Raw genomic sequence first — 144179 nt, 5'->3', positions numbered from 1 at the left:
ATCAATTACAGAATTAATATCAGCATAATTTTATTTTGTGTATGTGTATACATTGTAAACAGTGATCATCCGACATGTATATGTAATGTTGACATGATAAACATAAAATGTGTTTACCGTAAAATTGCATTTTTTTTTTATTTCTTTTTACTTTTTCTCGAACAGCTTAGAATTGTAATGTGCATTGCATGTCACAATTACGAGGCAAATTTATCCCGAATCACTCATTCTACTTCCCATAATGGATACAGGATGCATGGGAACTTTAAACATAACGTGCTTCCGTGTTTGAGACAAATCACACCGTCGCATCATCTGGTGCACCTTTTCTACCCCGGCGTCGAAATCTTTCTGCTTCCCACTCGCTGCTCGTCTGTCGTTTTCCGCCCTGCTTCCTCTTCCGGTGTGTGTGGATCCCGCTTTTGTCGCCGCACGATCGCGAAAATGAGCTTCCGCCAGTGCGCGTGTCCGACCCATCTCCGCGTCACACATCGCTCAACATGTGGGGAGCTACACGTTAGTATATGGTATGTGGCTCGTTAGGGGGATCAAGATTGCTGAAATTGCTAGAAGAGCTCTTTTGTGTTAAAGATCCCAAAGCGTGTGGTCTGAGGATTGAGCACTTGCTTACGAAAATGAAATGGAGTCAGCTGATATATATCTTTTTTTCACTCTGCACCAACTATCCATGGATGTTCATGTGTTCCCCACGACAAAATAACGTGAATTATAATAATCTGCTTGACATATTTGGATTTAAGAGTCGTAGTAACAGGAGGAAAATATTAGAACAGTTGTACTTGTATAAAATAATTAATGGTGTCTTAGACAACAGTTCCTTTCTCGGTCAAATACAATTCAATATAAGAAAAAATAATCTGCGTAATAGAAATATTCTAACTTCTAAAATTTCAAAAACTCAGAAATATAGAAACTCACCAATATATAGAATGTGTCACAGTTACGTACAATATCCTTGTTATAAACAACCAATGTGTAGATTTTTCACTTCCATTTGACAGATATAAAAGAATAATAGATTCAGTGCTATAGAAACTCTGATAGAATATAGATTGTTTAATATAAATGTTACCATTTACAGTATGCAATATTTGTGAATTACGTATAAACCTCTTGCCTAAATGTATGTAGATAAGTGTATATATATATCTCATGCGTTACGTATGTTGTATGTTGTATGTATTGTACGTGAATGAATGAATATGTGTTTGTATATTTCCATGTAATTTCTATTGTATTAATCAAACACAGTGTACGCCTTCTGTAATTGGAGGTTCAATCCTCTGTAGAAGTGCAAAGCATAAATAAATAAATAAATAAATCTTGAGTTTGTTCTTCCATCAAAACATCCTTCGTCCTCATTATCGGCCACTTAAGACTCCCTTCCAAAGGTATCCCATTTGGGTAACCCCGACACGTATATTCAAGATTATATACTTTTCTGAAGGTGGGTGAAAACTGCCAAATAGTGCATGAATAAATTACACTGGGGAACAGTGAAATTGCGGCACAGTGTTTGAGAGCTAATTTAGGGTAATTTCATGCTGCTGAATAATGATGTAATAATATATTTCCTGAATTGGCTCTAATTTATGAAATAAATGCAATTAAACCAAAATGGCGGAAACATAAGACATACATATAAATGAACTTCCAACAACAACAATTTAATATTTCTTTTTGTGATTACAATCATTATTATAAAAATAAATTTATATAGGCCTATGATCATAATAATTAAGAAAATATGTACACAATGAAGTAACAAACTATGTGAAATGTTTTCTATACGATTTCCTGCTGTATTGCTTTTTAGGACAATCCCTCTGTAAGCTCCAACAGTAGTCGGCCATCATGTGGCGATCCCACCGTCCCTGGTACCTTTTTTCCATTATCCTTATATCCTGATGGAACCTTTCTCCCTGTTCTTCACTAAAATCACCAAGGTTCTCAGGGAATCTGTCAATGTGGCTATGAAGAAAATGTATCTTCACACTCATATTAGCTCCCAATTTCTCAAAATTTTTCAACGTATTTCCAACTATATCGGGGTACTTTTCTGCTCTGTGATTCCCCAAAATGTTTTTAACGATGGACACAAATCTCAGCCAGGCCTCAGATTCGATGTAAGACATGTAAGTTGTAAAATTGGCATAATTTATAAGTGTACGAATTTGTGGTGGTCCGTCCAAGATTGCGGCCTTCAATTTTTCAATACTTAGTCCTGGAAAAGTGTGGCATATATATTTGAAACAATCACCACTTGTATCTAAGGCCTTGACAAACTGTTTTATCAACCCAAGTTTAATATGCAGTGGCAGAAGGATGATTTTGTCCCTATCTATCAGCGGTTCATGAATGATATTAGCTTTTCCCACTAATATTTTCCCTGGGGGTGGGGGCAAACTTTTATCGTCCAATGCTTTTCTCTAGTACGACTATCCCACAAACATAGGATACAGGGATACTTTGTGTACCCACTTTGCTGTCCTAGTAAAAAATTCACCATCTTCAAATCCACACACACGAGCCACTTATGTTCAGGATATTAATTTTTTTTTTCTAAAACCATTTTTATGTTTTGGTATTCTTCCTTAAGCTTTGTTGAGTGTCCGATATATTGCCTAGCAATGCTTCATAAGTTGCCTAGCAACAATGTACAAATAAATAAATAAGTTTCTTAATGGGAATTTCAGACCATTATCAAATTTTGATATTACCGAGAAAAGCGTAGAGTAATTTTACCTCCTACATTTTCCATGGTGTGTTTATTTTTATAACTGGAGTCAATTCAATTGAACCAATCATACAATTGGCAATCACAGCTGTTTTGTGTGCTGAAACTGTTATTAAACTTTATGCCGCAAAATAAAATCTTTTTTTTGTTCCCCAGTGTTATCATTTCTAAATTGTTAACGAATTTCTATCGCTGTCTCTGAAACTGTTCGTAGTTTCATAACTTCCATTTTCTTTCTTTCCAGGTAGAATCCTGTATGACATCCCTTGTAAGGTTTGTCAGGACCACTCCTCGGGAAAACACTACGGGATATTCGCTTGCGACGGGTAAGCATTGTTCGCTAATGTTACTATTTTACCTGCCGATCTCCGTTGTGTAGTGGTTAACGTTTGGCTCTACTCTGCCAGTATTTTAGGTCAGGTATTTTTCCATAATACATGTTATGGGTTCACCATTCATCATCAATGTCACGATTAACTTACAGAGGTATAAAACAAACGTAAAATATACGACGATGAGGATGTTACTTAGCGTCCCTTTTCTGTCCCTTTTTGATAATTGCGACGAAAGATGAGGATTAGTGATGAAATTGATGAAAAGGCACTTATAAAAATGCCAACGTTCAGGCCGGGATTCGAACTTCGGAACCCCTGGCGTCGTAATGCGCTGTGCTAACCACTGCACCACGGAGGATGGCTAGAGAGAGATGAAATAGCAACTTCAGACATTATCTGTCACTACTGTGAATAGTTTATCTTGGTATTTTATGTAATTATTCTATATTCACAACGTAAACATATAGGGCTATATTTTGAAAGGAATAATAATTGTATAATAGTTAAATGTGAACATCTTGTTATAAGATTGTAGTGAATCCTATTCTCAAAACATTGTATTCGATCTTCTTATATAAAGCCCCAGTCCCACCACTCACTCACTCGAAGGAACCTCCGGCGGCAAAAAGTGCTCAATTACAACCCCCTCCCCATGAAATTGTCTCAAAACAACAAATAAATTAAAAATCTATAACTTACCCCTTTTTAAGGGTGAAAATACGCCTTTTTCACGTCCCTCTCATCGTCCATTTCCAAGGGCAAAAACATTCTACGTTGTTTCTCACAGATCAATAGCACACAGATGAATCGATTCCTAGTTAGAAAAGGTGCCTCAAACAAGACTGACATCTACATGAGTTTCAGTCCAGATACAATTAGATATTGGTATTGCAACTTAACTGTAAAAGAGGCCCATTTACTCATATTCGACACGCTCAACCTCAACTCCATACAGAGGGACAGTGAAAGCAGGCTGTTACCAGAGTCCATTATTCTATGAAATTAGTTACGAATTCAAAACCAGAAAATTATATATTTCCCCTTTTTATTTTAACAGTGCAAGAGTACTTTGATAGAATTGTAACAATCAACAGGTAAATATATTCTCTTCATTAATCAGACAACTATAAGCCCTACAAATTAAATTGATAGGGGACAATGCGTGTATATCTCTATCGTGGCTGTCTTAATAAAATGTTTAGAGGTATAACAATTATTTAGTGTGTTCCACGTTTGTTGCGGACCATGGAACGTTGCTAGGGAACTTAAAGAAAAGTTATTTTCACCCCAAAAACTACGTGCTTCAAAATATGTGCGTCAGAATTTATTACAGGGGCAAGGTAGGAATTTGCGGGGAATGAAGGAAAACCATTATAAATGTGAAAATGACAAAAGAAGTAAATATTGCTTTTCGAATTTAGTGTCGCTATTCAATTCGTTTATACAAAACATCTGACTGACTATTTTGAAACGGATATTACTTACCAGTGGCGTAGCGTTATAGTACGCCCGTACGCCCGGCGTTCCCAGATGTAAAATTTCAAAAATGCTTAAATGCTGTGATTATAAAGTAAAACGTGACTAATTTCATATATGTTTGACCTTCATGGCATTATAATAGCTATTTTTCGCGATCCACTTGCAACGCTCCACTCTCAACACTCGTTCTAGCATCTCTTTTCAATGCCTTTCCCGGCCGGAGGCCGAGCAGGTTCGGCGTACAGGACTCCTATATTCCTTGCTGCCTTTATGGAGGGAAAGCTTCCATTTCTACAGCACGCGCGTAAATGGGCTCTCTTACGCCAGCGTACGAGAGGTCTACCGTGATTGGTTCATGTGACCCTTCCTGCCTTCTGAAGCAGACGACAGCTGTAGAATTCCTACCCGGTTCTTCGCTCTTCGTGCTCATGCAACTCGTGCTATGTGATGCTACAATACGCAATATTGACTGACGTAACTTTACCAATCTCAAATATACCGCTAGTTAATGGCCACTGCATTGTATAATGTATCGCACGAACAGCGATGTGCATTAAAAACTAAAAGATCAACACAGGTTTTGTCAAGTAAGTTGGTGAAGTCCTCGTGGTAGAAATTCAGCCTGTGGCTGCTCTACCACTTAACCCGCAAAACTATTATTTTTTATTGTATTTTTTCGTTATTATCTAAATACTTAATATTGTGTGAATGGAAATTTTAGCATTCATTTGAAAACTCTTAACATCTGGACGAAATTATTTTAAAATGTTTATCAGCATTCTCAAGATGTAGTAAACACTGGTCTGAATTACGAATCAGCACTGTTACGTCAGTAGAGTGTACGATATTTGGATCATCCACTCTGCTTTGCACTGTGCGCCGAGACGACAGAGGTCCCTGGTTCGAATCCCGGCGTGAGCACGGGTGTTCTTTGTCAGTGTCCCTTCATCAATATCATCACTCATATTCATATTCGCAATTAACCAAAAGTGGTAGAAAAGCGAAATAAAATAAACCAAATCAATCAGTAGTTGGATCGCCCACAACAATGACGTCTACTGTTGTGCAGAGGCGCTTGTGATTCAGGTAGGTTTTTAATTACTTGCGTCATGCAGAAAGATATAAAAAAAGGTATAGAACACCAGAGTTCAAAACATCTGTGGCATAGTGAGGCATCTAATTTTCTAGCTAAAACATGCAATGATGATGTTTTATTGAAAACCCAGCTTACTTCAGGCAAATAATACCTGTGGCGACTAATACCATAAGTAAATTATTAAGCAAGAAAGGGCCGACTCTTCCTTCGGACTTGGCGTTCCCACCCGAAATGTCCATGCTACGCCACTGTTACTTACCCAGTTTATTATTAAGAAAAGGGACAATAATATTTTGAATAGTTGTGGAATATTAGAGCCCGTACACACATAACGTTACATTATTAACTCTTCAAATAAGCGAACGTTCTAACTCTTTTCCTCCAATAATACATGCGGGTATTTTCAAAGCCATTAGGAGTATTAAGGTACCCAAAACGTGGTCGAAGGTCACGCCCACGAGTACACAAGATGTGGCCCAAGCCCACGTTGAAAGTGCACGAGTGTATTATACTCAAGGTGAATTGGTTTAAATCAGGTGATTTTTTAAAAAAAAGTCACTGATTTGAATGACTTTAAAAAATTAATTTATAGCATAATGTGCATAAGGATTTTGCCGATATCAGAATCATTTTTGGTGAAAGTACATTACTCTCGTAATCATTTAATGGTGTTTATTAGGCCTAAGATAGGAAAATAAAGGAAATAAAATATATGTACTGATGGTGCAGGAAATGTAAACACAGGATTTCTCTTGATTTAAAATTCAATAATTTTTATAGGCAAAATGAACGAACATTTTGTGTAGAAAATATATACAAAATACTAATCATATTAAACCATAAATAGTGTCAATATCATTAAACTGTAAATAAACATGGCAGCTGATAATTTTTCAAACTATCATCAAAAAAATCTCCAAAATTTAGCTACGAAGACTATAACAATATTTAAGTTACTATTTTAAGTTAGAGTACTCCAGAATATTTTATTTTCACTGGAAGAAAAGTTAATAAAATTATTATTAGTTTCATTAACACATTCAACAATACTTCCACAGTAGGCACAGTATCAGAAACAGAAAAATGTATATTTAGGTATATTTTTTATTTGCTTTAATCAAACTGTTCAAATATATTAAAGGGTCGTTTATTAGAGAAAGCTTTTCTATAAAAAAAACATATATCTATATGTATGGTGCCAAAAACCATACAAGGAATTTTAAGCGTGTTCTTTTTAAATAAAAAATCAACAAAATGATCTTTAAATAAATTAATTTTTATCCACCCTGATTATACTGTATACAGATATAGTTTATGCTATAAATAAATTATACAATCTTCTTAGAAATCTCCAGCTGTACATATTGTTGTCATCACTTTCCGTTGTATGCAAAGAACTCCGCCCCCGCCCCCCCCCCCCACCATAGTTACAGCCCTCGACTTTGGTACGAACGGTCCAGGGTTCGATTCACTAGGGAAGCTCTAAAATTTATTTCACCAAGCATCATGAATACAACGCTTCTTGAAAGCGACAAAAGAGGACTCTGGTTTTAAGAGAAACAAAAATACAGCGGTGATGGAATTTGATGCTGTGACTGAGCGTCTTTCAATGAAAAACTGCTTGGCAGGTTCTGGCCCTCAACAGACCGCTTGTGCCAAAGTGTTTGGTGTTAGTAGCAAATCATAATCAAAACAAATACACCATTTGCTAGTGAAGTATTTTATTTCGTATGCTATAATACGTATTATAAATGTAACTCGTGGGAATGAAAATAATATAATGTGAACCATACTCTCGATTTTATATTTTGTTTGTATTTTGATTATATAACTATATATTTATTTTCCTTCTTTCCAGGTGTGCTGGCTTTTTTAAGGTAAGCGGTACATTTAATAAATTTAGTTATCCTTTTGAGGTGTAATTATTATTATTAATTTATAAACAATTAATCGAAATCAGAACATAAAAATATTCTTAAAACCTTATTATATTTAAACTGATGCTTCCGTGTGCTTGTTCTTCTATGTAGTACATTTTTTTGGTAACTTAGAAAACATATTTATAATTGCTTCTACGACACGTGACTTAAACAGATAATATCGATTTTATTTGATATTAAAATACAGTCCCTACCAAAAAGTTTAAGACCACCTTGTCATGTGTTTTTCAGACAAACAGAAAAAGTATATATACGAGTGCTTTTCATGAAATAAACACTTTAATACAAAATTGGAATTATTATGTAATGTTGTTGAAAGGTACATCAAGATCAAGAAAGTGTAAGGGCATGTTAATGCACTTATAACTAATAGATGCAACTAAAGGTACAATTTGTAAAACCATTAAATGTGAACTTTGAAAATATACTTGGAAACAAACATTTTTCCTGAAATTAGATGAATGAAGTGTGTTGTACACGTTTTCTCATGCTGTGGACCAATACCTGGCATTCTTGGGGCGTAATCTCATTCCATACTTCGGAGATAATCCGGTCCTCGCCAACAGACGTTATCCTGGGGCGGCCGCAGCGTGGTTTATCAACCACTACCTTGCTGCTTGAATTTGTTTATTGTGTTCGCCACGCAGGTTTTACTCACATTCAATGCGACTGCAATTTCTCTATGAGACCTATTGCATCTGTACATACCAATTATTTGCCATTTCACGGCCACGGGCACGGTTTTTTCCCCCAATTATCACGTAGCTTGCGATTCAAACAGCCTGTTTATTATCAAGCGTAACGAAAACAGGTTTGGACTTGCACAATGCTGCTACTCGAGATATGTCTTTCTGCGCCATCTATTGACACACATTTCAACTAATGACTGATAAAATTTGTTCACTCCAGCGCAGTCGCTGAGGAAGATATTGTTATTGATTGATTTGATTGATTTAGTTTATTTTACTTCGCGTTTTGTGACTCTTGGCTAATTTGCGAAGATGGGGATGAGTGATGAAATGATGAAATTGATGAATGGACATTCACAAACAACCAAGCCCGACCGGGATTCGAACCCGGGACCCTTGGCGTTGCAGCGCGATGTGCTAACCACTCGGCCACAGGGTCGGGCTAAGATATTGTTATCGGAAGACCTCTCAGTTTTCCCTTTTTTTTTTAATTTTGCGAATTCTAGAAAAAAATATATAAAACGAGATTTTTTTTTGGATTTTTATTTTTTGCGCCAAAACCTTCGTTCACGTTCCACAATACCTAAAAAAATCAGTACTGTCATAACGACGTCGGTTACATGTATGCCCATTCATCTGTACTTCAAAATGCTGGATTTTTCAGTTAAGAAATTTGATTTTCCCCTTTCGTATCTCAAGAACTACTAGACGTATACCAATATTTTTTTCGGCAATATATGCCTCACACACTATATCAATTCCATACAATTTCACTCCATATTTGTACCAAAAACGTTCGGTCAGGATTCATTTATATGAAAAACAGTTGGTGGTCTTAAACTTTTGGTAGGGACTGTACATCAAGTATTTAGGTTTTAAATTTTTGTTCTTTAGCGTAGCTTTTCTGCCACTTTTGGTTAATCGGAACGATGAGTGATGATATGATGAAATTCATGTAGGGACACTCCCAAAGAATGCCCCAGTCGGGTTTCGAACCCGGATCGCCGGCGTCGTAGCAAATTATTCAACTAGAAACTGTATATTTATTTCATATTTATTACAAATACATAATTCAACTTGTAATTCATTGTGTTTTAAGTACAAAAGATTTTTTTTAGGGATGAGCCAATACCGATAGGTACCGATATTCTTATGGATTCCTACCTATATCGGTACTCAGAAATTGTGACAATTAAAATTTGTTCAAAATATCGATTACTATTAGGGGGTTAGTATTCTACTATCAATTTACTAGGATTTTGCCTGAAAAAATATTTAAAAATTACTCCAGAGTACAAAAATACGTGTTAAAATACAGATTTTACACATAATATTGGAACAAAATCAATGAGCGATTTTGCACAACTTTCATTACAATTAGACTTCGCGAAAATGTCATGCACGATTTTCTTTGCGCCGGTATCGGTAAATAAAATCCAACCGATACTTTCCCATACCGATACATCGGCTCAGCCCTAAAATTTATAAACATAATTTAATGAAAAGAATGACAATAAATTATGTGATAGTAACTAGCCATTTGTAATTGTTAGAGAATTAATAATGCAAATTTTCTTTATTTCAGAGGTCAATTCGTAGAAATAGGCAATATGTGTGCAAGGCGAAGTCCGAAGGCAGTTGCGTGGTGGACAAGACCCACAGGAACCAATGCCGTGCCTGTAGGCTGAGGAAGTGCGTGGACGCAGGCATGAATAAAGACGGTAGGTTACTTTCATTCACGCTTCCTTAATAATAGTTTAAGTTCCTTCAACGAGTTGCTAAGTCAACATTTCAAAAAAAATTCTGGTCTTTCTAGCTACATTTCTTCGGTCATGTAGCGTCTGATAGGAAAACATAACTGACAAGCTGATTTAGCACAGCATATATACATATAAATAAACCGTGTAACAAAAATATGAAAATGTAGAAGTAATGGTCTCCCAAGTCCTTTCAATTAATGAATGACCCTTTGCTTTCATTCCAACCGTCCAAACGTTTCAATGGACTAACGAACTGTTTGCTTTCCTTCCAATTGCCCAAAACGTTTCAATTCACGAATGACTCTTTGCTTTCCTTCCAACCGCCCAAAACGTTTCAATTCACGAATGGCTCTTTGCTTTCCTTCCAACCGCCCAAAACGTTTCAATTCACGAATGGTTCTTTGCTTTCCTTCCAACCGCCCAAAACGTTTCAATTCACGAATGGCTCTTTGCTTTCCTTCCAACCGCCCAAAACGTTTCAATTCACGAATGGCTCTTTGCTTTCCTTCCAACCGCCTAAAACGTTTCAATTCCCGAATGACTCTTTGCTTTCCTTCCAACCGCCCAAAACGTTTCAATTCACGAATGACTCTTTGCTTTCCTTCCAACCGCCCATAACGTTTCAATTCCCGAATGACTCTTTGCTTTCCTTCCAACCGCCCAAAACGTTTCAATTCACGAATGACTCTTTGCTTTCCTTCCAACCATCCAAAACGTTTCAATTCCCGAATGACTCTTTGCTTTCCTTCCAACCGCCCAAAACGTTTCAATTCACGAATGACTCTTTGCTTTCCTTCCAACCGCCCAAAACGTTTCAATTCCCGAATGACTCTTTGCTTTCCTTCCAACCACCCAAAACGTTTCAATTCCCGAATGACTCTTTGCTTTCCTTCCAACCGCCCAAAACGTTTCAATTCCCGAATGACTCTTTGCTTTCCTTCCAACCGCCCAAAACGTTTCAATTCACGAATGACTCTTTGCTTTCCTTCCAACCATCCAAAACGTTTCAATTCACGAATGACTCTTTGCTTTCCTTCCAACCGCCCAAAACGTTTCAATTCACGAATGACTCTTTGCTTTCCTTCCAACCACCCAAAACGTTTCAATTCACGAATGACTCTTTGCTTTTGTTCCGACAGCCCAAAACGTTTCAATTCCCGAATGACTCTTTGCTTTCCTTCCAACCGCCCAAAACGTTTCAATTCCCGAATGACTCCTTGCTCTCCTTCCAACCGCCCAAAACGTTTCAATTCACGAATGACTCTTTGCTTTTGTTCCGACAGCCCAAAACGTTTCAATTCCCGAATGACTCTTTGCTTTCCTTCCAACCGCCCAAAACGTTTCAATTCCCGAATGACTCCTTGCTCTCCTTCCAACCATCCAAAACGTTTCAATTCACGAATGACTCTTTGCTTTCCCTCCAACCGCCCAAAACGTTTCAATTCCCGAATGACTCTTTGCTTTCCTTCCAACCGCACAAAACGTTTCAATTCACGAATGACTCTTTGCTTTCCTTCCAACCGCCCAAAACGTTTCAATTCACCAGTGATTCTGCTCTATTTCCAGCCGTCCAACATGAAAGGGGTCCTCGCAACTCGACGCTCAGGAGACAGATGTCGCTGTACTTCAAGGAGCCAGAGACAGAGGTCGGTCCCTCTGGACTGTCCAGCCAGCCACCGGTGCTCGACCTCGCGATGCCAAAGACACAGGAGCAGGCCGAAGCCCTGCCTCGACTGGGCCTTCTCTCGTCGCCCTTCCTCTGCCCCACGGTGCCCAAGGTAAGTTCACTATGCCTTCTCCTCCACATAACTAATGGTTTTGTCTACACAGGGTGATTCATAAGTTTGTGAAACATTTTAGAAATTTTCCACACGTAAACTATACAACTATATACTCCTTACAAATGCTTATGTGCCCACCTTTTCTGACGTAGCAGATCTCTTAACTAATACTGCGGTTCGTGTTAGGGTATCACAATCAATCAGTGCCACCGCCACGGTGATATGGTTGTAAAGTTCTTGGACATTAACGGGGAATGGAGGCTCCTTCAGAAATTCTGCTCGACATCGTCCTTGCACAGTCTCAGCGGACGAGGTTTTAGTTCATTGCAACACACACAACGCCTTCTTGCGCTTACTCAGCGCCATATTTGCTTCTACTGCCTCCTAGCGGCAAACCGTGATAACTTTGTGCTCATGAGCTTACCTACAAAAACGTGGAGAGTTTGTCATTCTATCCAAAGCATAGTTTATCTGTGGTGAATTTCTAAAATGTTTCACGTACTTGTGAATCACGATATGCATTGCGAGCCTACTCCATTGTAAAATAGGCATGAAATTATGAAATAAAAACTTGGCCTCACTATATAATACAATTAACATTGCTATCATGCAGGTGGAAAAATACTAACTTACTACTTTTTGGAATAAGTCACTGAGTATTGAAGAAATAGTGTCAATATAATGGGTAGTAATTTGACAATTTTTTTTAAAAAAATATTCCATTTGTTTAATAAACTGCTAGAAAATTAAACTTAGGCAATGCATCGCTACTACAGCACCATCTACCTGATGAATTGTATACTTTGCTATTTACTTTGAGCTTTGCTATTCTTATGACCAGGGAACGAATTTACATGTAGTAAAAATATACTAAATAAATATGTAAATACATATCTACTTATTTTCACCTAAATATGGAGTTAAATATGGACTTAAAATTTACCTTTTAAATAATATAAGACACTACACGAGCTATATAAATAACAATCTGAGCATTTTAACTATTACCGTGACTGTCTTGAAGGGAAACCAGAAGCAAATTCCGTACGTTGCTTCTGGCGCTGCTGTGGGCAGCTCGACTTGAGACTCTCTTCCGTTGCCAAGATAATGTTTGTAACAATCAGGAGCCAATGCTTCTCTATTGTTGACAACAATTGTAAATAAATAGGAATTTGAAGTTGTTTTTTTTACAATAAGAAAAGCAAACAGCTTGGAGCAACAAAAAAAACGAAGAGAAAAACAGAAAACTTCTAATTAACGAACTTTGATATAAAAAAGGTCGTAAATTTTTGTTTGTTGAAGGTCGCTTCAGACTTTGTCAGTTATTCGCAAGAAATTCACCCAACTCTCTCGGTCACACGGGGACATGTACAATTGCGCGAATATGTTCTGAAATATGAAAATAATATGTAATAATAACTAAAATATGTACTTCAAATATGAGCAAAAACCTAATATATGTACAAATATAGAAAATAAAAATTGAATTTTTCGAGTCTACGTGCTATAATGCGCAAAGATAGTGCAAAATTTAACTGATTGTAGCTTCATACATAAATATGTATTTACATATAAATCCGTTTCCTGCTGATAACTATAATAAACGATAGTGAACATCACATCAATTCAGTGTTCAAACTGACACAATTTTACAGAAGTTAGCGTGTAATAAGATGGTGACGATGGTTCCTTAGATACCCCGATTAAAATTTGAGCATTTTCCTCATCAAGCCTGTTATAGCTTACGGGATGGATTTGGTCACGATTATCACGTGAACCGGTAGACAAGTAAATCTGAAACATTTAACTGACCACCGAGAAGGAATATTTCTAGAGAACTATTGTTTTATATTTCCATTTACTGCATCACCTTCCTGAAAATTTATTAATTTTGCTCTTGAAATTTCCAATAGTTTTCACATTTATTCACTGCATGATGCCATTGTGTCTGTGCCCCTCTAAAAGTGAAGTATTTTCGTTGCAGTTTCCCCACGAGGTGTCTATCCCTGTGCCTTTCCCCTTCAACACGGAGACCATATGTGAATCGGCTGCCAGGCTCCTGTTCATGAACGTCATATGGGCAAAGAACGTTCCAGCTTTCACTAGTCTACCATTCAGAGACCAGGTAAGTCATTTGTGATTGCGTCATCTATTTCGTTCCGTCATTTTTCTATATTTGGCTGATATTTTTATATACCCTGAAAACTCTGAACAAATCTCAAATGTATTTAAATCCTAAACTCTTATATTCATAAACATCTGGAGGAAATGAATTGGGAGTAACGTTTACGACTTTTAGCATTGACTTTTCTCATCGGTCCAAATTCCATACCAAATTTTATGTACCTAGCATTTATGATAAACATTTTGAATGTTGAATCACTTGAATCTACCAATCAAACCTACCATTTGAATGTGATTGATTGATTGAATGATTTGCTTTATTTTACTTCGCCTTTTCTGCCACTTTTGGCTAATTTGCGAAGATGGGGATTGATGATATGATGAAATGAAATTCATGAATGGACGCTCACAAACATCCATGCCAAGGCCGTGATTCGAACCCGGTGTCCTATCATATAAATTATTTCTTAAGATAATGTACAGTATGTGATAATTTCTTTCTTTGGATAAGAATTCACTAACTTTAGGTACAATTAAATAATTTAATCTTACAAACTAATAAATAAAGCTAATTTTTATTTTCTATACAATTCCATTTCCTAAGATCTATCAATTTAGTTATTTTTTCAGTATATTTTTCACTCTTCATTGAGCGTATGATATTTTTCAAATCATATCTCTGCACTTGCCATCTCGTTCACTTCTCAAGAGATATTTGTTTCATAAATTACCAACAGATGACAATTCTGAAGCAGTATTAATCAGCGATGAATTAACGATATTTCCCCACTAACATCACTGTTTCTAGGCTATACCTTACATAAATATATACCCTACTTTCGAAACATATATCCTTATTTTTATTTGCATATATGTAACGTGTTAACAAATACATACACAGCATAAACTGTTTAACGATGAAGTGTGTTACCATATTTTCCACTACCGGTATAAACCAAACCAGAGCCACTCATACATCCTGTTTCATGATAAATTTTACACAGTATCTCTCATTCTGGACTTTTCCAGTTGTTGCTCCTGGAGGAAGGCTGGAGAGAGCTGTTCGTCCTTGGAGCAGCCCAGTTCATGCTTCCAATCGAAATCAGTCAGGTGGTGGCGTCGTGTGGCATCATGGGACACAATTCCGAGAGGTCCATCGACCTGCTGTCGGAGGTGAAAGTGTTCCAGGACACTCTGGCCAAGTTCAAACAGATCCACGTGGACCCGACGGAGTATACATGCCTCAGGACGATTGTTCTCTTCAAGACATGTAAGTTCGATTTGCTAGTATACACGTTTTCTTGCTTTAAGTTGATAGTTTTGGCAATTTCATTGTCCATACATTAATAATATATTTGTAGTGAGGCTAGAATCGGACACTGCGCAGAAGTATCGGCCCACGAACAGCTCTCCGATCTTGTGCGCAGGCGTAGCAGGCTCTTGCGCATGTCTGTGCGCATCAGGAACAGTGTTGCCATATTAACATAAATTTCTCTACATGCAGGAAAAGTGATTTCCATTTGATATTACGTTTGTTTGGTGTATTGTAGCGTTTTTGAGTACGCTTTCAATTCATTTGTTACTTCGAATTTGTGCAGACATAGTCATGATTTCGTAACAGTTTTAGAACATAACATAAACACTTCGTGGATTTTTAAAGACATAAAACAGCAAATATAGTAAGCAAAACCGAAATTTTATTAAATCCATGTTCGGTTCCAGAATAATAGGGAGAGTGGCTCGAAAGAAATGTCTACAAAAAAAAAAAAATTGAAAACTTTCCTCCTAATATCTCGCAATTTTTCACCAGTCTCTAAAGCGAAGTAAATTGACCACTAAAAAAAGTGATGACGTAGAAGAGTTTGAATATATTAGTGACACTCTCATCCCGCGTATTTCAATGATACTCTTCTTTATTTTGGTACAGTAATTCTTAGGTAAGTTTGAAATTGAAATTATTTGGTGCTGTATAAGTATTGCAATAACTTTATAAAAATATATTAAATGAAATATTGAAATGAAAGAAATTTGTAAAACAAGTAAAGAGACCTACAGAGATACATCCCGGCCCAGATTGAGATCATGGACAGTGTCGTGCACAAGGGGGGGGGGCTTGTTGGGTGTTATAACCCCCTTTTGGGCTCAATTTTCAAAAAGAAAAAAACCGCCAAAGCCAGGAAAAGGTGGCAAAATGACTATCAAAACTTAACTAAGCTATTAGTATTATTTTTTTTAAGATAGAGGTAACCACAATCTTTCATTTTTTCTCCTTTAGCTTTCGAGGGAAGTCCTGCCGAAGTCAAGGGCCTCAGGGACGTGCAGGCGGTGACGTCACTTCAGGACCAGACGCAACTAACCCTTAACAAGTACATCTCGACTGCCTACCCAACGCAGCCTTTCCGTTTCGGCAAACTCCTCCTATTGTTGCCAGCGCTGAGGTCCGTCTCCAGCAGAACAATTGAAGAGCTGTTCTTCAGGCAGACAATCGGATCCATCCCCATCTCGAGAATCATCTGCGACATGTACAAAACGAACGACCTTTGACCTACGAAAGGCTTGGAGCCATTCTTGCAGGCTACAAGAGCAGGATTTTCCTCTTAACACTAACCTGGAGCACAAGCCACGCCCTTTAGATCATCACGTCACGAATCCAAGCAAGCCCTAGTGGTATCTAACCAAAGCCCGCTTTAGACTGAACCATTTCCATCACTAGCATAAATTCTCCAAAAATCTTATGGCATTTTTTACAACTATAGCAAACTATACTTTACAGGAAGCATTTCTTGTAACATTCGGATTAGCATTTACGATTGTGATGCGCGTAGAACGTTAGATAATATATACAGCACGAAAGGCACACAACATGTGCCTGATGTTTACAATTGAAACAACTAATTTATTCTTCCATACGTGTACTGTATACGTTATAAAGTATATATTTAAGCAGTGCCATTGATTTCTACCTAATACCTTTTAATAAGAATCGTTATTCCTTTTGGTTGAATAGTTATCGGCTTTCAAAAGTGTGAAGTGATACGTTGTTTACATCTCACTCGGCCGCCATTGCAACTGCACTCGTGATCTAGAGGTCGCTTCTGATTGGTTATGTTACGGATAGGACCGATTCTATCCTTGAGAAATGGTATCAAATATGTACATTACACAGTAGCATTTTGGTCATGGCATAAATGCTAAGAAAAAATGCTTTCGTCTAACGCGGGCCTAACTTACTCATATAAGTCAATGTTGCCACTTGAAGGAAATTTTCCACTTTTGGATGAAAAATACCATTTTCGGGAAATTTTGATGACATCAGACTCGATATTAGTAGCTACAGAGTACATTAAGATATAATATACGTTTCCAGAATCGTATCCATAATTTGTTAAAACAAATTTCTTATTTTCACTCCTTTGAGTATAAGCCTAATATGTTTGTTTATACTCTCTCCCAGGAGTTTGTGCAGCAAGCAAAGTTCTCTGCGTGGCCTTGCTCCACAGACTCTTGGTACAGAGTATATATTTCTATTATTTTTATGTCTCGTTTTCTACATCTTCTGTGATAGAAACGATAAGTATGGAACTTCAACTTATGAAACTGGTGATGTTACAGTGTTCGAACCTGGGATATCTGGTCCGCTAGCCAGCATGTACTACTACTAATCATTGTCATTATATTCAAGTATTGTATGATTACTTTACATGAAAGGAAAAAAAAATGTGCGAAACAGGGAAATTGTGGCCTTAGATTGTGGCAACACTGACGTAAGGTTCTGACAAGAAGTAGGTAAATCGAGTTTGGTGTTCATTGTTAGGGGTGGTGCTCCAAGCAAGACCAAAGGCGAATCTATAACGGTTTTTTGTGATATCCAAGTCGTCTTAAATTGCTTTAATAGTCTGTGGTGAAGTTGTGCCTTGGAGAAAAGTACAAAACTAAGACGACACTGATTTTCCACTGCCTTGACAACTATAGGAATGCCTTGTTTCTTTGTTGAGTGTCTGTCTTGTACAATTTTTACCCTTGCTGACGATCAAGGTGAAATGTATACAGGTGAATCCGTGCAGGTTTTTCAACCAATATTAATACATGATGGTGACGTCACGCTTACATTGACATTCTGCAGTATTATAGTATGATGATCTTGACATTTACAAACAAATAATTTCCCCCACAATCGTTAATTTGTATTGAATTATCCTTGCAAAGTTTCAATTGGATAATAGTCATTATAGATTTGCGACAACAAGTAGTGTCACAGAAAAAATCCTGAAAACAAATAGTGACCGACGGACTCACCTATAGAAATTTTACCTTGGATTTTTACCAATGCCTATTACGAATATAAAAAAAAAAGGAAGCTAGTGTGATTTTATATTCAGTAATGAAATACGAAAAAGTTACATTTGACAGCAAATACCTGAACTAAAGTACATCTCACTCTTACATAGATTATAATGCCATGGTAAATATTTAAGTTATCAAGTACTCTACGTGAATCGAAGGACTAAATAGCTTAATAAATATTTAAATCATTTGTAATAAATAATTTTAAAAATCGCTTTATTACACCAAATCTGAAAGAAAATTAACATTTGTGAGTTTTTCATGAATAGTAAAGAACTCGTCGAGATCAAAAAGTTATGTTGTTTTCATGATGTAACCTATTCTTGACATAAAATGTTGCGATTACTTAATAACAAACCAGAACCATAGCTTAACGGAAAAAATATCAGTTTTTCCCATCATACCTTGCGGCTTTGACCGTTAATACATCAGAAATAAACATCAATATTTCTCCGCGTACAGGAACAAAATTGTGTCAATCGAGCCAAATATGTTGGTCCAGTAATATATGAAGGTGCATTAGATGCTACTGATGAACTATTGGTGCATCAAAATACGCAGCACAGAAATGCATCAAAGGGTACTTTTATCAGATGTGTTCCATGTGATGCACGAAAAATACATCAATTTAGAACTGGAATTTATTATTTACAGTAAAGAAAATCCAAGTTATATAAATTCACATGAAATCACATAATCTTGCATTTCCATTTGTATAAAAAAAATCAAATGTCCTTGTGTATGTGATCATGACTGCCTTATGCTTGTGAGGAAAAAAGAGCTTTAAAGTGTATAACAAGCGCATTTCTTCGCTAAAAAAATGTTTTTAGCATTACAAGATTAGAAACACTTTTTTTAGATGTTTGTAGAGATTTATCACTAAGTGTGCACAATTCTAATTAATTCTTCACTTATCTAGCTTCACAGATAGTGACTTGCACAATTCTTGTTGATGATATAAAATGATTCATCACTTATTATTCAAATGTGTTAAATATAACATTTTACAAAAGCATATTATTGCACACAATGATGTATATAAATGTGACTATATTTTATACACGTTACACTGATCAAAGTATATATATTTTTTGTACCTATGCAATTGTAAATAAAAAGATTTAATAATTTATAATTTTCACTCATTTACTAACCTTAATTATAATAAACTAGAATTGCAATTCTGTTGTGTAAGACAAAATGTGGCTACATTCTTGTCTAGAAATCAAGGAGCCCTTTCCAAATGAGTCAAACTATACTAGTTTGTTTGCATGTTATTTTGAATAAAAGATTTAAAATCAATCTTTTTCGTAAGAATACTTTTTTTCTTGCCAGGATAAATGTTCGAAGATTTTTTAAATGTACAATACTTTAATTGTCACACTATGCAGAGCTCATCTTATTGAATCACCTTAAGATATTTAAAAATTAAAACATTCCTGAATATTTCTTTACTATCCTACCTACTTTTTCAGACATGCCAAGCTGGTTTAGGTAGTCAAAATTTCTTATCATAATTGCAAAACTAATCTGTTAGCGTCAACACTCAAACTGAGCAGAATGGTTGCACACATTCAATATGAAAGTTCGTTTATCGAAGGTTGGTAGTGTTGAAATTTAGCACCAAGGAGATTTTTTTTTTACAAGAAAGGTTGTTACTTTAACGGCTTAACAGTATGTATGCAGCCTAAATTTGTGCTAAGGTTAATATAAATATAGAGGTTGGGTAGATGGATTGTTTTCTTTGATGATCTAATGATGGTAGAAGGTGAATTTATCCGTGAAAGGAATACGAAATGTATGCACTAGTGTTGCACCATGCAGATAGAAAAATGTTGGACGATGTGCTCCGATCTGAAAACTTTTATTCGTAAATATATTTATACATTCTGTAAAGCATTATACATTAATTAATATGCACTCCTAAAATTAAATATTAATAAATAAATTATGGCATAATATTACAGAGTAATGGTTTGGTTATGTCCAGGCATGCAAGCAAATATATAATGAGGTTTAAATTGATTGTCAACTACTGGATTTAATTCTATGAACCTCTGCTGCCATGGCCGTTGAGAAACAGTAGCCCTAAATCTGAGACAGAAACTGAAATCAATTAGCCACAAATTGCACAAAGCCCATTTTTTGAAAATGCTTTCTTTTCTCAGAAAATAAAATTGTTGAAGTCTCCTTTTTCCTCAGATGAGCTAATTCCGACTGGACCTACAATTTAAAACTGTGCCTTCACTGGGAATTGGTACAACCTGATTACAAGGTCACAGCATTACTTTATGCCATATAACATTCAATAACTTAAAAAATAAGACTAGCCTGTCCCAACAGTACTTGCAATTGTAAGTAACTTTGGGGTCTCCAGGCAAAATTAAATCTCAATCTCTCTTATAGTAACAAACTAATCTTATTAAATGTTAACTAACTAACTCTCTAGTCTTCTTAAACCCGAAGGTTTATGGCTGCAGCAACACGAGCCTTCCATTTGTTCCTCTCCTGGGCAAGATCAATCCAATTTATTCCATTCTTACCGATTTCCTTTAGGTCCATCTCAACGTTACCCTTCCATCATCGTCTTGGCCTTCCTGCTGGTCTCTTACCATCATGTTTCCCATCCTGTAAATTTAATACCAGTTGAGTTAATTAAATATGGTGGAAATTCATTAATATGTCAAATTCATAAATTAATTTGTTTAATATAGAATAAAGAAGAAATCCCTCAACAGTGGTAATAATCCATAATTGTCCCTGTGGTTAAAAAAGGTGATAAAATGAACTGCAATAATTACCGTGGAATTTCTCTACTCTCAACAACATATAAAATAAACGTAACAGATCAACTACAGATCAATTTTTCACATCAGACAGACACTTGAGAAAAAGTGGGAATATAATCAAAATGTCCATCAGCTATTCATTGATTTAAAAAAAGCATATGATTCGGTCAAAAGAGATAAATTATATAATATATTAGTCGAGTTTGCAATACCTAAGAAGCTTGTTAATATGATAAAAGTATGCACCAGTGGAACAGAAACTAAAATTCGTGTGGGTATTAATGTGTCTGACAAATTTACAATTCATGATGGGTTAAAACAAGGAGATGCATTATCTCCATTGCTCTTTAATTTTGCCTTAGAATATGCTGTTAGGAAGGTAAAAGAAACTAACGAAGAACTAAAATTAAACGGTGCGACTCAGTTGTTAGCATAGGTATGCAGATGATGTAGACAATTAAGAGTAATGCTAAATATTTTTTTTTTTTTTTTTTTTTTTACTTCGCGTTTTGTGCCTCTTGGCTAATTTGCGAAGATGGGGATGAGTGATGAAATGATGAAATTGATGAAAGGACATTCACAAACAACCAAGCCCGACCGGGATTCGAACCCGGGACCCTTGGCGTCGCAGCGCGATGTGCTAACCGCTCGGCCACAGGGTCGGGCTAAAATGTTTTTCAAACCATATAAAAAGATAGGTTTGGAATTTAGCAAAGAGAAAACTAAATACGATGCTTACAGACAGAAACCAAGTGTTAGATAATAATCAAAATCTAATTATTGATAACAACTCGTTTGAACCAGTTTCCAAATTCAAATACTTAGGAGTAATATTAACAAATGAAAATTATATTAAAGAGGGAATAAAAAGTAGGCTTAATTCAGGAAATGCATGTTACTTCTCTCTTCATAAACTTTTGTCTTCTCGTTTAATATCTAAGATACTAAAAGTTAAAATATACAAAACGATAATTTTGCCTCTAGTATTATATGGATGTGAAACTTGGTTCCTTACATTGAAAGAGGAACATAAATTGAGAGTATTTGAAAATAAGATCCTTAGGAAAATATTTGGACCTAAAAGAGATGAGAAGACAGGTGAGTGGAGAAGGTTACATAATTTAGAACTACATAATTTCTATTAATGTCCAGATATTATTAGAATAATTAAATCAAGAAGCCTTAGGTGGGCAGGCCATGTGGCACGAATGGGAGAGGAAACAGGAGTTTACAGGAGTCTTGTTGGGAAACCTAATGGTAAGAGACCCGTAGGTAGGCCAAGACGAAGATGGAGGGACAACGTTTAGATGGACCTAAAGGAAATTGGTAGGGATGGAAAAGAGTATATAGATCTTGCTCAAGAAAGGGACAGATTGCAGGCCTGTGTTGCTGCAGCCATGAACCTTCGGGTTTAAGAAGGCTAGAGAGTTAGTTAGTATATATGCATTCACATAATAGTTGTGACAATGACTTTTCGGCAAAGAATTACTGCAACAATACATATTCTCTATTATTACTATGAACTATAACATAGTAACATTCAGTCATTCACAACCATTGAATTGTATGTATATGCAGTTCAATGTTCACAACTGAACGAGTGTTTTCGTACGTGAATGAATTGTAGACAAATGACGAACGCTCTTTCAGTACAAACTTTGAAAGCTACGTTATAAGGTGAACTTTAATCACACGTGTATAGACATTTACAAAATGTTATTTGGAAAGAAGGATGAACTGAAGATCAATTCATCGTCAAAATTTCAATGAATGATTTCTAATTCTAAAGGACTGCTTGTTTGGGGTGTAGTACATATCATCATATTATGTAAGTTATTTACACAATATTTATTTAATTAGTTCTGAAACATTGGCATTTATGACAGTTTTTATAGTAAAATGTGTATATACATTTTGCACTCCCGTTTTTGTTTCAGGAAAATATGATAAATGTCACGTTTTGTTGTTTTAAAAGTGTGGTAACATGTTCGCTATACTTTCCGCTACCGTTTTCGCTTCATTTTTCAACTTAAAAAGGAGCGTATGCGTAACGTATCATTTTATCAACTTGTAACCACTTTTTATTGGCAACCATCAATGTATTTTGACTTTACTCATAGATATTGCGGTACAACTAAAGAATACCGACTCTCTCCTCGTCGTAAGCAAAAAGTTTCAACCCCTGCGACTGAAGAAGGATTCGTGTTCAGTGATTGATGCTTATACCGTTACGGTGTGGCCACGGGCTAAAGAATCCCCACAAAGAAAGGATCGAGAGGATCGGCCCCCCAGCTGGGGGCCAAGGCAAATTGTCTCCGAGGCAGTTCATTGTGGTCGCCAAATGCGCCGGAACTTCCTCCCGAAGAGTGACCCAAAGGAAGGGACTTTGGATGTTATTTGTTGTGTCCGTCCAAACATTTTGCCGCCTTCCTCGGGTTCAAAGGAAGCCGTCGGGAGGCACGGGACCGGAAAATGATCGGATCTGACTGGCGACTGAACTCGTCAAATGCCAGGCTTCGGGTGACCCTCTGGCAAAATGCTAAAATGACGTTTCTTCCTGCCGACAGTGTCCCTGTACAGTTTGGTAGGTCGTGAAAAGGACTAGGAAGTTGGCGAAAACCATCTTTTTTTTTCTCTGAGCCTTGAACATAATGCTAAACCTGATAATGTTCGCTTCTTTTCAATTATAACCAGAAAACACGGTGTTTATCTTGTATTATGGACCTTTTTTTTAATTTTTGGTAATTTTTCAGTTTTTTTTTCAGGTTTTGTTGCATTTTCAATCATTTTTGAGTTTACCGTTTCCTCCCTCCTCAGTTGTTTTAAGTCCATTTTATGTACAGAAAGGCTATTCGGGACTGGACCTACAGTTTAAAGTCGGATCCAAACCACCGTGCTATGTGCCTCGACCGGGTATCGAACCCGGGACTGCCTTCTTCCTGTTACGCAAAATATAAAATTCATTTTATAGCATAACTTACATATTTAAATTTCCTAACATGGCTCCTTTAGCAACTACGCCATTTAATATAATATATGGTCAATGCAAAAATACAATGTTATTTTTAACTGAAATCCTTGGCAATGGATTAAATAATTAATTGTGGTAAATATATTTTTCTATTTTTATCTATTTCCTTTTATAAATCGATTGTTTTATAATAGAGAGAGAAAGAACACTGTAGGAAAAAGAAATAAGAAGAGAAAAAAATTTGGACCCAATAAAAGGGATGAGGAGACAGGGTTGCATAATGTAGAACTACACAATTTGTATTCATGTCCAGATATTATTAGAATAATTAAATCTAGAAGACAGGTGGGCAGGCCATGTGGCACGAATGGGAGAGGATGGAAGAGTTTGCAGTATTCTTGTTGGGAAACCTGATGGTAAGAGACCTGTAGGAAGGCCAATACTTACGAAGATGGAGGGATAACGTTGAGATGAACCTAAAGGAAATGGACAAAGGATGGAAAGGATTGGATTGATCTTGCCCAAGATAGGGACAGATGGAAGGCCTGTGTTGCTTCAGCCATAAACCTTCGGGTTTAAGAAGGCTAGAGAGTTACAGTTGGAAGAGAAGAAAGGAAAGAAGGAGGAGAGAAATAGAGAAAGGGAAAAATAAATATAACGGAGAATGAGGGAGAAATAGCACAGGGACAAAGGAAAGACAAATAGAAGGAAAATGGGAAATAGAGAGAAGGAAACAGGTGAAAAGGGAAACAGATAAACAAAAAAGAGAATGCAAGGAATTAAAATATAAGGGTAAAGAAAAAGCTGTACTATTTGTTTATTCCTGTTGTAGTGTAGACAGGCTATAGCGAGGCGTATCTCGACTAGAATTTTGCCTATGCAAACAAAATTTCTAGTTGCGGATAGAAGTTTCCGATGGATTGTGATCAAATATCCGCTTGGAAGCAATATTCATATTAGAATTACACATTTCAAGCATGTAACAAAAAAGAGAAAAACTTTCCCGTTTCAGAAGCGTTTTCATTTTCTCAGAACAGAGAACAGGGTCATGCACAACCATATCTGTTCCCAGCCAAAAATTGTATATGATTCAAGTGCTGTACTTATATAACCAAGACACTATAATCATTCGGGAATAAGTTTCTTCTTTTAAATAATTTCTCTGAGAAGTAAGGAACAAACCAATGTGTCTAAGACAAAAGCAAACAAGCATATGTAACTATAAATTGTGGTTACCCAGTGTTATTTCACCATTACGTCAAGAGAAAGAGAACATTACTTTGAGTCTGCTACTGTATCTAATGGATATATTTTAAAATGTAATCACTAGTGACATCTATCGTAATCTTTAGAAGCAACAGCATTAAAAACAACAACGGTTCCCCCGGGAGACTCGGACCTAAGTGCGTAGCCCAAAGCATGGCCACGGTACAGTACACTTGGAAGCTAGCCTTCGGAAGTAATCAAATCTTTTGTACTGTAATGAACCGAGTCCGAAGCGTCACGGCAAGTTGCACGTTTTGCTTGGCGCTCGGACAGCGCAGTTCTTTCAAGTGTGCATCGTATCTCCTCGGTTTATTGCTCGCGCATGCGCAGTGAATGCTTTCTTATATGCTGGAGGGACCCGTGTGGCTTGTCGCTTCTGTCAGGGGTTCGAATCCCGCCCTGCGTATGGGCATTCTTTGGTAGTGTTCCTCCAATTTCATCATATCATCAGTCATCCTGTTCTTCGCGATAAGTCAAAAGTGGTAGATTAGCGACGTAAAAATATACTCAATCAATTGATATTGAACAATATGTTTCCGATCCTGTGCAAGACCCAACGATAGCAGCTTCATCATCTCAAATTCACTTACCAAATTAAATTTTATCGTGCTCTTTTTAATGTCGCTTTATCACTATTTGAGAAATGATACGTCCATGTTTACTCACATTGTATGTGCATAAACTACACATAGATTACAATGAATTATAGACTGTACTAAAAATTATTGGTAACACTTTACTATACCGGAGACGGATTTCTTCAAATTTACAGGAGAAAGTACTTACGCAAATCATTTTCTGTAGCATTGTTGATGTTCGGTAATGTAGTTTTGATCCATTTTAATGCGAATGCATGTGGTTTTCTACGAAAATCTCTTTCCGACGCGCTATTGCTGCTGCCGCCATTTGATTTCTGCATGAGAGCACAATGATCCATGTGTTTGATGACGTAAACGCCGTAGTCAGTGTTTCAACCCACGCCGTCTTTTCGCTATAAGATGACGTGCCGTTGTCCGTATATGCTAAATTGAACGAAAGGAGTGCTAATGAAACCTAACTTAACAGGCCTAATCTAACCTAGTAGGCATACCTCCTCCCCGTGATGGTTCGTGGGGCTATCGTGAATTTTTGGGCTAACGTCAATGGTTTTTGGGGCTACCCGTGGATGGTTTTTGGGGCTAACGTCAATGGTTTAATAATTACTCTTTATGTCGAAAATTGAACTTTTTTTCGTGAAAAAATTTCGTGAAGTGTTTTTAATTTTTTTTAAATTTAGGTATTTTTCGGTGAACAAGATTGCAACACTGCAAATCGACAAAACACTGGCACAACGCGCGATGAACGGGAAAGCTATCGCCATATTGTGTGGAAATAAGGAAGATCAGTAAGTACTCGTATAGAAATTCATTATTTCACCTAAATAAATGTTCCGGAATGCAGAATAGTACTTTAGCAATGTAAAGAAGTGCGAAATAAATCATTGACAGATGTCTCCGGTATAGTAAAGTAGTACTAAATTATTTTATGACTTTATAAAGTACTCTTTCTTTATTTGTCTAGGTTTATATCCAGATCAAAATAACTGCATATTTCTAACTGAAGTCTTACTTTCACTTCTGAGCACCATCTGTTGGGAAACTGTAAAATGTAGATAACAAAACGGAAATCGTGAGACTAGTACATTCTTCAATTAATCGCGAGAATATTTCATAAATTCTGTTTGACACGTACGTAGTAAAAAATTACATTAAGATTTGATACATACAGAAAATGTACTATGTAGTAAATTGTTTGTAAACGTACAATGTACTTCCCACACTTGTGCAACAATTGAAACGTGGAGCCAATGGCGGCGATTATGGGGGGCGTGGGGGGGGGGGAGGGCAGGTGGCATACCACGCGAAGTTTCACGTGAATATTATAGAACATATTTCTTAGCAGATGTAATTTTTCAGAATTTGAAATATCATAACGGTTTTTCGAAATGAAAGGAAATTTGGAAAACAGTTTCAGCCAATATCCACCCTCTTCGCCTATGTTGGTTACACATTGTCTACACTTCCGATAGAAACAACTATTGTTTACACGAAGACATCACTTCTCTTGGTATAATGGCGCCGATGAGGATGATTGACGAAACACAGGAATCGTGAATCTATACATCTCTTCTTTGCCCAATTTCCGAACCTGGGAACTCTTGCTTCGCAGCAGCTTGTAAGAGATGGCGTTTTGTTAAGGCACCCAGCCACTTTCCTCCGGCGGATATCAAACTTCCCGGGGGCAACAAATTATGACAGGCTACTAAAAAACAATAATTATATTTCTAAATTGCCCCTATCTCCAATACGTAGTTAAATTAAGGTAAATATCGATAAGACTGCAAACTGCTCGCTGACTAACCGTTAAAATAGCTGCAAGTAGTTGAAATATTTCTAAAGAAGCTCACATTACACCAGCCCTGCCTTTCCGTCGAGTTTGAATCAAATGAAATGTTGTTACGTATTACTAGTTGCAGTAATCAAAACGGACAGTATTTAAATTCGTTCATTATTTTGACTTGCTACGTTCCCCGGTTTAGTCTCAATGGATCTACTTAATTTTATTCCTCGACGGCGAGCCTGAGACTTATCAGCCTACTTTGAAGCCCTCAGGTTGTGGGAAATCAGATAAGGATATGCTTACGTAAACCTTACCAACTCTCGCTCACATTAATATATTTAGAAGTCAGTTAATGTTAATATATTACACTTGAACTCACAATTAAACTTCTTATTACAAACAAAAGTGTATTTAGATCATAATACTTCTTCACTACAAAAAATAAAATATTCACATTTCCAAAATCACTTCCATTATTCCAGCAACATCCATAATATCTCTCTCCTAACAACTCAGAATCGAATGTTTTAAGGTTAGTCCATAACCATAAATGACTACCCAATTGAACAAAACAAATTACGTCATAATAGACAATTAACATTTTAAACATATCAAACACTTAAAATGATACAATAAGTGGGTGCGTATCAGACTTCAATTATAAAAGGGACTTATTATTATGAAAATACAAGAAAAAGTACGTTCTAGGCTGTGTGACAGTGAACATGGTTGCCAAATTTCGTAGCTATTGTCCGAATACTCTGGCAGGTTGTTTTGTAGGGGGAGCTTTTTAATCTCAGAGGGGATCCCCACGAGACGCCCCATGAATTCATCACTGCACGCAAAAATCTATCTCGCTTCAACGTAGCCCGTAGTAGAGCAGTTATGAAGGCTACCGAGGCTCTGGCGTCTTTGCCTACGGTCAGTAGAGCTATGTGTTGTTCTTACATGTGCCAATTACCCCTTTGCAGCCTCAGCTTTTAACACGGGCAAGGAGATTTCTGTCCTCAAAGACAGATAACTGATTTTAGCTACACTAAGGGATTGGGACGGGTGCAAATAGCCTACAGTGAGGACGCCGTTTATGGCAGTGCCACGTTTACCTACGGAGGAACTTGCGATGGAACAAGGCCTACCACTTGGGTAAGAAGTGGCAACATTAAAATCCCTTCTTCCCGAAGAAGCCAGCAGGGAGACAGGATTTTGTGCAAATTAACCGTTCTGCTCTGTGAATGGACACCGGTTGATGAGGCGACTCCAGTGTATGTGGATGTCGCACCCCCAATTTTAAATTCAATCGTTCAAACTGCTTCGCAAACGCAGCACGTTGCGCTGGCCGCTCCGTCACGAAGGATGACGTCATCCACGCGAGAAGCCGCGAGTCGTTTCGCAACAGAATTTGCGTTGCCAAGTTGGCGCCACTGGAGAGTTGCTACAATTTTTGGTGCCAAGAAAAAGAAAGGTCCACCCCCTCCCCCCCCGAAAGACTTATCAAACACTAAAATTAGGAAAATATATTCGTTTATACCTTGTTGTATAATTTCCCTGAACTTTTTAGAGGATTTGAGGTGGTGTTTTAAGTCCACTTTATACACAGTAAGGCTAATCGGGACTGGACCTACAGTTTAAAGTGGGATCCGAACCACTTGTGCCTCCACTGGGTATCGAACCCGGGACCCCTAGATTACAAGGCAATGACGCTACCACTGCGCCATGGGGGAGGCCCTTAACTTTTTTAGAAGGCAAGGGTTAGATATATTGGGTTGATACAGCTTTGAATAACATTACGAAGAAGATTTATGTACACTACTATACTCAAAATATTAATCAGAAACTTAGTTTTCTCCAACTACATATAACATATTTTTTGTTATTCGATAAATATTAAACTATTCATCTATTTGACATTAATTTCATTGCCAGGAACTTGTTATGATGTAAATTATTCCGATCTTAACTACAGGTGAGCTACGTAATGAACATGCGCTGTTATATCTCTATTCTTATACAGTCTTTTTACCTATTCGTGTAATAAGAATATAATATTAATTTATGTATTGCAATTAGTATTAATTTGAATTTAATTTAAACATTATTATTACTATTATTATTATTATTATTATTATTATTATTCCAGTCACATTTGGTTCGCCCCCCCCCCCCCCCCGAAACATATGTCTAGATACGTGCGTGCGAACAAGTTATGAACGTATGGCCCAAACCCTGGTTCAACCGGGCCCCTCCCCTTTCCCCGGGTGCCTCCAGACATGATTTTTAACGTCGGACATTTTTGCCAGTGACACACAATGACAGTTGAGGTCACAAAAAGCAACGACAAAGTCTCTCTCTCGAAAGCTCTTCTTTGGGTGACATCTTTGTACCCCTTGATCTGTAAGAGAAGCATGAAAGGGGCGCCCCGGATTAAGCGACGAGGATGAACCGGTCCCCGTGAACCATCTGAAAGGTGCTCCAAGGCGCAAAGGGAGGGAGGGGGGAGGGTGAAACTCGTGCACTGGGTTGGCCGAGGGGAGGACAACAACAGCGACTCAGCGACAGTGATGCCGACCCTAGCACAATGACGCTAGACCTAGCACAATTTGAGCTTCGTTGGGAAAATCTAGCGTAATTTGCAAACTTGCTTCTCGGGAAGGGAGACATTCACTTCAATTTCTTTATTCTCCCCAGTTTACCTCGTGGCAAGAGATCGGTAGAAAGTTGTGGGGCGCAAATAAAACAAATGTTCCACTTTGTAATCGACGAATCATCTCAAACATTCTCTAGTTCAATTAAATGAGTTGAACTCATCTCGGAAAGTAGATGCATAACTTAAAATTACAATCATCCGAAAAATAGCGATAATAATAAATTACTATTACTAATTACTAGTGCTCGTAAGTTGAGGAGAAATCCTTTTTTTTTCCTAGTGTCCGAAGACGAGGCCCAACATAATATATGTTCATTTTAGGCCAGAAAAAGGTGGGTTTTTTTGTCCTTTTTTGCCTTTTTCGGGGCTTTTTGGTCCTTTTTTAGCCTTTTGTTTTAGGTCTTAACGGCTTTTTTTTGCAACTTCACCTTCTTTCGACTGCGTTTTTACTGCCCATTCTCAATTCGAATCATCATCAGTTCATCACCTCTTAAACATCCTTTCTGTAGTAAAAAAAGAAAAGAAATAAATAAATATACTGAACCATCCCTGAAACGAGAGAAAATCATTTTTGGACGACTGAAGCAGATACGGTACAATGTCCTTTACCCATAACTTGTCTGGAAGGTCGTGCTGTAAGTGGCAACTTTCTCTTGTTTTGAAGCTTTCAGTTTTTCGCACTGTGTGTTCCATACCACCAGAATTTTGTCTTTTTTTAATTCATTAAATATGTATTTAAAACTGAAGTTATTAATTAATTTGGATCACATTTATACGTCCTTTTTTCCACTTTTAGGTCCTTTTTTTGACATTTTTAGGTCTTCAAGTTCCGAACCCTACTAATTACCAATTATAGTAATAATTCATTATTATTATTATTATTATTATTATTACAGACCCTAGCACAATTTATCAGCATTTAGCATAATTTAGTAAGAGCTTAATCAGCGCTCTTCCCGATCGTAGGGTTGGCAACGTTGCTCAGAGATCAACCCATATGTCGTCTGTTGAGGCCGGACCATTGAAAGAGACCCAGTCCCTTTGAAACCCGGTGACAAATTGGCATTTTGGCGTCAAAGCGGGGCTTACCGTGGCCAGCTCTTCCATCCAACCTGGCATTTATGCAGTGAAAGGGGGCCTTTTGCCGCTTACACGGGTTTGATACGGTGGACGACAAAAGGACCCAGTGGCTAGGGAGGGTCACACGTCAATCTCACACCTCCCGGCAGGCGGGGGGCAGTCAGAAAATACAGTGATAATTGCAGGGGAGGGACCCGCTTGACTGTTCATAAGGCGAAACGTCCCGGGGTGACGATAATTTATATATCTGGGCGCAAAGCGTGGAGCATTATCACGAAATTGGCGGCAAAATCGGAACAGAATGATCACATGCACTGGGCGGACAAGTACATTGACTTGGCAACCGAACTCTGTCATCAAATTTTCAATAAGTAAAAGGTTACTTAAGGCAACAGCGTCGACGTCATATAGTTCGGAGGGAAGGGAGGAAAGGAACTAAAACGAACGAACTTATTGTGGTATATCGATTGATGCTGTGCGCCAGATCTGCATAATATATATTACCTATCGTTAGTCTTTTGTCAAATTTTTCTCTTGTTCACCGTATCGTCGTCCAGTATAAATGGCACGGTTGTTAAAGTTTCAGGAACCCAGAAATTCTACTGGATTCTATTGGGTTCCGCAAACGGAAAGGAACCTTTTTTCTGGCACAATTTAAATTCGGTCCAACTTCCGTAGAGGACATGGTCTAAACATGGGCCCCCATTTTGATTTTGTCATTTTCGGAGGAAAAAATTAATATATCAAGCACCTGCCTTTAAAATGCATATGTATGAAATATATACTTAAATGTAATAGCATGCTAAAGTATAGAAGGTCTCCATTTTTTTTTTAAAAAAAAAAGCAATTTAAAAAAATGGTAAAATGATGTATTTCACAATTGGGGTCTAAATATGGGCTACTAGTGGCAATATTACAAAAAGCAATTAAAATAAGAAACAGTAATTTATCGCTAAAACATTAAAAAAAAATCATATTTATGAATAATCTGTAGTTTTGAATGGGAAAATCGAAATTAAGAAAAACTTCCAAATATTTGTTGAAAATGTGATCTCAACATTAGACCTCATGTCATAGCCCATATTTAGACCATCATGCCATTTTTCTTCTTCAATTTATTTTCGCTCTCCGTGGTACATATTTCACAAACAAATCATGGCATTATAAAAGCCCACATTTGTTTTATGTACCGCTAATATCATAATCTACACAAAGCAGATGAGAATTCAGAAAACGACGAGTTAAAACATACCTGCAAAAAGTTTTCGGAGGTCGCAATTCTATAACAGCGTCCAAGGCCGAAACTAACTACTACTTTCTCTTGCGAATTTGCACCGCAACCTTTGTCCTTGCCAGATAACCAGTTCCAATACCCTCTGCCAGGCTGCAGCACCCGGGAGCGCTGATAACTCCAAAACCCATATTTAAACCTTCGCCCATATTTAGACATTCTCCTCTATTGTTTCATTGAAAAAAGGTTCCTGGACCGAATTGAAATACCTTACAGATATTGCATCCACTTTGCCGGCAGACGCGGTCCCACTTGCCGCCGCGCTAGCCGCCACTCCGCGGACGTGAAAGGGGGGAGGGTTACTAAATAAATGTGAGAAAATTTAGGAATCACTCAGGTAACAGTGCAAGTATAGGGAAAGAGTTGAAATGAAATAGTGTTTGTGAACTCCCAAGCAGTGTGAATGTGGAAGTAGACCAAGATGAGGAAGGGTGTAGGGAAAGTGTACTAAAATTTTTCACTTGTATGGTATGTATAGCTGTAAAGGCTCATACTTGAAATAAATTCTATTCTATTCTATAAAAGGCACTTAGTATAAGAGAAACCGACTGCAAACATTCTGTACATTAAATTTGAAAACAAAACCTGCAAAATCCTTAATTTGGTATTAGAATCCACCATACCCACTCAATACTTCCTTATGAAAGGATAGCCCGTCTGTCTGTCTGGCCGTAAGACAGCTGTATGTAGATCTCAGAAGAAAATATAAACAAATCATAGAACAGGCGAAGCAGGATTGGAAAGTAAAAAATACGGAGATGCTCGAAGCAGCAATGGAGACAAAAGACAGTAGAGCGATATGGGGGGTGATAAAGAAGCTAAGGGGAAGTAAAGGGACCAACAGTACCATAAAGCCAAAAACATGGGATATATATTTTGCAGAACTATACAAAATACCAGAGGAGGAAGGGGGAAACAATGGCGTAAAGGGAATTTTCCAACCAATCCTGGGGACACATATTCCTGTCCTAGACAATGAAATAACAGAGACGGATGTCAGACGAGCAATACAAAACTTGAAAAGCGGGAAGGCTGCAGGTGCGGATGGAATTTTGGGGGAAATGGTAAAAACAGGACTACAAAGGCCCAATATGGTGGGAGTAGCTACACGTTTGTTTAATAGTATGTACAACAGGGGATTATTCCCCGAGTGCTGGAGCCAGTCTATCATCTGTCCCATTTACAAAGGAAAGGGGGATATGGACAATCCAAACAACTATAGGGGGGTCTCGTTGCTTCCAGTCTTAAGTAAAGTCTACACGAGCATACTGTACTGGAAAATTAAAAAATGGACTGACATATTTGACAAAATAACGCCATTACAAACCGGATTTAGAGATAAAAGCACCACTTTGGACAATATATTTACACTCCAAACATTGATGGAAGAAAAACTAAAGAAAAAGAGAGGGAAGCTATATACCTGTTTTGTCGACTTCCAAAAGGCATTCGATACTGTAAATAGAGAAAAACTTTGGGACAAACTGTGGGAAATGGGAATGTCGGCCATGATGATAAACGCAATAAAGGCAATATATTCAAAAGTCGATTTCTGTGTACGGTGTCAAGTGGATACCGTGACAGAGAAACGAAAATCGGAAGCGGGGGTAAAGCAAGGATGTGTTCTGTCACCCCTGCTCTTCACTCTCTATATAAATGATATAGTGGCATATATAGAGGGTGAACAAGCCGACACCCCCAAGGTCGGGACGACAAGGGTACCGGCGCTCTTGTTCGCAGATGATGTGGTTCTGATCTCAGAGACAAATGGCGGCCTACAAAGGGCTCTGGACGGGTTGGAAAGATACAGCAGAGAATCCAAACTGCAAGTAAATCTGACAAAAACAAAAATTATGGTGTTCAAGAACGGATATGTATATGGAAAAGACGAAAGGTGGACTTTCAGAGGGCAAGAATTAGAAAGGGTAAAAAGAATAAAATACTTAGGATTAGTTCTTACTATGGCAGGGACATGGACAAGACATATGCAAACGGTACAAGGAAAGGCTGGGGCAATAACAAATGAAATAATGCGGACAGTATGGAAATTGGAGAAATACGATATACATTTTGTGGAAAAACTGTATCGTACATTATTAATAGGGTCAATAGGGTACGGGAGGGAGATATGGGGAGCAAAGGGGGGCGATGCACTAAACAGAATCCAATGCACATTTTACAAGAGGGCTTTGCATATCAGCATGAGCACTGCAAACTGCGGCGTACTACGGGAACTTGGATTGGTAAGGGAGAAAACATGGGGTATGTTGAGAAGGGTTAAATACTGGGCGACATTAATATCGAGAAGGGAGAACTCGGTAAAAGGGCAAGCGCTGATGCAACAGGTACAAGGGGAGGAAATGGGAACATGGGCGAAAGAGATCAGAGGTAAACTATACGAAATTGGACTGGGATGGATCTGGGAGGGGGAACACGTCGACCAGGGGACATTGCAATTAGTGAAACAAAGATTAGAGGATATAGATAGGCAGGAAATAATAGCGGAATGTGAAACCAAGAGATCGCTCGAACTCCAAAGAAGGGGACCGCGGGAATGGGGACAAGTACCGTACATCAAGAAGGTGAGCATGGTGGCAAGAAAGGGGTTGGCATGGATGAGGCTAGGGGGATGGAGACACAACACAGTAAAAAACGAGGAAGGGATATATAAATGCGTATTATGCAATGGTGATGATGGGACAGAACATTTATTCCTATGTCAGGACACGCGCGTTCTGCAGGAGGAGAAGCTACGCAACATCAGCTTAGAAACTATGTTCAAATCAATCGTAGTGCAAAGAAACATGGAACTATTGGAAAAAGTGGGGGTATATTTACAAACAGTTAGGGGGAAAAGAAGTGTTGCACAGAGACGGGATAAGGAAGAAGAATAGTGTTAGTTTAAGTGAGAACAGTTAAAACTACCAGAACTGCTACTTAACACCTATACGGAATGTAATGGAAAGTGTAGTCTGTAAGGAAAAATCATAGTTGTGTAATACAAATAGATGTAGTGCGCACAGCCGATGGCTCGCACATGAGATAAGCAATAAATACTTACTTACTTAAAAAAAAAAAGAGAGAGTGCACATCAAAGCGACAAACGAGACCTGCCACTTGGGAACTAACATTCAGAATTGTTGTTTTAAGTCCACTTTATGCACAGATAGGCTAATCGGGGCTGGACCTACTAAAGTGCTTGATTGATTTGGTTTATTTTACTTCGTTTCTTTTTTTTCGACTTTTGGCTAATTGCGAAGATGGTAATGAGTGATGATGTGATAAATGGACAGTCAGAGGTATCCATGCCCAGGCCGGGATTCGAACCCGGGATCCCTGGGATCGTATCGCGCTTTGCTAACCACTCTGCCACGGGGGACCGGCTGTTCAATATCGACATTACATGTTACAATCAAGTTTTTTCAACTAATTACTCACGAAACTATAACTGAATAAGATTCCTGAGATAAATCTAATCGACAAATGATGAAACGTAAAGAGGAATGATTGTCGAAAGCTCATTTTTCGCGTTTCTTATTGCAAACTTATATGACTGAATGTGAACAGAACATCTGTTCACATATCCGGGTCTGCCGTGTCATAGTTTCCACTCGTAACGCTTAAGAGAAGTCCATAAGGCAACTGATCTTCAGTCACTTGAGGGCCAGGTGAGAGATTTGCATCCGGATCTCGGTTGCCATAGCAACTGGAGGCAGTGTTGCCAACAAGCTGTTTATTTTTTAGCCAAATCTCTGGGAACAGAATCAGGGGTTTATCCCTAATTTTGCATCTGGGTGTACGAGTTAGGGAAATTTAGACCAAAGTGAACAAAATTTTGGCCTTTGTGAAAAATTTTAGAATAGAATTTTGTCGGAAAATATTTTCTATCACAAATCTCCATCAAGAGAGATATGCATCGAGATGTTAGTTATCAATTTGAGTTTTATGTCCATTTTATGTACAGATAGGTCAATTGAAACTGGACCTACAGTTTGTAATATCCGAACCACTATGGGCCTCCTCGAGGTACCGAACCCGGGATCCCTTGATTACAAGGCGACGATTTTACCACTATGACATAGTGAGAGGCCCATGTTGGCTATCATGATTTTGTGGAAAAACTGTATTGTACATTATTATTAGGATGAATAGGGTACGGGAGGGAGATATGGGGAGCGATGTATACTAAACAGAATCCAATGCACATTTTACAAGAGGGCTTTGCATATCAGCATGAGCACTGCAAACTGCGGCGTACTACGGAAACTTGGACTGGTCAGGGAGAATACGTGGGATATGTTGAGAAGGGTTAAATACTAAGCGACATTAATATCGAGAAGGCAGAACTCGGTAAAAGGGCAAGCGCTGATGCAACAGGTACAAGGGGAGGAAATGGGAACATGGGCGAAAGAGATCAGAGGCAAACTATACGAAATTGGACTGGGATGGATATGGGAGGGGGAACACGTCGATCAGGGGACATTGCAATTAGTGAAACAAATATTAGAGTATATAGATAAGCAGGAGATAATAGCGGAATGTGAAACCAAGAGATCGCTCGAACTCCAAAGAAGGGGACCGCGGGAATGGGGACAAGTAGCGTGCATCAAGAAGGTGAGCATGGTGGCAAGAAAGTGGTTGACATGGATGAGGCTAGGGGGATGGAGACACAATACAGTAAAAAACGAGGAAGGGATATATAAATGCGTATTATGCAATGGTGATGATGGGACAGAACATTTATTCTTATGTCAGGACACGCGCGTTCTGCAGGAGGAGAAGCTCCGCAACATAAGCTTGGAAAGTGTGTTCGAATCAATCGTAGTGCAAAGGAACATGGAACTATTGGAAAAAGTGGGGGTATATTTACAAACAGTTAGGGGGAAAAGAAGTGTTGCACAGAGACGGGATAAGAAAGAACAGTTAAAACGACTAGAACTGCTATTTAACACCTATACGGAATGTAATGGAAAGTGTAGTCTGTAAGGAAAATCATAGTTGTGTAATACGAATAGATGTAGTGCGCATAGCCGATAGCTCGCACATGAGACGAGCAATAAATACTTACTTACTTACTTACCTGTACGAAGGAAAAACACACATGTAAAAAAGACAGCTATGGAGTCGCTTGCAAAACATTTCGATGTGTATCGATGGTCTGTGAGGGTATTTATCCAATTGATAAAACAACCATACTTTGTTTACGCATTTTATGCATTGCAGACGATTCTATGAGTTTAATTATGGCATATTGATAAAAAAAAAATAGTATGTTTTTTGAAATTACGAAGTATGCTGGCAAAATTGGTCGTGTCAGAGGGCATTGTTAATCCATAAATTCTAATGGGTACCGTAACAGGACCGAACATTTTTTCTCGCACAATTTAAATTCGGCCCAAGTTACGTATTGTCTCATTTGAACACAGAACTTGAACCCTATTTAAACTGATCCTGAAATAAAGGTTCATGGACCGAATTTAGATTGATCCGCAAAAAAGGTTCCTCTAGACGGAATTGAAAGAAAAACTTTACAGATAAAAAGGTTCTTTACTGTCCAGAACCCAATTACATTTTCTGATTTTCTCTTCTGGACCGGAATTGAAATACTTTACAGATAAAAAGATTTTTACGGTCCAGAACCCAATTACATCTGGTTATAATCAATGCCCACAAGAAATACAAGGTTTGAAATTTATCGCACAAGAAACTAACATGCCCATCTTTCAGCCAGAGTTAGCAACACTTGTGGCGTCTCCATCGTCAGCCCCACAAGATCACAAAGTTGCTGGCGTTACTAAGGAGCAGAAAAAAGAAATATGGGGTTCGGGGCTTGTATTGCGGTTACAAAAGAACAATGGCGATTTTCCACCCTGTTACCTCCCCATTGTGGAAAGGACCGTCAGACATATTTGGTGCCTGTAGTTGAGTCGAGCAAGTCCCAACACTCAGCGCACACAGCGTTCCTCGATCACGGCTACTTTGGGACCCACTCAGCCTCCTCCCTGTTGCTGTTTATGAATTGATATTTCAGATTTCGAGTGCCGCTTTTTTCGTAACACAAAAGCGGGTCTGAGTGTCACTCTATGGTCCCCGGGTTCGAGAGAGGGGACATTTAGCAGAGTGTACCCGCTTCGCTCAGTGTTCCTGATTTTCTACTTTGTTGCCTTTGAATAATGAACGATCCTTTATGCCCCCTCTCTTTAAAAAACAGCCCCCCTACCTTTTGTGTATTAGCCCTGAAGACTGCTTGAATGCGCTCACGACGCCGATATTGTGTTTAACTTGGGTCTCCTTGTTCGCACGGTGCTGGATTACGTTTTAAATGCAGTCAGAAATTACTAAGCTCCCATACAAAGCGCCTGCTTACGAATTCGAATCGTGGGGATGCCCATATGGGTGGATGTACACTAGCGCCAATGCTGTGTCCATACACCTTGATCTCCAGTTTGGTAAGATGCAGTGTTCGGGAGATTTCTCTTTTGTGAAAATACCCGAGTACTTGACGTGCCGTATTAACATTAATAATAGTTACTATTAAAATATATATACAAGCACCAAATAGTGTAAAATACATTGGACAAGAGATTTGTGGATTTCTTCTTTCCAAAATTTAATGAAAGACGGAAATTGTGAATGGCATAGCTCGCCCAAAGGGAGAAAGTTTAAGTTAAATGGTACACCCAACGGCGAAAGAAACAGTAGGCAAATTGTCCACCAGCATTTTCATTCGGTCTGCATTACACAATGTGATGACAATGAATTGAAATAATGACGTCAAAAGCAGAGAACAATGCCTGCTTCGAACCAACATAGTTTCATTCCTTAAAACAACACAGGATGTAGAATAAGAAAGTAGTGAAAATAGCTGTGGACAATTTGCCTACCATTGCCGTTGACTGTACACATGAGGGGGGGGGGGCAAGGGGGTACTTGCCCTCCCCCTGAGAGTTAATGGTAATTCGAATAGTCAAATTATAGTGATGTTTTATAACAAAACGTATTGTTTTCTGTGATTTACAGGCCGAAAATTACAGCAACTATTATTATTATTATTGAAGTAGGGTTACATTTAACCTCACAGTCTATTTTACACTGATTATCTAACTATAAAAACAGCTTATGTTCTACATGAATTAATACGTTATACAGTTATGCAAATTGTATATAGATATACAGAATGTGAATATTAGAAGTGTATGTAATTTTAAAAAATAAGAAGTAGTAAGTAACAGTAATATAACTAATAATAATAATAATAACTACAATAAAGGCAATAATAATAATAATAATAATAACAGTAATACTAGCAATAATAATAATAGATAATAATGAAAAGTTTCTATGACTTTGCCCGCTTGACAAAAATCCTGCGGGCGCCTTGGTATACATATATCAAAACTTTGTCTTAATACTTATTAAAAAATCAATTTGTGCAAGTGAAAGATAACTGAATACTCTTGTTTTGCGTGTGATCAAGGAAGGATTGGATTTATTGTTTGATTGACATGAATTTTGACTGTTGTTTTAATCGGGGTAAAGAAAACGACAGAGAAGTAACACAAGTGACATTACAGACCATATTATTATTGCTGTTATTACTGTACCTATTAATCTTATCAATCCATCAATTATAAACATTACTACTATTATTATAACTTGTAAGACACTGGGTTCGGACCAACCAAAATACATTTCCAGATAGGCGCCTGACTGATACTTACGAAGAATGCCGCTACAGCCAGCAAGAGGGGACAACAGCCGTAAATGTGTCAAAGATGGCGGAAATTATGGTTGTTGAAGTCGGCGGCCATTGGTGTGCATGTTTACCCACCGAGAGCGGTGTTACGTTACACACAGCCACGGACTTCCTCCCTAATTAAGGTCTTTATCCTGAGCTACCTGACTTCTGGCTGCCTCCACAACAATGGGCAGGCTCCTTTTGTCACTAGCGCCACCTGTAATCCAAGCTTTGGCGGAGGAAACGAGGGGACGGTCCCTTTGTGTCCCCCCTTTCCCCCCGCACATAAACCATACAAAACACCCATTAGAGTTTAAAATTGCCGCTTTTAGAGGAACGGAAGAATTGTCCTATTTATAGACTCGCTCCGAACATGTTGATTTGGGCAGCTTTCGAGTTTTTCAGTCGCCGGTTTACGCTGCGTCCCAAAACATTTCACAATACTCTAAAAGGTCCTGTCTTTAGTGACCTTTTAGTGTGGATTTAGTTTTTAAACTGTTATGACTAGGACTCGGAAGTTGAGGAAAAATCCTTTTTTTCCCTAGTTTCCGAAGACGAAGCAACATAATATATGTTCTTTTTTGTTCATTGTAGGCCAGAAAAAGGTGGGTTTTATTTGTCCTTTTTTGCCTTTTTAGGCGTTTTTTGGTTTATTGGTCATTTTTTTAGCCTTTTTTTAGGTATACTGCCCATTCTCAATTCGAATCATCATGAGTTCATCACCTCTTAAACATCCTTTCTGTAGTAAAAAAATAAAACAAAATAAATAAATATACTGACCCATCCCTGAAACGAGAGAAAAACATTTTTGGACTGAAAGAAGATGCACTTCATTCATATATTTTTCTCGCACTGTGTGTTCCATACCACTAAAATTTTGTATTTTTTATTCATTAAATATGTAATTAAAACTGAAGTTATTAATCAATTTGGATCACATTTATACGTCCTTTTTTCCGTTTTTAGGTCTTTTTTTGACAATTTATAGGACTTCAACTTCTGATAACTGTATTTCAGAAATGCATCTGGTGCTTTTTAACTTTACGACTTAGTACGCACATTAAATGTATCCAGCGAGAAATGTAGGTTCGACCAGGACTCGAACCCGGGTTTCTGGTATACCGTGCCTTTGTTCTACCAACTGAGCTACCGAGCCGTCACGGTATGCCAGAGACCCGGGTTCGAGTCCTTATCGAACCTGCATTTCTTGCCGCAATCGTTACTGGTGTTGTCACATGTTATTTACCGCCCCGACGTCACCGCCTTGTAATCAAGTGGTCCCGGTGGAGGCACCTGGTGGTTCGGATCCCAATTTAACCTAGAGGTCCAGCCTCGATTAACTTTTCTGTGCATATATTGGACTTGGAAACAGTTGTAAAAATTAATTTTGACTAGTAAAACTAGAATCAAACTAGACCTGAGCACTTTATCTGGCCACTGTAAGGACGAACCCAACGTAAACAAACACACGTGGTTACCGAGAAATCCTATTGGCTATTTCAGGAGTCTTACGCGTAGGGATATAATGCATGTGATAAAGCATACCACTCAACATAGCTGCTCTACTGAAATTGTGGGACCTTAATTTTGAGCTATACAGCTGCGAGCAATGTATCATGGCTAAAATACTAACATTTGGGATAGAAAAGGAACTATATCTCTGAACTTACTAGTTTTTTGTTTACAGTAACTATGTTTCTTGCAGTGGATGGAAAATAGTTTCGTCTTTTCTTTTGTAAAAAGTATGATTTAAAATTTACAACTGTGTTTTGTTTCGAGACATCAGATAAAATATGCACACAAAAAATCAAACCAAGATCAATGGAAATTAGGGAAAATTGTTCATTACAGATAGCAATATCTTCTAACCAGCATATTATAAGTAAAACAAATGGCTTAAGTACAAGAAGATACTATTAAATATGTTTAAACTAGAATACGACAGGCAAAAACTAGTTATACATTTATTTTAGATAAAGCTATATTTTCAAATAGATGCCCGAGTAAATCTTTCTTTCCACCTACAGCCATGCGATAAAACTAGTTTTAACTATAGTTACCAAGTTTTACCTAAATTCCGATTTTAAAGGTAGCATATGTTATCTTTTCAATTATTTCCGCCCACAGAAAAATAGAAAAAGCTACGTATTGAAGATATAATTGTAGTTTTTCTTCATTCCGGTAGATGGAACAACCTTGATACCTTACTAACAACAGCATTTTAAATTTGACATTTCTAATTAAAATCTGCAGCTTATATTGAGCGAAAGTTAAATATAGAGCTACACTAACAAAAACAATGGAATTAATTCTCTTCAATATTTTAATAAAAGGTAGGATTGAAAATGTAAAGTCTCGGTTCTAAGCAGTATAGCAATTTTCATGTATACTCGGGAGACAGGAAGTAGCTAAATATGAAATTATCACCTTACTTTGGCATCAAGGTTTTAATGGCAATTTCGTTCTTGTTATGACTGTAGACTGTACACAACTGCCACACTGTAATATTATTTGATTAACGTTCCGTGTTATTAATGATATGACGACAAACATCTTAATAAAGGGACCAGCAGAAATATCTGACGGTTTTGAAATGTGTATATAAATAAAACAATTAATGTAATGCAAGGTTTAATAATCAAAATTTGCTACAAAAATAATTGCCATTTTCAGTACTTACATTAATTTTTCTCTGTTTTGAAAATTGTGTCCGATAAATGATGACCCCCCTCCCACTCCGCCGTTGAACGACCTTACACAACAATCCAATTGTGTCAAAGGTAAACACCATTCTTGAACATTTGAACAACAATTGGTGATCTCAACTTAGCTATTCGCAACGAAATAGCGGCAATTCCGAATGAAATGCTCGTGAGGGCGACGCTACATGAATATCTAAGGAATGGAGGTTATCATTTATCGGATTTTCAAAACAAAGAAAAATTAATGTTTAAGCACTAAAATGCCAATTATTATTGTAGCAATTTTGATTATTAAACATTGCATTACATTATTTGTTTTATTTATATACACATTTCAAAACCGTCAGATTTTTCTGCCGGTCCCTGTACGTTTGCTAGATGATACAATCTTTCAAAAGATTTGTTTTCATTGTACTCAGAACTAATACAACAGCGAATATCATAACACTTGATTTATTAATCATATATTAGCAAAATACATCTTGGAATGTGTAGTTAGCATGTTCTGCTTTGGTTAGAATAATACAAAATAAATCAATGAATTAAAAAAAAAAAGTTATTGATGAAATACAGCAGCTTTGGTCTGGTTGTCTATTGGATCAATAGACGTCAAATACTTGTACAGATATTGTAACGAAGTTATAGGAACAATAGAGAAAAAATGGCACGAGTAATAGCTATACATGGTGCTTAGTGGTCTGAAGAATAGGTGTAACGGCTATTATCATCTCTCGTCGACTCGAATCCTGAATCGTAGTAGTCATAATAATCGTAGGCTGGAGCTTGCGCGGATTGCCGATAGGTGTCAGGAGTGCGAGCTTCCGTGTACTTCGGGTAGTTCTCGAAACTGGCACGGGCGGCGCTGCCTCTCCTGCTGGAAGGTGAAGGAGACTTGAAAGTGTCGCTGTAATCATCGACGTAATCCCGCGTAACAGGTTTGGCCACGGATGATGACGATGCGCTTGATTTCGAAGTTGCTAATACTCCGGCATTATAACTCCAGCTGACTTTTAGGCCTGTAGGGTCCGTGTAGCTGTAAATGCCGCTGACCAATTTCTCCGGAGTGGAGAAGGAGTCGTGCCTGATGCCATCTTGCGTCTCGTACTGGAACCTGTAGCTTCCGTCCAGTAGACTACGCCTGGCGTCGTGGAGGATTGAGGGGTTCTCTTCCCCGTAAGGAAACTGGGGCAATGCGGTTACGCCACTGACGGCAAGGAAAAGAAGAACCTAATAGAAAAAATAAAATATAATCGAAATAAAACAAATTAAAAATAGAAGTAAATAAATAAATAAATAAAGTTCACCAATAGACAGAAAACTTCAAAATAATAGAATTAAAACAATTTAAAAAATGGAAGTTCTGACAACCAAAAATGAAAAATTGTTCATTGGACCTAATATATCGAAAAGTTAAAACATATTGTCGTTCCACAGATGGTGCATTTGTACTAGCTTAAAATTCTGTAGATTATTACGTTCATTTTAAGTCGTTTTCTGTAAGTTTAGGGAACCAAAATGATCCAGCCATCTTGTTCAAACAATTATAAATATTTCAAAATTCACTTAATATAGGAATATAAATAATAAGTAGCAGATTATTAACATTCCATAACCCCAATTTCTATATGTGATTAATTCTGACCGAAAAGGATTTATTATTATTAAACTTTACTACACCTTTCAGTTTTGTTGCTGCAAACATACATTATAAAAGTAATATTGTTATTTTGATTCCTTACATTTTCAAAAACACTCGTGTAGGATTAATATGAGTGACCATATTTCGAAAAAGTTCCAAAGAAATTAGGATTAGCCAGGGGGAGACTACGAATTTCACAATGGAAATATGGATATATTTTGCCATCTTGTATACTTGCTCAATTTTTTAGACACGTTGGGCAAAATTGTGGGGGATTATGTTCAACCCTTGAGAACAACAAATTAGTTTAAACTCAATAAATATAATATTCAAATCTAAATTTAGTCGCGTGCTGCTATTTCAGAATATATATTTGCAGGGTTAAAAATTTTCCTGCAAAATATGTTACTTTGTGTCTTCCGATGGCATTTTGATAAGTACAGTATTCTTTGTATGAAAATCTTTCAATCAATCTTTCAAGAAGTAGTACAAGAATGGTGTTCTAATTAAGTTCTCCCGCTATAAAATCATGACTCTCTCCACACACATAAACACAGACTGGCACAATTAGTTGTCTTGATGTAATTAGAGTATTTGTACAGCGCAATGGTAAATTTAATCTTTTGTAAAATAGCATTTAAAAAGCGACATCTATCATCACATTTTGCGCTACCAGACTAGCCTTCCCGTTTACAAATCTTGAACCTTGCACACATTGCCATTTGAAGCTTGACACGTGATCAAGTGCTTTCAACTCTTGCCTCTGTTTCGCCACTACAATTTGCATTTCCGTTACTTCAATGACCTTGACACAGTCTCGGCCTTCTTGCCACTCCCAACGGAGTTTACTGAAACTGAATTCCAAAGGAATACTTCCATGTAAGACGTAAATCCGGTTCACTACATAATATTTGAATTTGTTTAAGCAAAGAATTTCCCCAAGGTGGGTACATAACAGGTGAGTCGTTAACAGACAACAATAGCGATAAAGAAGTCTGTAAAATCGCAACGAAATCGGGATTTAGCTACTTTTAAAATATAGATTAATAGTTAAGTGAAGTAGAACAGGGCCGCCCAAACTACAGCCCGCGGGACACATCTAGCCCGCGTTGGTACATATGAAGATTTTTCAATTCATTTTGAGGCATTATTTTTCGTGTAAATAAACGGTATTACGTCCTGTGAGGAATTGCTCTGCAGAGGGGGGAGAGATTGGATCATACTCTACCAGTCACAAAAATTTCAAGCATTGCACCGTACAATTTTTAATTCGACTGAGCATTTGGGAAAAAATAAAACTCTTAATGATGTTGCATTAAGAGAGAAAAGAGTTTGACAGTATCTTTACTCAATTTTATGCGCAGATATGCTAATAAGGAACCAGTCAACACGTTAAAGTAGGATTCGAAACACTGAAACGTGCACTCGCCAGGTATTGAACTAGGGTCCAGTGATTACCAGGCAACAGTACTATGAGGAAATGTGGAGGTGGTGTACTACACCTTAACAGCCTCGACTATTTGTTGGTGATTGCGTGTTCAGCATCACGCTCCGCCGCTTTTACCAGGTGTGCTCCCAGGCATCCATTTACTAGAGGAACACTGATAGAGAAATTCCTCATCCGAAATCGCCCATCCTGGGAATCGAACCCTGGTCTTCCGCGTGTTAGTCAGACGCCCTACTGACTTGATCACTGTGGCTCTCGTGGCTTTAATTGTGTTGTCAGGCGTCGCTTTTCTGCAATTTCTGGCTAACTGCGGCAAAGATGAATGAGTGATGATTTGATAAAGGGACACTCACAAAGAAAACCCACATTCAGACAGGGATTCGAACCAGAAACCCCGGGGTCCGCCACGGAGGTCAGCCCAGATCTCACAGCACTCCGAAAAAGAAATACTAAATGTACTAGTTTCTAAATTGCTAGGTTGCGTGACTTTTGATTCACCCTGTAGCTTTGAAATTATGGCGAACAATACTCGATATCAGGTTTCTAGTTACAAAAAAGAAGCAGGAACTAATTAGAGAAGTTTGTTTTTTGCTCTTAATTCCTGATCTGTAAGGAACAGAAGCGAAAGTTTTGACATTGACCTTAAAAAGAGCTCCATAGGTGGCAGTGGACGCGCTGTTCATTTCTAGTTCCAGCGAGATCAACGCGCGACTGAGCAAGTAAACAGCTCGATCGACGAAGTATGACGTCACTTCTCTGCATTCACAGAAGCGTATCGTAACAAAGATTCGAGACAAACTTCGGTCTCGCCTTGTTCTCGCCAGATAAGACGGATATTAGTAATGGAGACGTGAACGAGAGGACAGACTGTTCGAAACTTGTTGAGGCTAGACCTAGAACAAACAGTTCCATGTTCGACTCTCGACTTATTTCTTTGTAAGATATCCCCTGGTCGATTTCATTCTCAGCATGGGTACAGCCAGAAATGTTTGCAGCGGAATCAAACCATTGATAAAAGTTAATAGTAGAAATAATAATAAATATCGTGGTTCTCATCGTTATTATACAATATAAACTAATACAAATAAACCAATTTTATTCCTAATTATTATTAAAATTATTATTATTATTATTATTATAACCTTGGCGTGAATTTTACTCGATCCAGCATATGAATGAATTTCTGTCAGTGGCGAGTATTAGCGAGGGTGCAGGCGACAGTTTCCCCCCCACACATAAGCCCCTGCAATATCGCCTCTTAATACTAAGTTCTGTATACCAAGAAAAGTAAACTGTCCTTGCCCCCCTCCCCAGTTTCAGCACCCAATCATCGCTACTGTCTAGCACAGTTCATTTCCTTTTAACACACAATTCCATTTTGTTATTAACGTTTACACACAAAAGTTAGGGTAAAATTTTAGTCATAAAGTTTATGTTACTTGACCTCTAATATAGAATTCTAATTTTCGAATTTTGAAAACTGGGAAATTATTTTTCTTCGAGTTAAAGCGTAGAATGTAGGAATATAACATGGTTCCCATATTTTATATGTATTTTTCGATCACACGTAGTTATTACTTTGGTCATTCTTTATTTGATTTTTGTTACTTGGCGTGGCTTTTTTCTGCCGCTTTTGGCTAACCGCGACGATGAGGATGAATGATGATAGGACACTCACAGACAACACCCATGCCCAGGTCGGGATTCGAACCCGGGCTAACTTAATAAACTTATTTCCGTTATTAACAATAAAATTAACAAGCTTTATGATCTTTTTGTACTTGAAATTGACGATGCTAATTTCCATGGGAGGGAGGAGTCGACGGACACGTTCAAACCGCCGAATCCCCTATCCTCCGCGTCGCGATTAACTTCTATAGGCAGAAAAGCGACGTAAAATAAGAAGAAAGGGATGCAAGAATAAGACCAACAACGACACATGCTTTCCAATCAAAACTAGTGTTGTTCAAGACGAGACGAGGTCGAGAAACGCATTCAAGTGTCCAACTCTCTTCCTGCACTGCACGCCGAGAGCTGCATTACTGAAGGCCAACGAGGCTGTCGCGTCAGGCATCAGTGGCGTGCCCAGGATTTTCAAATGGGAGGGGGTTATGTATACTTTTTCTTGGTAGTCAGCCCTCATTTTGTCATATTTTCCTACCCTTGACGTTCTTTTTTTTAGGAATACTGGGCCAAAGGGGTGGGGGTTATAACCCCCACCAACCCCCCTTTGGGCACGCCCCTGTCAGGCATAATCCTCTGTAGGACTTGCACTCTGTGTACCGAACAGTGCTGTGCGTCTACACGTAAACTACATTCTACGCATAGATAATGCAGACTACATGAACATCATAGCGCCGAGCGAGAGGTTAACAACGACGGACATTAAACGAAATAGAATTATTCTGCTCGAATTGTTGAAGCGTGAAAAGTGCATTGTATCTTCTTTATATTTACAAATAATTGACTAAGTGTCAAACAGAATATATAAAATATTCTCGCGATTAATTGAAGATGGGTACTTTAGTATTATACGGAGTTAAGATTACTTAAGATTTTGTTCAATATATGCTTTCGTGGTTAGGTTAGCCTGGTCAGGTTTGGTTGCCTTAGCATTAGAATAAAGTCCCTAAATACATTCTACTAAGGTTCTGATTTACATCTACATTCATTCCCACTAATCCACGATACTTACTGTCGTTTGTCAACAGAGAATACGTCTGATTGATTGATTGATTGATTGATTTAGTTTATTTTACTTCGCGTTTTGTGCCTCTTGGCTAATTTGCGAAGATGGGGATGAGTGATGAAATGATGAAATGGATGAAAATGGACATTCACAAACAACCATACCCGACCGGGATTCGAACCCGGGACCCTTGGCGTCGCAGCGCGATGTGCTAACCACTCGGCCACAGGGTCGGGCTAGAGAATACGTCTGAAATGAGGTAGTCCGTATAATACTAAAGTATCAAAAGATGTGCAACTTTTCTGTCACTGTTGTTCACATTTCATTTTTCTCCCAACAGATGGCACTCGGAAGAGAAATTGAGTATTTTGTTGTAAATGGGACGATTTCATTCTGGACATGAAGCAACACCATTGAAAATACTACATACTTTCAAACCAGGGTTAAAAATTAATTTTAATTGCAGTTTGTATTTTCAATGTGCCTTATGTAAACTATAAGCTACGGTAAGCTACGTGTATGTAACGTGTAGACTACCTATATAAAGACAGACATAGTCTAAGGTCTTGCTCGAAAAGGTTTATTTTCCATAAGGCAGAATAAGTTTGGTCCTTAACAACTGGGTTAATTGTGATCAATCTCTCATCAATCCCAGATAATTACCATTGATCGTTAAGTCTTACTCATTAAAATGTAGGGATTCCCACAGACAGTCATCAAAGCATTACGAGTATTTAATGTATTTCCCATCCGAACCGTAGTTTTCCTTTGTTCTGCACGTTTCAATAGATGACCTTCCCGAATGTGGTTTTAACGTCGTCGCTTTGTAATCAAGGAATCCCGAGTTCGATACCGTGGAGACTTTATACTTTATACTACAGGTTCAGTCCCGATTAGCCTGTGCCGTCCTTCGTGGTGGAGTGGTTAGCACATCGCGCTAAGACGCCAAAGGTCCTGGGTTCGAATCCCGGCCTAGACATGGATGTTTGTGAGTGTCCATTCGTCAATTTCATCACATCTTCGCAAATTAGCTAAACGTGGCACAAGAAGCGAAGTAAAATAAACTAAATCAATCAAGCGATTAGCCTCTGGGTGTATCAAACGAACTTATACTTAAGGACCATATTCATTTTCTGTTGAATCACTGCATGAATCTCTTCCCGCTCTTGTTGTGGGGTTGTATACGTACAGGATGAACCATACGCATTTTAGCACAGTAATACGGTTAATGGTTATGTTTCACGGATTATACCTGTTGATAAGGGGGGAATGGGGGGTCACGTTCTCCCTGCGAAATAAATATCAAAGTAATTTCATATCAATCACAGCACTCCGCTTATTATAAGCGACTGATAGTGATAATTACAAGTAACATTGATACAGGTTCGTCAAAACATTATAATTTGAAATGCAACTGTGTTTGAGAGAGATTACCTGTTTTGGAAAACATATTGTGGACGTCAGTGTCTAGAATTGCGGTTTTACTTGGAAGTTTTATACATCCTGGGTTAATCGCGACGTTGATGATCAGTGATAAACTTTAAGGGGGTTCGAACCAGGGATCTCTGGCTTCGTTGCGAGTAACACCGACCACGATGCCACGGAGGCCAGAGATACTGATTTTTTAATTATTTTTTTTTAGAATTTAGTTTTAGAGTGGCGTAGCACACAAACTGGGCACTTGCATACCTTATGGTTGACAATATTCAACGCAAGACAATAGGTTTATGAGGAAGGCAAGGCACCCCTTCAGCACCACGAGAACCCTTCCCGAGGTGGTGACCTCACCGCGATGACAGCAAGTAGGGGATTCACTTACCAGAGGCTTCATTGCTGCTGTTTGTCGATTCCGGTCGCTTCCAACAGCCGAATCCCCGTCCCCACGCCCTCCTTATATACTTGGGGGGTTTCAGAACCGGAAAATCCTTGTTGGAGCGGCCTCACGGGTGCCAACACTTACGGGCAGAATGATCTACATGTGACTAGAAGAAGACTGTGACCAGTGCTGCCACCTGCTGGGAACTTTCACTTCCAGTACTCTGTGTCTCGCAATACAATTGAGTCATGTCGCCTCGCTACACTTTCTCACGTTCTTGGTTTATTATATTTCGCTTTTCTGTCACTTTTGGCTAATCCCGGATATGAGAATGAGTGATGACAGATGACTTTGATGAAGGGACCACTGGACCTCTGGCGTTGTAGCGCGTTGTGATAACCACTCCGGGTGCCTCCCCGATGGCGCAGTGGTTGCGTCGTCGCCTTGTAATCAAGGGCTCCCGGGTTCGATACCCGGTGGAGGCACAAGTGTTTCGGATCCCACTCTAAACTGTAGGTCCAGTCCCGATTAGCCTTACTGTGCGCAAAGTGAACTTAAAACTCCAAATCAACCAATGATAACCACTCCACCCCGGAGGTCCGGAAATTGTTCTAATATTTTTCAAAATTACAGAAATTTGGTTTTAATGTGAGAGGTTGTAGAACGTAATCTTAATTACTAATATTCTCCAATAACTTCAAAAGTTCGAACGAAGTCTGTATAAGTTAATACCAAATTGCATAATACTATAAACCTTTTCAACCTTTTATAGTATTATGCAATTTGGTATTAACTTATACAGACTTCGTTCGAACTTTTGAAGTTATTGGAGAATATTAGTAATTAAGATTACGTTCTACAACCTCTCACATTAAAACCAAATTTCTGTAATTTTGAAAAATATTAGAACAATTTCCGGACCTCCGGGGTGGAGTGGTTATCATTGGTTGATTTGGAGTTTTAAGTTCACTTTGCGCATAGTAAGGCTAATCGGGACTGGACCTACAGTTTCATAATCTAGCACTCTAATATATTAATAGTGTCAAGAGGAAAAAATAAGAAAAAGCCGATAGTCACTTATCTGGAAGGATATAATAATATTATTAATATCTTGGCACCAAAATTATTTATAGCTACTATTATTTTGTAATTACTGCAGTTATTATTAATTTTAATAATAATTAATTTTACATGAACGGACTGATCTCTCTTACATGATTTTTTGGTGACATCTATGGTCAGTGTTTTGACTACTCAGCATTGTATTTTTATTATCCTTTCGTCATTAATACTGGGTTTATTTGAATCATGTATGGACGCTACACGTAACTCAATATATGAACAGCCTTTCAGTGTATGTAAGCAGGTATTTAAGGAACTGTGATGCACAAAAGAATGCTTACTTGAAGAATAAATTCCTTGAGCTGTTGCAGGATTTTCCGTCATACACCATGTGCAGAATCCACTCTTACAGAAACTGGTTTAGCGCACCCTCTGTCCGCAGAAATCTGGGAAATTCTCAATCACCAATGAAGATGTTGCATGACCATCAGCGCCGTGGCTGTATATTTTGGCGCCCTAGGCAGGATAGTGGTTTGTTTGTCTTCTTATGCCAAGCCATGGTTTATGATATTGATATCCTACAAATGTTGAAACGAAAAACTCATTAGAAAAAAGTTTTTTTCTGATTTCAAAACACGTTTAGCATATTGAAGAATATTTCAGCTACGTCTCAGTGGTTTGAATAATATCTTTAAATAGGAACAAGGGTCGAGTAACACCTTGCATGTTTTCCTTCTCCTAGTAGGTTTACCTTTACCAAGTGTAAATTTCTCCGTCGCATATTCTGACTTTCAGTGGCATATGCTGAGTCCAAATCATCAACTAGCTCACTATTACATGTGGTCCTAGGCTATGGAGGAAGAGAATGCAGGTTGCCAACTCTTAACAATTCAGGTTGCCAACTTCAGAATCGCCATTATTTTATTATTGAAATGAGTAAATATATTCATAATTTCTAATCGATTCTTATTGTGCGCTTTACTCTCTAGGCTTCAGGCTTCGCAGTAGCCTAGGTAGCCTAGAATATACGCTCCTGCTGACTTTGTTATCTTTCAGCTTTGAAAGGCACCCTAGGCTTCAGTCCATCTAGCCTACCCTTTGTTACGGGCCTGTTGGTAATTGTCTATAGACGAGAGAGAGAGAGAGAGAGAGAGAGATAGGAAAGGGCGGTATTGCTGCTACAACCATTTTCGTCTTCTTCTTCTTCTTCTTCTAAGAGAACCAAACCCAACTATGCTAACCTAACCACCACAGATTATTTACTACCCAAGAAAGCTACCAGCCAATGAGAATGCTTGAAAAGGTTGTAGCAGCAATCACTACGTAAAGAAAAAAGAGGCGCACAGGAAGAGAAAGAAAGACGTACAGATAAATAAAGGGAAAAGAGAGATGTATAGTGAGAGGGAGAAGGAGACATATAGAAGGAAACAGAGGAAAAAAGTGAGATAGAGAGAGAGAAAAGCAGAGGAAGGAAGAGAACGGACAGAGAAGGAAAGGACAGAGAGGAAAGAACAGAGACAGAGAGAGAAAGTAGACAAAAAGAGAGAGGGAGAGAGAAGGAAAGCGAGAAAGAGAGTGGAAGAGAGAAGAAAAACAAGAAAAAAGAGGGAGAGAGAAGGAAAGCGAGAAACAGAGTGCGAGAGAGAAGAATAACAAGAAAAAGAGAGGGAGAGAGATGGAAAATGAGAAAAGAGAGAGAGGGAGAAAGAAGGAAAATGGAAAAAGAGAGAGGGAGAGAGATGGAAAACAAGAAACAGAGAGGGAGATAGATGAAAAAGAGAAAAATAGTGGGAGAGAGAATGAACGAGAAAAAGAGAGCGAAGGGAGAGAGAACGAAAAGGAGAAAAAGAGAGAGAAAGAGAGATGAAACACGAGAAAAGGGAGGGAGAGAGAGAAGGAAAACAAGAAAAAGAGAGGGAGATAGATGGAAAAGAGAAAAATAGTGGGAGAGAGAATGAACGAGAAAAAGAGAGAGGGGACACGAGAAAGAGAGAGGGAAGAGAGAGAGAAGGAAAACAAGAAAAAGAGAGAAGGAAAACGAGGAAAAGAGAGGGAGATAGAAAGAGATAGAAGGAAACCGAGAAAAAGAGAGAGGAAGAGAGGAGAGCAAGAAGGACAAAAATAAGAAAGATCTAGAAGGTGAGAAGAGAGAAAAGAGGGGTACCTAAAGAAGAAGAATAGAGATAAAGAGGCAGAGAGAAAGCGTGAAAGAGACATTAAGATAGAAACGGAGAGGGATATATATATATATATATATATATATAGGAAAAAATCCAGGAATATAATGAAAGTGAGAAAGATAGTGAGAGCGCAACAGTGAGGAGAGAGAGAAAATGTGAGAAAGCAAGATAAAATGAAATAATGTAACAAGATGAGAACAGAATAAAAACAGAATCGTATCAGCCATGACCACCACAAATTGATCCCAAAACGAAAACCTCTCACGACGCCACTGGATATACAATTCTATAGCACGGATGTTCGGAACCCAAAGTTCCCTGTTGTGTCTGTTCCATTATTATACATCATCTAAATTAACTCTAGTTCACAACCTTGATATATTTCAAAATCCAAGTACACGATTCCGGTGCTGGAATTCCCAGCATCTTCTTAGAACGTGCCACGAACTGGCAAATGTCCAATGTGTGAGATGAACAGAAATTGCTTTGCTCTTTTCTCAATAAATTATCTCCCCGCTGGGAGTGTTATGGAGGTTTCCTGCATGCCTTGATGTAGGATTACGATACGTCACAAGATGGATTGATATCAGTAAACGGAAATTCGCTTTTAAAAAAAATAACTGAGTAACAGTTACCAAGGATGCCCCTTCTCCCCGAGATTTCTGAAAAAAAAAAAAGTTCACATAATTGAAATAACGAAATTATAGCAAAATTTTATTACAAATTTATTATACCGTTACAGCAATTAGCTGCTATGTCCAGCAAAATAACGAAGGAACTTTTTCACAAGACATTAGAATGATGTTGACTGCCTTAACTAAAGGTGTGCAGGACGGGAAAATTTTGGTGGGGACGGAATTGGGAACGAAACATTATTAATTTGAAAATAATCTCCATTTCCCAATCAGATCGGAAAAAAATTCTTGACGGGAAATTTTCGAAATTTCAGGATGCGATAAAAATCTCAAATTGAACGCATTATTTCCCCTTCAAGTTGTTGTTTCTGCAATTCTGGAATAAAAGACTGTTAATTTCAAGAAATTTCAGCAAATTTAGTGCAGAATATAAAAAAAGAATTAACCACTTTTAAACAAGAGCCTTTCAAATTTCTCGGCTGCACAAGATTACAAAAAGTCGAGATCTGACTTTCATATTTCACACCAGGTCATTTTCAATTCAATTATAATTTTAAAGTAATATTAATAAGAATTATTATTATTATTATTGAAAGGAGACAGGTGAGTGGAGAAGGTTGCATAATTTAGAACTGCATAGTATGTATTCATGTCCAGATCTTATTAGAATGATTAAATCAAGAAGACTTAGGTGGGCAGGCCATGTGGCACGAATGGGAGAGGAAAGAGGAGTTTAACAGGATTCTTGTTGGGAAGCCTGATGGTAAGAAACCAGCAGGAAGGCTAACAAGAAGATGGAGGAATAACGTTGAGATGGACCTAAAGGAAATCGGTAGGGATGGAAAATAGTATATAGATCTTGCTCAAGATAGGGACAGATGGATCGCATGTGTTGCTGCAGCCATAAACCTTCGGGTTTAAGAAGACTAGAGAGTTAGTAGGTAGGTTATTATTCAAAGTTTTTATGAGGGAAGGGCAAAATATGAAATCTTACTCTGCCTTCTCCCTCTTAGAAAAAGTCATACGGGCGCCCTTCACAGTTACTCATTGTAAAAAGTAAGTAAGTAGTAACGAAGTTGCAATTACTATCTGCCAGGAGTTTTCTTGCAAACATATTAGATAACTAATAAGCATTATTTGTAATAAAATATACAATGTAAACTTACATGTGTTTCACTTATATATCATACATTTATATCATTACAACAAATGACAAGATGTCCACGTTGCTTGGATGATCATTTACTTTATTTTAATCAACACAATATTAAACACGTTTCTCAACCGCTCTCATCTTTTTCTCCTTTTTACTTCTCTCCCCTCTCTCTTTTTCGTTTTCTTTCTCTCTCTCTTTTTCTGGTGTTCCTTCTCTCCCCCTCTCTTTTTTCTTTTCTTTCTCTTTTCTCGTTTTTCTTCTCTCTTTTTCTCGTTTTCCTTCTCTTTCTCTCTCCCTCTCTCTCTTTATCTTGTATTCCTTCTCTCCCCATCTCTTTTTTTCTCGTTTTCCTTCTCTCTCTCTTTTTCTGGTGTTCCTTCTCTCCCCCTCTCTTTTTTCTTTTCTTTCTCTCTCCTTTCTTTTTCTCGTTTTCCTTCTCTCCCCCTCTCTCCTTTTCTTCTGGGCCTCACCGATGGCGCAGTGGTAGCGTCGTTGCCTTGTAATCAACAGGTCTAGGGTTCGATACCCGGTGGATGCACATAGTGGTTCAGATCCCACTTTAAACTGCAGGCCCAGTCCCGATTAGCCTACCTGTGCATAAAGTGGGCTTAAAACACCAAATCAATCAATCAATCGTTTTTCTTCTCTCTCTTTATCTACTTTGCTTTCTCTCTCCCTCTTTTGTTTCTCGTTTTCCTTCTCTCTCGCTTTTCTTCTCAATTTTTCTCGTTTTCCTTCTCTTTCTCTCTCCCTCCCTCTCTTTATCTGTATTCTTTCTCTCTCCCTCCCTCTCTTTATCTTGTATTCCTTCTCTCTCCATCTCTTTTTTATCGTTTTCCTTCTATCTCCCTCTCTCTTTGTGTCTACTTTCTCTCTCTATCTCTGTCCTTTCCTCCTTGCGTTCTCTTCCTTCCTCTCTGCTTTTCTCTCTCTCTATCTCACTTTTTCTTCCTCTCTTTCCTTCTATATGTCTCCTTCTCCCTCTCACTATACATCACTCTTTTTCTCTTCCTGTGCACCTCTTTTTCCTTTAGGTAGTGATTGCTGCTATAACCTTTTCAAGCATTCTCATTGGCTGGTAGCAGGCACGTTTCTAGACATAAGTTTCGGGGGGGGTCCGAACCAAGTGTCTAAGAAATAATAATAATAATTTTTAAATTAAAATCATTATATTAAATCAAATTAATACTAATTACAAAACATAAATTAATATTATATTTACACGATTAGGTAAAAAGACTGTAGCTATAAAAATAGAGATATAACAGCGCATATTCATTACGTAGCTTACCTTTACTTAAGATCGGAATAATTTATAAAAAAAAAACAAGTGCTCTGGCAATGAAATTAAGTCAAATAGATGAATAATTGAATATTTATCGAACAAAAAAATGATGTCACATGTAGTTGAAGAAAAGTAAGTTTCCGATTAAAAAAAAGTTCAGAGGAAATTAATAACCATCGATTGTGCAACAAATGCTAATATTTTCATTACTTAATTTTAGTACTTGGTAAGTCTTTAGGGGGTCCGGACCCCTGGACACCCGCTAAATACGTCCTTCCTGTTCCTCAAAGCCGTATGATCTTAATATAATCTTTGTCTTAAAATAAGATCAGAGGAAATTATACAACAAATGCTAAACGAGTATATTTTCATTATTTAATTTTAGTACTTGATAAATCTTTCGGGGCAGGGGGTCCAGACCCCCTGGACTCCTTCTCCTAAATACGTCATTGGCTGGTAGCTTTCTTCTGGGGTAGTAAATAATTGTGGTGGTTAGGTTAGACTAGTTTCTCAACCGCTGGGTCGCATCGCGGTACCTGTCTGGCCTTGGTGTCAATTCTATCGAGCCGCGAGCTACTTGCAGCCCTAGCTGGCAACCACTTGAAAATATGGTCTCTCTCGCTCGTGTTTCCGCTGTGATAATAAATGCTCACGGCCATTTTTTACTATGTACTCTCTACAAACATAAATACACTAGTCCTGTCTAGTCTGCTGCACTTTTGAGACTAGATGTAGTGCTAGGTGGATCTCGACTTTAGGCTGGTACAAGGAAATTGTGTTCAACCAAGTAAACCCAGCACAGAATATTGAACAAATGCGTGCCTGCTGCTTTCGACATTGATTTGATTGGTTAGCACGTATCACGTGACCTTACACCACACTGTACACGGCTCCATAATTTAGTGCAAACGGTGCAGACATCACTGCGTTACAACATATCAACGAACCAGACGAGTGGTTCCCAAACTTTTTCGTTTCACGGTGCCCTTAGTGTTTCAAGAATTTTCCGCGGCGCCCAAGTCAGAATGTAGGCCTACCTAAAGCTCGCTTTAGACGAAAGCATTTTTCTTAACATTTGTGCCATGACCAAGAAGCTACCGTCTAAGTGAAAAATCTTATGGCATTTCAGATGCCATGGCATATTTCATGGCATTTCTCAAGGATAGGCTCGGTCCGTAGCATTTTTCGTAGCGTAACCAATCAGAAGCGATCTCTAGGTCACGAGCGCAGTTGTAATGGTGGCCGCGTGAGATTTAACAATGTCTCACTTCACGCTTTTAAAAGACGATAACTATTCAACAGAGAGGAATATCGCTTCGTATTAAATGGTTTTAGGTAGAGTAGAATAGCGCTGATTAAATATACACTTTAAAACGTTTACTGTACACATATGGAAGAATATTTTAGTTGTTTCAAATGTAAACACCGCTCACTCGCCATATATGGTGTAACTCGACGTGCCTTTCGTGCTGTATGTATTATACATTGTAATCGCAAAAGCTAGCCAAAAAGTTACACGAAATACTTGCGCGTAAAGTACTATCTGCTATGAGATTTTTGGAAGCATTTGCATAGCATTTATGCTAACAAAACTGTTAAAGGAATTGCTTCGTCTAAAGAACAAACAATAACACCTATTTCAAATTCACAAACATTTTACATGTAAAAAGTACTAAAACCATGTGTAGACTAACAAGTGTAATTTCAGTGAAAATACTGGAACATTTCGCTCCGCCCCTGCACGCTAGCAACGGTGCCACAGGGTGGCGCGGGGCACACTTTGGGAACCACTGAAGACGACACAGTGTTGCACTTTGTAACCAACTAGACTAGTGAGTGTAAAAAGTGCACGGGGCTATTTAATACAAATAAACTTTGCAGAACAGTACCCGAAATAACCTCACAACAACTTTATTCCAGTGGAAGCTACACGAAACGGCTGATTAAGAAACGATAAAGACATTACATACAAAGTGACACGGGCTATTATTGTCGTCGCAGGCGTAATGCAATCTCAGAAAACAAGATAAATTACCCTTCAAGCTGCTGAAATAGGCATCGGTATTCTGACCGCGTCATAATCAGTGTAGCCGAGGCATGTGGTTTCAAAGAGCAGCATTGTTGGTTTAGTTTATTGTCAAACGTGGGCTTAATAACATGCATGTGGCTTTAAATCGTGTAATAACCGACTCTGCGTGTAGAATGTGGCATGTGATTGTCATAAGTAAGAAATAACAGGCTGATATGATGAAGTTGTCTTTGATATCATAAATGTCGCTCACTAGGTTATTGCTTGTGATAAGCACTTATACGTAGTACAAACGATGTTCTTTACGATCATACAAGTTAACGCCACGATAATCTACAGTTAAAATTTAACTGTCACTTTACGAAAAGCGTTTCAACTGTCTTTAAATGTATATTTCGATATTATCTTCAATATAGATAGACAGACCAGGGCATTAGGTTCATGATTGATTGATTTGCTTTATTTTACTTCGTTTCTTGTGCCACTTTAGGCTAATTTTCGAAGATGGGGATGAGTGATGACATGATGAAATTGATGAATGGACACGCACAAACATCCATGCCGAGGCCGGGATTCGAGGGACCAGGGGATTAGGGATAAATTTTTGCTTTAGAACAGTTTTTTTTAACTATTGGATAATACTACTGTTACAAAAATTCAAAATAATAAACTGGTTTCCACTATATCTTCATAGCATCGTATGAGACAGAAATTAATTATACAGTTAATTAAAAAAATATCAATAACGGAACAAAATGACTACAAAATATGTCACTGCAAAAATAACATGACTGAACAGGTAAGTGCTTCACACAAATTTTCTCACAACAGTAGCTATTTCAAAGCCCAGCGCTAATTATAATATGCACACTCTCACTTATACGCAATTTAATATTACTCCTTAGTTCCTTATTTATCTTACATTCTTTGCTCGAGTATACCATAGTGTAAAATGGTGAAGTAGCTTCTTTTCTTTTAATAGCTTTTATCCGACATTTTCAATTGTTTCACTTGGAAGTTAATGAAAGTCTTGTGCTGCCATCTTTCCTCATTTATTTAAAATTCGCTGCTCCTGTGGCTTGTAATATCATTCTTAAGATTGTACAGTGGGAGCCATGAGTATCACCGTGCAAATTGTTCATCACCATGTTCCTGCACTTTATTTGACCCAATAACATCTTCAAGAATTAAAAGAAAACTCAAAACAAGCTGTTGACAACTTCTGCACCAACATACATAAAATCCATCGCTTAAAAACATATAGGATATAAGAGAAAGATTAATGCAAATAGTCATGGACAATTTGCACAGTAATACTCATGGATCCCACTGTACACCTCTAAAAGGTAACGGAAGTTCTCCAAATGAGCAGGCACGTCACCACGTCTTGTCAAACTTAGACAACGATAATTTCCCCCACCAAGAGAGGAAGTCGCAAATCCGCCACTCGTCATCATAAGAACACTACACGTAAGATGTAAGGCCTTACATATTTCCAGTAACAAGTTACTCTATAGATTAAGTAACAACTTATAAATAAACTTACTATATTCGGGGGACGGCCACTAAGTCTGTGGCTCCATGATGGGGTGAAGTTGGGTCCTTAGCCCCTTCGTCCTTTTAATCTTTGGGCGTAAAAAACTTGCAAACCATTAAAATTCGCGTTGTAACTGGACTATGTACTTTCTTGTTTCAAAGTTAACCCAAATTTTGGTTTAGGGAATTGTTCCTCTTAATATTTGCATCGATAACCAGCGACTTAATTCAACAATCGGCAGTAGGCTCTCTATACCAACCACTCTATACTAACTTATACAGTGGGATCCATGAGTATTACCGTGCAAATTGTCCATCACCATGTTCGTGCGCTTTATTTGACCCAATAAGAGCTTCAAAAATTAAAGGAAATCTCAAAACAAGCTGTTGACAACTTCTGTACCAGCATACATAAAATCCATCATTTAAAAACATATAGGATGTAAGAGAAAAATTGATGAAAATAGTCGTGGACAATTTGCCGTGCAATACTAGTGGATCCCACTACAATATTCTTTAATACTCCGTACATGAATATATCCAATTCTGCGTAAAAACGGAACAACGAGAGTCTTGACTGAAATAAGAAACACGATAAATTTGCAAACCCTGGCAGATGAGCGTTGGACATTTTTAATTTCAGGAAAGGAAGTAATCTTCCTTGCTTTGTTTAATGCTTCTAAGTTTCCTCTGTACTGCTTTCAATGCCAAATCTTTTGACCAATTTATAAGCCGCCATCTACCGGTTGTGTTTGACCCTGAACCTGGTTCAAAAATCTTATCCAAAATGCACAACGCATTTCACGAGGACACTGCACTGAAGTTAAAACAGAAGTAACAATTAAGAGTTGCATTCATGGATTCAAGGAAACAGCTGCCACTATTACAAAGTTACGAAAATATAAACCATAGTGTAAAAATTTTATGATAAATATTTATGGAATTTGCTTTCTATTCCTGTACGTTGTAAGGGCAATTCTTTTCTTGATATTAAGACATTCAGATGGCAGCAAAACTGGTTGTGTGTGCTGACAAGAAGTGCGTAAGTTGCATAATCATACTACACCCTTTCTTGATACAGGAAGTGAGTACATAATGTTATGAAATGACATTATTTATAGGTAAATGCACTAAAGTTTCGTAAAGCAAATTGTAGGTGTGTGTACTGTATGAACTCGCAATATGATCCATCTTAAAAACTTATAAAAGCTCTTAGACAAGTATTACTGTTTTGTACTTCAGTTTGTCTGTCTTGTACATTTGACTGATCATTGAGAATCAATGGCATTATTTCTCGCTTCAAAAAATTAAAACAGATTTGCACAGTTGGCTTCACTTTATATTTGTAAACGAGAACATGTTGATGAAGAACTGTGCTTCATAACCTTTTTGGCGTCACCACAACTTCACCATCTTAAATTCCATCCCTTTCCTAAATACAATACAATGCACAGTGGCGTATCCAGGACTTCTCTTTTAGTAGTCAGGCCTCATTTTGACATCTTTTCCTGCCTTTGAAGTTAATTTTTAGGAATACTGGGCCAAATGGGGCGAGGCATAGCAGTGGGAGAGAGATGCAATTTTAGTTAATCAGAAACAATGGCGTCCGGAGAGGCAGGAGAGGGGGAGCGTTGCACACCCCCCATACAAACTCAATGTTATTATAAAATTATATATTTTACACGCCTAATTTTATCTCAGTCACTTTAATTTGCGTTAATTATATAGGGCTATTAATTGCAAGTTCAATTGTCAGACACACGATGACATCAAACTGAAACAGTGTTTTTTTGAAGGGGGGAGGGAGCTTGTTGCCCTCCGGTACAAATTCCTGCTCAAGACACTTTTTGTGTTGGAAGAGACAGTTTCCTCGACGTTTCAGTGGCGGATCAACGCCCATTAGTGTCCATATCGCGGTTAAAGAGCAAATGCAACAACAGTTTGTTTACATTCCAACCAAGATCCAACAATAGTTATGAACTCACTTGCAGTCAATGATCAACCTTCAGGTTAATAAATTAACTATCAGCTAACAATCTAACTAACTAACTCCTTAGCCTTCTTAAACCCGGAGGTTCATGGCTGCAGCTACACAAACCTTCCATCTATCCCTATCCTAGGCAAGATCAATCCAATCTTTTCCATCCTTATCGATTTCCTTTAGGTCCATCTCAACGTTATCCTTTCATCTTCGTCTTGGCCTTCTTACAGGTCTCTTACCATCAGGTTTCCCAACAAGAATCCTGTGAACTCTTCTTTCCTCTCCCATTCGTGCCACATGGCCTGCCCACCTAAGTCTTCTTGATTTACTTATTCTAAAGCCCCAAGTTTGAGTCCCGACTCGTGTATCAATTTCATGTAATCATCATTCATCCTTATCATCTCATTTACACTAAAGAGACAGTAATGTAAAACTAATTCACAATTCAAGTACCTGACAATAACATTAGATTTTGTGCAAGATACATGTCCCTCTACGGAGAAGACACACTTTTGATTATCTCTCCTGCAGATGGCGCTAGTTACGGGAACGTTGAACAATTTCCACAGTTGGTGCTTCTGCTTCTTGAAAGAACATTCGAGACTAAACTTGGCACCGCAGCGTCGTGCACGAAGGTAACAACCTAAAAAAATGTGAAGGAGATCGAATTTTATGGACTGCGGCTTCGATTTCAACGCACAGACAACTTTCTTTTAATGTCCAACTGGTCCCATCAGCACGAAAGGTTGATGGGAGGAAGTGGAAGCTTCGAGCCCGACACCAGAGGCCTCCACTAACGCCGAGACTGCGAACTTGTACTTGATTTGTTCATTAGCGAGTCTCTACACGTGTGCTGCCACCTTGGACTCACGACGGAGTTTATGGCGTAAAGGTCACGAGCAAAAACTGCCAGAAGATAGTTCGCTGTTGACCTCAATAGGAAATGAAAGGGCGGGGTTGGAATGTTGGTACCGCGACTGCCCAAGTTGAACTTCCGTTAATGTACAGCGGGATGATGAAATATGGGAGTCGCATGTGAAAGCTATGTCTTTACGTTCACCAAATATAGTTTTTACCTGATTCGGGGCTCAAGTTCCGATTGTTTAATTCCAAATTTATGATGCTGCAAGGGGATGTTTTTTCATCTTTCGATTACTTACCGCGCGTTTTCTGGATAATGATTGTTTTCCTTCCACGTACTCATACATGATTCTTTGTTTGCTAGCAGGCGTTCGTTTACTGTAGTCTCGGATACAGACTGCTGCTGCCATCTGCTTCACGAACATGGGGTGCGACGTCGTGAAACGCTATCGTTGGTAGGTTAGGTGGTTTGAGTTCAGGGCTCTTAGCATTAAAATGACGTCCCTAAATGGTGTAAATACCTGATTACGTAATATTATGGTCTCGAGCACGAAACTCTTTCCGAGCATCTCATAAAAATCCCAAAAAACTAGTTTCCCAATCGACCGCAAACCAAGAACGAATGCTAACTCAAGCTACATTTCAAATCACAATTTCTGCGATAACTAATACTTATTGAAGCTTTTAACTCTGATAATTAGTTTCGCAAAGCTACAAAGTTACTTCCACAACAGTAGCCAGTATTCTAAAGCACTTCATTATACTCCTATAAAGCTTTCGAAAAATCATTAAACATTCAGAACAGTTACCTAATTAGATCCTCAAGTTGAGAAGAAATTGACGACACAGGGGCGCCAGAGAGGGCACCAGAAAAAATGAACAGGGTAGGGCAAATATTTTCTAGGTGTCAGCCAACTACAATACAAGAATAAATGAAACGAACCTGTGACAACCGTTACTGCAATCTTGCGTCATTTCCAGAAACTAGAATACTGGTACTAACCTGCAAGAAAGAAACATGATTGCATTACTATCATGAAAAATAGGTAAACATAAATTATTAAAATTTTAAAATGGCATTCTCAAATTTGTTTCTTCTAAAGCGATGAATAAGAAAAGAACACAGTACTGAAGCAACCTTTCTTTGGTTGCAGAGTTCTTGTCGACATCGACTGAACGTACGTGGCGCCATGGTGGCAAGGTACGAAACCTGACTACCAAGTTGGCTACCGTACAAGGGGAAGCTATGCGAGATCTCATGGAACAAAATCCGAAACATGGGCGTGTCCACGGTGGGTATGGGGGGAGAGTTTCCCCCCGAATACTCTAACTTATTCTCTTTAAAAAATAAAGTATTTTCAAGCCGACGAAAGTTTCAAGCAACAACGGCGGGTTTGTTTCCTGTGTAATTGCTCTATCTCACTTCGTTCTCTAGCAAATTACTTGAGTAGTAGAGATGTACGCTAACGTCTGTCGCTATTTAATATTCGCAATTCATTTGCATGTACTTATAACTAATTTGCACGGGTTTTAATTAATTCGCATGTACTTAGAATTCATTTTCACGTACTTAGAGTACTTTACATTTATGTATTTGCATGTTTATAACTTTATATGAATATATATTTATTTATTTTATGAAAAATATGTATATAAAAGGTAATTAGAGGTACTAAACGCTATGCATATGGTTTTATATTCATTACTGCAAAGTATGTAACGTATCAATCGATAATATTAATGTTTATAGTATTGAAAATAAGAGTTTATGGTTTATGAACAGCTATGAAAGGTGGTAATGGGTGTAGGTACAGGTCCAATTACGATTGGGGACGGTCCCGGTACTCGAACCCGAGATATGTAATATTATTAATTAGTACTATGTAATAATGTATGTTATTATGGTATGAAAGACGGTGGTTTCACACGCTAGACAGGAGACGGTGAACTCCGCGCTGAGGGTAGAGAAGAAAGGAATTTGTGGAGTGTGCGTTCAAGGTCAAATGACGTCACAACGTCAGAACAAAGAAAGATCCTGATTGACCAATCAGAGAACGCGTCGGTAGATTTTCAGAACCGGTTTTTCCAAGGTCAACTATAACGCAAGAACAGGGGAAAGGTATGCAACGCTGTAGGGCATGGGAAGGGTTTGATCCAGACAACAAAGGATTTCTGGGAATGCGCAGCAATGGTCAAATCTCTGAAGCTATGCGTCGCTTGTAGAACCGGTTTCCGCCGCCAATTAATATTCCGCTCAGGCTTGCCCTAAGGCACAGGACGCTTTAGCGAGGTTTTTGGATACCCAATTAGATTGGAGCGAGAACTTTACTTTGAACAAGGAGAACGAAGCGTAGGGGTTTATTATATGTACTAGGAAGAAGGGAGACCTATCAGGGACTGGGCCTACAGTTTTCACTATTTGCTTTTATCACGGGGTAACGAACCTAGGACCCTTTGATTATTGATTTAGGTAGTAAATTTATGTTACTGTGTGCTATTTAACATAACATTGAGTTTATTTTTTTTACCAAACTTTGACTTTATGTCAAATCTTTTACAAGTTTTTATGTATTTTTACCAAAATAACACTATTTATACTATTCAGGCAACATTTTTTCATTAATTTTGGATTCACAAAGACATTTTTTCAACTTTTAATTTATTATTTTACAACTTTATGTTAATTGTTACCAAAATAACACTATTTATACTATCCAGGCAACATTTTTTCATTAAATTTTGGATTCACAGACATTTTTTCAACTTTTAACTTATTATTTTACAACTTTATATTAATTTTTTTACCAAAATAACACTATTTGTACTATTCAGGCAACATTTTTTATTAAATTTTGGACTCACAAAGACATTTTTTCAACTTTTAATTTATTATTTTACAACTTTATATTAATTTTTTACCAAAGTAACACTATTTGTACTATTCAGGCAACATTTTTTCATTAAATTTTGGATTCACAAAGACATTTTTTTCAACTTTTAACTTATTATTTTACAATTTTATACCTATTTTTACCAAAATAACACTATTTATACTATTCAGGAAAGACTTTTAGTTATATTTTCGACACACAAAGTGTGTTTTTTCAACTTCTATCTGTTTATTTCACAAGTTTAGGCTTATTTTTACCAAAATAACACTATTTATACTATTCAGGAAAGACTTTTAGTTATATTTTCGACACACAAAGTGTGTTTTTTCAACTTCTATCTGTTTATTTCACAAGTTTAGGCTTATTATTACCAAAATAATACAATTCAATCTGTTCAGGAAAGACTTTTAGTTCTCAACTGCTATCTGTTTATTTCACAAGTCTAGGCTTATTATTACCAAAATAACACAATTCAATCTGTTCAGGAAAGACTTGTAGTTACATTTTCGACACACTAAGTGTGTGTTCTCAACTTCTATTTGTTTATTTCACAAGTTTAGGCTTAATATTACTCAAATAACACAATTTAATCCAGTCAGGAAGGATTTGTTATTATATTTTGGATGCACAAAGAGATGTTTTCAACTTTTTTACTGATTTTTTTTGCAGGGTATGTATTAATTTTTATTTATTTTGTTTTGTATCATATATACATTTACAAATTTTTAACTTAGTTTAGTATTTATTTAAATATTTTCAAAAACACTAAAGAAAAAGTACTTTTAGCTAAAATGTAAGCCACAGAATATATTATTATTATTATTATTATTATTATTATTATTATTATTATTATTATTAGGGTTTACTGAATTCCACTTTGCTATTTTTGGTTCTGTATTTCTATATGTATTTCTTTAGGTCAGGTTACGCCTGCTACGTAGGAAAGTTTGTTTATTTTAGAGTTTGCTGAGTATTTTGTTACTGTTGTACTAGGTAAAAGTTTTCTAAATATATCAGATAGGGCTCTGTATATTTTTGTTTTTGCTATTTTGGAGATGATGCGATCAGCACCACTCTTCATCTGCTTTTTTATTTTATGTACCCTAATATTATTTTGAGGCTTAGTGAATTCTAGAGCCTATTTATGCAGGAGAGAGGGCTTGAAAATTTTGATCTCAGATAACCCACAACTATTTGTCAGAGTATTTTAAAGGATATTTTATACTTATTATGGGCCACTAGAATATCTAAGCTTGCTTAATTTTAATGCCTGTAACGCTGTTATTGTATTTCTAGCTAAGGCTTACTGGATAAAGTACACGAAATGTTTAACATTTCGACTATTTGCCAAATTTTTTGTGTAACGAAAATTATTGTGTGTCTATAAAGACTGAAATTCTTTTACCGAGGGGTCCACAATTGGACGCTTACCAACATTGTTTCTTTTCTTTTTTAAATATAACCATTTATCAATATATTGACAATTCACAGGACAAGACGAAGTTCACACACGACTGACTATATGAACCATAGGTCCATTTGCTAAACTTTTTTCTATGCTAGAAGAATAATTTAGCCTTATAGCCTTTTTCAAGGTATTTTTGAAGTATTACTGGTGTTTGGGTGCATCAACATTTGGGTTATTTCCATTTGGTTTATTATACGAGGCTACAATCACTATCTGAACACTGAAATCCTCAGATTGAAACTAAAAGCTTAGGCTGTAACTAGGGATTTAGTATGTATATCGACAATTTATAGGACAACACGAACTTTACAAAGGATTGTAGGTGACGTAGGATCACACGCCAGAGCTTTGTTAACCTGCAAGAAGCATTTACAACTAATATTACGAGGAAATGAGGTTGATTTTTTACTGTTTCACAAGAATGCTATCTTTTATACACCCAATATTTGCTTTTTCAAGTAACTACTTGTACCAGAAGCACTTACAGGCCAACTCTAACTAGACTTTGACTTATTCTATATCAGGTGCTAAATTTATAAAGAACTATGATTGTGTATATTTCTGAGGAAGTACGCAAAAGCAGATTACCCGATTAAAGTATCTGAAAAACAGATTTTTCTATGTAAGTATATTTTTATTGACTGGATTATTTAACAGATCAAACAGGAAGACTGCAAAATTCATTAAATGTAGTTCTATAGTATAGGTGGTTTCAGAGATATAAAAAGAACAAATATAAGATTTCGCTTTTTTTGCTTCTGAGGCTAATCGCAACGCTAAGGGTAAATGGCCAGGAAATGTAACGGAGGAGAAACAGTCCCAAAAGTTATGGGCTGCATGTAAGTTAATACCACAGAGATATTACAGTAGGTGTAGGTTCTACCACCAGAACATTTCTATTATAATAATACTGGTTATGCTGTACTGTTAGCTAAAGATGCTGATATTTGAGAAACTTAAAAGGTTATTTGCAAAATTTTAGATAAATAATAATCTGTTAGACTGTAAACATATTTTATATCCATTCTGCAAAAGACCCGATGACAAAATTTAAAAATTGTTATCGCCCAGACAGGGACTCGAACCCTGGACAGATAGGTTAAAAGCCTAACGCTATACCAACTAAGCTATCTGGGCACAAGGTATTCTTTTCTTGAAAAGTTAGTTATGTTAAGAAATATATTGAAACATTTGAGAACACTTTTGGTCTGGTTCGACAGAGAAGGAGACAACATTTCCAAATTTTTACAGACTGGGTGTATTTTTCCACTATAGAGGCCTTCACTATATGTAATTCGAAACGCTAAAGTTCAGCTAGCTTCCAAAATTGAGGTAAAGATTTTGTTTGGCGAGATTAACAAGTTACAATTATATCCAGTTACGGACAAATAAAGCTAAAACTCTCAGATTTACTGTACTAGCCAAGTTTTAGTAACATTTTCTTCACTTTAGTACAAATACCAAAGAAATAGGTATGTTTTATTTATAATTTGACAAAATGTACTAGTATATAATTCACAAAGTTAGGTAAAAAAACAGTATTTTAAAAAAATATTGTTACTGCCTTCAAATTTTATGTTATTTAGCCACTAACAACTGGTTTACACTGTTTGACATCCTTTAAATAGGAAAAGAAGGAATTATTTGTTTAGTATTTATACTACTTTGTATTTATTTAAGAAAACAATTCTACAGTTTAACTTAATTTTTAACAAATTGTTACTAATTTATATATCAAAGTTATGTTATTTAGAGTGTATGAAGGCGTATAAAGTTAATATTTGTACTTATCAGTGCAACTAACAATTATATTTTACACACAAAAGATAATGTATACAGTTAAATCACTTGAATCAGAGAATAATATTTTACAGTAATTGATTCATTCAGCACTAGTCAGTACTTTTATGCATCAGAAAGTTTTCTTAATTTTCTATTATGCATGCTATTTTGTGCTATTCTTAAAATGTATTTCTAAGGCAAACTGGTTTAATTTTCTGCTTATAATGCAAAGTTGACAGTTTTCACACAGTGCATTGTACATTTGTTATATTCACTACTTACAATCCAAATATTATGCTTATTTAATGTATAACTAACTAACTCTCTAGCCTTTTTAAACCCGAAGGTTCATGGCTGCAGCAACACATGCCTTTCATCTGTTCCTGTCCTGAGCAAGATCTATATACTCCTTTCCATCCCTACCAATTTCCTTTAGGTCCATCTCTACATTATCCCTCCATTTTGTTTTGGTCTTCCTATTGGTCTTTTACCATCAGGTTTCCCAACAAGAATCCTGTATACTTTTTTTTCCTCTCCCATTTGTACCACATGATCTACACATCTAAGTCTTCTTGATTTAATCATTCTAATAATATCTGGACATGAATACAAATTATGTACTTCTAAATTATGTAACCTTCTCCACTCATCTGTCTCCTCATCTGTTTTAGGCCCAAATATTTTCCTAAGGATCTTATTTTCAAATACTTTCAATTTATGTTCCTTTTTCAATGTAAGGGACCAAGTTTATTTACTGTATTTAACTTTTATTTTTTGTAGTTAACAAAAATTAAAAGCTTATGCTGTAGTTATTATATCTTTTTCTATCAGCTTATCTTGAAATTAATATTATTAGGTATAGTGTTTGATTTATAACTATATTGCTTTTTTATCAATTTATCTAAGAGTACACGCAGACAAACACATGTGTACACACTTTTATGTAAATAGATATGCCTTTTTTCAATATTTTAGTATGAAGATTGCACTTTAGCTATTTAAGCAAGGGTAGGAAAGGTAGGATTTCTGAGAATTTGTTGCAGGATTTTGTTGTCCAAGTATAGATGAGAACTGAGCTGGGACACTGTTTTGAACCTTTTCATGATAGTTTGCATGTGAACTGTATGCAAATTGAGCACTATTGACTGTGCATGCTTCTAAGTTTTGCTGTTATTTTACACCAAGTCTGTGAGACTGTAGTCAGTTTTCCCTTTTCAAGTAGTTTTTATTGATTGTATTTGTATATGTTTTGGGGACTTAGCAGTTTTATGTTATGAGGCAGTTTGTTGTAGAATATTTTTACATGATTGTTTTGAGATATTGAGTGTCTGCTGTTTTACTTGTAATTATTTTCCTTCTTGTGTTGTGTATTTGACTATATTTTGTCCAAGTTCGTAGTATTTAGAATAATTGTTATTGACTTGTAGATGTAGGGAGTAATAATCCTTTGCAAGATGCCCTATACTTTAGTCTGAATATTATTCTTGGTGTTCACTTTTGAAGCCTTAGTATTCTGGTAGTATTATTAATGTAGAGGTAAATTAGGCTGAAATGTAGGCATTTTTCTGATAAATTATACTCACTTAGTTGTTTCAGCAGGTAGAAGTTGCATGATGGTTTACTGCTGATGATGTTAATTTGCTCTTCTTATGTACTACGTATGATGTAGCTTACTTGAGTAACTGGAATTTTCTACTGAAAAAAGGATTGCTTGTCTATTTTATTCCTATGTTGTTGAGTTTGTCCATAAGCAAGCCATGTTTTTTACTCTATCCTATGCCTTGGAAGAATCTAGATATATTGTGTTTGCAGTTTTATGTTTCTCTAAGGTTTCAGCTATGTAGTTTCTTAAACTGTGCTATGGGTGTGACTACTGATTTCTCTTTCTGGATGCCATGTTGGTTTCTGTCTATTCCTCTTGCTGCTTGAATTTGACTCAGGTTGTTTGCCTTTTTTTCTTAGATCTTTATTTGTTTATTTGTTCAGTATTTTTTATTTTTTGAATTTTAATTACTTTAATTTTACATTAACTAACATATTTTACTTTAACAACAAAAATATTTACTCTAGTATAAAAACTTCTACTAACAAAAATGTACTATTATAACTTTTAATTTTAGAAAATTGTATTTTTAAAACTTTAACTTTGAAAAATTGATTTTTAATTACTTTAATTTTACATTAACTAACAAATTTTACATTAACAACAAAATAATTTGCCTAGTATAAAAACTTCTACTAACAAAAATATACTATTATAACTTTTAATTTTAGAAAATTGTATTTTTAAAACTTTAACTTTGAAAAATTGGATTTTAACACACTTTGACTTTAACAATGTACTTTGAATTTTTATATGTAAAAGAATATTATGTAAAAGCAAACAACCTGAGTCAAATTCAAGCAGCAAGAGGAATAGACAGAAACCAACATGGCATCCAGAAAGAGAAATCAGTAGTCACACCCATAGCACAGTTTAAGAAACTACATAGCTGAAACCTTAGAGAAACATAAAACTGCAAACACAATATATCTAGATTCTTCCAAGGCATAGGATAGAGTAAAAAACATGGCTTGCTTATGGACAAACTCAACAACATAGGAATAAAATAGACAAGCAATCCTTTTTTCAGTAGAAAATTCCAGTTACTCAAGTAAGCTACATCATACGTAGTACATAAGAAGAGCAAATTAACATCATCAGCAGTAAACCATCATGCAACTTCTACCTGCTGAAACAACTAAGTGAGTATAATTTATCAGAAAAATGCCTACATTTCAGCCTAATTTACCTCTACATTAATAATACTACCAGAATACTAAGGCTTCAAAAGTGAACACCAAGAATAATATTCAGACTAAAGTATAGGGCATCTTGCAAAGGATTATTACTCCCTACATCTACAAGTCAATAACAATTATTCTAAATACTACGAACTTGGACAAAATATAGTCAAATACACAACACAAGAAGGAAAATAATTACAAGTAAAACAGCAGACACTCAATATCTCAAAACAATCATGTAAAAATATTCTACAACAAACTGCCTCATAACATAAAACTGCTAAGTCCCCAAAACATATACAAATACAATCAATAAAAACTACTTGAAAAGGGAAAACTGACTACAGTCTCACAGACTTGGTGTAAAATAACAGCAAAACTTAGAAGCATGCACAGTCAATAGTGCTCAATTTGCATACAGTTCACATGCAAACTATCATGAAAAGGTTCAAAACAGTGTCCCAGCTCAGTTCTCATCTATACTTGGACAACAAAATCCTGCAACAAATTCTCAGAAATCCTACCTTTCCTACCCTTGCTTAAATAGCTAAAGTGCAATCTTCATACTAAAATATTGAAAAAAGGCATATCTATTTACATAAAAGTGTGTACACATGTGTTTGTCTGCGTGTACTCTTAGATAAATTGATAAAAAAAGCAATATAGTTATAAATCAAACACTATACCTAATAATATTAATTTCAAGATAAGCTGATAGAAAAAGATATAATAACTACAGCATAAGCTTTTAATTTTTGTTAACTACAAAAAATAAAAGTTAAATACAGTAAATAAACTTGGTCCCTTACATTGAAAAAGGAACATAAATTGAAAGTATTTGAAAATAAGATCCTTAGGAAAATATTTGGGCCTAAAACAGATGAGGAGACAGATGAGTGGAGAAGGTTACATAATTTAGAAGTACATAATTTGTATTCATGTCCAGATATTATTAGAATGATTAAATCAAGAAGACTTAGATGTGTAGATCATGTGGTACAAATGGGAGAGGAAAAAAAAGTATACAGGATTCTTGTTGGGAAACCTGATGGTAAAAGACCAATAGGAAGACCAAAACAAAATGGAGGGATAATGTAGAGATGGACCTAAAGGAAATTGGTAGGGATGGAAAGGAGTATATAGATCTTGCTCAGGACAGGAACAGATGAAAGGCATGTGTTGCTGCAGCCATGAACCTTCGGGTTTAAAAAGGCTAGAGAGTTAGTTAGTTATACATTAAATAAGCATAATATTTGGATTGTAAGTAGTGAATATAACAAATGTACAATGCACTGTGTGAAAACTGTCAACTTTGCATTATAAGCAGAAAATTAAACCAGTTTGCCTTAGAAATACATTTTAAGAATAGCACAAAATAGCATGCATAATAGAAAATTAAGAAAACTTTCTGATGCATAAAAGTACTGACTAGTGCTGAATGAATCAATTACTGTAAAATATTATTCTCTGATTCAAGTGATTTAACTGTATACATTATCTTTTGTGTGTAAAATATAATTGTTAGTTGCACTGATAAGTACAAATATTAACTTTATACGCCTTCATACACTCTAAATAACATAACTTTGATATATAAATTAGTAACAATTTGTTAAAAATTAAGTTAAACTGTAGAATTGTTTTCTTAAATAAATACAAAGTAGTATAAATACTAAACAAATAATTCCTTCTTTTCCTATTTAAAGGATGTCAAACAGTGTAAACCAGTTGTTAGTGGCTAAATAACATAAAATTTGAAGGCAGTAACAATATTTTTTTAAAATACTGTTTTTTTACCTAACTTTGTGAATTATATACTAGTACATTTTGTCAAATTATAAATAAAACATACCTATTTCTTTGGTATTTGTACTAAAGTGAAGAAAATGTTACTAAAACTTGGCTAGTACAGTAAATCTGAGAGTTTTAGCTTTATTTGTCCGTAACTGGATATAATTGTAACTTGTTAATCTCGCCAAACAAAATCTTTACCTCAATTTTGGAAGCTAGCTGAACTTTAGCGTTTCGAATTACATATAGTGAAGGCCTCTATAGTGGAAAAATACACCCAGTCTGTAAAAATTTGGAAATGTTGTCTCCTTCTCTGTCGAACCAGACCAAAAGTGTTCTCAAATGTTTCAATATATTTCTTAACATAACTAACTTTTCAAGAAAAGAATACCTTGTGCCCAGATAGCTTAGTTGGTATAGCGTTAGGCTTTTAACCTATCTGTCCAGGGTTCGAGTCCCTGTCTGGGCGATAACAATTTTTAAATTTTGTCATCGGGTCTTTTGCAGAATGGATATAAAATATGTTTACAGTCTAACAGATTATTATTTATCTAAAATTTTGCAAATAACCTTTTAAGTTTCTCAAATATCAGCATCTTTAGCTAACAGTACAGCATAACCAGTATTATTATAATAGAAATGTTCTGGTGGTAGAACCTACACCTACTGTAATATCTCTGTGGTATTAACTTACATGCAGCCCATAACTTTTGGGACTGTTTCTCCTCCGTTACATTTCCTGGCCATTTACCCTTAGCGTTGCGATTAGCCTCAGAAGCAAAAAAAGCGAAATCTTATATTTGTTCTTTTTATATCTCTGAAACCACCTATACTATAGAACTACATTTAATGAATTTTGCAGTCTTCCTGTTTGATCTGTTAAATAATCCAGTCAATAAAAATATACTTACATAGAAAAATCTGTTTTTCAGATACTTTAATCGGGTAATCTGCTTTTGCGTACTTCCTCAGAAATATACACAATCATAGTTCTTTATAAATTTAGCACCTGATATAGAATAAGTCAAAGTCTAGTTAGAGTTGGCCTGTAAGTGCTTCTGGTACAAGTAGTTACTTGAAAAAGCAAATATTGGGTGTATAAAAGATAGCATTCTTGTGAAACAGTAAAAAATCAACCTCATTTCCTCGTAATATTAGTTGTAAATGCTTCTTGCAGGTTAACAAAGCTCTGGCGTGTGATCCTACGTCACCTACAATCCTTTGTAAAGTTCGTGTTGTCCTATAAATTGTCGATATACATACTAAATCCCTAGTTACAGCCTAAGCTTTTAGTTTCAATCTGAGGATTTCAGTGTTCAGATAGTGATTGTAGCCTCGTATAATAAACCAAATGGAAATAACCCAAATGTTGATGCACCCAAACACCAGTAATACTTCAAAAATACCTTGAAAAAGGCTATAAGGCTAAATTATTCTTCTAGCATAGAAAAAAGTTTAGCAAATGGACCTATGGTTCATATAGTCAGTCGTGTGTGAACTTCGTCTTGTCCTGTGAATTGTCAATATATTGATAAATGGTTATATTTAAAAAAGAAAAGAAACAATGTTGGTAAGCGTCCAATTGTGGACCCCTCGGTAAAAGAATTTCAGTCTTTATAGACACACAATAATTTTCGTTACACAAAAAATTTGGCAAATAGTCGAAATGTTAAACATTTCGTGTACTTTATCCAGTAAGCCTTAGCTAGAAATACAATAACAGCGTTACAGGCATTAAAATTAAGCAAGCTTAGATATTCTAGTGGCCCATAATAAGTATAAAATATCCTTTAAAATACTCTGACAAATAGTTGTGGGTTATCTGAGATCAAAATTTTCAAGCCCTCTCTCCTGCATAAATAGGCTCTAGAATTCACTAAGCCTCAAAATAATATTAGGGTACATAAAATAAAAAAGCAGATGAAGAGTGGTGCTGATCGCATCATCTCCAAAATAGCAAAAACAAAAATATACAGAGCCCTATCTGATATATTTAGAAAACTTTTACCTAGTACAACAGTAACAAAATACTCAGCAAACTCTAAAATAAACAAACTTTCCTACGTAGCAGGCGTAACCTGACCTAAAGAAATACATATAGAAATACAGAACCAAAAATAGCAAAGTGGAATTCAGTAAACCCTAATAATAATAATAATAATAATAATAATAATAATAATAATAATAATATATTCTGTGGCTTACATTTTAGCTAAAAGTACTTTTTCTTTAGTGTTTTTGAAAATATTTAAATAAATACTAAACTAAGTTAAAAATTTGTAAATGTATATATGATACAAAACAAAATAAATAAAAATTAATACATACCCTGCAAAAAAAATCAGTAAAAAAGTTGAAAACATCTCTTTGTGCATCCAAAATATAATAACAAATCCTTCCTGACTGGATTAAATTGTGTTATTTGAGTAATATTAAGCCTAAACTTGTGAAATAAACAAATAGAAGTTGAGAACACACACTTAGTGTGTCGAAAATGTAACTACAAGTCTTTCCTGAACAGATTGAATTGTGTTATTTTGGTAATAATAAGCCTAGACTTGTGAAATAAACAGATAGCAGTTGAGAACTAAAAGTCTTTCCTGAACAGATTGAATTGTATTATTTTGGTAATAATAAGCCTAAACTTGTGAAATAAACAGATAGAAGTTGAAAAAACACACTTTGTGTGTCGAAAATATAACTAAAAGTCTTTCCTGAATAGTATAAATAGTGTTATTTTGGTAAAAATAAGAATAAACTTGTGAAATAAACAGATAGAAGTTGAAAAAACACACTTTGTGTGTCGAAAATATAACTAAAAGTCTTTCCTGAATAGTATAAATAGTGTTATTTTGGTAAAAATAGGTATAAAATTGTAAAATAATAAGTTAAAAGTTGAAAAAAATGTCTTTGTGAATCCAAAATTTAATGAAAAAATGTTGCCTGAATAGTACAAATAGTGTTACTTTGGTAAAAAATTAATATAAAGTTGTAAAATAATAAATTAAAAGTTGAAAAAATGTCTTTGTGAGTCCAAAATTTAATAAAAAATGTTGCCTGAATAGTACAAATAGTGTTATTTTGGTAAAAAAATTAATATAAAGTTGTAAAATAATAAGTTAAAAGTTGAAAAAATGTCTTTGTGAATCCAAAATTTAATGAAAAAATGTTGCCTGGATAGTATAAATAGTGTTATTTTGGTAACAATTAACATAAAGTTGTAAAATAATAAATTAAAAGTTGAAAAAATGTCTTTGTGAATCCAAAATTAATGAAAAAATGTTGCCTGAATAGTATAAATAGTGTTATTTTGGTAAAAATACATAAAAACTTGTAAAAGATTTGACATAAAGTCAAAGTTTGGTAAAAAAAAATAAACTCAATGTTATGTTAAATAGCACACAGTAACATAAATTTACTACCTAAATCAATAATCAAAGGGTCCTAGGTTCGTTACCCCGTGATAAAAGCAAATAGTGAAAACTGTAGGCCCAGTCCCTGATAGGTCTCCCTTCTTCCTAGTACATATAATAAACCCCTACGCTTCGTTCTCCTTGTTCAAAGTAAAGTTCTCGCTCCAATCTAATTGGGTATCCAAAAACCTCGCTAAAGCGTCCTGTGCCTTAGGGCAAGCCTGAGCGGAATATTAATTGGCGGCGGAAACCGGTTCTACAAGCGACGCATAGCTTCAGAGATTTGACCATTGCTGCGCATTCCCAGAAATCCTTTGTTGTCTGGATCAAACCCTTCCCATGCCCTACAGCGTTGCATACCTTTCCCCTGTTCTTGCGTTATAGTTGACCTTGGAAAAACCGGTTCTGAAAATCTACCGACGCGTTCTCTGATTGGTCAATCAGGATCTTTCTTTGTTCTGACGTTGTGACGTCATTTGACCTTGAACGCACACTCCCCAAATTCCTTTCTTCTCTACCCTCAGCGCGGAGTTCACCGTCTCCTGTCTAGCGTGTGAAACCACCGTCTTTCATACCATAATAACATACATTATTACATAGTACTAATTAATAATATTACATATCTCGGGTTCGAGTACCGGGACCGTCCCCAATCGTAATTGGACCTGTACCTACACCCATTACCACCTTTCATAGCTGTTCATAAACCATAAACTCTTATTTTCAATACTATAAACATTAATATTATCGATTGATACGTTACATACTTTGCAGTAATGAATATAAAACCATATGCATAGCGTTTAGTACCTCTAATTACCTTTTATATACATATTTTTCATAAAATAAATAAATATATATTCATATAAAGTTATAAACATGCAAATACATAAATGTAAAGTACTCTAAGTACGTGAAAATGAATTCTAAGTACATGCGAATTAATTAAAACCCGTGCAAATTAGTTATAAGTACATGCAAATGAATTGCGAATATTAAATAGCGACAGACGTTAGCGTACATCTCTACTACTACTTACTTGTTATCAAGACTTAGGCATATTATTCGTTAGCCTAGCTGTGCTACAAAGCAGAACAAATTGGTCACACATTGGAAATGAATAAATTATGTCTAGTTGGTTTGAATCTGCTGTACGAAATCATGTTTACGAGTATATGTAAATTAGTCTGAACCGCAGAAAAGGAAAATAAACGGGGAGGGGAACAGAGAACTCTTGTGCCGCGGAAGCTGGAATCCTTCTAATAGAGTGATTTTCGGTGGGTCCGGGCACACACTATATACCATCAAGGCTTTGTCCAATCAGAGTGTCTGCGCACGTGTATGATTGGAAATAACTGTTCAAAGACGTTTTCGCTCAGAGTACAAGTGTAATCCTTCTTGTAAGGAGTCCATAGAACGTTGGTATCAGCAATTTAAGGATACAGGAAGTGTCGAACCTTGCGAAGGTGCTGGCAGACAATTGGTCTCCGAAAACTTGGACCGAGTGAGAGATGATTTTACGAGGAAACTGATTCATCACACGTGTTGTAAATAAAAGTGTTCAATATGGCAGTGGCGTCTCGTGGCTTTTTTAAAAGGAGGAGATACAGTTACGCACCAATTGTGCATTTATTTCAGTATCGCCCGAATGGGCACTGCTAGTTAAAACAAACCCTGGGTGTATCCAAGAGTATGAATTTCTCTCCATGTTGCAAGTGGAAGCGTCTTTTCATGTTGATTATTACGCTAGACACGATGTTTGAAAAATATGATGAATAATAATTTTCGGAATCCCATGTATTCCTTATGGGAAATTAACTTCAACATCAAGTTACGGCTAACCAAATGGAAGTTTCGACTTCTCCGCTGGTGAAATTCATCTTCAAACTGCCCTCATCCCGTTGATATATTTTTCTATTCCATCGGAAGTTTCATATTCCCAGGAGAACGAATGAAATGATACTCCCATAAGCTCAATGCTTTTCTCCTTACCTCTTTTCAGTGTTGCCAACCTGATGCGCATAAAAGAACTAAATTTCACCTTAAATGGAGTTAAGACTGACTTCAAGGAGCTGGATTTACGAAGACTGGATAAAGTGCCTCCTAGGGTAATGTTAGTTGTCAAAGGGGTGGGGCACTGCTATTATCGTTAACTCTAAATTGATGACAGAATACATTCTGTTTTCAACATCTAGATCCGGCGGCATCGCACATCTCAATAATCCACCGATGGTCGTGTGAAATCGAAAAATAAAGAATTCCTGACGACAATATTATGTCAATTTCACGTCTGACATTGCGCTATAAAGAAGTAGCTGGGGAGATAAGAGAGAGTGGGGCGACGCAACCAATATAACAATATCACGTCACGTGCAAAATGTATAATTATGACAAAAGTTGGTCTATGTAGGCCGCAACCAGTGATGGCATCATAGTGGGGCATGGGGTTGGGCGTCCCAGTTCACAGCCGAACGAGTGCACGAAAGAGCCAGATCTGGTTACAAGAGAGCTAAGTTGGCACACTGCCACGGACGGAAGAGCTTGGGAGGAGTCCCGTGAAAACTGTATCGCATGCCCTTAAGGTGTAGGAAGTTATGGTAAACAGACCGAGGAAAGACTTTGAGAATGTGTTAAATTAAACAGGCACATGTACAGTCCATTCCATTTAGCTGCAACACTGTACCAACTTTCGAGTGTACTAAGCTGATTGGTTCGACCATAGATAAACGTATTACATATGTGGAGTCCTTCCAGCCTGTCGTCATGTGTTTTGCCAATCCCACTGATTAGAATATTGCTTCTTCAACTCTTACATTATGCTAAACGCAACTAATTAAGTAGTTTTAAGTTCAATTTATGCAGCAATTTTGGAGTTGTGAACTTGGTTTATCTATTATGTACTACAGTTAAGCAACCTTTGAGAATTTCGCACATCAAATCAATTACAACGGATAAACCAACCAATTAAATGGGTTCTAGTATAGTGCTTGAAAAAGTTGGCGAAAAGTCGCCACTGGAAACGGCGGCTAGTGTTTGATTTGCGACCTCCAACTTTCAACCGATTTCATTTGATAAAATTTTCATTTGCTAAATCGCAGAGGATAAAGAAAAGATGAAAAGAATAGGATGTACCGAGATGAGACTGTAAAAGCTTCACCTTTGGTCCCTTTTGTTTGAAACGAGTTCGTTGGAGAAGTGCAAATAAGGTATAACTTTAAAAAATATCTTCAAAGTATCTTCCATTGAATTCGATTTATCTGTCTCCCAAGGACGCCCGTTTAGAGATGATGCTAGATCCTATACTTATGCCAAACAAAGGGTGCTAAGTGCCAACGAAGTTCAAATTAAGCTAGAATTAGAACAATAACGCTAGGGTTGGCATCACTGAATGAGGAAGCGACTTCTTCTTCCTCGCTGGACCATATAACCGAGCAACCCCCTCGCCCATCCCGCTGCAGGTGAAAGATCGAGGTTCTTCAGCAGCAGGGACGATTATCGTCTTAGGGTGGCAGCTGGAGCAAGCGAGTGATAGCGAACAGTAGGAACATTGCGCACTTAACTTTTGATGAACATTAAACTCCTAAAAAGTAGAGAACTGGAAATAAGTACAAATGAACTGTAGGAAGTTCCTCACTTCCTACATGGAGGAATCGCCCCTGCAACATGGTGTATTAAACACAACAAACTAAATATGGGTACTTTATTTAGTTCTCTTTTTATTCATCCTTGAAATGTGCTCAATAATTTATGACGCCACTGTATTGTGCTTCGTTAATTTATCAAAATATTGAAGCGTCTGAATTTCTATTTTAGTTTTATCACGTTGAGTATGCAACTCTGAACTGAACGTATGCACATTTAGCAATGCTCAAATAATAAAATATTTCCAGTCTTATACAAATTAATACTATCTGCCATTGAGATCTTTTGATCTATCCAGTAGCTCCATCGACTAACTAACTAACTAACTCCCTAGCCTTCTTAAACCCGAAGGTTCATGGCTGCAGCAACACAGGCCTTCCATCTGTCCCTATCTTGAGCAAGATCTATATACTCTTTCCATCCCTACCGATTTCCTTTAGGTCCATTTCAACGTTGTCCCTCCATCTTCGTCTTGGTCTTCCTACAGGTCTCTTACCGTCAGGTTTCCCAACAAGAATCCTGTAAACTCCTCTTTCCTCTCCCATTCGTGCCACATAGCCTGCCCACCTAAGTCTTCTTGATTTAATTATTCTAATAATATCTGGACATGAATACAAATTATGTAGTTCTAAATTATGTAACCTTCTCCACTCACCTGTCTCCTCATCCCTTTTAGGTCCAAAGATTTTTCTAAGGATCTTATTTTCAAATACTCTCAATTTATGTTCCTCTTTCAATGTAAGGGTCCAAGTTTCACATCCATATAATACTACAGGCAAAATTATGGTTTTGTATATTTTAACTTTTAGTTTCTTAGATATTAAACGAGAAGACAAAACTTTATGAAGAGAGAAGTAACATGCATTTCCTGAATTAAGCCTACTTTTTATTTCCTCTTTAATATAATTTTCATTTGTTAATATTACTCCTAAGTATTTGAATTTGGAAACTGGTTCAAACGAGTTCTTATCAATAATTAGATTTTGATTATTACCTAACACTTGGTTTCGGCCTGTAAGCATATATTTAGTTTTCTCTTTGTTAACTTCCAAACCTATCTTTTTAGCAGTTTTGAAAAATATTTTAGCATTATTCTTAATTGTATTTATATCATCCCCTAATAAGTCTACATCATCTGCATATGCTAACAACTGAGTCACACCATTTAATTTTAGTCCTTCTTTAGTTTCTTTTACCTTCCTAACAGCATATTCTAAGGCAAAATTAAAGAGCAATGGAGATAATGCATCTCCTTGTTTTATTGATTGAATTGTTGTTTTAAGTCCACTTTATGCACAGTAAGGCTAATCGGGACTGGACCTACAGTTTAAAGTGGGATCCGAACCACTTGTGCCTCCACCGGGTATCGAACCCGGGACCTCTTGATTACAAGTCGGCGACGCTATCACTGCGCCATCGGGGAGGCCCTATCTCTTTGTTTTAACCCATCAGGAATTGTAAATTTGTCAGACATATTAATACCCACACGAATTTTACTGGTGCATATTTTTATCATACTAACAAGCTTCTTAAGTATTCCAAACTCGACTAATATATTATATAATTTATCTCTTTTGACCGAATCATATGCTTTTTTGAAATCAATGAATAGCTGATGGACATTTTGATTATATTCCCACTTTTTTCAAGCGTCTGTCTGATGTGAAAAATTTGATCTGCAGTTGATCTGTTACGTTTAAATCCAGATTGATAATCACCTATAATTTCATTCATATGGGGTTAGTCTTGTTAAAAGAATGTTAGATAATATTTTATATGTTCTTGAGAGTAGAGAAATTCCACGGTAATTATTTCAGTTCATTTTATCACGTTTTTTAAACACAGGAACAATTATGGATTCTTTCCACTGTTGAGGGATTTCTTCTTTATTCCATATTAAACAAATTAATTTATGAATTTGACATATTAATGAATTTCCACCATATTTAATTAACTCAGCTGGTATTAAATCAATTCCAGGTGCTTTGTTATTCTTTAGCCTTTTAATAGCATCTTTAACTTCAGTCAAGTTAGGTTCTGGAACTAAAGGTTCTGCTGTGTGGACTTCATTTACTTCTGATTTATCTCCTACATGGACATTTAAAAGGTCATTAAAGTAGTTCTTTCATCTATTTAGAATATCGCTTGGGTCAGCTAGAAAATCACCGTCTTTATGTTTTATCAAGTTAACTTTAGGTTGCCACCCCTTTCTAAACTCATTTACACCTTTATATAAATCTCTGATATTTTTGTTTTTGCTGTTTATTTCAATTTCGTTAATTTTGCTTTTCAAGTAATCTCTTTTTTTTACTTCTAAAAGTGCGGTTAAATTCTTGCTTTATTCTATTATAATTGTTTAGATTTGTATCATCAGAGTTATTTAACCACCTAAGTCTAGCCTGATTTCTTATTTCTATTAGATTATGACATTTATTATCAAACCATGGCTTACTTTTTCTTGGTTTATGGAATCCTATACTTTCTTTAGCTGCTGATTCTAATGCATTACGTATGTGCTCTCAATTCTTATTTACGTCTGTTTCATTTATATTTTCATCATCATTTAAATCCTGCAAAACATCAAATCTGTTTGACAGTTTAATTTGGTAATCTTTCTTAATTCTATCATCAGCAAATTTTTCTGTATTAAATTTTAGAACTTTTAGATTTTGTTGCTTATGATTTATCACTGCGAGTCTTCCTCTTAATTTAGCCAGTGGTCGGAAGTAGCGCGCTACTTGTAGCGGCGCTACTGTAGCTAGCTACAAAATTTGTAGCTGTAGCTTTAGCGGCGCTACATTTTGAGAATTGTAGCTGTAGCGGTAGCGAAGCTACAAAATTCCTGTAGTTGTAGCGAAAATTTCGCTACAGCTACATTTCTTCTCAGCATTTTGAGATAAATTTTGAATGTGGCAACAGCGTCAAAAATAATTCGACAATAACGCTTACTTTTGTATGAGGTTCATAAAGACAAAGTCTAATGTGTACGCACATGGAAATATGGCTAGATTATAAAAATTCTTCATCGTAGATTATAAATACTGGCATAATTTATTTAATTAGTATCTGAATAATTCTAACATTCAGAATACTATCTAGTCCTGCTCCGTAGCGGGTTAAGGCGTTCACTCGTCTTGAGATCGTTCGCTGCGGGACGGCGTAGGTTCGAATCCGGCTCTGGTCGGAATTTATTCGGCCTGCGTATAGGGCCGGTGGCAACCCACCATCGTGAGGAAATTGGGGAGCTCCGAGTGAGTGAGCGTAATCCGGTCCCGGAGACCTACTATAACGGCTGGGGATACGTCGGGCCGACCACCCGACTATTCCAATACTTTCCTACGCTAAGAGGTGACGAAGGAAAGCGTGGGAGGGAGACCGGCAGTCGGTAGTTACGCCTAGGCCCTTCATGGACTATTGCGCAACGGATTATTACGGAGAATACTATCTGATATATATGAATACATTCTGACTAACAGCTACGATATTTGAGCTGCATCACTATTTTGAGGAGAATTGTGCCTCGTTTGTGGCACCACTGGAAAAAAATTGCCTCCTTTGCGCCACCACTGGGACGAATCCTGTGGATATCCCTAGCGTAAGACACAGCAAAATGCCATTAATTACTGTGTAATACACAACTTGCAGTGTAAACAGGAGCGATCCATTTTTCACTAGAATGACAGCAATAGTGCCAGCAATCAATGGCTCAGTATGTTAACAGAATTGTTATAAGAAAAAATTATTGTTATAAGAATGATACACATATTCTTTAAATTACAATTACTTTTGTCATAATATTTGTTCACAAATTTTCAAATTACAATGTGTTTGGAACACTCGGATTTACACATCAGTTTCCTCAATATATTTCTGTTTCGCTTTTTGGTTACTTTCACTAACTATAACAATGAATATGAATGCTTTATTTAGTAATTATCTTATCTAGCCCTTTCGGTCACAGATATGATATAATTTGAAATAAATCTCCATTTTCATGTATAATGTTTATTTTGATGTAAGAATGAAGAAAAAAAAACATAAAACAGTTTTGAGTACAGGATACCAGGGGGGGGGGGGCACGTACAATATATTGGACACTGTGACTTGATGCACATGGCATAGGTTTATATGAATAGCTGTATGATCATTTTTTACAATGATGGTAATCATAAAAACAATCACGTTCCCTAGTGAAACACAAAGGCACACCACACTTACGACATGCAATCATGGTTTTCTTATCACAGAGTTCATATTTGCACCTGGATGCATTCTTCTGCTCGAGGAACTTGGGAAAATGGCCGATGTTATCGTAACGTAAATGACTTCCACTTGGCACTTTGGGGAGTATAGCTGGTTTTGCAGCCTCGTTTCCACTGCTTCCTCTTGTAGATTTGACTTTGTTGCATTTCATCAGATCCAGTGACAAAGTTTCACGAAACTGAAATAGGTCCATAACATCTTTTTGTGGAATATTGGACGCAGCTGCATCAGTTCTGTATTCAAGCCAAGCATTTGCACATGCAAGATCAATGAAGTGAAATATTACTCGTAGGGTCCACTTCCTTGTTTTCATATTGATTCTATACAGAGCAAAGAGCATGTCAATGAGATCCACTCCTCCCATTTTGCTGTTGTAGGTTTGTACAATTTCCGGGATGGGCACATCAATGTATTTTCCTTCTTTCTTGCTCCATCTTCTGGCTGCTGTGTCACACTTTTCTCCAACAAAAGAAGATATCAACGAGACCGGACGATTATCTATCCAACGAACAGCACAGATATCAGAGTCTACATCAACTCTATAGTCTACACTGCCTCGGGGAAGCTTCTTCATTTCCTTCTCTGGTTTCAAAGGACAGTGTTCCAAGCGATTTTGTCGAATGGTGCCAACTGCTAAAATACCCTTTTCCTTCAGTTCTCGTAAAAGTCTGAGAGAAGTGAAGTAGTTGTCAAATGCAAGTTTGATGTTGTGATGATTCGGTAGCACATTACAAAGATGCAGCACAACAGATGCTCCAACACCCAAGTCGTTTGCTGTATTAGTAACGAACTTTGTAGTACTTCCTTGATACACAAGGAAATCAGTTACTAAACCTGAGGAGGTGCAAAGAAGCAATACCTTCACTCCCCATGGTGAAGGTTTTCCTTTGATGTATTGCTTGATGTTTAGATTACCCTTGAAGGGTATTATCTGTTCATCTACTGAATAGTATTCAGTTTTTGGAAGGCTGTTGCATTTCTTCTGGACTGCTGATAAGAGTGGTTGTACTTTCCATATCCGATTTCTTTCATCAGGTTTTGTGGTATCCATCATGTGCAAATTGCTTCTTAGAGTAAAGAAACGATTTACTGGCATTGTTTCCGAAATAACTGGTATTCTTGTTCCTGAATTGTTAGACCAATAGAGTCTCACACGGGGATAATTCAGACTTCCCATCTTGATGTGAATTCCTATCAAGGCTTCCACCTCCAAAGCGTTTGTGTTGACACTTGTACCCTTCTTCAAAATGGAATATTGGTTTGTATGAGTAGCCATAGTGTCCAGCAGATTATCCGGAATATATTCTTTGAAGTAATGGTATGGAGTTTTTGTTGTCTGAGGAGAGTCAGTAATATTATGCATGTTAGGGTCAATCCACACTGACTGCACAGGTGCAAATGATTTCTTCCTCCATGAAGCTGCCTTTGTTTTCTTCCGAGCTGGTTCTGTAATATAATAAGGGCAGGTCTGAGAAAAATTCATTTCATTATACCTATCTAAATAAAATGTACAAATTAGACACCAAAATCCACATATTTCCATTTTTATAATGATGTTTATCAATCATCTGTAAAACAGATTTTACGTTTCTGCAATTATATTTCATTGGTATTATTATTATTATTATTATTATTATGGAAGAATATTTATTAGCATACCAAAAAAAATGATTACCTTGTTACAAAGAAAAATGCATATATTTATGTTATTTGATTGATTGATTTATTGAATTAATTTATTTTACTTCCCGTTTTGTGCCAATTGGCTAATTTGCAAAGATAAGGATGAGTGATGACATGATGAATAAACACACACAAATATCCATTCCCAGAGCGGGATTCGAACCCAGGGCCCCGAGCGCCGTAGCGCGATGTGCTAACCACTTGGCCACGGGGTCCGGCATATTTATGTTATTGTAATATCTAAAATCATATAATATTTGTTGTTATTATTATTATTATTATTATTGTGGAAGAATATTCATTAGCATATCAACGTATTTGATTTACTCATATCAATTCTTACCTTGTGGTTCATCATCTTTATCACTCTCAGAATCGTCTGTTCCTGCAGTGCAATCAGGTTGGAGTGATGAATCTGGCTGATAAGAAGGGTCACTGTCTTCGTCTGACAAGTCTGAGAGATCAGACACAGTATTGATCAGGTCCAATAGTTCTTCTTCAGTAACATGTGCGTGAACCTTGTCTGTTCTTGCAGTCCTTTTTCTCACCCTTTCTGTTGAAGGCTGTTGTTGTTGAGAACCTGACGACAAAGAACACTTTTATAGGCCAAGGATAATATAAATAAATGCAGCTTGTATTTCCAAAGAGTTGTGTCAGGCTACAAATCACTCCTACATGCAGTGATAGAGACCAGAAAATTTAAATCTGAAACATACCTCAAATTGCATGCATGCACGGAAAACAAAGAACGATAACAGCTGTGTCCCGCTTGTCATACTGTCCAATCAAATGGACAGCGAAATTCATTATGTCATAGTACTGTGATTCATTGCTGCAGAACATTATATTATATTTCTACCTGACTACTGTTATTTCAAGATTATCATCACATGCACTCTACATGTCTAAAGAATCTTTGTCCGAAATAAATAATGTTTTAGTAAGGCAACCTACCTGAAGGCGTTGTACTTGTGGCGGGATCCATCTTCATTTAGTTGTAGAAGTTCAAAAAGCAGCCAACAGATGGAAGCACTTTGCAGGTATGTGCGCAGCATGTCCAATAGATAGGACAGTGTGACTTGTTGGGCTCCAAGTGTTATAAGTTGTGAGCTTTATATTTTTCTTTATTTGTCCAATGTATTGTACGCTATGAACGAAAGGGCTAGAGTCCTTTCTGCCACTTTTGGCTATTTTTGAGAATGAGGAAGAATGATGAATGACGATGAGCAGCGTGGGGAATGGAGGAGCAGGAGGATCCCATCCTACAGGCGTCTTTCCCAGTTTTTATTTTGAGTCCACTTTATGCACAGATAAGCTAATCGAGACTGGTTCCGAACCACTACGTATGTGAATCAACTCAATATTTATTCTCAAAGAAAATATGTTCATATATAAATGTAAAAAATTCTACCAAATGTTATTTGTGTATAGTTGTAATCATTAATTTTGTGTCATCCTAATTCCACTACTCATATATCAAATATCAATTGATCTGCCGCTTACATAGGTATGTTATTCTCAAACACTTTATTCAAAATAAGCAACTGAAGTAACACTGCTATCAAAATTACCGAATGACGGGAATCATGATAATACATAACAGAATCTATTTTCCAGCAAGTACAACTATCATACTAGGGTCTTCTTTGGAATATCCTTGTGGTTGTTTTAATTTTTTTTTATGCAAAAGTAGCGAGTAGCGAACAGGAGTAGCGTAGCGAGCTACTTTTTGGTAAATGTAGTTGTAGCTGTAGCGAAGCTACATTTTGGAAGAGTAGCTGTAGCTGTAGCAGAGCTACTTTTAAATGTAGCGTTCTGATCACTGAATTTAGCAATTACTAAATAATGGTCACTGGCACAGTCAGCACCTCTATGTGTACGAACGTCAAATATACTAATATCCCTTCTCTTATCAATGAGAATATGATCTATCTGATTATGAGTTTTACCATCTGGATATTTATGGATATCTTGATGTTTAAAAGTGGTACTTTTCACAATTAAATTCTTTGAGGTTGCAAAAGTAATCAATCTTATACCATTATCATTACTTAATTCATGAAGACTTTCTTTACCAATCGTGGGTTTAAATGTCTCTTCTTTGCCAATCTGCATTACAGTCACCTAACAGAATTTTCATATCATACTGAGAAAATTTATCAAAGACCTGTTCTAACTCTGCATAAAAATCATCTTTAGTATTATCATCTTTATCTTCCGTTGGTGCATGCATGTTTATTAAAAAAAATTCACACCACCTACCCTGTAAAACTGCATATGATATCCTATCATTAATAAATTCTACTGTTTTAAGAGCAGAGATAATTCTATTATTTATGAAAAAGCCTGTTCCAAAATTATGATTTTCAGTACCACCATAGAAAAAAAGTATAATTTTTAGTTTTACAATTCCCTTCTCTTGACCACCTAACTTCCTGCACAGCTACTACATATAATTTATACTTAACTATCTCATTAACTGTACACTGAAATGCCCCAGGCCGGTAAAGTCTCAGAACATTCCAGGTGCCTATTTTAATATCCTTATTCCTAATGTAGATCTTATCCTTAGTCCAGGGACCTCCCAAAGTAGTCCCCACGGGAGAGATCCAAACGGGAGACTATTTTACCTCCGGAATATTTTACCTTGGGAACATCCATGGCCTCATATTGCAGTTTCTTGACATGTCTTTTTACAGTGCAGAGATGTCAGCTCTACGCCTAACCCCCAATATGAATGGAGGACCGCACCTGTCGTTGGTCAGCGGATCCCTCGGATCTAGCTGGGAGGATCACATTGTAGTCCACCAACCATACCCCACTTCTGCCGATGTGGGACGCTCATAGAGCCATGACAGGACAGCTCTGTAAATCCCAACAGAGCACAATGTTGACCATTTCACTCTGTTGGTTGAAAGAAATCACTGGACGATGAGGTCGTCACATCCCTACGCCTAGGATATACCGAAAGCAAAGCAAAGTGGTCACAACCCCTCCATCAACCGATGTAGATCGCTCAAACCGCACATGCAGTTGGAGCGACTCCTCCTCTACACGACGTTCAGAGAATTTTTCCCGGAAGGGTCAAGCAAGGTATTATTTTCAGGAGGGCAAATGAGGAATATTTCTCCCCAAATATTGTAAAAATACTCCTTCAGTTTGAACATGTTCGTGAAACGCCCTTATAATAACTGACACAAATTTCTGTGACTAACCTGAAAAGAGTCTACTAGAAATAATACACAGCAAAATCATGAGGATTTTAAAAATGTTTATGTAATTAAAAAAGCTACAATGCTTTTGTATAATTAATATAATTCCCATTGACAGTGGATGTTTTATTTGTAACATTAATAGTGATATTAGTAACATTATTTTAATGTTTAGGTTGACATTTTCTATGGAGAGCGTGCCCCCCTTCCTCCTCTTGTCCCCCTTCCAAACGCTCATGATACAGCTCCAACATACTTGGACTCACGAGCGGCCTAGGGACAGAATTAGCACCTAGGGAAATACATGCTAACAGCACCAAACCTGGCGTGCCTAACCTATCAACGCATTCATATAATAACCTAAATAAACAAAATATAACTTGCCAAACCTATTTACATGCTTATTTATGCTATTATATGCCTACGTGGATAGGTTAGGCAGGCCAGTTTTGGTGCTAATGTTGTCTCGAGCCGCTCGTCTTGGACTCACAGTAGGTTTCATATCCTGGTACTAGATGGAAGCACAACTCAGATTCTCTGAAAAAGTCTGGTACGACCCTGACATCTATCGCTGAATATTGGTACTTCTATTACTCCGTATAGTTTACGAGTAGATTGAAACAAATAACTACAACAAAATACAAGATCAAGTTTTAACAACAGTACAAATTGATAAACAAATAACCGTGAAAGGAAATGTTGCTACTTGAAATAGGACGAAAAAAGGTTTGATGATAATCAGGAAGAAGTTTATGTTTGACAATTTAGTATCTTTGTGCCACAAATTATATTTTTATTGAGGAGCGAAATTTCACTTATGTTACCTGTGATGAAAGTGGGGACAATCCCCTGCACACTCAATTAAATTTTAATCTTGTTGAGGACAATGTTCGAAATTGAATTATCAATGAAGGTAGGCTCCCAAATGCCCAGATATTTGTTATATCCCGGTATTAGCTATATAGACGGGTTTCATATGACGTTAGGATGCGCGCAGCCGCCATGTTTGCGGCCAATTTTATTTGTTGTTTGCAAGGAAATATTTACCACGTAGCGTTCGTTACATCTGCACAGGGGTGCCCACAGGGAGGATTCATCACTTATGACGCACCTGCATCATGGGAATTTTTGGGGGGACAAAATTTTATAACAATTTTATATATCTTAAAACAAAAATAGTGGGGATCGTTTCTTTGATTGACTTGTTATTGATTTTTAGTTATGGTCATTATGTACAGTTTTTCTACCTATCTGTGGGTGAACGCGGCGATGGGGATGAAATGAAACACCACCTCTTATGCCTTTAGAATCGGTTTGGTTGCGGGGGGGGGGGGGGCGGTGATGTTCACATGAATACAAGGTTAGTAGAGCAGACAAAGTGTGAAGAATAATGTTCAGTACACTAACAATGGCAGTGGCCTGAGCAATTTTTATGTTAGCAAACAGGGAAAGTGTGTTACTTATATATAGGGAGCGGAAGTTGATGACCTAAAAATATAGGTATATGACCTATAGAATGTCCTAAAGAATGGGAAAAATGACGTAAGAAATGCAAAAAATTACCATTAAATTTGTTAGTTTCAGGTTAAAAATTGAAATGAAAAAGAAATTAAACAAAATGCAATATTGCTTTCAATAATAAAAAAAGGCACCAAATGAAAGCACATGAACATTCAATTAAAATATGCAACGAGGATTTCCAATGGAAACAACCGAATAATTTTTAAACAATTTAATGAAAAAGCTCGTAAATTGCAATCCTGCGAGATATATGAATAGGCCTATGTTCTCCTTGGTGAAATGACTCAAGAATATAAGCAAAATGAAAGAAGTGACAAAATATGTCGAAACAATACACCGAATATTGCGAAAAATTACGGGAAAATGTCGAAAATCAGGGAAAATGACCTAAAACCTGAAAATTGGCAAAAAAAAAATGCACTTTAAAATTACCTTTTTTGGGTTCTAGACGAAGTATAATATTGTGTATATTTAATGAGCATCGTGGCAGAGATGTCAGAAAAAAGATGACATTTCATCAACTTCCGCTCCCTACTTATATATAAGGTAGGTGAACCAAAGGTAGCCCGTGTTCCCAAGGTGGCCCACACAGAGAACTCGAAATGCATCAAAGCGAATTTGATGCACTTTTAGTGCATCAAATGACACACCCAAACGTGTAATCTTGGATTATTGGATATTGTCTTCGGATTTGATGCACTTTTACTGCATCAAATCGAATATCGACTGTGGAGTGTGTCTTTTGATGCATCTTAGTGTGTCAATTGCCCATCTGATGGGATTTTATGCATTGAAATGTATATTTCTCAATTTATACACTTGCATGCATAATTCTTACGAAGCAATTGTTCGGTGATTTTACTTAACTTATACAGAAAATAAATTTGATATTACGATATGAAAGGAATTCTTAATTTATAAGCTCATAAATTGATCGAAGTAAAAATATAAGGTATCGAGAACAAAAGTAAATTTATTTTTAGTAACTAAATTATATTTCCTATAATTAAAATATCAAAATTGGTGCCACACTTGCATGTTCAAGCAAGTAATAATGTTCTTTTGATGCATTGTTTCTGCACAGTAAGTAATTTGAACTCTTTGATCAACCACTGCATTGTAAGGGTATGTGCAGGATTTTTTTCCTCGGAGGAAAGAGGAGGGGACACATCTTGCCCTCCAGTCATAGAAACTTAAAGTTTTCGTTTTAGTATTGTTAATCAGTGCTTGCTTTCTGGGAGGAAAATTCCGTTGCTCTTCAAGTTGGTTTGTTCTTGTGTTCATCATAAAAAATACTTAAAATACTTTGGCATGTTCATAAATAAAAAGGTGTCAGAAAAAAGTGCTTGTTATTATTATTACAAAACATAAAATTGAAATTATATTGAAAATAATTTGGCGTTGTTAACAAGTTCAGACTTCTGTACGCTATTTGGGTAGAAACTAGATTCGCTTTGCTTGTTTCCATAAGCATCTAAGTAAATTACTTTGTTCATGAACAGTTCTTTGGCTTTTTTGTACTTTTTCACGATATACAGATATGAAAGATCCCTTAATCTGCTCCGCGGCGGAGTGATTATCACAATGCGCTACGATGTCAGGGGTCTTGAATTCGAATCCCGGACTGGGGATTTTTTTGTGTGTGCGTGTCTCTTCATCAATTTTATGATATTATCACTCATCTTCATCGTCGGATTAGCCTAAAGTGTAAGAAAATCGACGTTAATAACAAAAATCAAATAAAGACAGAAGATATTTGAGGTATTCACTACACCCTAACTTGATATTAGTAACATCCACCTAACATTTTTCGCATAGGCCCAACTTATGGTTATTTTGGCTCTAAATTTAATGTAATTTCAATCCCTCCCCCTCCACCCCCCACCTTCAACTTGCCCGACAAGGAAAATTCTTTGTAAACAACTCCTGGGTGACTGACTCATCACTGAGGGTTGCACGCTGACGCTATACACTTTCACCACCAGAAGCGTGCATTCCATTCCGTGTCTTGCGAATTTGTGGTGATACGTGGTTTCTTGGTGCTCGTGTGTTTTACAGTTGTTTGCAGATTGCACAAGGAGAGAAGATCTACAGATTTTCGGAGCAAGAAAAGTAAGTATCTGTGGAGGTTATTTACAATTTTATGTTTTGCTTTTTTCCGTAGAAGTTCTGATTTCAGTACTAAATTCCAAATGCTCCAGTAAAAATGAAACACGTGTTCAGTCCCATCGATTGAATTAAAATGGGAGATCAGCTTCAGGACCCAATATTTAATATAGCACAATAGTTTCATACTAAGCTTGCTGTCATCTTAAGTTGCAAAAACTACAAGTGTTGGGTGTGAATTCAATGTTTCTTTGCTTTTATCTGCCTATTTCATAATTTATTATTTTTGCAATTGAGGACAACCCCAGTGTCGTGAAGCGAATACATACATATAAAATTTGGTTCCGAATTTTTTTTCTCTTCTTCGAACCTCTTCCTTCCTATTTACTTCCCGTCGTCTCGAACATTTCTACGTAGGGCCTCCCCGATGGCGCAGTGGTAGCGTCGTCTCTTGTAATCAAGGGATTCGATACCCGGTGGAGGCACAAATAGTTTGGATTCAACTTTAAACTGTAGGTCCAGTCCCAATTAGCCTTACTGTGCATAAAGTGGACTTAAAACAACATATTAATCAATCGAACATTTCTTTTTCTAAATTTCTCCTCACATTTTCGGTCTGTGTCTTCATTAATCTTTTACTATTCCTCTTCCTTCTGTCTCTTTCTGCCTGCCTTGCTTCTATCTTTCTTCCTTGCTCCTTTTATTTCTTTCTCTCTTTTCTATTTCTTTCTCTGTTTTCTATTTTTGTTTGCTCTTTTTAACTTCTTCCTTTCTATCCTCTCGCTTTTCTATCTCTATGTCTTTTATTCTCCCCCTCTCCTGTTTCTCTATTCTTCTCTCTCCTTCACTTCCCTATTTATTTATTTCTCGCTCTTTCATGTTCTTCTCTCTCCCCTCTCTCTGCCTGGGTGGCGTAGGTAACGTCGTCGCCTTGTAATCGAACTCGATACCCGGTGAAGACGCATTCCACGTTGGTTCGGATCCCACCTTAAATTGTAGGCCCAGTTCCGATCAGGCTATCTGTACATAAAGTGGTTTTAAAAAAAACAATTCTCTTCCCTCCTGTCTCTCTCAAACGTGTGTTTGTGTGCGCGCGAACCTTACTTCTTTTTTTCTTTATCTCTCTCTCACTTGTGATTCTCTTCTTTTCCTTCACTCCGTCTGCCTTTTTAATTCTCTTCCTACCTCAGATTCTCTGCCGCTTCTTTCATCTCTTTTATCTCCCTTAACGTGCTTCTTTCTTATGATAACATGGAACATGTTGTCAATGTGTCTAACTTGTTTACATGCCATCACACTCATAACAGAGAAGATTGAAAAAATCGGACAGAGAGTGAAGTAAAGAGAAGAGAATCATAAGTGAAAGATAAAGCGAAGTAAATAAGCAATACACAGACATACACCTAAGATGTGGGGGGGGGGGGGGGAATGCAAATGTGGGGAAGAGAGGGAGAGGCCGAAGCAGGTAGGGGCCAGGAGGGCTCAGCCCCCCCCTGGCGCTGCCATCAGCCCTCGTTTACATTAGGTAAACTATTTTGCATAATTTGTTTGCAGCGAAGAGTGAAAATGTAGACAACTCACAACTTTAAGGATAAATCCACAGAATATGAACAGTATCTATTACATTCGCTCATCTTGTTTATGAGAAGAAGTAGCTGCAAGTATTTAGAATATTCTCTAGACTTCAGAAAGTTCTTTCATAGGGGAACTTCTTTATCTGTACCTTCACTGTCCCTGTTGCAACCTCCCGTTTAGACAGAAATCTGTGACTTTCATGTCATCATGCAAGTTCCCTCCGCATCTGCGTCAAAGGTGAACAACAGCTCCCAAGTTTTGGGAAGGAAGGAGTTTAATTGCTTCGGCCGGGGGTGGAATATACTGTAGGCACTGTGATTAAATACTGTGCGTTTTTTGTGTGTGATATAAATATCTGTATCATCTAAAATAGTATGGGGTGTGTAATTGATAATTTTAGTATCAGTCAATTAACACTTCAAGAGATGTTTTAAAAGACGTAGAAAAATGTAGTATTTGTGTAGTATATGATATTTATAGATGAATGAGCGCCCCCCCCCTCCACACACACACATAATTTACCTTCATTTAATATTTTTTTTAAAAAATGAACTAGGTTTACAAAGCCCCCCCTCATAACCCGTGAGCCCCCCCCTAGAGATAAATTCTAGCTACGGGTCTGGGCCGAATGGAAATAAAAGACATGGGAGAGAGGGGGGGCATACATAAGACAGAGAAAGATGTAGAAAAGCAATCTGCGGGTTCCAATTGTCGCCTACACCAATCACCAACCACGTCAAATTTACACAAACTGAATTTTTGTTTTTCTTTTATAAAAATTGAGAAGGCGTACATACAGTAAAAATCTAGAATATCTTAATCTTATTTACGAAAGTTCAGAAATATTATTTTAATATCCCTGAATGTTAGAGACAATAGTTCTACCTGTGTTTTTTTTAGTAGTCAGTCCTCATTTTGCCACCTTTTCGTGCATCTCACGTTCTTTTTTAAGAGTATTGGGGCAAAGGGGGTTATGACCCCCACCAACCAACTCCCCCTTCGGCACGCCACTGGGTTCTACTTTAGCATGCAATGTTAATTGGATATTATCAATTGTCTAGTGCTTTAATATGTGTAGTTTCAAGAACTACACAATGGATAATGTCGAACTAACATATTTCAAACAATAAAATAAATATGATATTTCACTCATCTTAGTAATTAGGAATGAAATGATCGTTCTAGCACTTGTATAAAAATTTTATTTTTGAATGCGCTACTTGTCTGTTATTCATTACCATTAAAATTATACTCAACTAGTATTTTGTTTTGATATCACGAAGTTTCGTTTTTTCTGCTTATCCCAAGTAGATGTCTTATGCAAAGTTTTTTATGTTTATTTTTAAGGTACTTGTTGTTCCCTTCATGAAGACAATAAAGAAATATTCAGAGCTCTTTTGCAGAGGATTGTGAAGCAAATAAACCGACTGAAGAGTGATTATTATCTGGTTGTTGTTGATACCCACCAACAATGCAAGCAAAAGGTTAGTGTGTGTTACATATTGTTATCCGTAACATGAATATGTGCTAAGAAAATCTCACTTTCCACAGAAAATTTACCATGGTGCAAGTGTTGCTCATGTTTGAAATTACGACTTGCAAGTTAACACATGTAAATAGAATTTTTCCATGTTGAATTAATTTAAAATGTCTTCAGAATATTTTTTCATTTGATACATTTTAGGCTCATTAAAAAAACTGCTTCAAATAGCATCCAGTGGTGTGCTCAAGGGGGTTTCTTGGGGATCATAACCACCTCATTGGTCGAGTATTTCTAAAAAAAGATAACATGAAAGACAGGAAAGATGGCAAATTGAGGGCTTATTAATAAAAATAAGTATATGCACCTCCTTTCTAAAATCCTGATAACTGAAACATCACTCAAAATCCAAACAGCTTCTCATTGGATGACATAATGATCAGCTCTTAAGCCCCTTATCACCTTTGATACCTAGCTTTTTATATGAGACTGGGGTTAATTCAATATGCTTAACTTTGTTGCCTCTCTCTCTCTCTCTCTCTCTCTCTCTGTCTCTCTCTCCCTCTCTCTCTCAATGTGTGTGTAAATTATTCGACATGTGTTTCATACTTGTATACAAAATCCAAAGAGTTGATGTTATGTTTGTTTCAGTGGTGGAGTTCTTTTGCGGAAAATGATTTATATACTTATAGGCATTATAAATAAGAACCTTATGTCAATTTCATGTTAAATTTTGCTTTTTAACTGCTAATGAAATAAGGTCATTTTGGCTCTAAATTTACCCTACCACCCCTAAATATAAACTTGCACCCACATATGGAAAATTCAGGATACACCCCTGAAAATATTTTATTTTAATGCAACTGATAAATAATTTTAAATAACTATGTATACATATTGTCATGTATCTTCTGTTTTATTTTCTTAATTGCTTGAGATACGCAATGAATGGCTTTGATATATTTTTTTTCATTAGCATACATAGTTTTAAGCACATCAAGCTACCCATGAAAGGCTTGGAAATTTAATTATTACAATGACATTAAGTCATGGAAAGCGGTACAGGAGGAGAGGAATCTCTTTCTCCCTTAATTTGTTTTTATTTTTCTGTCATTCTTTCTTATTTTTCTCCATTTTCTTTCTTTCCACCTTCTTTCTCTATTTCCCCTCTCACTCTTTGTCAGAGAGAGATAGACTCCTTCACTCTCTTATTTCTTTCCTTCCCTCTTCCCCCTATATCTCTCTCTCAGTCCATTTCTGTCATTTTTCTTCTCTCCAAGATATATATATGAGAGTCTCTCTTTTGGAAAGAGAGAGAAATGAATATATGTTCTTGTCATCTCTCCAAGAGAGAGAGAGAGAGATTGCAAGAGAGGAGAGAGAAATATGTGCATTTGAGAGAGGATGATCTCTCTCTCCTCTCCCTCTCTAATCTCTTATGCTTGTTATGTGGGAGAAAGAGAGGTGGTGGGAAGGAAAAGGATGGAAAGGTGGAGGGAAGAGATGGATAAATTATAAAGGATTTCTGATTGTAAATCGTATACAAATTACACCATTTAAAACTATAACACCATTAAGCCTTGTTTCCATGATTATGAAAAACTAAATATGCTGACCAAGGCAGTAATTTATTTTATTAAAAACATAAACTAAACGTAACGTTTCAACCTTCTAGCAAGGTCTTCTTCAGACTCTGTATCAAGTACAAAAGTAACAAGATACAAAAACAGGGCATTATATATACACAAACATTACTCCCTCCAGACTATTTAGAAAGTTGTTAGGAACTTTCTAGCAGGTGACTTTCACTTGCCAACTTTACTTTCACCTAAAAGGCTAAACACAATTACTTCCATATAGAATGTGGTTGGACTTTTAATATCACGCTCTTTCCCCTTCATTTTTCTTCCTTCTCCTCTCCTCTTTCTCTCTTGTCCTTTCCACTCTTTCCAACATCTTCTTCCATTCTTTGTTTAACTTCAGTCCCCCATTCCAGTTCATTGTGTCTTCTTCACCTTTCTTCTCTATTTCCTTGGCTTCCTTCCATTTTCTCACTAGCATTCTCTTCTCCCTTCCTATCTGCTTAGCCTCATCCCACTCTATGTCATGTCCTGTTTCTCTTGTGTGTTTAAATATTGCATTTTTCTCTCTCTTAAGTCGTACATCATCCCTATGTTGTTTCAACCTGTCTTTCAGCCTCTTTTTCGTTTCTCCTATGTACACACTCTGACATCCTTTACATTTCACTTCGTAGATAATCCCTTCCTCTTCCTCTTCTCTGTTTTCCTTTTTCTTGTTAGCATTCCTTGTTAGCATTAAACAAAGAATGGAAGAAGATGTTAGAAAGAGTGGAAAGGACAAGAGAGAAAGAGGAGAGGAGAAGGAAGAAAAATGAAGGGAAAAAGAGCGTGAGATTAAAAGTCCAACCACATTCTATATGGAAGTAATTGTGTTTAGCCTTTTAGGTGAAAGTAAAGTTGGCAAGTGAAAATCACCTGCTAGAAAGTTCCTAACAACTTTCTAAATGGTCTGGAGGGAGTAATGTTTGTGTATATATAATGCCCTGTTTTTGTATCTTGTTACTTTTGTACTTGATACAGAGTCTGAAGAAGACCTTGCTAGAAGGTTGAAACGTTACGTTTAGTTTATGTTTTTAATAAAATAAATTACTGCCTTGGTCAGCATATTTAGTTTTTCATTTAAAACTATGTAATATTTTCAGTTCTGCTTGATCTCATCTGTATTAGTCCACATATGTCCCTAATTATTTTATTTTTAAAGCTCCAAATCATGTTCCTCTGTGATAAAGTACCCACTGTTTCACATTCATATACAACAGAAAAAATTGCTGTCTTCTATTTATTAAATCATATTTTTATATATTGATGAGGATAAACGTTTATGAACAGAAAAGTAATGTACATTAACTGAATTGAATGTTCTATTTGTTTCCTGTTTATGCTTTTCAATTGCTAATCTTGTCCGTAACTGGTTGGATTTGAAAATTGATTTGAACAGGTTATCAATAAGGAAGTTTATGCTTAACCTGTGTGTATTGTGTAAAGTATTATGTCACTTCATTTTGGCCTATAAGCATATAACAGAATCTGTCTCCCTTAGAGTTTTACAAAATTATTATTGCTATTATATTTACACCACTTACATGTGGTAATGTTTTTCCAGTGCCAATTGACATATGATGTTTTGTAATAAAATTAAAGGAAAATAACATATTTATGAGTGCTTCATTAATTTATTTTCAGGAAGCATCACCATTTGCTAACAGAAGGTTTTGAGAATGACGCACCTTATCTGGCACTATTAGTGGAAGGAAAGTTGTCCTGGTAGCTGGATGCTAGAAAGTGCAATGTGCCACTTTAGAAACATTTATCTGTGCACTTGTTGGCATGTACTATGTTTTTGAATTAGACTACTCCGAAAACTGTGGTACATGTATGGCAGTAGTCGAGTACATACTATTAGGTCATAAATAGAGACTGTCGCCTCAAGTCATCTATCTTATGTGAGAATTTCAAGGATTTAAAACAGAATGTGCATTAAGCGCCAGTGTATCTGTGTCAAACAATAAATGTTCTGTCTCAGGATTATCTGTATCATTTGTTAGTATGAATCGCACCTAAGTTCTTTTATTGTTTTCTAACAACATTGGTCTGATTGAAAATGATATCCATAGATTTTCTATGTTTTATATTAATTTTAAGTTACAGGGTGTTGATTTCTTTTTTGTTTAATGACAATGCTTTTTACTCCTACATCACTTAATTCTTGTTCATAATTGAAATTTTTTGCTTTTTGGATTTTTCTGTGATTGTTAATCTGCCTATTCACGGTAAGACATAAACATGTAGATTAAAATGGGAAAGAAAATCAATTTACTTCCTTTTCACAGCCTAAAAATGATTACAATCTCTCATTTTGTGCAAGAGTTATTTTCAGTATGTTCTGAAAGTGTTATTTTTATGTATTCAATATTCAATTCAATATTTGCACATATAACCATGAACTCACAAGGCCATGCCACTTTGAAACAGAAAATTGTGTTTATATGTGCAGAAATGTGAACAGGAAAAGCCCAATATTTAGTTAAGTGTAGCTTAACACACTAATTTCCTTGCACTAGAGAAATTTACACTAAGCATCCCTCCATCTAAAAATTTCCAGTAATAAGGAATTTGTTCATTGTGTGCTAAGAAGTGTTTTCAACATGTTCTAAATGTGTGCCTGCTATAAATGATCAAAAATAATTAATAATTTCTAGAATGCACTTTACACACTTGCAGAATATTTAATATTGACAATACTCCTTTCTATCACTTTTTCAGCAATTTCAACACTTCTGAAGCACATTAAATGTGAAGTGCTTCAAGAAAGTGTTTGTAAAGTGCAATTTTTTACAGTGGAGAAATATATTGAAACACTTCCCTTGCAGGTATGCAACCCCCATGAGCAAGAAAAGGAAAAAAATTGACGCATTTGAACGTGTCACTCTACACACTAAAAGTGCATCAAATTTTTTGACTCCAACGACACGTTTTGGTGCATCAAACGAAATATCCACTTTAATGTGTCATTTGACACATTTATTTTGATGCATTTAGGTGCATCTTTCAGTTTGATGCATTTTAGTGAATCATTTGACACATTAATTTTGATGCATTTAGGTGCATCTTTTGGTTTGATGCATTTTTAATGTGTCATTGGAGTCAAAAAAATGATGCACTTTTGTGTGTCAATTGACACACTTTGAGTTCTGTGTGCACATACGAAAATCATATTAGTATTTAACACAGCTAACAAATGGCACTTCATTAATATACCCAGTTCCCCTCAGGTGGACCATGCAGAAAACGAACTGTCTCGGGCTGCCAGCGGCCATTTTATGTAAATTATTGTGTAACCCGAGGCGTCGTACGGACTGTGCAGACCAGTCCTCCACGGAGGTCGGGTATTCGTCGCTACTGTCTATAATGCATGTCAACAATCAAATGTTAGACATCAACAATTTTATCTAATAAGATGTAGTGTGGAAACATGGATAAACATGATAAAATGAATGAATATGTTTTCTTGAGCACAAGCATCATTTTCTAAGCCAACTATAAGGGACCCATGGCCCACCTTGGGAACAGATGTAAGGGTTTTGTAATTCTTCTTCTTCTTCTTCTTCTTTTAAGATACAAGCAATGTTACAAAATATCATTAGAGATTTGTAAATTGCCCTAGAAGCTTAACTAGGGCCACCATTGGTTCACCTACCTTATCTGTATTATAATGTCCCGCAAATGTTGCCTGACCAAAATAATTTCAGTAAACAATTCGGCTTAAAAGGGGGGAGTGTTCTACCTTTTTGGGGAGAGTGCGTCATAGGCCCCTGCATCTCCCCCAGCCCGCCCGCCCGCAAATTCTGGACGTTTACAATAACTTGCCTCAATCATGGCTGCTCTCGAAGACATAATGCAACAGTTTGTGACGTAGGTGAAACACACCTAACCTTTACGTAAAAAAAATGTTTATTTGATTGGTGTAAAACATTATGGATTGTTGTTTTGGATATTTTGTAATTATTGTAATACCTAAATCATTGTTTTAATTTTTTTGTTTGTCCTTAATTCTCTATTGAGGTCTTCTGGTAATAATTTACATTTCAAAGCAAAATTAATTAAGTAAATAAATAACAACCCACATGCTTTATGTATATATTCATGTATTTTTTATATTTTCCTGCCTCAACAGGCTTTTGTTTCTTCGTTTCCTCAACATTTGTCGTATCTTTATATCGTTGGGTATAACACGATGGAAGGATATAATAATGAATCCGTTACTTATCCGAGATTCGAACTCAGTATCCCTATATTTTCATCCTGTTCACGTTATTCGCTATAGAATACCGAGTAGTGCTACATAGAGTTTGTGTAAACACTGTTGGTTAGAATGGACATCTGCGGGAGGAAGAAAAAGTTAAAATTTATGGGAAAATTTTACTCATTTTATTATGTTGCTTGATCTCTAACATAAAACTAGTATTCCTTTGATTATTAAATGGTAGAATAGGAAAACATAACATGTCGTAATTTGCACTAATTTTTGGCAATCAACGCCGATTTTACTTAGCTGATTCTGTTCGAATGTTAACAAATTGGGAGGTAATCACGAATCTGTTGTAAAAAACTGGGGGTCACATCTGGAAATTTGGAAAAAAGCGGATTGATTTTTTTATACTAGGTGTATATGCGTAGTTTTACGAACGAAATGTTATACGTTTTACGAACGAAATGTTATAACTATGCTTGCCTAACCTAACTGAACCTAACCTAACCTTCCGTGAATGGTTTGTGGGCCAATGATCACTTTCAATAAGCAATTCCTAGTTTTGTAACACGTAACAGACGAACAATGTTTCATCACTACGGAACACGTCGCTACGGAATACGCCATATATGGAGAATTATCGCGGTAAATAACAACATTATTTTACAACTTCTACACGTAAATGTACAATTTTAACACGCGACCCCCACATCGTAACTCCAGATACGTCACCAGGAGTGCATAAGAAGTGAGTATAAGAAGTAGGAAGTGAATTACAGACTTTCTCTATATTGTCAATTCTTACCACAAATTGAATTGCATTTCTGTCATTAACAATCAAGATAAGGAACTTTCTGATATTTAAAAAATTGAAATGAACGAGAAAAATTGCCAGGGAGGGGTCAACGCCCCTCCGGATACTGGCGTACGGAGGATTTTTTCGGAGGGGCCTGGAATTGTAAATGTGGACATTGCATATTAGGAACGGGATACAGTAAACAAAATCTTTCGCAATTGCCATTTTAACATTCGTTGCAAAAGTTGTTTAAATATAATATGACGATCGAGACGTCATCTAAGGGGTGTGTACATTGACCAGTCTGGTTTTCCGCCCAAAGTTCTTTAATGCTTTCATCTGGAAATTTATTTTTCTCTATAGGGAGAGGCTGTAGCCCCATCAGCTCCACCCTGCGTACGCCAGTGCCTCCTACGCTCATGTATCATTCGAATAATGAATACGGTTTCCGAGAAGCCACAGGTTTTTCTTAACTCTGTCTTCATTTTTATAATGGATAGAGAATAGACACTTTTGCGTGGATTGGTCAGTGACCTTCGAAGCCTCCAAAGGCAACCTTGTTTCAGGAGTCTGTGGAGCAAGCGAACCAAAACAAGTTCTATGCGCAAGTAGTCACTCGAGAGGGCTCTACCAATGAACACTTGGGAGCGGAAGCGAGTCCACGTGGTTGCAGCTACCAGCCGTTTACAACAGCGCGCACTGTTTTGCTCCGATCACTCGCTTTCTCCCTTCTCTGCCGTTATGCGCGGTCTTCCTCCACGATTCCTGAGACGGGGTTTAGTTTGGGAGGGTTGCACAGAGGCAATTCCTCCCCTCCTCATTTTCTAGAACATGCATATTTACATTTCTAGATATGATTATTTTAGCAAATTCGGCCTTAAACGAAATCGTGTAGGCACTGGCTTACGCAGAGGAGTGCTGATGGGGCTACAGCCCCTCCCCAAAGTTATAGAAAAATCATCTTGCCAGTTTCGGGTTTGTTGTTATAGATTTTGAGTCAGCTAGTGATATCCTCCCAAAAGAAATTACGAGGGCGGGCTGAAAAGTAATGCCTCCTATTTTTTTTGAGACGGTGTAAAGACATTTTGGATTTTGAGCAACCATGCATTGTACTCTTCGGACTTCCCCCCTTCTCCAGTCCAAGTTTCAAACTTCTATCACCAGGGGTTGCTAAACTAGAACGAGGAAAATGGCAGCATGTCACCATACTATGTCGGTGCACCTGAAACTGCGTGTGGTGACAGAGTTTCTAACTGCAGAAAATGTGTCCCCCAATTGACATTCATCAGAGAATGAAGGCTTTTTATTGCAATGAATGTGTAACGTCAGTACTATATGATGTTGGGCTGTTCCTGCTCACAATGAAAACCCGTGCTGAGGAACTCTCAAGAAGTTCCTTGTCACACACGTTGACAGTTCCTCGGCAGGAGTTTTCACTGGCTTACTAGCCAGTAATAGTAGAATTGGTTCCACTACTGACTTATATATATACACTTGTGGTTTAGTTTTGGTGTCTCTATCCCTTTTTTCCGAAAATGGTCTGGCTTAGTTGGTAGTATGCATTGTTAGATTTCCTTACTCTATTCATCACTTCCTCTTCTTCTATTCTTCCTGTCTGCTTTATCATTGTTCCCAGTTACTCGTATTTTTCTGTCTGCACCAGTTCTATTCCATCACATATTATTGTATTCTTTCCATTACCTCTTCTGTTCTTCCTATTTGCATCACTTTGCTCTTATTTGCGTTTACAGTCATTATTTTAGCCTTTAGCACTTCTGCCCATTCTGTAACCGCCTCTTGTAGCTTGTTCTCTGTATCTGCTATTAGTATTATGTCATCTGCATATACCGTGCGTTTATTTCGATCTTCAGCCGAGAGATCGGGAGAAGCGTGGCGGGCGGCGCTGACGGAGATGCCGACATTTGCGGCCTGTAATGCCCGCTTATTTTTATGGACATATGCAGACATTTATATAAATATTGCAAAACGAGCACTAACCTGTGTTATACGGTTTTAATTTTAGTAGCTTAGTGGCTGTATGTGCTGATGATTTTGACACGCCCGTCTCCTGTGAAACACGGCGTAGAGGTTTGTTTGGAGAACGTTCTAACGCTCCACCAATTTCATCGAGTTTTGCTTCGGTTAGAATCCGTCGTTTTTGCTTAGGTGTTTTAAAATTTAACGATCCAGTTTCTCGTAATTTAACCGTATCTCTATGTGGAGGTCAAACGCTTGGGAATTTCTGTACGAATTGCCTATAGACGTCTCGACACGTGTCTGTTTTCACGTAAGTGTCATACATACGTGAACCTTGAGGCTGGCATTCCAATCGTCTCACTGACACAACACACATACACACTGCAATAACACAAACAAGTAACAGTAAGTAACCAAGAATAACACTCTTGCGCACAGTACGAAATTAAGATGCTCTTTGTTTAAATATGCTCGCCACTATATTCACAGCTCTGTCTTCATCTAGTCGCGAAGGAACAAAAACTCGAGCTCGGATATTTCGGATTGCAAGGAAGCTCACGAACACCATTGACTTTTAACGGTTTCGTCTGCAGCGTAATCTTGATACAGTGTTGCACATTCGAAACCTCCAAACGATCCCCATCGACACAAAACTCTTTCAAGGATATAAACTTAAGCAGGACGTTACTGGTCAAAACTATGATTAAAATGTTTTATTATCTGTGGGTCTTAACATCGTTTCTAAATCGTATTTTTGTGTATATAAGGGCAGAATTTGGATGAATTACAGAAGAACTTTTACGTGTTATAACACAGGTTAGTGCTCGTTTTGCAATATTTATATAAATATGTCCATAAAAATAAGCGGACATTACAGGCCGCAAATGTCGGCATCTCCGTCAGCGTCGCCCGCCACGCTTCTCCCGATCTCTTGGCTGAAGATCGAAATGAACGCACGGTACTAATGCTTGGCATTGTATAGGTCTCATATTCCAATTACCCACTTTTATTCTTGCTGTTCTTCTTTTGCATATCTTTAGAACTTCACTCACAAATACAATAAAGAGTAGCGGGCTCAAAATAATTATCTATCTCACTGTTTCACTCCTTTGAAAAATAACAAAATTACCTAAATGCCAAAAAAAGGCTGAAAATTACAAGAAAAAAATGCAAAATATGAACAATGTTTTCTGGTTCTAACTGAATAAAAAGGACTTATATCAGGTTTAGTACTGTCTTCAAGGCTGAGAAAAAATATAACTTTTCATCAACTTCCTAGCACTAGTTATGGATGAGTACCTCTGTACTCCCTTTCTACCTAAAATACACAAGTGAAGTGGTAAATATCCCTTGTTCAGTCTGAATCATATTAAATTTTCATCGCGTGCACCCGAAACCAGATATCCTTGATTCGAGTCTTTATCTGACGTCATTATGAAAAATGAGTATTTACTTCGTCGCAAGATTAATTGCAGAAAAACTAGAAAACATAATTTGCAAATCTTGGCAAGAAATATATATATGTAAATATATCGAACTTGTTAAGTCATTTTATTAATAAGAAAGTTTAAGTACGCAGGCAGTGTCTTTCTATGCGATTGAGTTACACAACACAATTTATATCTATTGAATCAAGTACGTGGATACATTATTTTTTATTTAAACTTGTCCATTATACCCTGTCTCATTACCTGTGGAGCAAGGCAACGCATAGCGCCAGAGAAGGGGAGGAAATCGGGTGGGCAGAGCGAAGCAGTACACGCTGCTGGGAAGGCTGGTAACCGTAGACGCTTTCCCCCTCCACGCAATCTCGTTCCCTCTCACGTGATCATTGGTGGAGCCGTCTCGCGTCACTACTTGCGCAGAGACTTGCTTTCGTTCGCTTTCCAGAGAAACATGGGAAAATACCATCAGCAACACTATGTTACGTGCCAGAACAACAAACACAATCAAGTCGGCAGATGAAGTAGTTCGGGGGACCGACAATAGATGTCAGCGCGCTGCAGTACGAAGGCGGAAATAGATTGTAGAGATAAGAAGAGAAGAAAGGTGATTGTATATATAATAATAATTAGGAAACGGTAACACTTTACTACACCAGAGACGGATTTCTTCAAATTTACAGGAGAAAGTACTTACGCAAAGCATTTTCTGTAGCTTTGTTGATGTTCGGGAATGTAGTATTGATCCATTTTAATGCGAATGCATGTGGTTTTCTAAGAAAATCTATTTCCGACGCGCTATTGCTGCTGCTACAAGATGACATGTCGAGGATGCGTCGTGAAGTTGTTGCCGGGTGTGGAAGATGCCGTGGAATTTGTAATTCCGAAGTTGTCCGTATATGCTAAATTAAACGAAAGGAGTGCTAATGGAACCTAACCTAGTAGGCATACCTCATCCCCGTGATGGTTTGTGGGGCTATCGTGAATTTTTGGGCTAACGTCAATGGTTTTTGGGGCTACCCGTGGATGGTTTGTGGGAAATAAGGAATAACAGTAAGTACTCGTTAATGTAAGAAATACACATTATTTTCGTTAGAAATTCATTATTTCACCTAAAGAAATGTTCCGCAATGCAGAATAGTATGTTAGCAATGTAAAAAATTGCAAAATAAATCATTGATAGGTGTCTCCGGTATAGTAAAGTAGTACCTAGGAAACAAATGAATGAATAATACAAAATTATGTATCTTAAAGAATAGACAGATTGTAAATGAATTAAATTGAGGAAAGTTGATAACCGAGGAAACGATTATAAAAATGTGTCCTTTTCTGATTTGTGAATCAGAATCGTTTTACTTACCTCTGACAAGGAGAAAATTGTCGCCCCGAAGCACTTTCCGGTTGCGCTTTCTGTTAGTAGCACTGGGCCAGTGTAAGCGCTTCATGTTAGCGATCCGTGGAATATTCCTTTGGTTTGGCCTAGGAGGCGAGGCTAGTTCTAAGATTAGACGCCCCTAAATTTTCTTTTCGCGTATAGTTTTGACTAGGTCGTTATGCTAAAGAAAAGAGACTCATCTTTAGGAGATAATATAAAGATGACATGATTGCAAGTTATATGCCCATAACAGAAATTTTCCAACGATTGATTGTAAATAGAAAGAAGAAATTTCAAATGATTAATTGTAAATAGAAATTAAGAAGAATAATTTCCAACGATTGTTTGAAAGAAGAAGAAGCCTTTCAACATTATAAGAAGAAGTTTCCAATGATTGGTTGAAAGAAGAAGAAGCCTTGCAACATTATAAGACGAAGTTTCTAATCATTTATTGAAAGAAGAAGAAGCCTTTCACAATAGAAGAAGAAGTTCCCAAATATTGATTGAAAGAAGAAGTTTCCAATGATTGATTATAACAAGAAGTTTTCAATGATTGATTGAAAGATGAAGAAGCCTTTCAACATTATAAGAAGTAGTTTCTAAGTACTGATTGAAAGAAGAAGAAGAACCCTTTCACAATAGAAGAAGAATTTTCCAATGATTGATTGAAAGAAGAAGCCTTTCAGAATTGTAAAAAATCCTAAAGTAGAACTCTGTGGGATGTGAGAAGAAGCAGCATAACCTATCGAATCATTACAACGTAGAAGGAAAGATAAACTTATTAACAGTTAAAGGAGATTGTATAATAAAAAAGATACTATTCAGCATATAAATTGTACAGATGCTTTTCCAGAATATATTTTCGGTTTAGACCTTCCATAGTGGGTAAACCTTGTGTTTTGTTTCAAGTATAAACGTTATTACTCAATCCAAATAGCCCTAGGTATCTTTTGTTTCTACCCTGAGCTAAGCTGTCTCATGTCAAATAGAACGTGGCAAGACTCTGACGTCTGGGGCAATAGCCAGTCACACAGAGAACTAAATGCATCATACAGATTGATGCACCAGAACGCGTCGATTGATGCACTAAAGTGTGTTCTATGGCATCTGCGAAGAATCAGATTCACATTTGATGCATTTTAGTGCATTTCTGTATGTCGTAAAAGAAACACGAAAGTGCATCACCTGATGCAAGCGAGGATTTCTTTCAGTCGCGATGCATTATAATGTATAATTTGATGAGTTTTGATGCACCTTCCAATATATTTTTCAATGATGCACTTAAACGTTTCGTCTGAGCTACAGATTTTATTTAGCTCAGATGAAACGTCTAAGTGGATCATCGAGAAAAATGCAGGAAGGTGCATAAAAATGCATCAAATGATGCATTATATTCCATGTCGACTGAAAGAAATCCTCACTTGCATCACATGATGCACTTTGGTGTTTCTTTTACGACATACAAAAATGCATCAAATATGAATCTGATTCTTCGCAGATGCCATAAAACACACTTTAGTGCATCAATCGACGCGTTTTGGTGCATCAATCGGTATGATGCATTTAGTTTTCTATGTGTATAATCTTCCGTGGGGTTTGTGTTGGTGTCCTTCATGGGTAGGGTGACCAGAAACATACATTAAATTAAAAGAAAAGGACAGAGCGTGGCGAAAAAGGCAAAAACAAAAGTCATAACAAAGAGGACACCGCAAAAATTCTCAAATGATCTTTTCCAGTAATATAGTCTTACCTTTAACTAAATAAAGAAATCTGCTAATCTATTCTCTAAGGTTCAAATGGACCTTTCGAGCTGTCACTGCGATTTTTTTTCAAATTTTCCTCCCCATTCGTAAAACCGTTGTGATATTCCAAAATCCGAAAAATTGCATTAGCTTAGAATTTCTTCTAGAGCACTGACGTGAATGTTCGACTAGTTTGCTTTCACTGTTATCTAGATATTCTCAATAGTTTCGCGTTTACGTAAGTCTATTAACAGCAGAGGAAAGTGGCAGCCACCTTAAAGCTTTACCTCATATTCGTTTCTTCCATCCTTTAAAACTTGGATATTTTCTTGCGAGATCATTGTTGAATTTACACTTTCGCTTTGTTATTTCATAAAACTAAATATTTCCTAATAATAAAAATTCTCACTACGCGTTTCTTTATCGCGTATGTATGACTCATAAAGGAACTGTTTGACCATCGTGGCGGAGCGGTTAGCACAGCGTGGTACGACGCCAGTGGTTTCGGGTTCGAGTCCAAGCCTGTGAATGGGCGTTCTTTCTGAATGTCCCTTCACCAAAATCATAATATCGTGCTCATCCTCATCTTCTCGATTAGCCAAAGTAACAGAAGAGCTAAGTAAACTGAGTCAAATAAACCAACCAACCATTTTCGTGATGACGTCAAGGTGATCTCAACGGTGGACTGGAAAGCAATCTCGTGTTCGGTGACGTCATCCGAGGACTTCATCACTGACGATGATGATAATAATAATAATACTATGCTTATGGCCTTTCTGCCTTTGTACGATCTTTAATAAGTGGCTATTTGAATGTCGAAAGTAGTATTTCTTTGTCATTGCAAACTCATGTCATTTCCTGATAAAAAATTCCCTTTGGTTTCAATGTTTGCAATGGACTTTTCAAGCGATCAAGCTCATATATGATAATATATTATAGTTCTGTCAAAAATCATAGTTTTTGCGTCTCTACTGTGGTCCAAAGCTTTAAATTATAATTTTAATAAAAATTCTACGCTGATCTGCCTTAACGTTGACAATGACATTGGTACAAGAAATCGTTTAACCTTTAAAGTATGCTGCTACAGCAGCGATTCCATTTCAGCCCGTCCTGATTGGGAGTAAAGGCATCGAACATAGAAGCTGGCCTGTTATTGGATGGTTCAAGGTCACAGACTCCCATTTTTATTTCTTGCTTCCCCTGGATCAGGAGTGTTGGGCGAAATGCACAGATGTTTTATCAAGTCGGCACAAGATGGTGCTAAGGGTTGTCATCTCGAAAACGAACTTACCGGGAGGACTACAAAGTTCATTGCTTTGAGATGGTAGAAAATGATTACGGAAAAAATCAAGTAAAATAAAAATTAAGCATTTTGTCAACTGCCAACAGCACAAAAACTGAAATACTGTGGGCCAGCACTGTTGGCCTTGCTGTACTGAAATTGCGGAACAGTGAGTATATATACAGATGAAATTATGAGAACTTCCAATGCAAGGATAGTAATCGTATGTACGTTTATGACCATTGGTTTTGTTTGCACCAGTCGGCAAAGTTTCTCAAATCAGCTTCCAGTTTTATGCATTCGTCTACTGACCTAATCTAGTGGTACAACTTTATGTTATTTGCGTACATCAAGACGCTTGTTGTATTTTGAGGGGAACATCATTTACAAATATTAAAATAACTATGGGTCTAATTGCATGAAGCGCTCCAAATGACACCTCCCTATCATATGAAAAAAAAAATCGTTCATCAGTTGGCGTTCTCTTTGGTATATAACTACATACTGTCGCAACTATGTCTAGAGCAGACGAATGAAAACAAGACTCTGCGCAAGTAGTGACGCGAGACGGCTCCACCAATGAACACGTGAGAAGGAACAGGATTGCGTGGAGGGGAAAACCACTGCAGTTACCAGCCTTCCTAGCAGCGTATACTGCTTCACTCTGCCCACTCAACCCCCCTTCTCTGCAGATATGTGCGGCCTTGCTCCAGAGATACCTGGAACAGGGTATAGTCATCAATTCTAATTAATAGCTGACCCGATTCACCCACTGAACGCAATCTTTGTGTAACAATCATGTGATTCAGTTCCTCGCTGCAGCTACCAGCCATTTTCATTACCGCTCACTGCTTCGTTCCGCCCACTCGCTTTCTCCTCTTCTCTACCGGTATGCGCAGCCTTGCTCCACAGATTGCCGCAATAGAGTATATACCTACAGGCACTGCTCCCGGAATAAGCAAAAATTCCTTGCGAAATATCGCAGTATTGAAGCACGGTTGTTTTTCGTTGTTCCAAGCTAGGTGAAGAGCAAACGAGGTGACGGGTGTAACACAATGACAGAATTATTACCGAATTTGTACGGAAAGATTATTCTGAATTTGTGTCACTTAAATATATATCACTATTTCTCAATGAAATGTAGAGAAATGGCGCGAATACACCAATTTATCAGGATGGCCACTCTAGGACCGTGATAAAATTCAAGTATAATTCCCGGTTTTCAAGGCGAACTTTCCAAAAATTAAAGGGTACAAGCAGATGATTCCTCTACTTCAACCTTACGTATTATCGCCTCTCACCACCCACGCAGAGAAATATATTGTCAATATAAAGGGCCTGTGTAATTACAAATGTATCCAAAATTTTTAATTCAATTCAATTAAACAGTATTATTTAATTTAAGGGACAGAGTTTACATTTGAAGTTTTGCATATTCAGACTCGAAATACATCTACAGAAAAGAAGTCACAAATGTTACGGGATATATTAATCTACGAAAAAATGTTAATTGTATAAGAATTTCAAACTCAAGTTTACCTAATCAACTTCAAGATATCTTACCTTGCAATAATGTTGCGTCTGTCAGTTAGATTGGGTACTACTTTACTATAGGGGTGACACCTATAAATAATTTATTTCGCACTTTTTTACTAACGTACTATTCTGCATTGCGGAACATTTCTTTAGGTGAAATAATGAATTTCTAACGAAAATAATGCCTATTTCTTACATTTACGAGTACTTACTGTTACTCGTTATTTCGATTCTGTAACACACATTATGGCGATAGCGTATTGGTTCATCGCGCATTGTGAGAGTGTCTTGTCGATTTATGCAGTGTTGCAATCTTGTTCACTGAAAAATACCTACTTTCGTGCCCGGATTTGAAATTATGCTAATACCTAGCAAACCATTGACGTTAGCCTCACAAACCATTGACGCGAGCCCCACAAACCATTGACGTTAGCCCCAAAAACCATTCACGTTAACCCCACAAACCATTTTCCGTAATGTTAGGTTAGGTTAGGCAAGCGGTGTCGGGAAAAGTGCGCTCTCGCAATAAAAGTGGGAAAAATGCGCCCTCCCAAGAGTAACCAGAATGAAAAGTGGGAAAAATGCGCCCAGCACACCCGACCTTCACCAATATGATAATATGTTGATTAAAACAACCTTTACGCAGCTTCCCCTCACACTTAACACAGGCTTGGAACTGTCAGGAAAGATAATTTTTTTAAAAGTACAGTAAAAATATTCTCTTTTCTGGCGTGTTTAGAAGGTCCTTTGTCATATATTTTTATTTTTATTTTACTTTTGTAATTTTTATTTTATTTGATTAAAGTTTTTATTTACATTTAGACATAGATTCGTCAACTTCTCTTGCTCGCTTCTTAGCTGCCACTCGCTTAATTCGGACTTCTGTTTTGGCGACGTCCGGTTTGCACTTGTGATCTGTTGAGCTGATGATTTCTTTTCCTTTCGTAACTAACTGTCCTCTACATTTCTCTTTCTTCTCTTTAACACAAAGCCAAGTAGTTTTCTCGTCCGTCTTCTTCTTAACTCGATATTGAAATCCATTGAACAGAGCACACGGCTTGCCTCTGTTCGTCTCGGTGAATGTCAAATCAGCCATCACAAACAGAAACACAACACACACACCTGACTTGTGCCAGAGATGGGTTGGTAATGACTACTGAGTCATTGGAAAGCTAGTGTGCGATAGAAGCAAATAAATGAAGAGAGTTAGTTAACCGGGAATTCCAACCCTTCAATGGATTAGTTGGTGAAGGTCATGTGTGCTGGGCGCATTTTTCCCACTTTTATTGCGAGAGCTCATTTTTCCCGGGAGCATTTTTCCCTGATTCAGGCAAGCATAGTTAAAAAAAAAAATTAAAAAAAAGAATTAAAAATACTCGACAGGTCATGTTATAGTGAAAACACGGCGAGTTTGAAACACTGACTACGGAGTTTACGTCATCTAACACACGGAACATTGTACGCTCGTGCAGAAAGCAAATGGCGGCAGCAGAAACAGCGTGTCGGACAGAGATTTTCGCAGAAAACAACATGCATTCGCATTAAAATGGATCAAAACTACATTCACGAACTTCCACAACGCTACAGAAACTGATTTCCGTAAGTACTTTCTCCTGTAAAAAGTAAGAAATCCGTCCATAGATTGTTCTGCAAGTGACACTGACAAAGTAAACGGATTGACAGAATTCTGTTTTATTTTTCACGTGGCTTTCTTTTCCTTCCTCGATAAAAACACAAGCTAAACTACGAAAAACTTGCCTCAGGGCATTTATAAATATGCATAAATTCAATGGGATTTAGATTAAAGCTGCAATTTTTCACGTCCACGGAGAAAAATTCACGCAGAATTCCCGGTGAGTAGACACCCTGTTTATGTACAAAAATATATACTCTAAGAAGAAAATATCGAAACTTACCTCAAAGTATGTTACGTGAAATTCATGTATATTTATCCTAACAATGTACTTCGCTGACATTTGTCATTTTTGTTCGGATACATATAAAGGAAAAACTGTAATTACATAAAATCCGAGTCATGATTGTTGAAAATTACTTCGGAGGATTTGGAGTCTCCCACCCCTCCCTCAGCACAGTCTTGAGCCAAACTGTAAACACGAATTAGGATATAAACAAGGAGGTCAGTAGCTAGGGAGAACCAGAGGGCAGAGGCCTCCACTGACGTTTTGTTTCTTCGAAGATTTGCAAATTTCCTTTTAACGATTTCCATTTCTCAGAAAAAAAGGGGGGGCCTTCCATCAAACCGTGTAGTCCCGTTTCGCCTAATTACTTAAATTATATTCAAATGACCCCTCACTTTAGTTACTAACTGCTTGTAATTAGTAAATTTTAGTTATTGTTTAGAGGAGACGTCTACATCACATGAAAAACGAAATAATTCTATCTACTCATTTCGAAGAAAAACTTACAAGATGTATTTGTCTATATCACTTGCGTCCATGGGCGTCGGTAGGGGAGGTAGGGCGGGTCGGTGGACCCCCTCCCCTCTGGAAATTGACATCGTTCATTTAAAGATACAAAAAAACCGAATGTTTGTTACTTTTATTGTTAAGAACAGAAAGAAAATTCATTAAGTTAATATTCGAACACAATAATCAAAGTAAAAATTCATTGGATCGAAAACATTGAATGAAAAATACAAGAACAATGTTATATTCTACCATTTCATCCAAAGAACAAACTGTTTCACAGTTTTCAAAGTTCTAATAATTACAGTTGTAGGTTAGAGGTCACACAACACACTTTACATAAAACATTCCCCTAACATTTAAAGCCTTTTCTTTAACGAGACGTGCAATGGTTAATATCAAAATGCATTCAGATACTAACTGCATAAAATGCAAAATAAATAATGGAAAATAGTTGTGCAGGTATTCATTCCTTTGGTGAATCGAGTCTCCCCATTTATATAATAATAATAATTATTATTATTATTTCGAATACAATTTATTTTTGTTAGTTTATTATATTTATTATTGTATAATAGCATTTATAACCGTGGTAAAAATACTCATTATTTATCTACTATTCAACTTTTATCATTTTCCCAACCCCCTCCTCTGCAAAAATTTCTGGCGACGCCTACGCTTGCGTCCATTTATTATTAGAATTGTTAACTGAGAATGTAGTACTCGTAATATTGGGGAAGGTCAATAAGGGTGACTCTACTCCTTTTCGAGGTATTTTGATGGAGCGGTGTTATTACCGCCCTCCCTCCTACTGGCCAAGGCATTAGTATTTCTGCAATAACAACTTACTCTTGTATCCAACAATGGGTGGCATATCGTCAAAATGGTAATTCGCACACCGACATGATCATATTCAAACGGGTTTTAGCGAAATTCCCCACAAAGATGGGAAATGATTTTTATTTACTCCGAATAAGTATAGATGGCAGTGCGTATTGATTTAATAATAACTTCATATTTTATAGTAATTATATCCATATTCTCACGTTTAGTTTGATAATTTGATAACACGCAATAAATGTCTTAATAAATTAGTAAAATTGAAACGAAAAGGTAATGAAAGAAATGTCAAATAACTTACCAGGCCAGTATCCTGAAGTTTTGCACTGCAATGGACGAATCAAGTAGAGCTCTTCTACATCACAAGCGGGGGCCGAACACCTCCAAACCTTCCCCCTTCCCCTCTGGCCTGATTCCTTGGAAGAGAGCCTTTGCCCGTGGCTTCGGGTTTACAACAGAGGCCTCAGATTGGAACAGGATTGGACTGCCTCGCTGGAAGGCCCCCAGCAGCACGCCAATGAGAATTCATTGCCCCCCACTCCTTCCAACTTTCACGGCTTCTGTATCCTGTGTGGGACGTAATCAATGCCATTCGGGGATCAATGATCCAGAACCAATTATTAGCAATTAATATCAGAGGCTGTTCTCCAGGTTTTTGACGGCCAGCTGCATCCTTAAGTGCCATATTTATCACCCGGTCGTGTTTCATGTAGTGACTGAGAAGTACCCTCTTTAAAGTGTTGTTTTTAGTTTGGAAATTGAACGACAGGTGACGCAGTTTCAACAGTAAATTATGGTGGTGCAATTTAGAAGTGTTAAAATATTCAGCAAGTTTCATATTAACCAGATTTTTTAGTGTGCACATGGGTATATTTTACAATAATAGAATAGTTTAACCATCTCAGTGATTCATAGTGCTTCATCAACTTTCAATAACAAAAGAGCCAAACTAGAACCGCTTTACGTGATATACTCCGATATTCTCACCATTCATCCTACGTAACAGTACCATTATTTTTAATCAACAATTGACTCGGATTACACTGAACCTCTCCGATAGCGTAGTTGTAACGCTGGCGCCTTGTAATTAAGGGGTCCTTCGTTTGATCTCCGGCGGAACTACATAGTGGGTCGGATCGCACTTGAAACCGTAGTTAGAGTCTCGGTTACCCTATCTATGCACAAAGTGGATTTGACTTTCTGCCACTTTTGGTTAATCGCGAAAATGGGGAGTGATGCTAATGCTATAATGAAATTGATGAAAGAACACTCACAAATAACACCCATGCCGAGGATGGATTGGAACCCGAGACCTCTGTCGTGCTAACTACTCTGTTACGGAGTTCGGCTCGTTCCATTCAATTGGTGGCATCGAATTCTCTGAATTTTTTATCCTTCAATTGAATTCACTCCCATATGCCTCAGCAGAGGTGGCCGATCATCCAGCAGTTACGGGTGACGTGTGGTTAGCACGACGAACCTCCAGTCGTGGTTTTAGGTTCCGATGACCGGATTACTCTACTCATTCCTAGCTCCCCAAATTCCTCACGAAGGTGGGTGGCCACCGGCCATATCAGCGCTCATGTAAAGAAAGAAATATTTGATATTTCTCTGCAAGAGACGGAGGTACAGTTCCTTTTTACAAGAGCAATAAAATATATATCAACTACGAGAACGCAGGAATGCGCGAAATCATTAACATTGGCTTCTTCAGAGTTAAAAAATTCTGTGATGAAATCAAATTTTAAGAGCATAATATGAGCACGCTGTGATTTTGTAGAAATTTTAGATATACTTCCCTTAACTACACAGTTATCATTGTTGCTTCTTATATAAAAATTTTCAAAACTTTTTGCAGTGCAATATATTGTTACATAAGTGCATTAATATAATGACATACATCACTTGAAGTCTGCATTTAAATGCCACACCAGAGCTGTTATTTCTTTGCTAATTGAAAACCTGCCTCTAATTACGTCATAAACGAAAGTTCTCGAACATAAATTGCCGTATTGATTCACCTGTATGTAACCGCCTTGCTCTAGCGCGGACCTCCATGTAGACTTGTTATCTCTCCATTCCGGCCAATTACAACGTGCGGGTCTGCAGTTTACGAGATAAATTTGTTGGTTTTATTAAATACAGAAGGACACTTCTGAACGGAAACAAGCAGGACAGAGATAAAGAGGCGGGGAAAAAACCAAATGAAGAATCTCAACCGGCGTACGCCTGTCGTAAAGATGTCACCTGAATGCGTTTGTAAATCCGAAGTCCAGTCGTAAAAATTCGATCGACGTAAGCAAGGGAAGTCCTGGTGTGTACAACAAAAAACAGGTAATCGCTTGATTTGCATATGTGGCTTGCTTTTTGTCTCTTACAGTGTTAGCTCTAACAAGATTCCTGGCGCATGGGTTATGGTGTAGCAGCTAATCAAAGAAGATGGTAAAGTAAATCTGTTCCAATAACAGGGTAGATTATGTCGTGAAGTTGAAGGATTGCATTTTCATCCAGGTCCAGTTCTATTTATTGTTTATTGGAGAATATTGACAGTATTCAAACACGAACAAAACATGTAAGTAGGTTTTTATCATTGACAATATTTTCTTCTTCATAAAAGTTATGTTATGTCATCATTATGTATGCATAAAAAAGAATAGGTTGTACTGTCTTCGGTACAGTCACCGGCATAGAATGGTACATCTCAATCTTGAAATACCCGCTTCCCTGCAAGGAGTGTTGCCTAACCCTACGGCGATGTTAGAAGTTGCCATTGAAAATTTGCTATGAAAATCCAGTTATCGTAATGGGATCATTGCAACCCAGAAGAGTCCGTGACTGTACATAGCTGCTTTCTATGGGAGCGGCATACACAATAAGATATTTAATTTATTTAGAACTTTTCACTCTCAAAAATGACAGTCGGGGGTTATTTTAAGGGGAATTTGCACCCATAAGGTGCGCGTCACTTCCAGATCTAGAACCGCTATTTCTTGTCCACTTTGTAGGGTAGCTTAACCCGTAAAAGGACATAAGATTTTTTTTTAAAAAAAATGCAAAAAATAAGTTGGCAACACTGCTCGTACCGAGAATGAAATTGTAACAAGGATAACACTAGTGTTTTATCCCTATATGTTGGCTTAACCAGTAAAAGGACGTGAAGAAATAAGAAAAATGCAAAAACATAAGTTGCAAAAATGAGTTGGCAACACTGCTTGTACCAAGGATGGCGTGGAATCGGCTTTATTGGACTACTAACCATACACTGCGTTTTTTTCTGAGTTCTTCACTGCGTTTATTCGAAAATGTTACTTTTTTCTAAAGTTTTGCAGGGGGTTGTAGCCCCATCAGGCCAACTTCTGCGTACGCCAGTGCTCGGAACTTAAATGGGCAAGAGCGAAAGTCAGTTGAGGCGGTGATTTAAGGGTCACAGTTCCGCAATCACTAGTCAAACAATGTGATGTCACTTCCTTCTATTTCGGCAGTTCTAAAATTCACAGCAAAGGTAAAAGTCAAATCAGTAAGTCACAGAGAGTGAATAGGTTTCTTTGGGTGGATTGTAGAGTGCTGGAACGAGAAGATTTCGCTCGAGCGCCAAATAGTTCGCACGGGCGACGCTAGATAGCGTACGGAATTGAGAGTTTCTTCGCTCGAACGTGCAAAACGAGCGGCATACACCCGAAGACCAGTAGTACACGCATAACCATCATTTGTATGTTGTAGTGAATCCTCAAATATGGATCGTGAGGTGAAAGACCCAGTGAAATTAAAACTTAAGTTATCATAGTCATCATCTCCATGGTAATACGAGTACGAGCGAGCGAAAATGATTCTATATATGGGCGTATTTAGGGGGGGTTCAACGGGTCCAACCCCCCCCCCTTTGGTTCAGTAAAATTACTAGATTACCTGTTCTATCCACTTGTTTATAAAAAATTCTTCGGACTTATTTTATTTTCCTAAATTCGTGACTTATAGGACGAGATATGGATGGGAAGGAAATTACGTAATTCTACACACCAGATGGAACTGCAGACCTAATGTCTGCAATTTCCTGAAATTTTAGGAATTTCTGCGATAAGAAACTACATTGGGATTGTCGAAACAGTTATCATTTTTCACCCTTCGAGTCTTCTTAAAGAAATTTGGTTTTTATGAACGCAGTGCAAGAAAACCAGAGAAACATCGTAACATTCTCAACTTGTTTTACACAAGATGAACAGAAAAGTATCAATACTAAGTAGTGTGACTAAGCCAAGCGTCAAGCTAAGTTTGCAGCAGGTTTTATGTATCAATCCGCGCGAGAACTGAGCTCAGAATCTTCCGTGCCAGTCTTGCCTCAACCGCCGAGCTGCTTACATGGTAGACACTGAGAAAATCCACAGTATTGCCAACCGCACAACACATCAAAACCCGCATGCATGTCAAGCAGAATGTTTTTTTTTTTTTTGCTTCTTTTTGTCTCCTGAAACATAAAATTTTAGAAGTGCTTTCTACGCATAGATTATTTAATAAATGTGTCATTACTTAATATAAATGCGAAATAACTTCTAAATATGAGAGCATGGTGTATATTTCGAGCACGCAAAAAGAAAAATAAACAAAGATAAAAGTAAACAACGATAGGCCCCTCAATTTAATGACAAATTATTGTTTTTGGTTTAGAAAGAAATACATTTATGAAAAACTTGGTTGCTTCGTTCGCAATACATCTGTTACTGTTACACACACGCAATTCAAGTTATACCAGAAAAAAAAGCATGATTTGTTATTGGTAACAATCAGGTGCATTGTCTGCTGCTATTACTCTGGTTTCAATTTATGAATCACTTCACTAAACCAGGATTCAAGATAATCACCCTTTCTTTGCACGGAACAGTAAATATGCGCCTTCAACAAAGAATAAGCCTCCCCCTTCTCCTGTTCTTTTCTCGTCGGTTTCTTCAGCCCGGGCGGTGGTTTTGCACGGTAGTGTCCTTCAATGTTTGGTTCAATGTACGCCCCCCACGCCCTCCCCCCACCGAGTTAAAGCACGTCTCGTTCAAATAATAAGCATGTTTCTTATCACGGCGATATCTTTTAATGCCGCGGAGATTCTTTTGTCGTCAAACAACAAACAATCGTGTCCTCGTCCTAAACTTAAACTGCAAATCATTCAGCACCAGTGATGTGCCGTAGACTATAAGTTTACGTCTACATGTGTTGTCTACACGTAATCTACGCGTAGATTACATTGGGTTGTAGTTTACATAGACTACGTATACAATCTAAATTGCGTTAAAATTAATTTTCAAGGCTTTCATGAAAGGAAAGTGACATTTTCAACTATATTGGTTCCTAACGAACTGAAAAGAATCCTATTTACAACAACATTTCTCTTCTCTTCCATCATCAACTATGGAAGAAGATTAATAGTATACAAAAAACAACAACAGATGGCAGTCGTGAGCCAAGCGTGATCTTTTCCCCATAAAACACTAGAATATTTCCTATATTAGGTTTCTTCGTAGGTGAGAAATTGTTCGAATTTGGAAGAAAGAGTATGAAAAGTTCTCTTCACACACCAGCAATTGATATGCAGTATAATTTTCTTTTAATTCCACGGTGCTCTTTGCTAAGTTATCACCTTTCGCCATGTTGTTTACATAGATTACGTCATCTACGTGTATATAATAGTCTACGTGTAGAATGTAGACTATCGTTGTTTACGTGTAGACGCACATCACTGTTCAGCACCCGTGATACAGTTCGTGCGCACATTGACGGCAAATCACCTCAAGCCCTGTTTTACTTTGATCATGTTGTAAGGAGGACTATGCATTTAAAACAACTTGCTTGATTTGAAGAGCTTTTTCCTTCGGATGAAGCCCAAATTAACACTCGGGTAAAACCGCGCGCTGAACAGGAGACCTCGATTCAGCCATTCTCGCCGCTGTATAGCACCATTATTAATCAAACACAAGAAACATAGGGTTAAAATAGTGGGATGTGGAACACTGGTATAACGGATTCCACGCTCTCTGCAACGTATTCAGTCTTGCTCGACTCGCTCTTGATCTTCAGAGATTCTTCAGCGCAATACAAACCCTAGTTGCCGAATCTGCGGTTCCTAGTTGGACAGTGATTGCAACCGATCAAGTACATACCTGCTAATGGATGTATTATTTTGTCTGTATTTTACAAATTAAATAACTTTTTTCTTGCAAGTATGCGGTTGTGTCGGAATAGAACCCGTCTCAGTGGAACTATATTCTAGGCGCACGTTTGGATCTACATATACGAAAACCTACTTCAAAGTTAACTTGACGCTTGGTTTACATACACACAACTTTGTCGGGTCCAGCACCACAGCCCCCCGCCCGCTCCCCAACAAGCTTCCGGTCAGCAGTGCCCTGGATTTTCACTTATGAAATAATGCAACCCTTATCATACCAAAAATTGAACCCACCCCTTACGCGAACTATAGCTATATACCCCCATGGTTCCATGCAATACTTTGGTAGATAGGCTCTCTCAGGAGACAACATGGCCAAAATGACAATCTTCATTCGTGAAATGTAGGAACTTTTTTTTACCTTGTTTGTAGGGCAGCAAGTTAATAATATCTTCAGTTCTTTATTTGCTCTGTCACTTACGTTGAAATGTTGTTTATGATTTCTTCTTCCATTTGTTCAAAGAACCAATCCCGTCGGTAGCAGTAACATACAACCACCCCGAACAGATGGGTCTTGTGATATAACAAACCCATACATAAATTTCCATTCGTTGTGTTTTATAATTAAATTCTTCTACCCAGGTGGTGGACTAGGTCATCAGAAAAGTACCAGACGTATAATATATCATTGTGGAACTTTGTACACCTGTGTGGCACTAAATAAAAAAATATGCCAATTAGAAATTCTTGGTATGTAAGTATATTGCTTGTTAAACAGCTATTTTTTCCTTATGTTAAATATGTAGCTTTTTTATACAATGGCTATGAACGGATTAGTCATACTGGATGTCCTTGGAGTGGAAATTCCTTTGCAACATGTACAGATCAGACGAACGGAAATTTACAAATTTGCACTGCCTTAAGCTATCTGTACACGATCAAATTTACACCAGCAACTCCTTGAATGCCATGTTTAAAGGAAGTGTCGTCAGAGTACACGTCATGCTGCTTCTCGCATTTGTGGTTATCGATTAATAATTTCTACGATTCCGAAAGCCCCGGATTCGAATCCCGACCTTCATCAAATCCATTATATCATCACTCATCTTCATCTTCGCGATTAGCCAAAAGTGGCAGAAAAGCGACGCTAAATAACAAATCATATCAAACTTGCCACGTATGGGCCAATTTTAATATTTTCAGAATCATGGCGGCCATATTGTCGACTTCCATGATTGTATTGCTGTGAACTGCATTTTTTTGGCGTATACAATACCTCTGCCAGGCCCTCCAATTCATGACATTTGATATTTGTACCTCCAGTTGCCTCTGGCACTAGTGTCCGCAGATTATTTTAAATGTTTATATTACGTAGTTGCGTTTTAGGTAAGGGCGGGATACAGTAAAAAATATTTCATAACTATCATTTTTAATCTTTGTATTGAAAGTTCTTCAAAGGCAAAAAAGTAGTGATCGGGTTTTCCCGAGTTCTTTACGTTTTTATCAAAACTTTGGGTGGGGCTGTGTCCCCTATCAGATCCTCCCTATAGACGCCAGTGGCCTCTTGGGGTGTGTGTTTGACACGGGAAGACTACTAGTATGGGCGTAATTTGGGATTTAACATTAAGGGGGGGGCAGGATTGTACTTGAGGCTTATCATGAGGGGGGGCAGGATTGTACTTGAAGCTTAACATTGGGGGGGGGCAGAGTCGAAAAGCTTTTAATCCCATAAAAATAGAGTCCAGGATTATTTGCTAAATAATTGTTACATCTGTGAAATCACAAATATTATTATTAATTACTTTGCTCCTCAGATCTCAACATATTAACAAAAGAAGTATCCTTAACTTGTACATTTTAATAAACCTAAAAATTTTGGGGGGCAAGTGCCCTCCTATTGCCCCCGCCAAGTTACTAGCCTTGGAGCTGACTAACGCAAAAAGCTATAACAATGGTTGAGTGTAGGAGTACGAAGAATGCAGTCCAACTACACGATACAGTTGTAACTCCATCAGAACGATTGTTGAACGCAAGAAATAAAATACAGTTCATTGTTGCAAGAGCCTGACTAAACAATAGATGTGTCCACGATAACGAAGCTTAAAAGGAGCTCAGGGGAAAATACCTCAACGTGTATCCTCCTATCGGTCAGCAAACCTCCACTAAGTGATCTTCGCACTGCAACCACGAAAGGATAATTCTGGTACAATCGCTGTAAGAACGTAATTTATTGTCTGTAAACAAGGCAATTGTGAGGTCTCTCGAAAGACCTGCGCTGCATTGTTCACGAGATATACGAGCACAGGACGAAGCTCCAAGGTTGGCTTGTGCGGTCGAGGCAATGGCCTCCAACTGCACCGTGGCTCATCAAATCTTTTCTTCTTGTGCTGGAATGCACCACACACCCGCCTGGATGTGGTCTAAACTAGAAAACGCACTTAATTCGCCTTGTACTGGAAAATCACACACCGACTGGCGATCAATCTTGCGTTAATTACAGAAGCTGTTGTGTAATTAACAAGATGCCTTCGTGAAATACATGTTTGGGCATGCTGTCTGTCACTGACAAAGCCCGCCTACGTTGCTCTCTGAGCTTCAATTAGAATTGAGGAATGTTGCCTAACAATGCGCAATGAACATGTATTTATTTCTACTGTATTTTAGATTCTTACAACTTACAACAGCATTAACATAATTTTAAATGTATCATTTCAAGACATCACAAGCACCTGTTATCACAGATTTATTCTCAGGAGGATGATTTTGAATTACCTGATGGTATCTGAAATTTCTCGTACATGAAACTAATCCACCTTTCTCTATGTACGATAAATTTCAAATATTTTCTTTCATCTGAGAATTGATTGAAGAACATAACAAAATGGCACTTGGTACTTCGCTCTGACAGGCATGATCAATGTTGGCCAGTACATCTCGTAATTTTAAAATGAAATACCTTTTTTCTGAATAAGGCATAATTAACCCCATAAATCATCTATAATGCACAAAATGCGTAATAATTTATCGTTCTTTAATCAATTCGATAAATAATTGGAGCTTCCTAATTCAATTAAGATTAAAGACAGCTTTATCAAACAGAAACCATAATTTACCCAATTTTCTGCTCTTCCCTTTTGTTTATCTTTACTTTTTGTGTACAATTCGCCGTTTTCGAGATATTATTTCCTTTAATTCTCAATGTGAATTTTTAGCGAACGTACAGGTCAGAGAGTGGTAAACACAATTACTTCTGGCTTCTCCTGGAACCATCCCTTCAACAGCGTTCTTCTTACACTTTGGAGGAAGATCCGCTTCAACGCAGGAGGTGATTATGTGCTGAAGGTTGTCCCGAAGTTATCTGCAAGAGGAACACAAGAGGGACAGATCTAACTCTTTCTGAAGTTATGTGGAACAATGGTTTCCCGTAGGCATCCAACAATAGATTATACAATAGGCGTGCACTTCTGGAAACAAAGCAGACTTATACATAGCAAAGTCTCCCTTAGTCGCAATTCGCCTGTCACTTTACATGAGATTCACGACACGCACGCACAGGCAAACCGATAACTGAGATCAAAATTCTTACGCCGTGTTCGTTAGGTGTGTCCGTCGAGAATGTTCACACAGTTCAGTCTTGAAATGTTGGACTGGGAGCGAAAAACCTTTCGAATTTCTCTTCGACTGCAGCGCCTAATACGACCAGTAACTAAAGCTATCAACACATTGTTTTTTCTGTGTTATAAATACTTACAATCACCATCAAATATTATTTTACTTATTATTTCACACAAAAGATAAAACTACAATCAAGAATATAGCAGAGTTTCGAATTTCATGATTTCGAAACAGTGAATAACAAGCTCACGAGTGAAGTAAACAAGTGTGCATTGTCCCTTACTGCATGCTATGGGCTCGATTGATCGCTTATTGGTGCTTTCAAACTTCACTAAGTGACGTCACTTACGACAAGACCGTACTTCAACCCTGCTGTTCGACACAGAGTCAAGTTCGTCAGGTCCTACTTGCGCACTGGTGAAGCAAAGGACTGCAGGGAGGTCGATTACACCTTTCTGCTGCCTACTGCGCATGCGCAATGTCACCGCGGTTGTGTATTGCATTTTACGGGCCAATCTGAAGTTGGTTTCTGAATAGCCCTCGTAGGTTTCCTGCTCGTTTCTTCCCCAATTCCTCAAACACCTACTCTGCTTCAATTTATCATTGGCGTTTTGAAGACCAGTCTCCCTGCTGTGGCAACTTTAACTACCATTCAGGATTTTCCATCTAACCTTCGTGTGGTATCGAAATAACACAGACGACGGTCTTGGTACGATTGGTGTAACTTATCCCTACAACAGTATAGTGTCCGCAGACGGGCTGCACGACATTGCGAATTCATTTAGAAAATACGACGATTCAAAACACAGAGTCAGCTACAAATTCGAATTTACATTTTGAATTTGTAGTTACTCAATTATATCTAAAGTGAACTTACAGTAATATGATGTATATATGGACAAAAAAAACTCCATTCTATTTTTTTAAAAAACTAATGTGACACAATCTGCTTGACGCAATGGACACAGAAAAGCAAATACATGAGACGAAAGGAAAATGTATAAGGTTTGTAGCTCAGACCAAAAGTTTAAATCCATCAAAAAGAACCATCAATTGTTGCGTTAAAGTGCAGTTCAAAATAGAAACAAATACTGACTTGCATTATATAATGCACTTAGACGTTACCATCGCAACGTATGTACAAAAATTCATCATGTTGTAAACCTGATGCATGAAAGAAATTAAAAATGCACTTTAGTACATAAATCTCTAATTTTTTGAATCATCAAATACATTTGATGCATTTAGTATTTTGTCTCTCGAAGAGTTCAGCTTAGCATTAATTGGACTAATATTACAATTTACACATTATTTTCTCCACAATTGAGATGCAATGTGATTTTTACTTTACGTGATTCAATTTATTCAACCTTGTGAAAGCGATTGTATATGACCTCCACAATAAACACTATTGTGCTGACGAGGGTACAAAAACACTGCACTAGAGTGCGCGTCAAATCTCCTGCATATGGCGATAGCCAATAGCAGCACACTGCAGCGGTGCCATGTCAAAATCTCACACGGAAAAGAGACAGAGTGGTTGAGCAAAACGCCTTGTCACGGAGAGCACGGAACATTAGATAATATAACATACATTAAACTTAATGGGTGAAAAGATCATACCTGATTATACCAGAGGGACTGCCAGGGGCTCCTCGTCACTCCAACAACTGCCGTCGTTGTCCTCATCGTCACTGACCGCACTACTTTTGCCCTCTGTGTCGCCCTTCAAATTTATTATAATTGGGTCCAAAATTTCGTCCCGATCTATCTCCCTTACAACATCGTTTTCCTGTAATTGTTGTGGATGTTTAACACAAGCGGCCCATTGTTCTTGTGTTACATTGTCAAGTTCTTGTTAACAAGTTAACAACACATTTTAATGTGTCGTTCTGTTTGACCCATGTCTCGTCAAGGTAAAAGAGATTGGTCTCGAATCACCAGACACTCGAATTTCGTGCATTGTACGAAGGAATTTTACCCTTGACGTAACAATATCACTTCTCTCCATCAGAAATTTACGACCGTCGTTGGTTTTCCTGTACTTGAAGCCTAATTGTTTCAATATTCTCAAGGTGGAAGTTGCAGAGGCTTTGTAAGATATTCTATCCCGTAAAGAGTACGTAATCTTTTTGGCAGTAGGAAAATCGCCACGATCGTAAAATTCAAAGTCTGTTCTAAGCCGCGCGTCAGGCTAAGTTTGCAGCAGGTTTTATGTATCAATCCGCGCGGGAACTGAGCACAGAATCTTCCGTGCCAGTCTTGCCTCAACCGCCGAGCTGCTTACATCGCAGACACTGAGAAAATCCACAGTATTGCCAACCGCACAACACATCAAAACCCGCATGCATGTCAAGCGGAATATATTTGTGTTTCTTTTTGTCTCCTGAAACATAACATTTTAGAAGTACTTTCGGCGCATAAATTAATTAAAAAATGTGTCATTACTTAATATAAATGCGAAATATCTTCGAAACATGAGAGTATTTTTCCCAGGGGGACAAACAAGTCACATTTCCCCCAAAAGAGTGTAGTTCCCTAATAACATTGCTTAAATTTGAATTTATTGTGTTAATGCAATAATTAACACATATTATTGTGGCTAAAATGAAATTATATGTGTGAAATACATAATTTTTGGTTGACTTTCATTTTCGAGCGAGGGAACGGTCCCTTGCCCCCCCCTTTCCGGACGCCCATGAGCATGTGTGTATATTTCGAGCACGCAAAAATAAAAATAAACAAAGATATAAGTAAACAACGACAGGCCCTCTTGAATTTAATGACAAATTATTGTTTTTGGTTTATAAAAAAATACGTTTATGAAAATCTTTGTTACTGTAAGACACACGCACTTCAAGTTATACCAGCAAAAAAAAAGTATGATTTTTTATTGTGGATATATACAATCAGGTGCATTGTCTGCTGCTATTATTCTGGTTACAATTTATGAATCACTTCACTAAACCAGGATTCAAATCTTGGTCTGTCCATTTCTTGCTAATCATCCATCCCTTTCCTTGCACGGAACAGTAAATATATGCGCCTTCAACAAAGACGTCATTGCCGTCAGTGGGTGAAACAATAAGCCTCCCCCTTCCCCTCTCCCTTTCTCGTCGGTTTCTTCAGCCCTGGCGGTGGTTTTGCATGGTGATATATATATATATATATATATATATATATATATATATAAATCAATATAACGCCCACGCCCCTCCCAGAGTTAAAGCACGTCTGGTCCAAATAATAAACATGTTTCTTCTCACGGGGATATCTTTTAATACCGGGGACATTCTTTTGTAGTCAAACAACAAACAATCGTTTCCTCTTCGTAAACTCAAACCGCAAATCATTCAACACCCGGGATACAGTTCGTGCGCCCATTGACGGCAAATCACCTCACGCCCTGTTTTACTTTGATCTTGTTTCCGTAAGGAGGATTATGCATTTTAAACAACTTGCTTGATTTGAAGAGCTTTTCCCTTCGGATGCAGCCCACAATAACACTCGCTGAACAGGAGACCTTGCTTGATTCAGCCATTCTCGCCGCTGTATAGCACGATTATTAATCACAATAAACATAGGGTTAAAATAGTGGGATGTGCAACACTGGTATTACGGATTCCACGCGCTCTGCAACGTATTCAGTCTTGCTCGACTCGCACTTGGGCTTCAGGGATTCCTCAGCTCAATACAAACTCCAGTTGGCGAATCTGCGGATCCAAGTTCGTCTGCACAGTGATTGCAACCGATCAAGTCCACACCTGCTAATGGATGTATTATTTTGTCTGTATTTTACAAATTAAATAACTGTTTTCTTGCAAGTATGCAGTTGTGTCGGAATAGAACCCGCCTCAGTGGAACTACATTCTTGCGCGCACGTTTGGATCTACATATGCGAAAACCTGCTGCAAGGTTAACCTGACGCTTGGCTTACGAACTACGTCTTTTTCAAAGTCATCTAAGTTTGTTGTCCCTTTCGGTACGTTAATGTGCTTTCTAGGTGATTGAAACATTGGAGCAGGCCCCGATCCACATTGTTTTGCCCCCGAACATATCCGAGAAACGGTAGCTTGATTCACACCACGCGCTTGAGCTGTTAGAGCCTGGCACTTCTTAAAGTCAATTTTACTTCTCTATTCTTCACTCGAACATTATTTTAAAAACAGGAACGAAGGGAGAGCAAAAAGGATGCAATGCAAATACGTTTATAATAACATTGCTTCTACAGAGGGAACGGTATAAGCGACAATCACGCTTGTTTTTCGTACATACTCGCAAATTCATTATCTTTCCATCTGTTGAACTGCTGCCACTTGAAATAATCTATTTATATCCGAGCGCCAGGTACACGATTTAGTAGCGAGGTGAAACAGGTTCTGAACTAGGCAACGCCGCACGTTTACTGTGATTCGCTGGCGCTGTTCAGCCGTTCAAGGCCATTTGCAGGAGATTTGACGCGCACTCTAGTTTAAAAGCTATAAGTCACTCACTATTGCACCGGATCAGACACCAATTTCACTACACACTCATTACATGTGATACTACGTAATACGTATACCAAATGCCACATTGCAGCATTTATCTTGTAACAATGTTGCCAGTCAAAAGCTTAGCAGACACACTGTATGTATACCCAGTAACGATTAGCTTATGTGAGCATAAAGTGGACATCAGACAAGCGAACTTCGAATTGACTACAATGAACTTAGATGCCGCTTCTTTGGGGCGTTGGTCTTAAATTGGTTATGGTGAGTGTGCACCGACCAGGGGCGCCGACTTGTCAAGATTATTGGTGGGAGTGGCCTCTGATCTCTGAAATAAATTAATGAATTACTCACTCACTCCCCTTTTTAAGTTTTGGCCTCAGTGTTCGGAATTTTGTAAAAGCCAATGAATTCCTAAAAAATATCAAAATTTTCATTCACAGTTTGAATGCAGAATGTCAATTGTTCACATTCCCGACTTTTAATATCTGCTACCACGGAGCGCAAAACAGATCTCCCTAATATATCAATATTCTCGTTCTGAATGTCATGTGAGAGCCATTTGTACCCCTAACTCCCATCCACTACCCTAGTTCATGCACATCGTATTTTGAAACTCTTTTTTATTAAAAATGTTAACAATACTCATAATTATATACTTAGTATATAGTAATAAGTCATGTGTTTTGCTGTCTCTGGTCATAGCCCCCCCCCCCCCAAGTTGATGGTTTAGCGGTCTCAGCCCCCCAAAGTTGATGGTTTAGAACATTTCAAATGTGTATTTAAAGTTAAGTTAATGTGGCACAATTCAGAGTAAACTTTAAAAGGGAAGCAAAATAATACATTAGATCCTCTTAAGCAAAATTATTTGAGGGCTCTGCCCCCACATCGTTAACATTGGGGGGGCTCGAGCCCCCCAAGCTCCATGGAGTCGGCGCCTATGGCACCGACAGGTCCAAAGAATTTCACTTCAGAATCTGATGCCAAGTGGTTAGGGACGCTTGAAAAATTAAGTTCTGACATCTGCAATGGTTGAAATATTCGAGAGGGGAGGGGGAGGTGGAAAGACTTTCCATTAAGACTCTCAACACTTGCCCTCTAGCTTTCAAGTTACGCATACAGTGGAGGCGACTGGGTCCCAAAACTAAGAGGGGGAGCAAGGTGCCAACATTCGAGGGAAAGGACAGTTTACTTTCCTTTGGTACATAAGATTTATCAGAATGCAATGGCAAAAGTGGCAAAAAGTGGGAGACAACTGCCCCCAAGCCCCCCTAATCACCAACAACTGCCCCCCTAATCACGGTGATTTTCTAAAATTAACAATAATCGTAAATTTTCAAATAGTATCAAAATATATCACGATAAAACCATTCTTGACAGATAACATGAAACGATTACTTTCCGAAAAATGTAAAACTCAACATCAACTCATGAATATAAGGAACTGTTGCGTTTTCGTGACATTGTCCTTCATTTTCTAGCTGGGCAAATAGTCGTAAGCTCTGGAGTACCCCAATATGGACATCCGAATGATTTTCTTAAGAGAGAGGTTTGGTTTTGTTTTTTAAGTCCACTTTATGCACAGTAAGGCTAATCGGGACTGGACCTACAGTTTAAAGTGGGATCCCAACCACTTGTGCCTCCACCGGGTATCGAACCCGGGACCCCTCGATTACAAGGCAATGACGCTACCACTGAGGGAGGCCCAACAGAGAGGTGCATTGGATGCTTTTCTTAGAATGCGGTTAAAAGGGGTACGTATATCTTCCCCTCCCCATAACTACTTTGCGCCCTGAAAAACATTCATTTTGCAGTTACTGTGTTTCTGCAATACCCTTACAGCAATTGACATAAATTACTGCAAGTAAAATGAAATTTTGTGTGTGGAACAGATATTTTGAAGTTGATATTAATTTTCCAGGAATGCAGCAGCGTGCCCTCCCTACCCCCTTCATTCCCCGTCCAGACGATCTTGTCCCCTACACAACAGTTATGCCAGTAAATGGACCGACACCCTAATATGCGATTCAGAGTTGATATTTAATTCCCTTTCTGAACTTCCGGAGCAACTATTACTAAGCATATACGCCTCCAATTACGATTTCTTCAAACGAATTCACTTGATCAGACACCAACCAATCATCAAGTTTGATTTCTGCGAGAAATTACATGATTGATAACTAATAATTAGCAATTTCTTTAATCAGTACGTTCGTCTCGTATTTGCCAGGAAGATATGAAGCGATGTTTGTTTGTTTCTTGTTCTTTGCACTTCCACAGACGATGAAAACTCCAAATTTATTAGGTGTAGGTTGCGTTTTGTTGATACAATTCGACTTACATTGATCGTAGAATGGCATATGCAAATAGAAAATACCATTCTGGTTGGATATGTACTGATGTTACTATATACAATCACACAAAACATTAGTTATACCACGTGCAAATATACATAGCTACATATATGCACACACACACACACACACACACACACACACACACACACACACACACACCCACATATATATATATATATATATATATATATATATATATATATATATATATACAGTATATATACTTATACGAAAGTAAGTTTGTAAATAATTTATATCTATTGCACACTATAAATGTAACATAAGAATATACAGGGTGAACAGAAACTATAGGGACAAACTTCAGGAGGTAATTCCTTACAGGTAAAGGAACAAAAAAGTTCATATGAACATATGTTTGGAAATGGACGGTGAGTCTGCAATACAGCAATTAGTACCGGTACACATTACATGGCATGACTTTCATCCATGTTAGAACAGGTGTTCAAAGTGGCCTCCATGGGATGCAATGCAAGCGTCCACACGTCGCATCATGGATTGCCTCACTCGTTCGAATGTTCCAACCCAAATAGCGTCACAGGCCACACGGGCACGCTGTTCAAGGGTCTACATATCAGGAACTGGCTCAGCATACACACTTTCCAGATGCCCCCACAAGTAAAAATCAAGGAGTTTAAGTCCGGTGATCGAGCAGGCCATGCCATTCTCGTCCGATCCATCTTTTGGGGAAGATTTTGTTGAGATGTTGACGAACAATAGTGCGAAAGTGGGCTGGCGCTCCATCATGAATCAGCCACATTACCTGTCGTATTGCCAAAGGCACATTCTAAAGCAAAAGAGGCAGAGCGTTCTGCAGGAAAGTAGCTTATATCTACGCCAAGGACAATTAGTGCACAGATGTTAATAAATCTGCATAAAATTAAGAACTAATTTGCATAATTTGAATACATTTGCATATAATTAGAATAATTTACATTTATGTATTTGCATATTTATAACTTTTATGAATATTTAATTATTTATATTATGAAAAATAAGTATATATATTACTAAATGTTATGCATATGATTTTATATTCATTACTGTAAAGTATGTAATGTATAAAACGATAATAATTAATGTTTATAATATTGAAAATAAGAGTTTACGGTTTATGAAACGCTATCAAGGGTGTTAATGGTACGAAAGAAGCCGGTTCCGGTACTCGAACCCGCGATATGTAACGGTAATAAATGGTTATAGTGTACTATGTAATAATAGTGTTATTATGTTATGAAAGATGGTAGTCTCAGACGCTAGACAGAATACTGTCTCCGAACGTGAACTCCGCGGTGAGGGTACACAGAGGAATTTGGGGAGTGTGCGGTCAAGGTCAAATGACGTAAGAACGCCAGAACAAAGAAAGAACGCGAGAACCTGATTCACCAATCAGAGAACGCGTCGGTAGATTTTAAGAACCGGTTTCTTCCAAGGTTAACAAGAACGCAAGAACAGGGGAAAGGTATGCAACCCCTTAGGGTAGAGGAGGGATTGAACCAGATAACAAAGGATGTCTGGGAATGCGCAGTCAGGGTCAAATTTTTGAAACTGTGCGTCGCTTGCATGCTAGAACATGCTTCTGTCAATGTAGGCCAAGTTTTTCTAGAATACTAGAACAAAGGATGATGGGAAGGTGTTCAAGGTGAACTAGACTGTAAGAACAGAGAAAGCGTCGGTTTTATTTCAATAGGGTGACCAGACATACTCTTTTTAAGAGTATTATACTCTTTTAGAGGTTCATATACTCTATACTCTTTTCAATTTGCAAAAATCCCCAAATATAGTCTTTTCCTTGCTATTTAATTTCATTCATTATTTTACGCGTAAAAAATCGTTAAAATCTATAGAACGGAAAACGCATTGCAAGTGGTTGCATCGCCGCACCCTGTGTTGAGACCTCTCTCACCCGACAGACGAGAATCCAAGCAGCTGCTCTGTGTAATATGTGAGTAAGACGCCCGGAGGGAGAAAATCTGGAAGATCTGGCATCCCTGCTCTCTGCCCCAACCTCTCCCCTCCGTTGCACTACCCCCGCGCTCGCGATATCAACAAGAATGGCATCGACATCAACAATCAGCTTTTCGACAAAGCACGCCGGAATGTTACATTTTATTTAGTCTAATGTTTAGGAATCAGTTTGAAAGTGGTTGTTGTGAAGTAGTGACATTCAAGTCTGTATCTGTTACTAGTGGCTCTTGTTTGCGTGTGTTAACTTTATTTATGGTGCACCTAATAAGAAGACAATGTCGCGAGGAAAGTGTCAATATAACCAGGCTTTTGAAGATACGTATCCCTGTATTAAAAAATCGCGAAATAACGACATGTACAAAGCTTTCTGCTCAGTGTGCCAAAAATAATTCGCCATAAAAAACAATGGTAAATATGATATTGAACAACATATAAAATGGAAGTCACACACAGAATGTTCATCGGTGGGGGAATGGTCAGAAAATATTTTAAAAAATGGTTTCAAAAAAATCACCCTTCGTTGTCATTGCTTGTGATGCTTCTAATAGAAAAGCGACCAAATTCTCCCTGTGTTAGTACGGTACTGTGAAGTTAACACTGATATTCATATTAAAACATGCCCTTTGAAAATTCATAGAATACCCGACGAAACCTCTGAAACTGTGTCAAGTGTATTGATGGATACAGTAAGCCAATATGGTTTGGAAAATAAGGTTGATGGGTTTGTAGCAGACAACGCACCATTAAATTTTGGTAGCATAAGAAATACAACATCAGGAAATAAAAATGTGCACAGAGTTGGAGTGCAGATTAGAAAAAAATATTTTGCCTATTGATTGTGGGGTTCATATTCTACGTAATGCAATTTCTGTACCTTGTGCGAAAATAATACCCATAGATGTTGAGAACTTGGTTTTCAAAATATACAATCATTTTAGTATTTTTACTGTGAGAACAGAAGATTTGAAAAGTTTCTGTGAATTTATTGGGTGTCATTATGAGGGTCTTTTATACCTCTCCAAGACTTATTTTTTGAGTGATTAAAATGCCCAAATTTCTATAGTAAATTTTTTTACAAGATGATACAAGTGAACGGTGGCTATATTTCCTGCATGCACAGCTACTCCTGTTTAATTTTACTATTTTAAAAATTGAAAGGGGTGATATAACAGCAACTGAAGTTTCTGTTCAATATTTTCAACTCCTACAGAAAAAAGGGACAGAATAGAACAGAACTTTTTCCCATTCTCAGCAAAAATTTACTTATGAAACTTGTAAAGGAAGTGGCTATGAAGGAGGAATATGCATACTCTGTTTCAAATAGGTTTTATTGTGAAGTGGTAAAATACTTAGACACAAGGTCACTTAACAAACTGAGGTATTTACTCCTTGACTCAAGAATTTCGTATGAACAATTTCAAGAGACATTTTCATATTTCCATCAACAAGCAAAACATATTTCAAATTCATTGGAATTTAATGATAATGATATTTTTGACACTTACTTTGCAATTTCAAAAACCGTTGAAAAACATCTTGAAGATTGGGGGGAAAGAAAAGAAACAATGATGGGTAAGTGGAGGTCAGTGTACAAAGATTTAGTGCAGGCTGGGTCAAATTTAAAAGTTATTGTGCCTGTTATAAAATTCTTGTTTACTCTGCGTGGTACAAATATTGATTGTGAAAGACTCTTCAGTGTTATTAAAACTTATTGGCGAGAGGAAAAAAGTACACTCCTGGTGTCAACACTCGAACAAGTATTGAAAGTGAAATTCAATATGGGCATGACCTGTGAAGAGTTTGGACTGGCAATAAAGTACGATTTAAACATACTCAAGAAAGCAAAATCATCCCAGAAGTATGAATGATGGTGCCCATTGGTGAGGAAGTATTTGTAATTAGCTAATTACATTAGACCCATAAGTAATTTGAATCTGTAGAGTGTAGGCCTATTTTTATAGGGCTATAATAGAAGCAATAACAAATAGCCACCCTTATTTTCGTTTTTTTTTTATGTTTTGTGCATGCGCACCTTCAACCTATAGACTGTACTCTTTTTGGTCAACAAATATTTGGTCACCCTAATTTCAACCAATTAGAAAACGCGTCGGTTTTATTTCAACCAATCAGAGAAAGCGTCGGTTTTGCTTCTGAGGTATAATAACCGCGTAAAAGCGAGAAGATGTTAGTTTCAGAAGAATTTCTGAAGTATTGTGTCAGAGAAGACATCAAGTTGTGATCATTGTCTGAGAGTTTCAGACAAAGAACTCAAGAGAAGCTATAAGTAAGGTAAGTGATTTTTATTATGTAGTGTTTTTAAATAATATGTTTATCCAGAAAACAAAGAAACGAAGCAAGAAACAAATAGGCGTAATATGAACAAGTACTACAACTATTTTTCTATTTTTTTACAGGTGATTCTATTTTCTGTGAACGTGCGAGTGGAAGGAACTGTTAGTGAAAGATGGTGTCTACAAGTTCTACCAACGAGGCTAACCACACTGCGGTGAGTACTTCGGACGAGATTATACGCAATTTTACCTCTGGAATGTATATTTCCCCACTAGAACTGGTTAATGCATATTACGATATGTGTGACAGGGTAGTGTTCTACGACGATATCCCTACATATGATACGACCTTCTTCTGTGAGACAGTGCAAACAGCAATGTGTCAATTAAGGATGGGGGCAAGTCAATTTTCAATTGTGGATGAAAGAGAAAGATATTTTAGACGATTTGAAAGTATCTATTGAAGTACCTAATTAGATTGTGGGGGACCCTGAATATTTGGTTGGGTCTATGTTGCAATTTCTAATGAGAAAGATTTTCTTTGATGTTTCATCGGACAGTCAGGTTGGTTTGATTCTTGTCGGCAATGAAACCAATAAGGATATTTATATCCCATGGCGCCCTCTTTCGGCATTAAATCCTAAAATTATTCAGCACTATGTAACCAAAGTGCTGAACAGTAATGAATCATTATTTGTGGATAACATTATGAAATGCATGGCGCATATTGTCGAACCCAAGCGTGGTAGAGGGAAGAAAAAATACCCACTTTACAGAAAGTATGCCCCCTTACTAACAATAAACAATGCTAACCAGAAACAGACTGCTTTTACTACAGGGGGGTCTAAAAAAAATGTACTCACTGTTTGATAGTCCACATCTTCTGGCAAAATTGACTTGTGGGTACAATTTTTGGCACTGAGAGAGAGTTATGTTAGATGTTCAAAATGACCACCAGCAACTTGTAAACAACTCCCATGGCGCCGAACTGCAGACCGTACTATGGCCGTCAGTGTATCTGGCATAAAGGCAGAACATGATGCTATTATTTTTTCACGTAGCTCGTTGAGTGTAGTTGTTTTTTGTCGATACACATCATCCTTGACGGTCCTCCACAGGTAGAAGTCCAGTGGTGTCAAATCAGGGGACCGAGGTGGGTACTCAATAGCACCGCGTCGACCTATCCACCGTCCGGGGAGAGTGTCATCCAGGTACGACCTGACATCGCGATGGTAGTGAGGCGGGGCTCCATCTTGCTGCAGGTAAAACATTTCATCGCCAAATAGGGTTCGGATGGCAGGCAAAATCCTTGACTGAAGCATTTCGAGATACACCTCACCGGTTACGGTACCCTCGAAGAAGAAGGGACCAATCAAACCACGCGATGACAGACCACACCACACGTTAAGCTCCGGTAGATTCACCGCCTTCTCCACATAAACGTGAGGATTGACGGGCAACCAGTAGACACAATTGTTGCGGTTCACAGTACCGTTAAGTTTGAATTGCGCCTCGTCAGACCACGCAACTGTCCCTGCAAATTCCCCATCCTCGCAAACCATGTGCTCAAACCATTCGCAGTATTCGAATCTACGATCCGGATCGTCCTGGTTGATCGCGTGTAGTAGTCTTGGAATGTACACTTTCCACTGTGCACCCTTCAGAATGCGTCTTACGCTAGACCGGCTCACTCCACTTTCGCGCGCTCCCTGGTTCACTGATTTTTGCGGTGATCGGGTGAAATGTTGCATCACAGCAGCACTGGACTCTGGGCTTGTAGCTGTTCGTGGTCGACCGGATCTTGCCTTGTGCACATCATGAACAGTTCCGTCGGATTAGAACTTATCACGAATACGGGCTATTGTTCGTCGTGTTGGAGGCCGTGTTCCAAAACTCATTCTGCCACTGCCGTTGAACCTCTTCAATGTTCTCGTACTTCCAGAACCATTTCAATACAGTCTTGCGTTCCACAAATGATAACCGTACCGCAGCCATAATAGCATATTTATGTATTACTTAATGAAAATTCTCATTTATACTGTAACTCGATCCGACGATCCTTTAGTCTGAACACCTCAATCACGTCGTCGTAGAATCGGGAGTTTCTGGTCAATTTCTTTAGCAGCTCCTTTTCAATGGATATCAGTCCCAAGTCAGATTTCCTTGTCTGAGTCTGTGTGCTGCGTTGAAATGTGTGAATCCTCTTCAGTGCAGGAAACTACTTTTCCACCGACGAGCTTGAGACAAGAACAGTGAGGAAGAATTCTTTTAGTTCGTACACTTGTTCAACAGCTTCATTCAAATGGGTAGTGCGCAGGTACTCATGAAGTTCAAACACACTCTCTACTCGATATTCGGCTCCAGAATAAATTACCTATAGCTCAACTTTCAACTGGTAGCAATTGACAAATTTCGCATGCAGCTTAGTTAAGCACACAAACTCTTCTTCTGGAAAGGCCATGTCATATTTTTATTCTTATTATTATTTTTCTTTCACTAAAAAGCCAATTGTGGGAAATGCGTAAGATACAATTTCCAAATGCAAATGGATTCGAAAATATTACTCATTATCATGGTTACGATATTTGCGCACATTTTGAAAAGCATATCAAGCAACTTAGTCAAAGGAAAAGGTAAAAAAAAAAAGTGTAAATCATAACGCTAAGTATTACGTGCATGCTTTTAACATTACGGGCAACTGGGATGCACGCGCCTAACTTTGCGGGCGCTGCCGGATCTAGAATTGCCAGACATTCCTCTTTTATCTTTAACTTCGCTGCTTCTAATGAAGGTAATATCGTAATATCCAACATTAAACCATCTCTTTGTGAACTTAATAGTTAGTTTACACATTTAAAATGACACCCCTTTTGTTAGCTACACCTCCCGTCAAGCATTGTTGAAACAACACGGGAGTCGATTTTCTTGGTTCTCTTCTGACCGTGCAAACAGACGCAGCGGGGACAGAAATCTCGCCAGATAGCACCCACTCGTAATGCGCATTACAGTGCGTCACAATCGGGGCGCCCTGTCATTGGTTGATAAGCAAACACACCCGCCATGGGCGAGTCCAAATCATTTCTTCCATTCACCCGCACGTAAGTCCTCTCAAGAGGCCTTACAGAGAAACAACTCGAATCAAAACAAGTCCTCAATTGTTTCGTTAAAAGTTCTACTTGAAGTCTGATATCGCTATGTGTGTTCAAGCGATAAATACGGGAATGAAATACGTTTTCTTCAATAATTTCAGCTTGTAAGGTGGACTTACAAGCCTTACGTGGACACTACGCCACTGATGTACGTATATGTACATTTATACACACACACACACTAAGCGTTTCCAAATTTTGATCTGCTCTATTATAGCCGTAAAGTTATTTACACGGGGTTTACTGCATTATAGTCTCATATATTGATATATTTCAGAACTTTACATGATCAGTTTACTAAATTCAGAAAATTCTAAAATTATTCAATTGCGGAAGTCAGATATAATTTCCTTCCAGAATGCCACTTGTTAGTGAAAAAATAAATAAGGTGTTATCAAAGGTTCACATTAAGACTATCAGGACTGTTATTTTGGTACCAATATGGTTCATATGCAGCATTTGATAGGTTTGGGAGGGACGATTACAAGGGTTAAGTGAAATAGGACATATCACATTAGCTCGCAACACAAACAAGCAAATCTAAACTTTGTCAACAGACCCAAGCAACATGTGCCTAAATATTGGCCGTACATTTACATAAAGTATAATCAATCATAATTTTGTACCGAAATTCTACACACTGTCTTCGCAAGCAAGCTGACAGAGTGTCTTGAAGTGGCAAGAGTGAGTCATAAATGCTGATACTTCACGTTCTGATTTCTTCGACACTGTATTATTTTAATCCCCATGCTTACTTTTGTTATTTCAATGTGGAAAATACTTGTTGCTATTAAATCATGAATCTAATTATGTAAGCTAGCATTGAGTTAATATATTTGTAGGATCTTACTACTAATAATCCTGTAGCGCTACAGCCCAATATTGGGCCAAGGCTTACCTACCGACTGCTGGCCTCCCTCCCACGCGGGCCACCAGGGGGGCGTGGAGATCTGCAGCCAGATTAGGGGGACGGGTGGTCAGCCCGACCAATCCCCAGCAGTTGTAGGACGTCGCCACCGGATTACGCTCACTCACTCGGAGCTCCCCAATTTCCTCACGATGGTGGGTTGCCGCCGGCCCTATACATAGGCCGAAAATTCCCGGAGACTGAACCTGGGATCGAACCCATGCCGTCCCGCAAGCCCTGTCAAAGCAAGGATCTTACTACTACAATTACTAAAAATAATAACAAATCTTTATTCAGCACACGTCATACACTTCCTGTTTTCCAAAGTCAACAGTTTTTTTTTTTTAGGTACAAAAAGGGGACCCCCCCCCCCGCAAAGAACCCTCGGCTTCCACCCTCATACATTCAGGAGTGTGAGTTCATGTCCTGGTACCTTTTCAGATCAAAGCAGGACGTCATTTTCTTCGAATTAGGATTCCTCAGTTCTTTGTGCGTGGGTTGTGACTGTCATCTACATTCACAAATAACTAATATTTACTTGATTTATATTGCATACAAGTTTATAAAAGTAACAGGGTACTATTGAGCTTAAGAACGCTGTATCAATGTCGATATTTGTTTCAAGTTGTTGATTTCGATTCGTTTTTTTGTTATATGTAAGAAGATTGACTTAAAAATGTCTTGTGTCAGAAATTAAAAATGAGTTTATATCAAATGTTATAAAGTGAAATAATATTTTGGAAGTTGAGTTGTGTTGTTTAATTCTTGCAATGTAAGTATAATAACATTATGAAAACCAGTTGAGCGCTGAGGACTTACAATTTAATTTTAAAATTGTGTCAGACTGCTCATCCTTCGCGTACAATATATATTCAGTGTGAAGTATCGTTGCAGGGTATTTATTAGTTATTTCGGATTTTACATTTTGATTTATATTAATAGTAGCCTGGATTTTTTGGTTACCAGAAGCGAGGCACGTTTTCTCCCATAAGAGTGTTGCCCCCTCAGAAACAATCCTTCAGTTTGCATTTATCGTCTTCCTGCAATGCCACTATAATAATTGTCAAACGTTTCTCTAGCTAAAATTAAATTATGTGTTTGACATGTACACTGGCGAACTTTAAAAAAAAGATCTCCCTCCTCTTAGTTAGATTGGAAGGTAGTTGGAAACACTTCATGGCTCCGTATTGGATAAGAAAGTGGGGGAAGGCAGTTGCAGACAAGGCCATCACTACCCTATGCGCACGTAAACTTGTTTCCGGAAAGATTTCTGTTGGAGTCGTGTCAGGCATGATCTGGGCAGTTTGTGGAAGAATTTTATGTTCCTACCCCCCCCCCCGCTCTCTGTGTATGTGTGTGTGTGTGTGTGTGTGTGTGTCGCGAGCGCGCCGACACCCGTTTCTTTTTAAGTTTGGCGTATTTTTATTGCATTGACTAATTGCTGTTATGGCTGGGAATAATCCAGGTTAGCAATGGGCAAATAAAAAAGTATAAAAAATACCAAAATTCCTGGCATGAGTAGTTAGTAGTAGTAAAGGTTAGGTAAAGTTCCTCGTGCGTATAGCAACGTGCCATGAAGGCACATTTAGGGGATGTGGTAGTAGGGTACCGCATATTCTCGAGCTCACCCATTTTGGAGGTGATACGATCAGCACCACGCTCCAGACGCCTTTTTTCGCCAGGGTTGTAGTAGAAATGAGAAAATAGAAATGTTTTACATTCTGCGTATGTGACAGTATTCTTTGGATATTGTCCCTGAAGTATCTGTTGACATCCTAACCAGCAGTTCTTTACAGGATAAACTAGTTGAAGGGCGCGAGTGGTTCCTGAGAAGTAATGAACATATCACAGAATGCGCACTAGTTTAGCTCACGTTTCTTGGGAGGAGGGGGGGGGGGGAGAATGATATACAAATTTATTCTACGAATGCTTACGTCATTGTGACCATGGAGTGTATTTTGCAGACTAACATGGATCTGGCGTCTAGACACAAGGAGGAGTTTGCGCTGTGCACTACGTTTGTGATTGCCTTTCACAAATTTCATCTTAACACACCTTTCATCCTTATCTATGTGATTACTCAAAAATGGAAGAAAAGCGAAGTAAAATAAATAAATCAATTGGTCATTCTGTCCCTGCGTTTTTCAATATTTCTTCCTGATCGAAAATTAATGTTTCACCGATGTAATGCATCACTATAGTCATGTGAATTATTATTTTCCGTCATCATAGTGTGCTTAATTATTCCTTAAAGCATAGACTTTAACGCTGTTGTCCTTAGTGTAAACGATCTTAACTGTGTGGAAGTTTTTTATGTAGGCAAAAAAATGGTTAAGAGTAAATCCCAATTGATTTGTATAAAAATTTAAAATATTATAACTCTGACATGACACATATTAACTGTTCTTATGTAGTTCACTGTCAAGGAACGATTTCTCCTAACTAAACAGGATTCCGGCCTCCGCGGTAGAGTGGTTAACACAGCTTGCTCAAACACCGTCTTGGCATTGTGTTCATTCGGTGTTCATTGTGAGTGTCCCTTCATCATTTCATCGCTCATCCTCATCGTCGCGTTTAGCCAGAAGTGGCAGAAAAGCGATGTAAAATAAACCAAATCAAACATAAATAAGAAGCTTAAAGGAAAAATATTCCATTACCAAAAATTATATATGTATATATAAAATACAGTAATTACTTTGTTGACACTGCAGTTTTTTTGGCAGTGTGTAGCTGTCTTAGGGTCGTATGTTCGAATTAGCTGACCTCAAAATATACGAAGAGTGAACGATTAATGGAAATGGGGATGCACATTTCTATTACTTTAGAAAGCATTCAGTCGTAAATCCTGTGGTCACAGTGTGATTTTCGTGCTAGGAAGGGAGGGTTCCTGGGACA

The 144179-nt window shown here is 37.5% G+C and overlaps 2 protein-coding genes and 1 long non-coding RNA gene across 3 annotated transcripts in view; 1 reads left to right on the top strand and 2 right to left on the bottom strand.

Moving 5' to 3' along the window:
* LOC146003788 (nuclear receptor subfamily 2 group E member 1-like) overlaps positions 1-16541 on the top strand; it is a 20693-nt gene extending 4152 nt beyond the window's left edge. The window contains exons 2-9 of the mRNA XM_083142204.1: positions 1838-1865; positions 3003-3084; positions 7527-7545; positions 9883-10018; positions 11624-11835; positions 13823-13963; positions 14992-15232; positions 16238-16541. Of these exons, the coding sequence (XP_082998330.1) occupies positions 1838-1865; positions 3003-3084; positions 7527-7545; positions 9883-10018; positions 11624-11835; positions 13823-13963; positions 14992-15232; positions 16238-16506 (1128 nt within the window). The 3' untranslated portion in view covers positions 16507-16541. The remainder of the gene's footprint in view (positions 1-1837; positions 1866-3002; positions 3085-7526; positions 7546-9882; positions 10019-11623; positions 11836-13822; positions 13964-14991; positions 15233-16237) is intronic.
* Positions 16542-43603: 27062 nt separating this feature from the next.
* LOC146003516 (uncharacterized) lies at positions 43604-50895 on the bottom strand. The gene is made up of 2 exons (XM_083141804.1): positions 50761-50895; positions 43604-44393 (listed from the first exon to the last, which is right to left on the bottom strand). The coding sequence occupies exons 1-2, from the start codon at positions 50770-50772 to the stop codon at positions 43857-43859; spliced, it is 549 nt and encodes a 182-aa protein (XP_082997930.1). The 5' UTR covers positions 50773-50895; the 3' UTR covers positions 43604-43856.
* Positions 50896-52176: 1281 nt separating this feature from the next.
* LOC146003287 (uncharacterized) lies at positions 52177-116735 on the bottom strand. Its single transcript, XR_014443815.1, has 3 exons — positions 116643-116735; positions 64426-64485; positions 52177-52397 (listed from the first exon to the last, which is right to left on the bottom strand). It is a non-coding gene; the product is annotated as an uncharacterized LOC146003287 (long non-coding RNA).
* Between the last annotated feature and the right edge of the window lie 27444 nt (positions 116736-144179).

The sequence above is a fragment of the Lepisma saccharinum genome, chromosome 20, assembly GCF_977018435.1.
Source record: "Lepisma saccharinum chromosome 20, izLepSacc3.1, whole genome shotgun sequence".
Classification (NCBI taxonomy): Eukaryota; Metazoa; Arthropoda; class Insecta; order Zygentoma; family Lepismatidae; genus Lepisma; species Lepisma saccharinum.
Note: the sequence above shows the minus strand (reverse complement) of the source record. Positions and strands in the feature narration are given on the sequence as shown.